Below are 121,912 nucleotides of genomic sequence, written 5' to 3' on the forward strand. Positions count from 1 at the left end.
TTGCCTCTGTGTTGTTACAAGCTGTTCTGTGTAGTGAGGGAATTACAATAGTATGAGGCATCCCCGACATTCCTTTGGAATGTACATGTTTTGTTATACTGCCTCTGCTCCCTGTGAGTCTGTCTATTAGTCTTTAACATTTTATTTTTTTGCCACAGCTTACATGAACTGCAAGAAACATTAAACATGCTACGTTCAGGTGATTTTCCCACTAGCTCCTCTACATCTTCAAATAGGAACCTAAAGGGCTAAATGTTTGAGGGGCTACAGGGGAAACCTCTTTTGTCCTGTTCTCTCTCCTCTGCTGTCTGGGGGGTAGAAAAGCTTGACCCTCCCAAGAAAGCATCGCATCCTATCAATATCCAGATCAGCGGGACTTGCAGGAGAAAGGGTCTGTTTCTATTGGCTCTCTGCTCCTGTCAGTCATAGGCAATCCCTCTCTGCTTGTGAGTCACAGTTCTGCACAGTCTCCACACTGTTTCCGACAGACCAGAGCTGCCAGTAATATTGCTGGACTCCGCATATTCTAGTCTTTATGAATTGAAATTTACTGAAATATGTTGAGGTATTGACCGCACAAGTTGGTAATTTACCTCACTGCTTGGTAATTTCAGCTTTCCATGCAGTAACTGCCTTTATGAATTGACATTTTGCTAAGTGTTCAGTAAAGTTAGCTTTTTTCTGCATTACCGAATGCGTTAATGCTTTATGAATCTAGGCCAATATCTCTGAACAGAGCTCATAAAAAATGATTTGAACATTAACTCGCTTAGCAGAAGTGATACATCAAAGGTGTTTCTTCTTGTTCATTCTTCTTGTTCATTTAAAGGTGTTTTAAGAAGCGAAATTTACATTTGACATGGCTTTTTTAGTAGGGGAAATCTTATATTCCTTTTAATCCCTTACAAATGTCATTTGTTCTGGTTCATCGTGACCCTACCAGTTGCTGTATTCAACTCTACTGGAATACTCTACTGGAATGCAGTTTTCGACTAACAGTGTGCTGCTAACTGTCCCTTGGCTGGACAAGCAGCCAGATTGAGGTTGGTTCTAACTGCATGCATCTCTTTCCAGGGTAGACCTGGGCCTCGTCCTCTGATTACTCTGCCACTGTCAGACCTACAGATCAAACCCTCTCCATGTTGCTTTACCTTTCATTGTATTCATTATCATTATAGGACAGGTTCTGTACTGCTTGCTATGAGCTATGTTTACTATGATGTTCGTTACTTTGCAGTATATTGTGCAGAAGAAAAACAATGAAATTCATATTGTCTGATATAGCCAAGTCACATGACCCAGACCACGTTGGGTTAATCCAGCATCTGAATATTTGCCATGTGCCGAGTATTGTGCACGCACGCACGCACGCACGCACGCACGCACGCACGCACGCACGCACGCACGCACACACACACACACACACACACACACACACACACACACACACACACACACTGTAACTCTTTGGGCAATGTCTGTCTTAAAGGGAACCTAAACTGAGAGGGATATGGATTTTTTTCCTTTTAGACAATACCAGTTGCCTGGCAGCCCTGCTGATCTCTTTAGCTGCAGTAGTGGCTGAATCACACACCTGAAACAAGCATGCAGCTAAACCAGTCTGGCTTCAGTCAGAGCACCTGATCTGCATGTTTGTTGAGGGGCTGTGGCTGAAAGTATTAGAAACACATGATCAGCAGTCAGGCAACGGGTATTCTTTTAAAAGGAAAAATCCATATCCTCCTCAGTTTAGGTTCCCTTTAAGGCTCATACACGTGCACTATTTTGCCCAACTATCTTAAATATATCAAAAAAGACAACACACTACCAGTATATGCTGTTCAACCACCTGTTATTTATTAATGTTGCAAGAGAGGGTTTCTCGAAAAGAATCACAAGAAAACCTCTATTTTGGTATAAAAGTTACATATAATTATATGCACAGAGTTATCATTAAAGGGGAACTTCGGCCTAAACAAACATACTGTCATTAAGTTACATTAGTTATGTTAATTAGAATAGATAGGTAATATACTGTAATCTTTTACCCACCCTGTTTTAAAAGAACTGGCAAATGTTTGTGATTCATGGGGGCTGCCATCTTTGTCATGGGGGCAGCCATCTTTTTGGTTGAAAGGAGGTGACAGGGAGCATGAGACACAGTTCCAACTGTCCTGTGTCCTGATAACCCCTCCCAGCTGCATGTGCTAGGCTTCAAATGTCAAATTCAAAATGTAAAAAAAAAATTTGCATCAAAACAGCAGAACGAGAACAACAATATCAGAAATCCCATCATGCTTTGCACAGCATCAGGGAAAAATGCCCGGGCAGTTTTCTTCTGTGCAGCTAAAAATGAGACTTGTATAAGAGAAACAAAGTTCTGATGCTGTGAAACTGTTAAAGAAACACCAAGCCTTTTCAGTGCTGCTGAGTCGATTTTTAGTCTGGAGGTTCACTTTAAATGGGGAAATCCCCAGACTTAACTCAGCCTAGAATGTCTAAAGTGACCGCGCACAATACAGGACTTTAATTACCACAATAATAATAATAACCGTATCAAACTTGCACAAGGGGAGAAGCAGGCACGGACCCAATTACAGGTCAAAAAAAAAGTCACCTAGTATGTCAATTGCTACTCCAAATGCCTACCTCACCCCGTGCGCAAGAGATAACAGTGGTCAACAACCATTAAAAAATGCACCTCCCCGCCCCCCGATGCCTCCCTACAATCACAACACCATGCCCTACATACAAAAATTCTCATAGAAGCCAAAGATCTCAGGGGTCGTCACCCCAATATGTTAGAATCAATTCAATATGGATGGCACTCAAAAAATGAAAAAAGATGGCAGTAACCACGCGCAAAAATTCCACAAAAGGTCCTCTGTCGAGAGTTCACTAAACAGAAACAGTTCAGCATCAAGAAACCATATGCATTCATTAGGGAATATTGTTCCTTAGAGAGTCTCTCCTCCGCAGATGATACAAGACTCAGTGCACATGGCCTACTTGCTGTAAAGTAACTGTCTGGCCTATACTTACAAGACCTCTCCGCACTGCTTAGTGCTCCAACCAGGCTGTGTGTCTCATAAGCAGAAATTCAGTGCGTGCAATGTTCCATACACGATCCTTTTATAGACCAGCAGTCATAATTAACTTGCAACTTTGTGGACTTACTGCCATCTGTTTTTCATTTTTTGAGTGCCAACCATATTGAATTGATTCTAACATATTGGGGTGATGACCCCTGAGATCTTTGGCTTCTATGAGAACTTTTGTATGCAGGGCATGGTGTTGTGATTGTGGGGGGGGGGGGGCATAGGGGGGCGGGGAGGTGCATTTTTAATGGTTGTTGACCACTGTTATCGCTTGCGCATGGGGTGAGGTAGGCAATTGGAGTAGCAATTGGCATACTAGGTGCCTTTATTTTTTGAGTTGTAATTGGGTCCGTGCCTGCTTCTCCCTTTGTGCAAGTTTGATACGGTTAATATTGTTATTGTGGTAATTAAAGTCCTGTATTGTGCGCGGTCACTTTAGACATTCTAGGCTGAGTCAAGTCTGGGGATTTTCCCGTTTAATGATAACAGTGTGCATATAATTATATGTAACTTTAATACCAAAATATAGGTTTTCTTGTGATTCTTTTCGAGAAACCCTCTCTTGCAACATTAATAAATAACAGGTGGTTGAACAGCATATACTGGTAGTGTGTTGTCTTTTTTGCTATGGTTGTTAGACCAGTGCTTGTACCCACCTGGGTTACATATATATCAGCATGTACATTTAGGTTTAGTTGTTTTTGTATCTTAAATATATACCTAGTCTCTTGGGTGATAGTTGGGCATGTGTATGCGTGACAAATGACAAGATGAGCAACTCATAACACGCGGTTTGCCGATCCAATCGGCGGATAAACTCACACCACTGTTGGGCTGATATCGTGCAGATGGCCGCATGTGTACAAGTCGTTTGAAATTGCAATTGTTTTGAATGTGCCCATATTGTGCAGTCCGTCGTTCCGCTTGCGTGCGCAGTATGCAAATTTGTTGGTCATTCTCATTCCGTCTGCAATCACTTGGTTGTGCAGTCGGTCATGTCATTGGGTTGGTCGTATACCAGCCTTTATTCAGTAGTGCCAACTTAAAATTATGACATTGCCGTCAAAGGAAACTGCACACAAACGTGAATTTTTTATTTTTTTTTGCAAGAATGGTCATCTGATGGTTTTGAGACTTTGTCTCGCTACATGAAAAAAAAAAAAAAATTTAAAAAAAAAGATTTGCTGCCCCCTGGCGATTTTTTTGCAAACCGCCAGGAGGGTTAAAGCCATCAGAGCTCTTATTTTCCAAAACTGGTAATCCACCATTATACCTAGTGCTACACAATTAGAAAGCATGATGAAATATGATCTTCATATTAAAGGCTTGCTTTTATCAATCAATGCCATGATGGGGCTTGGTGTGTAGGTGTATCTATGTGTGTTTGTGTCAGTGTATGTGTGTGCCCGCATATGTGTGTGTCTGCGTATGTGTGTGCAGGGCTGGTTCTAGACCTTTTGCGGCCTAAGGCAAACTTGTGAGGATGACACCCCCCCCAATTGAAATGATCGTGCAACACTGAAATGCAGGAGAACAGAGGCGCCAAAAGGATAAAAGGAAGCTAAATGAGCTTAAAAACCAAATTCTTGGTAAATAGAGGAGGCAGTGGTGGACTTACCTCCTCCAAGTAGACACACAACGACTGTAGTAAAGACAGTCAATATATTTTATTTATGAACTCCAAATATGCAACGCGTTTCGCAGGTTTGACCCTGCTTCATCAGGCAATAACAACAGAGCAGAAGTGCCTGGCTCTTCTACTGACCACATATGCTATTGCTCCGTTGTTATTGCCTGATGAAGCGGGATCAAACCTGTGAAACGCGTTGCATATTTGGAGTAATAAATAAAATATATTGACTGTCTTTACTACAGTCGCTGTGTGTCTACTTGGAGGAGGTAAGTCCACCACTGCCTCCTCTATTTACCAAGAATTTGGTTTTTAAGCTCATTTAGCTTCCTTTTATCCTTTTGGTGCCTCTGTTCTCCTGCATAATATTGAGTCCACCCTGGATGGAGGATTGAAGCCCCTTTTTCTCATCTACAGAGAGCAACTTCTTATTCCTGAGTGGGGTCAGGAAAATCTCCCCACCTGCCTTTACAGTGGTTGCCTAATGGTAACCCTGGTTTGTGAGTATTAATATTTATTCTATCTAGCAACCATTTACCAGTACATATTACACTATTGGGGCTCTTGGTGTTCCTTGTTTTTATCGCGCAGCACTGACAATTTACTCTGCTTCATTTAATGTTCTCACATGACATGCTGCAGCTCAACACAATCGCACACAGACTGGTTGTGAGTCTGTGACAAACAAACTGCTTACCCTCAGCCACTCCATTCCTCCTCAGGAAGGTAAACACAGTACACAAATGCTCCCCCTGAAATCTCTGCGCCTGATGCAAATGTTTCACCTTGCCTCATGAAAGGACCGGCCCTGTGTGTGTGTGTGTGTGTCTGTGTAGGTGTGTTTGTATGTGTGTGTGCCTGTGAGTGTGTGTCTGTGTACACACACAATCTCGTTTTCTGGAAGACTGGGCTGGAGGATGAGCAGAAGCATAAATACATTTTAAAATAGGTTATACAGTTTAATTCAGCATAACTCTCAGGATGAATATAGTGCTTAGAATGATATGGTCCAATATCACACCTAAATCCAAATATTGTTCTTAACCTATCTATCAATAAAGTACAATAAACATTTTTACAAGTGTCTTTTCACAGGTTAATACTTTATCTCTCACAAGGTAATTCCTATCAGCAACAAAGGTAAACTGTATCTGTGTCTTAGTTAAACAAATAAATGATTTAATACTAGAAGGATAAAGTTTAATCAAGTAAGTCAACTCTTACCTCCTCAAGAACTAACAAGGAATGAGCCAACACTCCGGAGGTGACTGACTTGTGGCTATAACCCAGCTTTACTGCTTAGAGCTCCATGATTCTCTTGTTCCTGGAGTTCATGTAAAAAATATACATTTTTTTGAGTAGCATGGAAAGGAGTTAAAAACGTTTGACTTAAAGAGAATCTGTACTCTAATATTCTTACAATAAAAAGCATACCATTCTATTCATTATTTTCTCCTGTGCCCCTCTGTGCTGTTTCTGCCACTCTCTGCTGCAATCCTGGCTTGTAATTAACAGTTTTAGGCAGTGTTTACAAACAAACTAACCAGCTTCTAATAGGCTCAGCTAAGCATAGTGTGTTAGGCCCCGTTCACACTTGCGGTTTTGTAAAAACCGCACCGGATGTCCGGACCGCACCATATCCGGACCGGACCTGATCCGTACGGTTCCTATCCGGATCCGGTCCGGATCCGGTCCGTTTGCATCCGGTTTCCGTGCGGTGTGAACACGGTTGCGGTCCGGATCCGGTTTCTTAAGGAGATAACATCCTTTTAATTACCTGGGGTCTGGGAGGTCAGCAGAAGGGTCTGGGGTCATTGTTGGAGACAGGTGGACGTGTGGAGACCATCCGTGGATACAGAGACTGCAGTTGGGACCATGGATCCAGGCATTTTTTACTCGTAAACCTGGGAATTCTCTCTGTTGTTCGCCTCCTTCAGACATATCAGACATGTTGCTGGCAAAAAGAGCTCCAGCATGAAATCGCTGCTGCCCCACTCTTCGCTGGGCCCATGTGGTCCCCATCCAAAATGCATAGGAAGTGGGGTAGAACGTCCGGTTTTTGTAGCCAGTGTGTTGTGCGCTCTCCGGCTCTCATTGCTTTGTATTGGCCGGATGGTGCAGTCCGGCTCCGCTCCGGATACGGCTGCCGGAGGAGCCGGACCAAAAAATAGCACATGTTGGAACGGACGCCGGAGTCCGGATCCGGCCCGGATCCGGTCCGGCTCCGGTCCGGCAGAACGGACGCATGTGAACGGACGCATAGGCTTTCATTGCCATGCCGTGCGTCCGTTCCGTCCGTTCTGAAAGCGGTCCGGCTCCGGCACGGCGATTCCGGACGGCCACCGCTAATGTGAACCGGGCCTAAGTCATTCAGAGTGTGCAGGGGGCCTGCAGAGGGTGTGTATCGCTTCTACCAATCACAAGCAGCACTGCACATTCCACACAAACAAGCCTTAGCCCGACAAACAGGACAGAGGAAAGATACATTGATTTATTACAGAGACAGTGCAGTTAGGAAAGACTGCAGTAAGCCAGAGCAGATTAGAACAGGCATAGGAACTTATAGGATAGAAAAACTAAGGCTGAAAAATTTGTTACAGAGTCTCTTTAATGCTTTTTACTTTTCCAATGGAGAGATAGATTTTTCCTCACTTTATCTCCCTGGGACCTACATGCATTTTTGCTGCTTTAGTATAGGAAGAAAGTGCGAAACTCCATAGAGTCACATTAATCCATGCCATGCACTGATGAGGATCAACCAATCCAAAACAGTCTATATTCATGTTGGATTATTGTGGCTCTGTACAATTAGCAAGCTGACAAATCATTGTATTCTAGTGGATCTGGAGGTGTGGTTAGCTTACAGGGACAACAAAGGATAATTTGCATATTCAGTAGTGATGCATCTTGGGAGACCTCATATGCTCACTCCAATCTGAATAATCGCAAATGCCTTCTGTTTTAAGAAAGCAAACTTGTTTTAAGTAAGAGGGCTTTTTTTTCTGAGCGGATTGTTCAGAAACAATGTTAATAGTTTGTCGACAGACTGTACACACGCTCTACTATCACTGGACCGCCCACCCAGTGGGTGGGTCTGACGGAACCGTCGTTCCTTATAGTAGTGTATGTGTACGCACCTTAATATTTTAGCCATAGACCATAAACAAGCATGCAGCAGATCAGGTGTCTCTGACATTATTGACAGATCTGACTGGATGAGCTGCATGCTTGTTCCTGGTATGATTCAGACCCCGCTGCAGGCGAATAGATCAGCACGGCTGCCAGGAAATGGTATTGTTTAAAATAAAATAAATAAGGAAATAAATATGGCAGCCTCGATATACCCTTCACTACAGTTGTCGTTTAAAAGGAAATAAACATGGCAGCTTCCACATACCTCTCGCTACAGTTGTTCTTTAAGAAAGTAGTAGCAGTAGGATATTTAACAAAGCAGGGTGTTACCAGGAGTCTAGGCAAGTTTACTCTCACCAGTTTTAGAAGATCCTTTCCACTAGGCCAGTATTTAATGCAGTCCACAGTATCAGACAGCTGCTGTTGCACCATCTTTCACCATCTTCTATGGTATTATGGTATTGCCTGCAGTTGACATCCTTGCCTGCAGTAGGCAGCATTCAGTGCTGTGTAATATGTTGGCACTTTATAAATACAATACATAAATAAATAAATAAATAAAATAAGGGTAATAGTCACTAAACTATTCCCTGCAACCTGCACATCGATATCCAGACAGAGGAGGAGCTGTACTAGGAGTTGAGTTTTAGAGCAAACCTTGTGAGATCAAGATGTGGAAGGGCCTGATTGAATACAAATGTGTTTGAAAAAATACAAAACTTTATTAAACACTTGCAAAGTTATACATAAAAACCTTCATGGCAGAAACCTGCCGATATCATCCCCATCCCCAGACCTACCACCCTCTCTATCCCACCCCACCAAATCTATTATGCAGAATATGGCCTCTGTGCACAGGGCAAAAAATTCAAAGCTGCACAGCTCAGGCTAAGTTCACAGTGGGACGTTAAAGTCGCACGTTAAAACAGCATTTAACGCAGAATAACTCACTGCAATGAAAAATCAATGCCCCGTTCACAGTGCACACGTTACGTTAGTGACTAACGCTGCACGTTAAGTAAAAGTACTGCATGCAGTGCGTTATACACGTTATTAGCTGCGTTGGACTGTTTGCACATGCTCAGTAATGACTTGGATGCATACTTTTCATTGCCTGTATTTTTTACTGTATCTGCTGTATGCGACGGTAACACTGCGTTGCGTTGTAAGCTTGCGGTGCGACTTTAACATGGCATCAAAACGCAACGTCCCACTGTGAATCTAGCCTCAAAGATTGAAATTGGAAAGTCTCACCTGCCACGTGCAGGTTACAGGGAAAATCCTTTTAATAGCTGCAAACAGGGCCGGATTTCTGGAAAGGCCACAAAGGTCAAGGCCTAGGGCGATAAAATTCAGCAGGGCGCAGGACTTGGAGAGATAAGAGGTCACATGTCAAAGTAAATCATTTCTGCTTTGCTCTATTCTGCCTAAATTCCAGAGATCCCTGCATCTCTCTCACTGTAGAGTGTGTGTGATGACAGCATCTGTTGTCATCTGAGGATCTTGTCCTTAGTATTATGAGTGGGGACATACAAGCTGCTGTGAGAAGAAAAATATATGGGCTCAAGAAGTAGAACTTTTGAGTTCAGATTAGTTTCTTTATGCAGCATGCATTCACGGACAGGAATTATCAACTCTCCTCTCCCCCTGACTGATGTTTTATTACTTGGTCAGAGCTGTTAAAGATCTGAGACCTGTTGAATTTATGGTTTGTTTTCTTTCCTGACAGCAACATTCTCTCTTTGCTACAGTTTAACTCTTTCCTGATATGTTTTAGAAGCAGCAAAGCATTGTTCTGTGTTAGCCATCAGTGAAAGCAGGATGTTTTGAAACAGAATGACAACTGTATTACATTTATTTATATTTACAAAACAATGTATGCATCTCCTGCTGACTTTATATATATATCTGGGTTCCCCAACATCTTACATCTTGTATACAGGAACAAAGTCTGAAGATGACTCATTAGCCAAAGGCTCACTATTTTCTTTTGGTTAGCCAATAAATATTATCATTCTATTACAAAACGTAAAAACTTCCTGCTGACTGATTAAGATCTGTCTTAACTTGCCCCAAGTGCTAAATTGTCACTGTGTAAAGTACACCTGAGCTTATGCTAGATACAAATGATGCAATTTTCTGACAGATTTACTGTCAGATCGACTATTTCCAACATGTCCCATCTGCTATCCGATAGATTTTCTGAATGATTTTTTTCATAGAAATGAACGGAAAATCGATTGAAAAATTGATCGGAAATCAGATCAGACATTGGAAATAATCGATCTGACAGTAAATCTGTCAGAATTGCATCGTGTGTACCTAGCATTACACGACATCTATGCCAGCGTGTGTAGTGTTGGATCCTTCTACTTATCTGTTCTGCTTTGGATGGGTTTCTCTCCTTTGCGCTGCACCATCACCTGTTTGTGGCTCTGACTGAAGCAAGTCGCACAAGGACAAAGAAGCAGTGCATACTCTGTCCTCTCGGGCTTCTTGTTATTACGCACTCCTGTACTGATGTGCACAGCAGCCGAGGCTGGGAGTGTTATGGGTATGTGTACTTGACAAGTGCTGCTCATATATGAGCATCATTTCTGAATTATGCAAGCCCAGAACACTATCGGCTGCTGTGCATCCAGGCAAAATTACATGGAGTGGACAGAGCATGCACTGCTTCTTTGAACGGGGGGGGGGGGGGGGGGGAGGGGGGAGGGGGGCAAAGCAGCAAAACAGACAGCCCATGTAACCCAGTGATCACTAGTCAGAGTTGGACAGAATGGGGGGGGGGGGCGGTTGGTGACAGCCAGCCTAGGGCGCTGGAAAGTACAAATCCGGCCCTGGCTGCAAAAAAAGACAGGGGAAGGGAAGGACTTGAAGAAAGGGAGGGACCAGACAACCTCAGCTCCCAGTTGTGTTGGGCGAACACCTAGATGTTTGGGTTCGCGAACGTTCGCCAAACATTCGCGCCGAACTCCAAACATAATGGAAGTCAATGGGGACCCGAACTTTCGTGCTTTGTAAAGCTTCCTTAGATGCTACATACCCCAAATTTGCAGGGTATGTGCACCTTGGGAGTGGGTACAAGAGGAAAAAAAATATTTGAAAAAGAGCTTATAGTTTTTGAGAAAATTGATTGTAAAGTTTCAAAGGAAAAACTGTCTTTTAAATGTGGAAAATGTCATGTTTCTTTGCACAGGTAACATGCTTTTTGTCGCCATGCAGTCATAAATGTAATACAGAGAAGAGGTTCCAGGAAAAGGGACCGGTAAAGCTAACCCAGCACAAGCAGCAGAACACGTGATGGAACAGGAGGAGGCGCAGGAGGAGAAGGCCACGCTTTTTGAGACACAACATCCCAGGCCTTGCATGAGGACAAAAAGCGTGCGGATATAGCAATGCTTTTTGCCGCCATGCAGTCATAAATGTAATACAGATGAGAGGTTCAATAAACAGGGACCGGAAACGCTAACCCAGGCCAGCAGCAGCAGCAGCACACGTGATGGAACAGGAGGAGGCACAGGAGGAGAAGGCCACGCTTTTTGAGACACAACATCCCAGGCCTTGCATGAGGACAAATAGCTGACTGGCAGCAGTACAGTGGCAGTACAGAAATGCTATACAGTGGTGGGTGAGCGGTGTACCACTATTCCCAGCAGCGACACAGAGCACAATGCTATACAGTGGTGGGTGAGCGGTGTACCACTATTCCCAGCAGCGACACAGAGCACAATGCTATACAGTGGCGGGTGAGCGGTGTACTACTGTTCCCAGCAGACACAGAGTGGCAGTAAACACAATAATGCTATATAGTGCTGGGTGAGCGGTGTACACAGAGTGGCAGTAAACACAATGCTATATAGTGTGGCTGAGCGAGCGGTGTACTACTGTTCCCAGCAGACACAGAGTGGCAGTAAACACAATGCTATATAGTGTGGCTGAGCGAGGTACACAGAGTGGCAGTAAACACAATACTATATAGTGTGGCTGAGCGAGCAGTGTACTACTGTTCCCAGCAGACACAGAGTGGCAGTAAACACAATGCTATATAGTGTGGCTGAGCGAGGTACACAGAGTGGCAGTAAACACAATGCTATATAGTGTGGCTGAGCGAGCGGTGTACTACTGTTCCCAGCAGCGACACACAATGACTGGGGGGACCTGGCTAGCGTGGCTGGAGCGCGAACTACCCTGCCTGCCTACCCAAAGCTAAACCCACAGACAAATGGCGGAGATATGACGTGGTTCGGGTATTTATTTACCCGAACCACGTGACAGTTCGGCCAATCAGAGCGCGTTCGGGTCCGAACCACGTGACCCGTTCGGCCAATCACAGCACTAGCCGAACGTTCGGGGAACGTTCGGCCATGCGCTCTTAGTTCGGCCATGTGGCCGAACGGTTTGGCCGAACACCATCAGGTGTTCGGCCGAACTCAAACATCACCCGAACAGGGTGATGTTCTGCAGAACCCGAACAGTGGCGAACACTGTTCGCCCAACACTAGCTCCCAGCCAAAAATTCTTGATGATATGTAGATAAGAGTGCAACACAAGCACAGTTCATTGGTGGTATTGGCTTTAGTGTTCACTGTAAATTGGAAGCTGTGATATAAATGATGGTACAGTGCCTAAACAGACGTGCTCAGCTGCTTCCAAATATACTGGTTAACAAACACAGAGTTGCACACAGGTACATCTTCAAAATGGCATGTAACCCGAACAGATGAATTTGGCAAAAGTCCATGCACACATAGCTATATCACTTGTTGATGAGACACATAAGCCTGTACAAGTCCGTTGTAGATTTAGCAGATTATACAATTGCAACAGGCAGTATAAGCAGCGAAAGCAGACACCAGGCACACAGGTCGCCCAAAGCAGATACAGCCAAATCACTTGTCAGCAAGTTAGCGTAAGCATACGCAAGTTCATATTAGTTTGGCAGATGAAGCGGCTGTGGCAAGCAGCATAAGCCTATGCAAAGTCTTGGCATATAAACCGCTGGCGTAGCATGCAGTGTGCCCATCGGGCTCTTACTGTTCCATTGCGTCTATTGGCTGAGAGGAGGGAGAGGCCACAGCAATCCAGGGGAGGCTGGGTGTTCAGCAGGACGCCACCATGTGTGAGAGCGGCGTCCTCAATCGATTTCGCCGGCAGCTGTCGGCTTCTTCAGGAGGTGTATCTCTGTAGCCATGACACGCCGTCTAAGTATCTACCACTGCCCAATCCGGCTGCAGCGCACGGCGTCTCCCACCCCCTCCCACGGGCCACCGCGAGCAGGGGGGCGGGGCAGGCAGACACGATGAACGAGCCAACCAATAGCATGCCCGGCATGTCCACCAAGCCCCACCCACCCGCACACAGGCCCAAGGGAAGGGGCGGGAGAGACTTCTCAGGCGCAGATTGGACGGATCGAATGGTGGGGACACTCAGGGGGCATGGCAAACAACTCGTAATACCAACAATAATACAATCAACTGTAGGTAAATATATACCTAAAGTTCATTTCATCTCTTTAGTCATACAGCAGCACTTTTAACCAGAAAATCTCCACTTATACGTCCCAAAATACAGACAGGCAGAACACAAGTGTGTGTCATGCCAGTCATTCAGAACCACATGCCAAACCAGGCATAAACATTGTGACTCAATTGAAATAATAACAGTAACAATAACTATATATTGGGCCATGAGATGCATCGGAAGGAAAAAGGGAGGGATTGTACCTCTCTATCCCCCACAGACCACAAACTGGAGCGCAGTGCCACACCAACTGCAGAAAGTAAGGATAGGCAGTCAAAGGGGCAGAAAGGGGGCATAACTTGTGTTTTCATTAAGACCAGGATGCCTAGTTGCATCCAAATCAAATATCCATCTTGCCTCTTTCTGCAAGAGTAGGCGATCCATATTACCTCCTCTTACTGAGCCATGGATCCTATCCAAACCCACAAATCGCACAGCTTGGTGTTTGCCACTGTCACGGACGGTTGCGGGGCCGCAGACGCGTCCTGGAACCGCCCGTGAAGAAAATGCGATCGCACTCGATTTTCTGCATCGATTGTGGTTCAGATCAGTAGAGTCTGGATTGGTTGTGTAGGGGCTACCTGTAGCAACCTGGAGTTTCTCTTCCTCCCAGCTGTCACGGCTGTATTCGGAGACAGTTTTATTGGCCCATGATGAACAGGGATGTAGCAAACTACTGCAAAGCATGTACCGTCTGTCAGGAGCTGGGAAGGTCCAGGGATTCCCGCGGGGTTCCCTTCGGTCCACAGCCACTTAGCAGGGAAACCATGCGTGGACTGGCTGTTGACTTAACCAACCTACTGCTCGTTGACAGCAGTCCTGGCAGACGCCTCATCCAAACGCAGTGGTGCAAACGCCCTGTCCGGAACGGCCCATGTCGGGTCAAGCCTGACGGTCCAGGGGAACCGAGCCGCAGGCTCCAATGGGTTTTCCCGCCATACCGGCAACCCGAGACCCGTCAGCCAGGTTAGCGGCGCCGCCACACATCTTGCGGGTGTGTGCCTAACTATATAAAGAAAAAAGGCAATTAATCCCCAGATACTTGTCTACCTTACCCGTATGAAAGATAATGGGCGGGACCAACCCCAAAGTCAGATAACACAATTCAGATATAGAATAAATATGGGTTACCAGCCACCTTAATATGCCAAGTATCAAAATTTATTAATCAAAAAAGGGGAAAACATTAAGAATCTCCAAAAATACACATGTGGATGGAGCACTTATGATTCAATAATTAAAATTGCATGAGCAAAGGCTTTATAGCTATCAAATCAGCAATGAATAATGTATTTTCCAATTAGATAATGCACATGGATAATTTCACACACGCATACTCCAATCATCCCGCGCTTGCATACTGGTGCCCTGTATATCAGCACGATTTTTGGTGGGGGCCCCCCTTAAGAAATCTACAATCCAGCTGGACTCCAGGTATTAGCCACAGATAGTGGAACTCAATTCGTGACCCCACTCAATGTCCATGTAGCTGGGGCTGACAGACCAATTCCCTGGAGACAGTGGTGCTCAGCAGAGCTCGAATATTCGAGTAGCTCGAATATTCGAGCTCTTTTCCAGCTATTCGAGCTCGGTATTCGAGCTCCGAATAGCTGCGGCTATTCGAATGGGCTATTCGAGTAAACGCGAATAGCCCATTCACTATTCGAGCTATTCGAGCAAACGGCGCTATTCGAGCTCGAATACCGAGCTCGAATAGCGTCATAGCCCAGATTGATGTCCTTAGAGCCAATCAGAGGGCTCCCAGGCCCTCTGACGGCAGCCAATCACAGAGGGGGACCCTGGCCAGCCCCTACCCTATAAATAGCGGCCGCCATGTTCCGTTTCTCCGTCCTTGCCTGAGACTTGCATAGAGAGAGAGTTGCTCCTTTGTGCTTTGGCTTAGCAAGAGCTTTATTGTGGTCATTTACCTAGCGTTTTTGCTCACATACACCTCCTATACACACCTATATTGTTGTTAGTTAGATAGACATTGTATTTTAGTTAGTAGCTTTTGTGTTACATAGAGACAGGCCAGCTGCTGCAGGCTTACAGCTTTAGGCCTCAGGGCCTGCCTGTGTGGGCAGCTGTCCTCCTGTCCTCTGTTAGTTTATTTCTCATTAGTATTAGACAGTATTAGACAGTATTAGTATTAGATAGTATTAGACAGTATTTCTGCTGTCCCTTTACTACTTAGTGATTGTTATATACTACTGTAACTGTACTAGGACACTCACTGTCACTGTTCATACTAGGCTACTAGCTCGGACTCCTGCGTGTGTGTGTGCACTCACTGTCTGTGTACTGTACACACATTCTATTTCCTTCTGATTACTGATTGATTATTGTAAATTCTACTTCCTGACAGTTACTACTTACTTACTGTAGTAGGGACACTCACTCAGTCACTGTTCATAGGCCAGCTCCTGCGCGTGTTTGCGCGTGCGTGCACTCACTGTCTGTAGTGTACACACACTCTATTTCCTTGTGATTACTACTGATAGTGATTATTGTAACTGCTGCTAGTTGTACTTCCTGACTGTTACTACTTACTTACTGTACTAGGGACACTTACTCACTCTCTGTTCATAGGCCAGCTCCTGCGCGTGTTTGCGCGTGCGTGCACTCACTGTCTGTAGTGTACACACACTCTATTTCCTTGTGATTACTACTGATAGTGATTATTGTAACTGCTGCTAGTTGTACTTCCTGACAGTTACTACTTACTTACTGTAGTAGGGACACTCACTCAGTCACTGTTCATAGGCCAGCTCCTGCGTGTGTTTGCGCGTGCGTGCACTCACTGTCTGTAGTGTACACACACTCTATTTCCTTGTGATTACTACTGATAGTGATTATTGTAACTGCTGCTAGTTGTACTTCCTGACTGTTACTACTTACTTACTGTACTAGGGACACTCACTCACTCTCTGTTCATAGGCCAGCTCCTGCGCGTGTTTGCACGTGCGTGCACTTACTGTCTGTAGTGTACACACACTCTATTTCCTTGTGATTACTACTGATAGTGATTATTGTAACTGCTGCTAGTTGTACTTCCTGACTGTTACTACTTACTTACTGTACTAGCGAGTCGGGACACTCACTCAGTCACCTCACCCACCAACCCACTCCATTAAAGTACCCCACTTTTCTCCCGCCCTTTTCAAAAACTTTTGTCTTTACGCCCAAAACATCGAAGATGTCTGGAAGTGGCAGCCAGCGCGGTTTGGGCAAGGGGAAGGGCAGCAAGGAAATCAGGAGGAGAGGGAGCAGCATTGTGGCAGGCCGCGGCCGCGCCACCATGCACAGTTCCGCAGCAGCAGCAGCAGCGTCAGTGGCTAACATTCCTCCCATAGCCACTGGCCGTGGACGCCTTGGGCGCCGCCCAGCAGGAGCATCTGCAACTCACGCTGCAGAGACACAGCAGCAGCAGTGTGTAGCACCTGCTCCTATTTTCCTCCAGCCGGGTCGGAAACGTCCCATTGAGGAAAAGGATGCATCCACTGTGGTGCAACTGATGACGGAGGATGAGCAGCCCGCCATCAGCTCTGCATCCGAGGCCTCCACCCTCACCACCACCACCACCCCTGTTCGCAGCAGCCGCCCAGCAGGGTCTGGGGAGGAGGCCAGTTCACCGTCACAAGTTGGCGACCTGTCACTCAGCAGTATTTTTACCCCAGGCACCATCAGGGTATTGTCTGCTGTTGTTGGCGATTTGGAGGAGGAGATGCTGATGGGCACTTTGGGGGATGAGGGATTGGACAGCAAGACTGTGGCGACAGTCAAGCAGCCCATCCATGCATCAGGAGAGGAGTTTGGGGGGTCATCATCCCAGCAGGACATGTTTCAGGAGGGGGAGGATGATGATGACCCGGTGACAGACAGAAACTGGGTGCCACCACCTCCAGGGGATGTCGTCCTCAGCAGCTCTGAGGAGGAGGAGGAGGATGCGCTTGTGGGCCTTGCAAGGAGGCGCATCATTGCAAGCATTGGCAGCAGTAGGCAGGTCCCACAGCCTGCTGGTGTCTCAGGCTCAGCAGCAGCAGCAGCAGCATCTGCCAGTACCACCACCAGCCGCACCCAAGCCCCCCCCCAACCACCACAGGGAGACAGGCAGCAGCGCTTCCATGCCGTAGAGGGATGTTTCTGTCACCAATCTGGCGATATTTCACCATGCCCACTGTGTACAGCAAGTACGCCACTTGCAACCACTGTCAGCGGAAGTTGAGCAGAGGTGCAGACCCCTTAAAGTTCAGCACCAGCTCGCTCATCAACCACCTTGCTGCAAAACATTTCCACCAGCATGAGGAGTTCCAGAGGCTGAAGGCATCTGGTGCTGGCAGTGGCACCACACCCATCACTGCACAGCCTTCAGCAGCAGCAGCAACAGCAGCCACCCGCCCTCCTGCTCCTCCAGCAGCACCAGCAGGAGTGCGGAAACGCACTGCTCCTCCCCCCTCTGCAACTCCTGCCGCCGACACTGAGGCCTGTTCTGGCAGCCAGTCCTCAGTGGCCTCCTCCGCTGTGTCTGCTGATTCCCGTGCCAGCAAAAGGCCACGCCAGAGCCTTTTGAGCGAGTCCTTCCAGGGGGTGGTTAGGGCTCTGCCTCCCAGCAGCCGTCGCGTGCGGCAGCTGAACGGCTTGCTGGCACGGGCCATGTGCTCCCAACTCCTCCCGTACACGCTCGTGCAGGAGGGGAGCGACATTCGTGCGCTGCTTGCTTGCGCAGCCCCAGACTGGCAGCTCCCCAGCAGACACTTCTTTGCCCGCAAGGCCATTCCTGCACTGCACCGCTTTGTGATGGCCAATGTGGAGCGAGGGCTGGAGCACGCGGTTGGTGAAAGGGTCCACGTCACCATGGACTCCTGGACAAGCCACTTCGGGACAGGCCGCTACCTGTCCTTCACTGTCCACTGGGTCAGCTTGGTGGAAGGGGGTGAGGATGGGAGAGCAGCAGCGGGCACAGCAGCAGCAGCAACACAGTGGGTGGTGCCACCCCGCAGGGTCAGGGGAACTGCAGCAGGTTCCTCCGATCCTCTGCCATCCTCCGGCACACCTGGCCAAACCCCCCGCCTCAGCAGCAGCGTGAAGGCCCGCCACTGCCAAGCGCTGCTGCACTTGGTCAGCCTTGGGAAGACCAAGCTGACGGCAACCCATGTGTTGGCCAAACTCCAGGAGCAGGAGAGGATTCGGCTGACCCCCAGAGGCCTCAGAGTCGGAGAGGTGGTGGCCGACAATGGGGCCAATCTGGTTGCCGCAATAGACAGGGGAAACCTGACCCACATCCCCTGTCTTGCCCACGTGCTGAACCTGGTGGTGCAGAAGTTCTTGCGCACCTACCAGGGGATGGGCGAACTGCTGGAAACGGCAAGGAACGTTGTGCGTCACTTCCGGCGCTCGGCTGCAGCCTGTGCGAGCCTGGAAGACGTGCAAAAGGAGCTGGATCTGCCACGCCATCGGCTGATCCTTGACGTTCCGACTCGCTGGAACTCCACCCTGGCGATGTTGGAGCGTCTGGTTGAACAGAAGCGCGCTGTCAAACAGTACCTTGCCCTGGCCACTGTTTCCGCCGCTCAGAGAAGGGACAAGACCAGCAACATCCCGTCCATCGTCCCCGATGATGACTGGAGGCACATGCAGCAGGTGTGCTTAGTGCTGGCTCCCTTTCTGCAGGCCACTAACATGGTGAGCAGGGACCATGCTATGGTCTGCGAGTGGGTGCCCCTGGTTTGTCTGCTGAACAGGGCCCTCGATGCTTTGCTGGAACAGGGAGCGGCAGCCTTGGACCAGCAGGAGCGGCAAGCAGCTGCACAGTCCACCTCTGAGGGGGAGGAGGAGGAGGACTTGGTGGAGGTCCCTGACCTTGCTGCTGATGAGGGGGAGCAGCACAGTGCAGCTGAGTTGGTGCGGGGGTGGAGAGAGGATGAGGCTGACGAGGCAGAGGAGGAGGATGAGGACAGCAGCACTGCCGTCGATGTGCCAGCAGACGTGGCCCGCCTCTTCCCAATGGCAGCGCACATGCTGACGTGCCTGCGCAGAGACCCCAGGGTGATCCAGATGAAGCAGAGGGAGGACATCTGGATCAGCATGATGTTGGACCCACGCCTCAAGGGGAAGTTGAGCCAGTTCCTGCCGCCTGCAGGAGGAGACCCAGCGCAACAAATAAGGAGCTTGCAGCAGGCCCTTGTTGAGCGCTTGGAGGAAGCCTTCCCCCAGCCTTCCACCCCCACTGTCCAGCAGCCAGCACAGAGGCAGCAGCAGGTGCCTGCATCCAGCAGCAAGCGCCCCACAGACCTGCTGTCTCTCAGCCACGAGCTCTACAGGACTGTAGAGGCTCCGGCAGCAGTGACTAGAGAGGAGGTGCATGCAGCAGCATCCTCCACCGGTCACAGCCAGCGCCTGACCCGCATGGTGGCTGACTACATGGGGTCCTACAGCGGGCTTGACAGCGATGCCCCTGTTGATCCCATAAAGTATTGGGTCAAGCGCCTGGAGATCTGGAGCGAGCTGGCGCAGTACGCCCTGGAAGTGCTGTCCTGCCCCCCTTCCAGCGTGCTGTCCGAGCGCTGCTTCAGTGCAGCTGGTGGTGTGGTCACCGAGAAACGCTCACGTCTGTCTCACAAGTCTGTGGACAGACTGACGTTTCTCAAGATGAACCAGGCGTGGGTGGAAGGCGAGTTCCTGGCCCCTGTTGTCGGCGAGAGGGGGACATGAACTGGCTAAGAACCATCGTTAATGTGCCTTACCACCCTTTACCACCTCCTGGCTCCTGCTCACTAAGCCAGCCTGGTTCACTTTGACTATTACGTCGCCTGCAGCCACACATTTTACACCTACAGTGGGCTGCTGTGTACTGCCCTTCTGCTGTCTGTCTGTGTTTCCCACTGCCAGGGTACACAGATTTACCTTCTGCTGCCACTCTGCCACCAGCTATTACGTCAAACAATAGCTATATATCTGTGTGATTTGTTTTACAAACAAAACCAAAAAACCATTAAAAAAAAAAAAAGGTTTAATTTTTCAGAGGTGCCCGGGTTGAAAACTGTGTTGTCCCAGTTGTGTATTGGACACGATGTGGGCTGCACGACCGCTGTCTGGGACCTCCTGTTGTGTTCATTTACGGCCTGGTATCACCGCTAGGTACCAGGGCTATTATGTCACGCTGCCTGCCTGCTGCCACACTCACACTACTCCTCCATTCCTCCTGCTGCTGCTGCTGTCTGTCTGTGTTTCCCACTGCCAGGGTACACAGAATTACCTTCTGCTGCCAGTCTGCCACCAGCTATTACGTCAAACAATAGCTGCACACATAATTACTCCTCCATTCCTCCTGCTGCTGCTGCTGTCTGTCTGTGTTTCCCAACGCCAGGGTACACAGATTTACCTTCTGCTGCCACTCTGCCACCAGCTATTACGTCAAAAAATAGCTATATCTGTGTCATTGGTTGTAAAACCAAAACTACAAAACCATTACAAAAAAAAAAGGTTTAATTTTTCTGAGGTGCCCGGGTTGAAAACTGTGTTGTCCCAGTTGTGTATTGGACACGATGTGGGCTGCACGACCGCTGTCTGGGACCTCCTGTTGTGTTCATTTACGGCCTGGTATCACCGCTAGGTACCAGGGCTATTATGTCACGCTGCCTACCTGCTGCCACACTCACACTACTCCTCCATTCCTCCTGCTGATGCTGCTGTCTGTCTGTGTTTCCCACTGCCAGGGTACACAGAATTAGCTTCTGCTGCCACTCTGCCACCAGCTATTACGTCAAACAATAGCTGCTCACATTACTCCTCCATTCCTCCTGCTGCTGCTGCTGTCTGTCTGTGTTTCCCACTGCCAGGGTACACAGATTTACCTTCTGCTGCCACTCTGCCACCAGCTATTACGTCAAACAATAGCTGCACACATAATTACTCCTCCATTCCTCCTGCTGCTGCTGCTGTCTGTCTGTGTTTCCCACTGCCAGGGTACACAGATTTACCTTCTGCTGCCACTCTGCCACCAGCTATTACGTCAAAAAATAGCTATATCTGTGTAATTTGTTGTAAAAACAAAACAAAAAAAACAAAAAAAAACAAAAAAGGTTTAATTTTTCTGAGGTGCCCGGGTTGAAAACTGTGTTGTCCCAGTTGTGTATTGGACACAATGTGGGCTGCACGACCGCTGTCTGGGACCTCCTGCCTGCTGTGTTTATTTACAGCCCTGGTATCACCGCTAGGTACCAGGGCTATTATGTCACGCTGCCTGCCTCATTGACTGCCTGCTGCCACACACTCATCCTCCTCCTCCTGCTGCTGAATTTACCTCCTGCTGTCTGTGTGTTTCCACTGCCAGGGAGCACATACAATGGCGCTTCCAACATGCGTGCGCCACCAGCTATTTGTTACGCTCAAAAATAGCTGCATTTCTTTAAAAAAAAAAATTGAAAAGAGAAATAAGTGAAGAAGAAGACGATATAGAAGAAGATGAAGAAGATGAAGAAGAAGAAGAAGAAGAAGGAGAAGAAGATGAAGATGAAGAAGAAGAAGAAGATGAAGATGAAGAAGATGAAGAAGATGAAGAAGATGAAGAAGAAGAAGAAGAAGATGAAGATGAAGAAGAAGAAGAAGATGAAGAAGATGAAGAAGATGAAGATGAAGATGAAGAAGAAGAAGATGAAGAAGAAGAAGATGAAGAAGAAGAAGATGAAGATGAAGAAGAAGAAGATGAAGAAGATGAAGAAGATGAAGAAGAAGATGAAGAAGATGAAGAAGAAGATGAAGAAGATGAAGAAGAAGATGAAGAAGATGAAGAAGATGAAGAAGAAGAAGATGAAGAAGAAGAAGAAGATGAAGAAGATGAAGAAGAAGATGAAGAAGATGAAGATGAAGAAGATGAAGAAGATGAAGAAGAAGAAGATGAAGAAGATGAAGAAGAAGATGAAGAAGATGAAGAAGATGAAGAAGAAGATGAAGAAGATGAAGAAAAAGAAGATGAAGAAGAAGAAGATGATGATGAAGAAGATGAAGAAGATGAAGAAGAAGAAGAAGACAATATAAAAGAAGAAGAAGATATAGAAGAAGATATAGAAGAAGAAGATATAGAAGAAGAAGATATAGAAGAAGAAGAAGAAGAAGATATAGAAGATAAAGAAGAAGAAGAAGAAGTATATACAGTACTGAACAAATTTCTGGACACAACTTCTCTTTTCAACTTTTTTTTTTTTAAAGGAACATCCCCACATAATCACTTGCTGTTGTTACTTGGAAAAAAAGAGGTTTCTTGCATCATTCACCCTCAAAACAAGTGTTGGAAGCTATTTAAGGCCATTTCGAATAGTCAGCTCGAATAATGAGCTCGAATACCGACTCGAATAGTGAGCTCGAATTCCGAGGTCGAATCGAATAGTAAAAATTATTCGACTCGAATATTCGACTGACCTTGAATAATTTACTATTCGACTTCGACCTAACTCGAATTTTGAAAAGGGGTATTTGAGCACCACTACCTGGAGAAACCATAACAGTTCATATATCCATGTAGGGAGTAAAGGGTGGGTCTCACCAAACGTGGATGCTGGCGTCTCACTGATTTCTCCAATGCGTAACACGCAGCTTCTTATGGTGCTTTATAGGACAGCTTAGGAGAGTATGAGGCCGTCTTACTCGTCTGCTCACCCCGACAATCAAGTCGCCTTGCTCTACACATAGACCGGTAAGCTATGTTCATCCAGAGAGGCCAGTGACGGGGGAGACCGGCCGGTGCACGAGACGCCAGGCTCACCAGAGTGCGGAAACGTGGCTGGAAACTCAAGCTGCGTAGCTCCGCCCACCGACGTTTCGCATCATGTATGACGCTTCATCAGGGTGTGGCCTCAACTCATTGCTATGCGCTTAAGAACAGTCTGAAGGCCCGCCTCATCTCCATACCCGCAGCATAACTAGCAATCCACGGGCAGCTGGATGGGCCGCCAGCCATACATACATGTGTCAGTCAAAGAACGGCGCTTACACAAGGCAGGTATATTAGATCATTGAAGGGATCGCTAAAGACATCATTACCTCACATAGTGGTAAGGGGAAACGCTGCTGAACGCCATAGAAACGCCATATAAACGCAAAATGTTCAAATACACGGAACTCCACATCACGTATTGGTACGATATAGCTATCATCAAGTCCACATATTATATGGATCCAGATTCCATTTATCATGGGATTTCTTCCAAATAGTCCACAGTGAGAATGGAAAAGGAGGGATCAATACACTCCTACTATCCCTTGCTGTTTCTACAGGGCACTTATTCAACATGGCACCTATCATTCACTGCGGGTTCACACATATCCCAATCGGTCAGTCATATCGACAAATCCGCAAAAATGGAGTTAAATCCAATTCCGCGTTTAAACCCAATGGTGCTACAGTCTTTAATTTAAAGATCCAGGATGCTTCCTTGCAGTACAGTAGTTCGTCAAAGTCTCCTCTCCTGGTGGATACCTTCAATTTATATATACCCTTAACCAAAGTACCTGTCAATTCGTTCCCGTGACATTCTCTATAATGGTCATATATACCTCCAAGGGCTTTCCCCCCTCTAATTTTACCAAAGTGTTCCAACACCCGTTCTTTCATAGCCCTCTTTGTTTTACCAATGTACTTGAGTCTGCACGGGCACTGTATCATATACACAACACGTGTCGTATTGCAATTAATAAATGCTCGTATATCATATTCCACATCACCCGTACTGTTCTCAAATACACCAGTCCGCTCAATAAAAGGGCAAAGTTTACACCTGCTACATTTATATGACCCATTGGGTACACCTCTCTGCAGCCATGTGTCACTATTCGCATTAAACTCACTTCGGACTAATTTGTCCTTTAAGTTGGGTGCCCTTTTTGCGGTGAGGAGTGGACGGGGGCCTAACACCTTTGCTATCTCATCTAAGGCCGTCAAAATTGGCCAAAAGGTGGACAGCAGTCCTCGCAGGCCCTCCCAGTGGGTGCCATAGCTGGTCAGAAGCCGCATATGTCCCCCTCCCTCCACATCGGACCTCCCACCACGAGCGGCCAAAAGATCCTCTCTGTCCAGGTTCCATGCCCGCTTCAAGGCCTTCCGCAAAACTAAATGCGTGTATCCGCGTTCGCGAAACCGTTCGTACATGTCCCTGGACTCGCGTCGAAAATCATTCTCATTGGAACAGTTTCTCCGTAACCGGAGAAACTGTCCGTAGGGGATACCTCTTTTCAGAGAAGGTGGATGATGACTGGAGGCATGGAGGAGTGTGTTGCCGGCTGTGGGCTTCCGAAAAGATGTGGAAACCACTTTGTTTCCATCAACTCCAAGACGTAGATCTAGAAAATATATCTCACTACCATATGAGTATGTGAGTTTAATACTACGTTCATTAGAGTTGAGAACGGAAACAAACGATTCTAGTTCGCCTACACTACCACTCCATGCCACCAAGACGTCATCTATGAACCGAATCAATAGGGCGACGTGCGCCCCAAAGTCCGGGTTGGGGAATACATCTCTCCGCTCCCACAATCCCAGATGTAAACAAGCATACGCAGGAGCGCACGCCGCCCCCATGGATGTACCGCGTACCTGACGAAAATATCTACCTCCAAAACTGAAGCAATTCTGAGTAAGAATTAGTTGCATGCAGTCAACGAGAAACTCATTGTGAGCCCCCGCGGTGGGATATCTCTCGCGGAAGAAGGACATTGCCCGGAGCCCATCCTCATGTGAAATCGAGGTGTACAAAGACTCCACATCGATTCCCACAAGGATGGACCCTGGGGGCAGCTCGAGACCAGCAAGGACACCCAGAACGTCGCGAGTATCCTGAACGTATGATGGCAGGGATCGCACCAATGGACTTAGTTTTTTATCTATAAACTGCCCTATTCTTTGTGTAGGGCTACCAACAGATGAGACAATAGGTCTTCCTGGGGGGTTGGAGAGGGACTTATGCAACTTCGGCAGGACATATATGGTGGGGACATTATACGTATCGACCTTCAAGTATTCCCATTCAGTTTTGGAGATATGGTTGTGGAAAAGGCCATCATCAAGCAGATCGTTTATTTTATCTTTTATATAAGGAAACAGATTTTCACGTAAAGGTAAGTATGTGTTTTTATCACCAAGTTGTCTCTCTATCTCATTGACATATATGTCCTCATCAAGTACCACGATATTTCCCCCTTTATCACTTGGTTTTATTACTATCTTAGATGCTACAGCTAATTCTTTTAATGCCTCCACTTCCTCTTTACTTAAATTCCTATCTTCAACAGCTGGAGACAGACGTAATTTCCACAACTCTTTTTCTATGGTGTCTAAAAATACTTTAATGTATTTGTTCTGGGATAGGGGAGGCATATAACTGGACTTCACATGTAGTCCTGAGGGTGGAGGTCTCATACAACTCAATTCATCTATATTTATAGCTGAAGGGGACATCCCCTCATCTGTGACCGACACATCAGATGCGTTTTCATCAAAAAGGGCCTCCAACGCTGACAGAGTCTCCCTCTCACTCACTGAGAGACTCACATAATTCCCTGAGCCCTGATGGTCTAAAGATTTAGAATCACCGTATGTTACTCTAAGGAGAACTTTTCTCAAAAACAGATATATGTCCTTATAAATTTCAAATATATCTCCTGAAGTTGCTGGTGAGAAGGACAGTCCCTTATTAAAGAGTAACTGTCAGGCTGCAGAAGCTAATTTAAACCTCTATTCTCCTGTGTTAAACAGTTTAGAAGGAAGCCATAAAGCAATTAGTGAAGATAAAAATCTCAGTTACCTTTGATGTGTGCTTATCAGCAAGTCTGTTACAGAGCCATAAGGACGCAAGCCGCATACTAAACTGCAAAGCATTCTGGGGCCCTCCCCTCGGCTGCTAATGAGACGGTACAGGAGCTTCTAATCAGTCCAGCGCGTAGCACTGATAAATATCCGGGCAGAGTACACTGCAGGAGTCAGCTATTGTTCCTAGCCACATGGCTCATTAATATTCACTGCACACTGTGTTGTTCAAGTAGGAGCTTATCTGTGATCAGGAAGCAGGCAGGACATGACGACACATTTGACAGAAAAACATGGAGCCTGCCATGAGCTGTCAGGGAGCATCTATCTCTGCATATACTATATACAAATTCTGTGAAATCCAAACGTGGACAGTGAAATGCATATGTAATGTAAGTACAGCCAATCTTTAGCTACTGATATATGTGTTTATTTTCTCTGAGACCTTATACCTAACAGCTCCTCTTTAAGGAGGGAAATATGTTTATCTTGTAACACAAAAGTAGATAGATTGACCACGTTTTGACTCCCGGAGGTGTTTACACTGTAACCTTCTTGGCTGTCTCGCTCCTTTTCAGGCGCCTGTCCATTTCTTTTCCCAGTTCTATCTGAACCTGTTCCATTTCTTCCATATCTCTCTGTCGCTCCCTCCTCATCCTGTATCTTTCTCTGCTGCTTTCTCCTCTCCCTCCTCCTCTTCCCCCTCGTCTTCCTCTGTTTCTCTGCCTGCCTGCTCTGTTCTGGTCTAAAAAAGTAACCGACTTCTTGCTACTAGCTCCTGATCCCTCTGACACATCAGTATCAAAACTTGAGGCCTCTGTACTAATCTGTCCTTCTGACCCTGTTCTTTTTCGTCGTCTATTTCTTTTCTTATCTAATCTTTTAACAGGATTAAGGGCCTCATCCGAGTCCCATCGTGCTAGATCCTTTTGAAATTTTTGCTGTTTTTGTTTTTTAATGACAGCTTGCATATGTTCAATTTGTTTCTTCAAGCTGTCATTGAAAGAGGAAAACTGACTATGTGTACTCAGGCCTTCAAGTGCGGCCGCACTACCCATGACTTCCTCTGTCACCTCTTTTAACTGTTCTCTCTCTTCTTCTGCCATCATCCTTAATATTTCAATTCCTCTACCTAGTGCACTTTTTTTCCATTTATCAAGGAATCTAGGTGTCCGGAACGGCCCATGTCGGGTCAAGCCTGAGGGTCCAGGGGAACCGAGCCGCAGGCTCCAATGGGTTTTCCCGCCATACCGGCAACCCGAGACCCGTCAGCCAGGTTAGCGGCGCCGCCACACATCTTGCGGGTGTGTGCCTAAGCCTCCGACAAGAGGAGGGGCTGTCACAGACGGTTGCGGGGCCGCAGACGCGTCCTGGAACCGCCGTGAAGAAAATGCGATCGCACTCGATTCTCTGCATCGATTGCGGTTCAGATCAGTAGAGTCTGGATTGGTTGTGTAGGGGCTACCTGTAGCAACCTGGAGTTTCTCTTCCTCCCAGCTGTCACGGAATAGCCGGAAGGAACGTCGGCGAATCTCGCCGATTCGCCGTTGACTTTCTGATGTCTTGGTCGGATTTGCCAGTCATTGCAGCAAGCAGAACCGACAGTCCTGGTTTTTTTCAACTACAAGTTTTTTTCTCCCCTGCCTAACTTAACTGCAGGATGGCTCTTTTGATATGCTAATGAGCAGGAACAAACCCTTGCTTTCAGGAAGCTAATCCCAGCAGGGGGCTATCTAAAACCTGCTTTCCCCCAAGACTGTCCGGAGCCATATAGGCAGAATAAGAAAGCATGGAGTTTAGGATTTTGAGCATGTTTAAGCAATACCATTCAGGTGAGAAATGTGAAAGTTATATCATTCTGCTGGTCCGGATCTTGTGAGTATTTTGATATTAAATTGGGGCCACTGGCATAACTAGAACTCGGTGGATTCCACCGTTTTTTAGCCGGGCATGCAAACATGCCCAAGTTTGGTATCATATGAACTGGCCTAGTCTGAGAAATATGAATATGTGATGGTCATGTGTGTGCGGAAAGCGTAAGCCGAGATATGGCAAATGTCATATTTGGTGGGCATAGAGCACCCCCACCCCCAGGGAGCTCACCACCCCTGTCCAACCCCTGGGCTGTACTTGAGGCTCCATCCAAAGTTGGGCATTGTTCAAAAGTGTTTGCAAGGGACCATTCCTTCAGTCCTCCACATTCCATCTGTACAGAGCTGTCTGGTGCTAGCCAGAGGACACATGGCCATCTTGATCGACCATCTTGTCTGAATTGAAACAAAGGACACATGGCTAGCGGCCTTCTTGATCGGCCATCTTGTCTGAACTGAAACAAAGGACATTTTCCATTGTGCTTGGATTTTAAACTTTGCTGAAATTGAACAAAAGGAACTCTACGGCCTAGTGCACACCGGAGCGTTTCCGCTGCGGTTTGCGATCTGCTTGCGGGTGCGGATCTGCTAGGGTAATGCATTTCAATGGGGTGGTGCACACCAGAGCGGTAGGCGTTTTGCAGAAACGCATACTCCCGGGCTGCAGCAGATTTTGGATTGCGGATGCGTTTCTGCCTCAATGTTAAGTATAGGAAAAACGCAAACCGCCTGTCAAACCGCTTGGTATAGCGTTTTTGGAAGCGGATGCAGATGCGTTTTTTGTCAGAATCTGCTCTTCCAGGTCAAAGTGTACTTCCTGTTGTTCTGCTTTGCATGAGGGATTGCAGAGAAGGTTTGTGCAAGATGTCTGGCACGTGGTTTACCACAGAAAATTTAATAATTAAAATACAGAATAGTCCAGAGCTGTATGACAAGACATTGCCTGGACACAAAGATCATCAAAGGCTGCATGACATCTGGAGAAACATTGCCCATGAGTTCCTGGGTGAAAAATGGGAAAAATTGTCACCAAAGACTCAAGAAGCAAAAGGTGAGTGTATTTGTTAAACATGTGTTGTTAACTCTTTTAGGTTGACTCTTTTGGCACTGTGCTGACAATATGTGAAGACCCCTCCCCTGAAAGGTTAATTAGCTAATCCTAAGTGTCATTACCACATGTCTCTCTTGCAGTCTGTGTCTCTGTATAGGCATCTCTCAATCGGAACAGCACGTACATGTGTGTCTATGTATGCACATGTATTCTGCATGCGGTTGTGATATTACAGTAAAGAACATGATCATAGATTAACACATACAAAGAGGTTGACCTATTTTTTAATAGTAAAGTAAAGATCATAATGTAATCAAATTAAATGTCAACCTGTAATATTTACATACTTATCGGTTATGGCACAAAGTAATCTGCGAGTTTATCTCGCATTTGAATGGCAGAAATAGGCCCACGTAAGGTAGAAGGGGCAACATTTTGAAGAGCACAGGGTGGAATCTCCTCCTCCTCCTCTGTGTGCATGCCATCTAATGTCCTTACATAATTGTGTAAAACACATGTGGCCTTCACAACTGCAATAGCATACTGTGGTTGCATTTTTAGGGCAGTATGAAAAATGCGCCATTTGTTAGAAAGTATGCCAAAAGCACATTCCACCACTTGCCTGGCTTTGGTAAGGCGCTGATTAAACACTTTTTTTTTCAGAGACATATCTCTTTGGGCATAAGGCCGCATCACATGCTCGGATAGAGCAAATGCCTCATCAGCCACAAACACACATGGGTAAGGTGGGTGTTGTCTGTCAGGCCAGGGTCGTGGTGCTGGTAAGGTCATTTGGCCAGTTAGGAGTTTCAAGCCAAATCTGCTGTGTTGGAAAACAGCAGAATCATGTGAACTGCCGTAAGCACCCACATCCACATATATAAATTTTAAATTCGGATCCACCACAGCCATGAGCACAAGAGAGAAATATTTTTTATAATTGTAATACACACTGCCAGTGGCTGCAGGCATAACAATACGGACATGTTTCCCATCCACTGCTCCTAGGCAGTTAGGGAATTGATGCTTTTCCCAGAAATGCTGAATATTAGCCTCCCACATAGGTAGATCAGGAGGTGGCATAAATTCGGGCTGCAGTGTTTTCCAAATCAGTTTGCATGTGTCCAAAACCAGGTAGCGGATAGTAGATCTTCCCATCAGGAACTGATAATGCAGAGCTGCATATGAATGTCCTGTTGCCAGAAATCTGAAAAGTAATACAGAAATGTTTATTTGTTTTTTGTTCGAAGTTGGTCTCCTGCGCAAAAGATGGAAGTCTGTGCGAGACAGTTATAAAAAGGAGCTGGAGAAACAATATCAAGAATCTAAAAGTGGGTGTGGCAGTTCCCAAAGAACAAGATATAAATTCTGTGGGATTCTGGAATTTATGAGAAAACATCATGAGTCGGCTGAGTAAGTATGGCGCAAATGTACACCTATTACACTTCTGAAAAAAGTATCCGCTACAGCTGTCATATAAATACAAGTCACACAATGCATTGCAGGAGTGTGATAGACTCAATGTGATTCACTGCAGGTCATTTTACAGTAGGCCTTTGCTTAATATGATTGTTTACTAAGCTATTTATAGTGCGATTATCTGTCAGGAATCTGGTAGGATTTTGTGGACAAATACCAGTTGCCTTACACTCATGTGGATCTATTTGGCTGCAGTAGTGTCTGAATCACACACCACGAACAAGCATGTGTAGATTATACATTAATACTTCACTACAAACATGTGATCTGCATGATGACTCAGGGGCTGTGCCTTAAAGTAATACTCACAACATTTCTGCAGGAGAGAAAGGCAACTATGATTGTTGTACAGTTACACATGTACATCAATGACATTTTCTATTTTACATCACTGGCCTCTATACCAGTACTCAATTCTTCTCTTCTTCTTTACATTAGAACTGAAGATAGCCTGCCACCTGATCCTGATCCTGAGGAGGCGGAAATAGATGCAGGCCACAACACTAGCAGTGATCTGGAAGTGGATGATTTAACTCCACAGGATGGTGACACAGCTACACTGGATGAGAGTGACTCAACAACTGCTGATCAAACACAACCCAGTACACTAACTACTAGGCCACGCACAACTCACAGATCTAGTAGAGGTGTGAGGGCATCAACCCAAGGCAGGAGAATAGCAAGAGGTATGAGCAGGGCTGAATATGATCACAAGCTCATTACTTCTATTGAAAAGGCTGTGGATCATATGGAGAAGCGAGAGGAGGAAATCAAACAATTAAAAGAGCCATGCACCCAGTATCTGCTAAGTTTAGTGCCATTGTTACAGAAAGTGCCACCAGATAAGCAATGGGCAGCCAGACATGCCATATCTGAGACCCTGGGCACATTTTTGCAAACTCAGAGCCAGGCAGAAGAAAATAGCTCCAACTATGTCACTCAACAACACATGCCTCATGCCACTCCTCAGTATCATTCATACCCACAACCATCTTACCAGAGTCACCGTATGTATGACCCACCTAGTTACCCACCTATGCATATGGCAACCCGGCCATATGGGCAGCAGCCACATTATCCTATGACAGGACCTATGCGTTTTGAGCAAGCTAATAGGTATCAAAGATCAGACACTCCAGTGTACACTGATTTATCAGCTCAGACCCAGCCACAAACTACTTCAGAATCAGCTCCACAAGCTTTCATTCATGACACTGGAAGCATGTCTGATTATCTTGCACAACATGAGTAGGAAGTGTGCCTTATAGGTAGTGTAAATCGTTATATTTTATGTTAATATTTTAAAGTTAGTTTCACATACCTCAAAGTTATGAGGAGACGCTCCGTTGGAGTGATTGCACGGCGATAATTAGCATCTTGTCTTTGAAGGGCATCCTTCAATTTGGACAGTAGACAATCAAAACTGTCAAAAATACAGATGTATATGTAATTTGTTGATGATGTTTGTGATATAAAAGCATTCTTTTTTGAACATATACATTCTATGTTTGCAAAAATACCTTCATGACAACATGGCCTAAAGAATTATTTGGGCAACCACTACCAAAAACAAATAAAATAATGTCGCTGGCCACAACAAGTGTCTTTACTGAGTTTCTGCTGTTCATAGGTGCATGATATTGGTATAGGTATAAATGTGTGTTACGTGGGGTTATTACCTTAGGTTATTGTTCAAAAATGATGTATGCTTATATACTATAGTAGTTACTGGGTAGTCCAAAAAAGCAATAGGTGTTAGGCAGTGTATGCATAACACACCAGGAACAAGCATAATGGTAATCTTAGTCTTTTAATGCATATACATGATTGCTGAGTGTGTTGGTTTGTACATTGGAGTCCAACAGAGTGTTAAATAAGGCTCAGCAATGACTGCAACATTCATTATTTAAATAACAAGAATGCCAAATGGTACAGAACAAACAAAACAACTCTTACCTGCCCACAGACATTCTGGTGTAGCCAAAGAACTTGTCTGGATGCTGCCTCAAGTCACGATAGAGTGTCCAAAATTGACCCTTCCTGCGCCGCTGTTGCAGTATGGGATGCACCCAGTATCTCCGTGTCCTTGGCCTGCGTCTCATATATGCTGCTACACATATTAGTAATAGCAAATCAGGATACATTTTCTCTCTCCACAAAAACAACTCACTCTCAAACACTATGTCACCTCTCCTCAACTAACCCACAATGCTGTGAAGGACCACTCCCTTTTTATATTGGTACTTGCACTTTAATTCCTTCATTTGATCCACATGTCATCAATATATCTAATTTTTAGCCTTTGGTTCAACTCTTTCTACCTTTTTCCTTAAAAAACGCAAAACGCAAAACGCTAGAAAAACGCATGCTAAACGCCACCGCAAAACGCAAAACGCTAGCAAAACGCAGCTAAAAAAACAGACAAAGCGTTCAGAAAAACGCTAGCGTTTTGCGGATCTGCTTGCGGTTTTTGGTGTGCACCAGGCCTACAAGTTTTCCAAGAAACGGACATAATTCCACAAACCCTACGTATTTTCTCCTTTTTTTATTTCATACTGGCTATTACTGTTTTAATAATTGTTGATTTTAATAATTGTCTGTATATATTAATTATTTATATTGCTGTGAATAAAAGACTTTATCAAAGTCATTCACTGTCCGCTACCCTGCTTTTCAGCCATACACAGAAACTGATCCCAGGTCTCTGGAGAGACGCTACTACTATTGTTGATATCTAGACAGATTAGAGTGTGTTTAACCGTTTTTATTCGCAGGACTAGTTGGACAGTCAGTCGGGTCCACTGGCCCATACCAGTGGTGGTGGCTGTTATACCCTGGAATCGTGTGTAAGTTGTATTTCCGTAACCCCACAGGCTCCCTTCTGGTCGGGCTGCTGCCCAAATTTCTGTTGGTTTCTGCGCAAAGATCGCGACCAAAGCTTCCATGGTCTGTGTGCTGAAACCGATTGGAAGGCAATTTGCGGTCTGACCACTAGGGCTTCTGTGACAGTGTTTGGCAGCGGTTGGGACCTGTGTTGTGCTGAAAGTATCTAAGATAGCTCTAGCGCTATCAAGAAACGAACTAATTCGTTGGTGTAGCTGGAAGGCAATATATTTTTTATATATACAGAGAGACTGTGTAGCCAGTACCCCTCCCCAAAAGTTTTATTTTATTTGGCATGGAAATGTCCGGGAACTACCAGCAAATGTGCGTGGCAGACCTGCAAACTCTTTGCCAAGCGAGAGGCATTGATGTCGGCCGCAAGAAACACCAGGACCTGGTAATGGACTTGTTTCAATGGGATACCCGGCAACCGCGGGGGGCTGGATGTGTCTTCTGAGGTAGACGCCACCCATCTGACTCAAGGCAAGGGGAACCAGAGGCTGAAGATCCTAGGCGTACAGAGGTTGAGCAACCTGCGGGCAATGCGGCAACAGTTACGCAAGAGGCTGTCAGTGTGGTCCCCAATCCCAGAGTTTCTGAAAGTACTTGCCCGGAACCGGCCAGTACTGGACTGTCTGTTTGTACTGATCTGCTCATGCAGCAGGCCTTACGAAAGCTGATGGAGACTGACCTGGACTAGTACCTGAAGTACATGCAAGCGCAGTTGGAGCGCCAATCTGAAGAGGCACGAGAGGAACGGGAATGGCAAGCGGCTGCTACGGAACGGGAGCTCCAACGACAGCATGAGCTGAACCTGGCAAAAGTTCAACAGGCCAGCCGGAGTTCTCCGCCCAGCCTCTTTGCTGAAGTAGCTGCATCACCCGTAAGTGCAAAATTTAAATTTGCTAATATTGAAAAAGACACAGACATTGACTTGTTTTTGCGGTCTTTTGAAAAAGCATGCCGTCAGTATCGTTTGTCCCAAGACCAGTGGGCCAGACATCTGACACCTTTGCTGCGCTACAAAGCACTTGATGCTTTCGCAGAGTTACCTGCGGAAAAGGATAATGATTATGCTGCTATACAAGACGCTATCATTACTAAATACCAGCTGACGCCAGAAGCCTATCGCAAAACGTTCAGGGCCTGGCAGAAAAAGTCTTCTGATTCGTACCGAGATGTGGTCAGCAGCTTGCTCACCACACTCCGCCAGTGGACTCTAGGCCTCACCAAAGGGTCTTATGATGTCCTGGAGGACTTGATAGAACAATTTCTGAACATTTGCCCTGCTGATGTACGACAGTTTGTGCTGGAGCGCAAGCCTGCGTCAGCAACTGTCGCTGCAGACCTCGCTGAGACCTTTGCAACTACCTGATACACGCAACACTGTCCCATCCAGCTGGAGAGGAGGTCAGCCAAATACCCCGGCAGACTCTCCTGCCCTTGTGAGCCGTCAGCCACCGAGGCCACCCAGCGCAGCTGCTGCACCCAGGCCTGCAGCCCCTGGAGAGGTCACCTGTCACTACTGCCGCCAGCCCGGACACATGAAATTCGACTGTCCGGAGCGGAGACAGACACCACCAGCACCTGCAGCACCTGTATCACCTGTACTCAGAGGCGTCACTAGGGTTGGCGTCACCCAGTGCGGAAACTCATGGTGTCACCCCCTCCTAACCCATTAACCTCCAAATTTCACCAGGTAGTAACGTTGCTTGTTGTAGGGAGGTGTTAAAATGATCACCATGTGGCCCTGTTAGCCTCCTCTGTTATAAGCTCAACAAGGAGCAGCCAGAAGGGAGTAGAGCAGGAGAGAGAAGTCTATCAGACAGTAGCCTGGTCGGTATTTACATAGCCTTCTCCACTCTCCCTTAGCCTGGAGCTTGGTGTCACCCCCTCTGCTGGTGACACCTGGTGTGGTCCGCACCTACCGCACCCCCCTAGTGACGCTACTGCCTGTACCTCACCCACAGCAGAGGCAACCCGCCAGCGAACCACAGCCTGGATCATCAGATTTTGTTCTGTTTGCCCACGGAAAGGAAATCTGCGACCGAACTGACCAGCAGCAACTTGTTAGAGTGAACAGCAAAGTTGTCACCGGATTCCGAGACACCAGGGCTGACATCACGTTAGTTCACTCACACCTTGTGCCAAAGGAGAGCATCAGCTCCAGCCGATCCCTTGCCCTTACTGGAGTAGAGGGCACCCTTTTACACGTAGCCCACGCGAGAGTGAAGATCGACTGGGGGGAGGGAGTCCAAGAAAGGGTTGTTGGAGTTGTGAAGGGTCTCCCAGTCCCTGTGTTGCTGGGGACTGATTTGGGCAAGCTTGTGTCCTACTACGAACCTGCCACGACCGCCTTGTCACTCACGGAAGGAGACGGACTCTCCACCCACCACCAGGTACTTTATACACTTGGGGGAGCACCAGGGGGAAGTGGGTTGAATGTGCCCAGTTGAAGGATACCAGGTTCAATAGTGCCTGCTTCAAAGGCACCTGAGTTTGATGCACGCACTGTCTGTCGTGATGATGTAACTGTACCTGTGTTTGGTGTACCAACTGTCTGTAATGAAAATGTGTCTATGCCTGTCACTGTCATTAATGCATGCCACAATGACTTGAGTAATGCCAGTCTGTGCCATCCTGAAGGTATACCTGTGCTAGCAGTACCACGCTGCTGTACTGCTCAGAACCTGAGCTCAGAACAGGTGGAGGGGGTTCCGGCCTCCTTCCCCTCCTCTGACCATAGGGATGAGACCTTTCAGCCGCTGGCCTCGTGTGACATGAGCCAGTTGGCTGAAACTGACAGCGTATTCACAGCAGAACTACAAAGGGACCCAAGCCTGGAGGTGCTCAGGCAGCAAGCCTCTAAGTCCCTCGCAGACGGGGCTGCTTTCAAGGTGTACTGGGAAGGTGGGAGACTGTACAGCGAGTCTGTACAGCCCCCTACAGGTAAGCCGCAGGTATTACCAATACCAAATGGCTTGTGGTCCCGAGTGCGTTCAGAGGACATGTGCTGAAATCCGCACATAATTCCCTGACAGGACACTCTGGTGTCCGCAAGACACTTGCCTGTATTCGGAGACAGTTTTATTGGCCCATGATGAACAGGGATGTAACAAACTACTGGAAAGCATGTGCCGTCTGTCAGGAGCTGGGAAAGTCCAGGGATTCCCCCGGGGTTCCCTTCAGTCCACAGCCACTCAACAGGGAAACCATGCGTGGGCTGGCCGTTGACTTAACCAACCTACTGCCCGTTGACAGCAGTCCTGGCAGACGCCCCATCCGAACGCAGTGGCGCAAACGCCTTGTCCGGAACGGCCCATGTCGGGTCAAGCCTGAGGGTAGCGGACCGTGACCGGTCCAGGGGAACCGAGCCGCAGGCTCCAATGGGTTTTCCCGCCATACCGGCAACCCGAGACCCATCAGCCAGGTTAGCGGCGCCGCCACACATCTTGCGGGTGTGTGCCTAAGCCGCTGACAAGAGGGGGGGGCTGTCACGGACGGTTGCGGGGCCGCAGACGCGTCCTGGAACCCCCCTTAAAAAAATGCGATCGCACTCAATTCTCTGCATCGATTGCGGTTCAGATCAATAGAGTCTGGATTGGTTGTGTAGGGGCTACCTGTAGCAACCTGGAGTTTCTCTTCCTCCCAGCTGTCACGGAACAGTCGGAAGGAACGTCGGCGGATCTGGCCGATTCGCCGTCGACTTTCCGATGTCTTGGTCGAATTTGCCAGTCATTGCAGCAAGCAGCGTGTATGGGCGAGCTGGCTGGCACTCGGGGGAAGCTGTGAATGACTGGCTTAAAACGTATTGCACCCAGTTCAACTATGTGCTCAAGACAAAAAGCATGAGGATTGCAAAAATTGAGAAGACAGAGGAAGTCTGGCACTATAGTTTAATGTGCAGCGTAACACAGGAGACGTGTTGTCATAGCAAAAAACAACATGGTGGATACATTGCATGTGAACAGCTCAAAGCAAAAAACACATGTTCTGTGAATGACGTCTAAGCTGTACCTGGGTGCAGGGGAGGTGGCTGGTGTGGGCGCCAGGAGGTGCACGGTCCTTACGACCGTTTCGCAAGGCGGCTGCCGAGCTTCATCTGAGGTGTGCACTTGACTTTCTGATGTCTTGGTCGGATTTGCCAGTCATTGCAGCAAGCAGAACCGACAGTCCTGTTTTTTTTAAACTACAAGTTTTTTCTCTCCCCTGCCTAACTTAACTGCAGGATGGCTCTTTTGATATGCTATTGAGCAGGAACAAACTCTTGCTTTCAGGAAGCTAATCCCAGCAGGGGGCTATTCAAAACCTGCTTTCCCCCAGACTGGCTGGAGCCTTATAGGCAGAATAAGAAAGCATGGAGTTTAGGATTTTGAGCATGTTTAAGCAATACCGTTCAGGTGAGAAATGTGAAAGTTATATCATTCTGCTGGTCCGGATCTTGTGAATATTTTGATATTAAATTGGGGCCACTGGCATAACCAGAACTCGGGGGATTCCACCGTTTTTTAGCCGGGCATGCAAACATGCCTAAGTTTGGTATTATATGAACTGGCCTAGTCTGGGAAATATGAATATGTGATGGTCATGTGTGTGCGGAAAGCGTAAGCCGAGATATGGCAAATGTCATATTTGGTGGGCATAGAGCACCCCCCCAGGGAGCTCACCGCCCCTGTCCAACCCCTGGGCTGTACTTGAGGCTCCACCCAAAGGTGTGCATTGTTCAAAAGTGTTTGCAAGGGACCACTCCCTCAGTCCTCCACATTCCATCTGTTCAGAGCTGTCTGGTGCTAGCCAGAGGACACATGGCTAGCGGCCATCTTGATCGGCCATCTTGTCTGAACTGAAACAAAGGACATTTTCCATTTTGCTTGGATTTTAAACTTTGCTGAAACTGAACAAAAGGAACTCTACAAGTTTTCCCAGAACGGACATAATTCCACAAACCCTACGTATTTTCTCCTTTTTTTATTTCATACTGGCTATTACTGTTTTAATAATTGTTGATTTTAATAATTGTCTGTATATATTAATTATTTATATTGCCGTGAATAAAAGACTTTATCAAAGTAATTCACTGTCTGCTACCCTGCTTTTCAGCCATACACAGAAACTGATCCCAGGTCTCTGGAGAGACGCTACTACTATTGTTGATATCTAGACAGAATAGAGTGTGTTTACCCGTTTTTATTCGCAGGACTAGTATGACAGTCAGTCGGGTTCACTGGCCCATACCAGTGGTGGTGGCAGTTATACCCTGGAATCGTGTGTAAGTTGTATTTCCGTAACCCCACAGGCTCCCTTCTGGTCGGGCTGCTGCCCAAATTTCTGTCGGTTTCTGCGCAAAGATCGCGACCAAAGCTTGCATGGTCTGTGTGCTAAAACTGATTGGAAGGCAATTTGTGGTCTGACCACTAGGGCTCCTGTGACAGCCACCATGACATGTTTTGAAGTGTTTAGCCACTGGAGTAAGGTTGGTCATAGTCACACTCTTTATACTCTTAATATGTTGAGAAATTCTAGATCTAAATTTATTTTTAGTCTTCCCCACATAGAATGCTCCACAGGGGCATAATAATATATAAACCACAAGGGTTGTACCACAGTTAAAGTGTGAAAGCGACCAATCCTTTCCATCAGGCAATAAAACTGATCTGCCGACTTGAATATAGCGGCATATAGAGCAACCACCACAAGTGTAGGTGCCCAGAGTTTTGCAGTGTCTATTGTTGGCTTGGGGATTTCAAAAATGGCTATGCACCAGGAGATCACGCAATGAGGGCGCTCTCCGAAAAGAAAAGAGAGGGACTTCTGAAACAATGGTGCCCAACAATGGTGCATCATTGATCAGAATATGCCAATGTTTTTCCATAATGCGAGAGACTTCACGATGTTGCGCAGAAAATCTAGTGCAAAATCTCAATGTCTGTTTATCACGTCTAGCTGGACATTGTTTGCCTGCTAAAAACATAGTCTTTGAACTTGTATCTGCTCTTTTGTATGCTTTAATCAAGCTTTTATCATTATAACCTCTTTCTCGAAAGCTGAGTTTGATTTGAGTTTTATGTTGCTCTTGTTGACACCAAGTCCCTGAAAAAACTTAGATACACCTGACACATCATCTCTCCAAACCAGGAGCACATCCTCTATGTACCTAAACCAAAGGGCAACATGCACCCCAAAATCAGACCATCTATACACCTGGCTGGGCTGCACTCCCACCCTCTTAAGTGTAGACACATAGGTAAGTGAACATGCTGCCTCCATCGACGGGCTCTGAAGAATCAAACTAGAAATAAGTTGAAGTGGGTATTTTCCGATCTGTTCCCACCCCAATGAACCCAAAAAGACCTTTATCGGACCGTGGCCCTGCCAGGCCCCACAATAATGACCCAGACTTCTTCAGATTGGATTAAACTGGCCAAAGCAGCATTTTATTGAATTATAAATAACAATAAACCAAAGCAGTAACAAATGTAAACATAAATATATAAACATATATATATATATATATATATATATATATATATATATATATAGTGCCGCCCATAATTATTCAAACCCCTGGCAAATTTTGACTTAAAGCTACTTTTATTCAACCAGCAAGTAATTTTTTGACTGAAAATGACATATGTGTCTCCCAAAAGATAATAACGACGTACAAGAGACATTATTGTGGGGAAAAAAAAAACATTTCTCAGCTTTTATTTGCATTTGAGCAAAAAGTGTCTAGTCCAAAATTATTCATACCCTTCACAAATGGTCACAGTCTGTGGGAAAATCCAGTTCTATACCATTCCAAATAGTCCAAGCTGTTCTAAAGCATAATAATTACCCTGATTAATTGATAACAGCTGTTTTACTCAACAGGTGAAAAACAGCAGCAAGGCCATTTCTAAATGTTTTTGAATTCCAGTGGCTACAGAGCAAAGTATTATTAAAAAATACAAGGTGTTCTGCACTGTGGAATATCTCAGAGGACGTGGTTAGAGCCAAAAGTGACACTTGTTCTGGCCAGGAGGATAGTGAGAGAGGTGAAAAATAATCCAAGGATCACCACCAAGGCCATCCTGGTGAATCTGGGCTCTGCTGGTGGCAATGTCTCCATGCGGATAATCCAACGGACACTGCACACTGCTGGGTTCCACGGATGCAGACCAAGGAGGACGCCACTTCTCCAGATAAGGCACAAAAAAGCTCACTTGACTTTTGCAAATTCTCATCTGGACAAAGAAGAAGACTTCTGGTCATCTGTGTTTTGGTCAGATGAAACAAAAATTGAATTGTTTGGTCACAATGATGTTTCCTTTATTTGGCGTAAAAAAGGAGAAGCCTTCAACCCAAAGAACACTATCCCTACTGTCAAACATGTTGGTGGGAATCTAATGCTTTGGGGGTGTTTTTCAGCCAATGGACCAGGGAGCCTAATCACAGTAAATGGCACAATGAAAAAAGAGCAATACATGAGGATTCTCAATGACAACATCAGGCAGTCTGCAGAGAAACTTGGCCTTGGGCACCAGTGGACCTTTCAGCATGACAATGACCCAAAATACACAGCAAAAGTGGTAAAGAAATGGTTAGCAGACAACAACATTAACGTTTTTGAGTGGCCCAGATAAAGTCATGACTTGAATCCAATTGAGAATCCGTAGAGGGAGCTAAAGAGCAAGAAGGCAAGAAGACCCTGCAACCTGAAAGTTTTGGAGTTCAATGCTAAAGATGAATGGGCAAAAATACCTGTGGAGACATGCAAAAAGCTGATCTGCAATTATAGGAAGCGTTTGATTGCGGTAATAGCCTATAAAGGCTTTTCTAAAAATTATTGAGAAGGGTATGAATAATTTCAGACTAGACACTTTTTGCTTAAATGTAAATAAAAGCTGAGAATTTTTTTCCCCCACAATAATGCCTCTCGTACATCGTCTTATTATCTTTTGGGAGACACCTATGTCATTTCCTGTCAAAAAATTATTTGCTGGTTGAATAAAAAGTAACTTTAAAGAGAGTCTGAAGCGAGAATAAATCTCGCTTCAGACCTCATAGATAGCAGGGGCATGTTTGCCCCTGCTAAAACGCCACTATCCCACGGCTAAATGGGGGTCCCTGACCCCCCAAATCCCCTCCGTGCAGCGGGGGATTACTTCCTGTTTGAGGCAGGGCTAACCGCCGCAGCCCTGCCTCACGCGCGTCTATCAGACGCGTATCTCCACCTCTCCCCCGCCCCTCTCAGTCTTCCTACACTGAGAGGGGCGGGGGAGAGGCGGCGATGCGCCGCTGATAGACGCGCTGAGAGGCAGGGCTGCGGCCGTTAGCTCTGCCTCCAGGAGGAGCAAAATCCATGACCAAGTTGGTCGTGGATTTTGCAAGGGGGGATTTGGGTGTGAAGGGACCCCCGTTTAGCCGCAGGATAGCGGTGTTTTAGCAGGAGCATACATGCCCCTGCTGAATATGAGCTCTGAAGCGAGATTTATTCTCGCTTCAGAGTCTCTTTAAGTAAAAATTTGCCAGGGGTATGAATAATTATGGGCAGCACTGTATAAATGGGAGGGGCTGCCCCTATCCGAATTGAGTAAGGAGGAATATAAGCCGGGTGAGAATCCTAACTGCCGCAAACCCTTCCTAAAGATGACCACAAACTGGAACTGGGAAAGCACCAGACCATCTTGATGGCACAAAAATGATGAGGGTCCGTATAGTGAAACATGTAGGAACCATTGGAGATTGCCCACCGGACAACGCAGCATGTCTCCAGTTGAAAACCACCTGATCTGACAACCTCGACCCACCTGATCAGTTGGACCCACCGAAATATTTGTGAGCTGAATCCCACCTTGGCTTGCAACTGTTGCTCATCAACTCCCCAACCCAAAATACCCTAAAAAATGCCAGTACATATGCTGCTGAAAACAATGAAGCTTCAAAAATGTCAGAGCATAATGATGATAACTCACGTGGCAGTGCATACAATATGTCAAAAGTGACTAAGCAGCGTGAATTGACAATTCTACTTACCTTTCCGGAACCCTTTCATGGCCTGTCGCACTATAAATAGTTTGGTGATATCTGGTTCCACATGCAATTTAAATCCAGAAGCCAACCCTGCAAGCATCCGCTATTTATACAGGGGGGGGCTAAAAGTCACCTGCTCGCCAATTCCAGCACTGCGTCTGCATGACAACAGGGCATCAGATGACTCACCGTGTATCACATGGCTGCTAGCGTGTACAGCGGGCCGTAGTTTGCCTGGCGCTGCCCTATGGGGTACTTACCTCAAGAGAGGGAAGCCTCAGGATCCTAATGAGGTTTCCCCTATCCACGACAAGCGCAAACAAGCTGTGCGCAGGCGCAGTAGAGTGCGGCAATATTTACAATCAAGCGAGTCGTCTGCGCAGTAGAGCGGACCCAATCGTGCTTGGCTATTTCTGCCTGAGCCCGATCAGAAAGCTGATTCTGAGGCTGCGCAGGAGCGCAGATTGTAAGTATTTCCTTTACACATGTCGTGTACGGGGGCTGGCAGCGCTGGAACCCGGAGGGTGAAGAGGACGGGGAGAAGCCTCATTAGGATCCAGAGGCTTCCCCCTCCCGAGGTAAGTACCCGTAGGGACAGTTTTTTTAATTAAGATTTCCTTGAATCTGCCAGTTATTTCATAGAATTGTGTTTCATTAATTGGTTTATCTAAACATGTTTAGGTATTGCAATATTTTGTGATATTATGAAGGTTTTCATAATAAACACTTTTGCAATATCTTGTGTAGCATGTCTACCTTTACCCTTATGTGTAATTTTGCTTATACAATTAGGCGCTCTATCTTTGTAAGGACGAGATAGAGCGCTCTATCTTTGTGTAGTGTATCTGCTAAATCTTTCCCTGAACTCGTACCTAGACTTTCATTTGTTTAGCGGCCTCTTGTGGTAAAGTTGCGCTAGGCAATTTTACCCCAACTCCATAGTGTGAGAGGGCCCACAATGTTATCACTGTCAGTTCACTTCTAATCCACCACAGGTTTATAGTGCTGTTTGCGCCTCTTTGTTTGCTCTTGGAATTCTAACAATTACAGTGTACTTATCTCTCTACAAGGCTCTGGGTGATAAGGCTTGTATAAATTTGTTTTGTAGGCAGATACAGGTTCAAGTTTATGTTAATGCAAAACTAAAGCTAAGTAAAGACACAAATGTTGCAAAATCACGTATCTAAAAGATAAGCAAACGTACAACTGCAAGTTCACACATCCTTTTGTAGACGGAAAAAAAAAACTACATTAAATCACCAAAATTTTGGCAAACATTTTCCAATATCTGCTTAAGTTCCTCTTTAAAGGAGGATGCCCTAAAGTTAGTAAGAAAGTGATGAAATATGAACACCTTAAAGGCATGGGAGCCAACGTAAATACCGTGCATACACTTAAAGATTTGCTCTAAATAATAAAACGCATAGAGCTAAAAATTGGCATTATAAAGGGCTGTGGTTTATTGCTTAGCTTTACCCAATGTAAATTAACAACTGGCTAGCACAAGCCAATCAACAACAGTACAAAAATAAAGTCATTTTGGGGCTATGCTGAATGGCCATTTTCTTAAGGGCTCATTCAAACTATGGGCTTGATTCACTAAACCGGGATAACTCATAGCACGTCCGCGTTAGCGTTTTTGTGAGCGTTTTCATGCGCAATCGTGAATTTTCATGCGCAAGTGCAAAAATTCACGATTGGGCGCAGAAATTCACGCTAGCGCGGCCGTGCTATGAGTTATCACGGTTTAGTGAATCAAGCCCCATGTGCGTTGCAGTAAGTTTTGACGTATTGCATATAGCGTGTGATAAACATGGTAACACGAAAGTCCATAGACTTTCATTTTAGCATTCACACTACAACAGTTTGCTGCTGAGCAGTGCATTTCAAAGTGTTGGGAGTGATTACAACTCACTGTAGTGCATAGTAGTGCATGCTATGTGCATTTCAGCGCATGGATCATGCAGATAAGCCCATGAATCAGCTGGTTTCCTTTCCCTCTACGTCACTTTACAAACGGTTTGACAATACAGTAAAACGCCTAGAAATGCATAGAAACGCGCAGTGACATTCACAGAAATACACCGACAAATTCATGCATTTTACATGCATTTCAAAGCATTTACTGGTGTGAATGAGCCCAAAGCAAAAGCCATAGAATGAAGGAAGAGAACTCTTAAAGGACAACTGAATCAAGAGGGATATGGAGGCTGCCATATTTATTTCTTTTTATGCAATACCAGTTGCCAGGCTATCCTGCTGATCTTCTGTCTCTAATACTTTTAGCCATAGCCCCTGAACAAGCATGCAGCAGATTAGCTGTTTCTGACATTATCTGCATGCTTGTTTCTGGTGTTATTTAAACACTACTGCAGCCAAATAGACAAGCAGGCCTTCCAGGTAACTGGTATTGTTTAACAGGAAATAAATATGGCAGCCTCCATATACTTCTGGCTTCAATTGTCCTTTAACCACTTGACCACTGAGGTTTTTTTTTCCCCTTTAGGACCAGAGCAATTTTCACCTGTCAGCGTTCCTCCCTTTCTTTCGCCAATAACTTCATCACAACTCGACATGATCTATATATTTTTTTTTCGCCACCAATTAAGCTTTCTTTGGGATTAACATTATTATTCCAATTAACACATTTTCATTGGAAAAATAAGAAAAAAATGGAAAAAATTATTTCTCTGTTTTCTGCCATTATAGTGTTAAAATAAAACATTCTACTGTGGATAAAACCCACACATTTGATTTGTCCCGGTTATTGCAACGTTTAAAATGTTTCCCTAGTACAATGTATGGCGCCAATATTTTATTTGGAAATAAAGGTGCATTTTTTCAGTTTTGCGTCCATCACTATTTATAAGCCCGCAAATTAAAAAACAACAGCAATATAACCCCTTAAAATAATTATTAAAACAGTTCAGTCCCTAAGGCAACTATTTATGTATTTTTTTTCCTGATATATATATATATATATATATATATATATATATATATATGTATTTGGGTACTATGGGGAGTGTGGGAGGGAAATAGTCAATTTTAGATGTAAGTGTAGGCATTTTTATTTTATTTTTGGATGTAGCTTTACTATTTAGCCACAAGGTGTCATTATTTCCTATTCACATATGTGAATCGGAAGTAATGCGTGGCACTGTAACTAGGGATGAGCGTAATGACCTAATTACGAATTTCCGAAATTTCGCGAAATTACTACAATTACGATTTTAGCAGTAATCGAAATTTCGTAATTTTCGCAAATTACGCAAATTTTCGTAATTACGATTACGAAATTTAGTATTTTAAAGTTTGCAAAGGTTTCTATCCCTCTAGATGCCTTCGTAATCGAAGTTTCACTCCCGTAATGACGAATTTCGTGTCTCCAACCGAAATTTTACTGTTTCAGGTTTGTAAGGGTTTCTATCCCTCTAGATGTCTAAAATGAATAGCACAGCCAGCCAGCCCTCCTCCTCCTCCTCCTCCTCCTTCTTCTTCTTTTTTTCTCTCTCTCTCTCTCTCTCTCTCTCTCTCTCTCTCTCTCTCTCTCTCTCTCTCTCTCTCTCTCTCCAGAGATCTGTAGTACTTCAAAACCATACTCACATTCATGACATGTCCAGGGATCAAACCCAGGCCAACCACATGGAAGACAGCTATGCTCACCACCATACCACCAAACACACACTAAATAGACTGCTAACCTAAATCTTACTTGTAGACAGTCATATGAGACACATGCTGGGTGCAGGGCTTTGTGATTGGACCATGCGATAGAGTGAGGTGCAAAAATGAAATCATGCCTAGCAGAGGATGGTTTCACAGTGCTAAATGCTAGGCTGGCTGTGGTGCAATTGGTTAGTGTGTCTGGCTGGTAACAGCAAGGTTACAGGTTCAATTCCATCCAGGCATGTCTTTTCCTTTTGCGTTCAACAGTTGTCCAAACAGAGCCAACAGAGCCCCAGATAGCCATGTAGAGTTAGGTCACAGCTAGCCTGGCTGTGGTGCAATTGGTTAGTGCGTCTGGCTAGTAACAGCAAGGTTACAGGTTCGATTCCATCCAGGCATGTCTTTTCCTTTTGCGTTCAACAGTTGTCCAAACAGAGTCAACAGAGCCCCAGATAGCCATGTAGAGTTAGGTCACTGCTAGCCTGGCTGTGGTGCAATTGGTTAGTGCGTCTGGCTGGTAACAGCAAGGTTACAGGTTCGATTCCATCCAGGCATGTCTTTTCCTTTTGCGTTCAACAGTTGTCCAAACAGAGCCAACAGAGCCCCAGATAGCCATGTAGAGTTAGGTCACAGCTAGCCTGGCTGTGGTGCAATTGGTTAGTGCGTCTGGCTGGTAACAGCAAGGTTACAGGTTCGATTCCATCCAGGCATGTCTTTTCCTTTTGCGTTCAACAGTTGTCCAAACAGAGCCAACAGAGCCCCAGATAGCCATGTAGAGTTAGGTCACAGCTAGCCTGGCTGTGGTGCAATTGGTTAGTGTGTCTGGCTGGTAACAGCAAGGTTTGATTCCATCCAGGCATGTCTTTTCCTTTTGCGTGCGCGCGCTGCGCCATTGAACCCCATGGGGTATTTTGCGTGCGTAAAACTTTACGCATGCAAAACTTTGTGCTCGGTGTTTGGACAACTGTTGAACTCAAAAGGAAAAGACATGCCTGGATGGAATTGAACCTGTAACCTTGCTGTTACCAGCCAGACACACTAACCAATTGCACCACAGCCAGGCTAGCTGTGACCTAACTCTACATGGCTATCTGGGGCTCTGTTGGCTCTGTTTGGACAACTGTTGAACGCAAAAGGAAAAGACATGCCTGGATGGAATCAAACCTGTAACCTTGCTGTTACCAGCCAGACGCACTAACCAATTGCACCACAGCCAGCCTAGCATTTAGCATTGTGAAACCATCCTCTGCTAGGCATGATTTCATTTTTGCACCTCACTCTATCGCATGGTCCATGGTCCAATCACAAAGCCCTGCACCCAGCATGTGTCTCATATGACTGTCTACAAGTAAGATTTAGGTTAGCAGTCTATTTAGTGTGTGTTTGGTGGTATGGTGGTGAGCATAGCTGTCTTCCATGTGGTTGGCCTGGGTTTGATCCCTGGACATGTCATGAATGTGAGTATGGTTTTGAAGTACTACAGATCTCTGGAGAGAGAGAGAGAGAGAGCGAGAGAGAGCGAGAGAGAGAGAGCGAGAGAGAGAGCGAGAGAGAGCGAGAGAGCGAGAGAGAGCGAGAGAGAGCGAGAGAGAGCGCGAGAGAGAGCGCGAGAGAGAGAGCGAGAGAGAGAGCGAGAGAGAGGAGGAGGAGGAGGAGGAGGAGGAGGAGGAGGAGGAGGAGGAGGAGGAGGAGGAGGAGGAGGAGGAGGAGGAGGAGGAGGAGGGCTGGCTGTGCTATTCATTTTAGGCATCTAGAGGTATAGAAACCCTTACAAACCTGAAACAGTAAAATTTCGGTTGGAGACACGAAATTCGTCATTACGGGAGTGAAATTTCGATTACGAAATTGTAAATTACGATTTGAAAATTAATTACGAAATTACGAATTTGGGTCGTAATGTTAAATTTCGCATTCGTAATAAAAGCAGTTCGAAATTTCGAAAATTTCGGCTCATCTCTAACTGTAACAACGATACCATGAATGCAGGAGTCTCATAGACTCCACCGTTCATTGAATCGGGGACTTAGACTGCGTTCCCATTCATTCATGTCCCCGCTAACAGGCGGTGACGATAGCAGGCGCGGCCACCTGCTCTCATTGACTATCTTTCGCATCCCTGGGACTTCAAATGAAGTTTCTTAGGACGTGATAATACTGCACCTGGTGCAGTAAGTAGTTAAAGGGAACCTGAGATGAGAGGGATCTGGAGACTGCCATACCTATTTCCTTGTAAACATTGCCAGTATCCTAGCAGTCCTGTTGATCTTCTGGCGTAAGTAATTTCTGAGTCAAAAACCCTGGAACAAGCATATGGCTAATCCAGTAAGCTGAGTCAGAGTACCTGATCTGCTGCATGATCAGGGCTAAAAGTATTAGAGGCAGAGGATCAGCAGGATAGCCAGGCTACTGGTATTGTTTAAAGAACAAGCGACACCCATGCTAACCTAGAAATAAAAAAACACATATATAAGTAGATAAATACTACTTATACTTGCATAACAGATGTATTGTGCTATCCACGTATTGATTCCTGTGAATTTTATAAAGGAAAAGCAGAATATCCTATTCTAGGCAGTGGCCATCTTGCCCAGCTAATGTTGACATCATATCCTCTCTGACTCTTGTTTTCCCCCCTCCCTTCTCTTGCTCATTGTGTATTCATTACCTGCCCTCCTCACAGAGTCTTCAGACACTCCCACTGAGGTGTATACTAGGAACTGCACTGTCTTATCCTCCAATCGCTGAGTCACCTCAGACTTGCTTGTAAACACAAGTGAGCAGAGGTGTTTCAGATAAGAAAGCTAGGCAGGGAAATAAATAAATATATTATAATAAATAATAAATAAATATATTATGGATAAAAAGAACTCCCAGCATTTAACTCTTTGGCCCCGTTTCCACTATCGCGAATCCGCATGCGTCTTGCGTATGCGGATTCGCATAGACAATATAAGTGAATGGGCCTGTTTCCACTTATGCGTCTGCGGGAGCGTTTTATTGTGCAGAGAAAATCTGCACGGAACACCCTGCAGAATTCGCCTGCGTGTGGAATGTAGGCGAATCGCACACAATGTATTTAATAGGGAAATCGCATGCGTTTTTTGCCGCGAATTTACATGCGAATTCGCATAGGTACCAATGCAAATTCACACAGGCAGTGGCATGGTTAAAATCGCATATACCCTCACCTATGCGAATTCGCATGCGAATTCGCGGCAAAAAACGCATGCGGAATCGCATCCGCATGCGATTTCATCAGCGGTGGAATCCAGGCGATTCCGCACCGTAATAGTGGAAACGAGCCCATAGGCATTGTTTGGCACTAGGGCCAGTGCTCATAAAGTATGTGATAACTCCAAACCATAACAGCAGAAAAAGCTTTGCAAGTTTTGAATGCAGGACTCGGATCTTTATCACTTAATACACTCAGACCAGTTGCTGTTGAAATTTGATTTTTATGGTGACAATACCGCTTTAAAAGGAAATAAATATGGCAGCCTCCATACAGTATCTCTCTCACCTTGGGTTTCCTTTAAACTCTAGGGAGAGCAGGTGGGTATTGCTCTGCTCACCAGCCACAATGGGCTCTATTCACAATCATTTTCTGCATGCGGTAAACTACTTGCGGGAAATTTGCGACTAAAATTAAACCATGTTGTCATTCACAAAATTTTCTGCATGTTTTTTTCCGCATGCAAAAAATGAGCAGTAAAAGTGTGCAAAGGATGCTGAAAATTACCACAAAAGTCGGTAATTTCTGCAAAAGGTACAAATTCACAATGAAAACGATTTTTTATCACCTACAAGTAGCAGGTGATATATTTTGCTTCCCATTGACTTAAATGGAGTCTGGAGGCTTAAAAGAGAACCAGAGCTGAAAAACAAATAGATTTATACATACCTGAGGCTTCCTCCAGCTCCATAAGCCTGGATCGCTCCCACGACGCTGCCTCTGTCCGCCGGTACAGGGTCCCGTACTTTTGACCAGTCGAGCCAGTCGACGCAAGCGCAGTGCGCTCCCTCCGTACTACGCAGGCGCATGCATACAAATCCGGAGGGAGCCTCTGCGCATGCGTACAATTGGTCGCGTCCGGCGGAACCGGCGATACAGGCAGTGGAGGACGGCGGCGTGGGAGTGATCCAGGCTTATGGAGCTAGAGGAAGCCCCAGTTATGTATGGCATCTTTTTCAATTTTGCAGGTTGTCTTCGTCTCTGGTTCCCTTTAAGTGCTGTGTTTGCTGGATTTAGAAAAAAATTTTGGAGGACAATTTTTTAATGCTACTTTTTTCCACATGTTTATCGCAAGCTTAATACCAGTTTAAACCTGTTACCACACTTTTTTCCCCAATATACCCACATGCGGAAAATTTTAGTGAATGTGGAAAAAATGAGGAGATTACCGCTGGCGGAAATTTAGCGGTAAAAAATACTTTGCAGCATGCCCGATTGTGAATAGAGCCCACTAGGGGAATGATAGCTGAGTGAGTTTGCAGTTTGAGCTTTCAGGACTGCACTGTTCTACTTGAGTTGTGCGCCCCCTCCTGCACAGCACTGAGGCTGGAGCCCAGATGTCCGGCGCTTCTATGCATAGCACACGCTTGCACGTGTCCAATGGGACGCGTTCCACAACTTACTACTGCACACTTTCTCCTTCGGCCGAAAGGAGGAAGTGCGCAGTTATGAGTCGTGGAACGCGTCGTCCCATTGGATGCGTGCAAGCATGTGATAGCGCCGGACATCTGGGTAATTAACCCCCTGTCTCCCATGCACACACCTGAGGCAATTAAGCCTCATTAGAATCATGAATTTGGCTACTTATCTAGGTAGCTCTGATCTAGGTAAAAAACCTAGATCTAGATCGAGATAGCTCTGAAGCGGCACCCCAGTGGGAGTAGATTGAAGTAGTGGTTGCCAGGGTGGGAGGAATATTTTGCAATCCTAGCTGCTCTAAATTACAGTCTGGGGTGGTGCAGGAGCTCTAGTGATGGAAGGGGGGTTTTGATGATTTTCTCTACAGATTTGATGACTCTCTGTAGTTTGCGATTGTCCCTGGCGGAGGCGCCCGAGTACCATACGATAATGGAATTGCAGAGAATCGACTCAATGCTGGAGAAAAGCGAGTCAGAAGGGCACGGAGCATGCCAAACTTTTTCAGCTGACACAGAAAGATCTTTTTTTGCAGTCTGGAGGAGTTTCCACCCCACCTTAGGTTGCTGGATCAGCTGCAATCAGCAGGACATGTTACATGTGAGATCATGACTCTGGTATTGCTTAACCACTTCCCAACTGAGGGGTTTTACCCCCTGACCACCAGAGCAATTTTCACCTTTCAGCGCTCCTTCCATTCATTCGTCTATAATTTTATCATCACTTATCGCAATGAAATGAACTATATCTTGTTTTTTTCGCCACCAATTAGGCTTTCTTTAGGTGGGACATTATGCCAAGAATAATTTTATTCTAAATGTGTTTTAATGGGAAAATAGGAAAAAATGTGGGAAAAAATGTATTACTTTTCAGTTTTCGGCCTTTATAGTTTTTAAATAATGCATGCTACTGTAATTAAAACCCATTAAATGTATATGCCTATTTATCCCGGTTATAAAACCGTTTAAATTATGTCCCTATCACAATGTTTGCCGCCAATATTTTAGTTGGAAATAAAGGTGCATTTTTTTCAGTTTTGCATCCATCCCTAATTACAAGCCCATAGTTTATAAAGTAACAGTGTTATACCCTCTTGACATAAATATTTAAAAAGTTCAGTCCCTAAGGTAACTATTTATGTATTTTTTTTAAATTGTAAATTTTTTATTTTTTTTTTAATTACAAAAAAAAAAAAAATTGGGGAGTGTGGGAGGTAAGGAGTTAATTTTTTGTGTAAAACAAGTTTATTTGTGTGTAAAAAATGGTTAGGGTGTAGTTTTACTATTTGGCCACAAGATGGCAACATTACAAATTTGTTTCATGCGACCTGCAAGCGTCCTTCCGGACGGTGCAGGAAGTAGGAAGAGGCTGGGACTTTGTTATTTTTTCACAATGATCGCGCTGCTCAGCTGAGCGGCAGCAGATCATTGCGGGGCTGAGATCAACGAACGGGAATGGATTTTCCCGTTCGTTGATCTCTGGGCGAGCGGACGGCGGCGTGTTTACTAGCGGCGGGCGGCGTGTTTACGAGCGGGAGCGCGGACAGCGGCGGGAGTGCGCAGAGTACGGATTTCTCCGTCCCTGGGGGTGAAAGGATGGAAAAAGGGGCGAAGAAATCCGTACGCGCGGGGGTAAGGTGGTTAAAAGGAAATAAATATGGCAGCCTCTATATCACTCTCCCCTCGGGCAGAGCCAGATTTACCATAAGGCACTGTAAGCATGTGTCTACAGGCGCCTGATAACCAAAGGGCGGTTCACTCCCCTCCCCTAGTGCCTCCTTCCCCATGCAGAGACCTGAGCAGAGTGTAAATGAAAGTAATTTGCACACCCAGCTAATGGCATTCCACTGACGAGATGTCCCTTCAGTCAGGGGATCCTCTAGCTACTTAATATTGAGGGTACATCTGGCTTCCTAATTAGTGGTGCTCGAATAACTCTTTTCGATATCCGGATTGTTCTGGATACGGATAGTAGGGATGATCGGAAAGAGCAAATTCCGTTCCGCCAGAATTCGCGGATTATGCCAGCTCTTAATTCCGTCGCTATGAAAAATCCGCTGGAGTTTTGCTCAATTCCGCTGAATTTCAGATTACGGAAAAATTAAAGTAATTGCAAATGGAATCTTATTTATGCTATATGGTAGCCCATAGAACCTATTAACCATTCCCTTAGTCCTTTTTCTCCCTCCTCCCGGAGGGAGGAGGAGGGTCTTGTCTTCCAGAGAATTGTAGGATTATAAAAGACAGCTCACATACATTGGCCAGGAATCGAAACCCAGATCTAGTGCTTGGTAGGCAGCGCTCCTCACCACTATACCACTAGCAACACTACATGCTGAAGCCAGCCTAGCATGTAGCATTATGATATATCCAAGAGAAAAATGAGCTTGCTTAGGGATTTGTAGGATGTCAAAAGCCAACTCACATACATTGGCCAGGAATCAAACCCAGGCCTACCGCTTGGTAGGCTGCTATCCTAACCATTATACCACCAACAGAACACACTCCAATGCTACATGCTGAAGCCAGCCTAGCATGTACCATTGTGATATACTCAAGAGAAAAATGAGAGAGAGAGAGAGAGAGAGAGAGAGAGAGAGAGAGAGAGAGAATTGTTAAAATTATTGTTAAAATCGCATAAAAGTAAACATACCAGTGCGTTAGGGGACATCTCCTATTACCCTCTGACACAATTTCGCCGCTCCTAGCCGCATTAAAAGTGGTTAAAAACAGTTTTTAAAAGTTTGTTTAAAAACAAACAAAATGGCCACCAAAACAGGAAGTAGGTTGATGTACAGTATGTCCACACATAGAAAATACATCCATACACAAGCAGGCTGTATACAGCCTTCCTTTTGAATCGCAAGAGATCATTTGTGTGTTTCTTTCCCCCTGTTCTCATGCACTGAAGTTTCAGGCTGCTTGTTTCTTTCTGCAAACAGCTTTGCCCTTGTCTGTAATTCTTCAGTATGTGAAAGCCCAGCCAGCTCAGAGGACGATTTATCCAGCTTGTAAAAGATAAGAGAGAAGAGAGAAGCTGCTCTAATCCTAAATAACACACAGGCAGTGTGCATAGAGGGGCCTGGAAGGGGGAGTTCATAGCAGAACCACAACACTGAAGAACTTGGCAGCCTTCCAGACACAGGCGGACAAGTCTGACAGGGGAAAGATACATTGATTTATTACAGAGACAGTGATAGTATAAAGTGCTGCAGTAAGCCAGAACACATTAGAATAGTTTTTTGAACTTGTAGGATGATAAAAAACAGGATGCAATTTTTGTTACGTAGTCTCTTTAACAGCCAAACACGCTAACCAATTGTGCCACAGAGACTGTGTACCACCAGACTGTGCACGCAGTTGCTGTTGAATGATTTTATGGGGATGTATGTGTGTCTTTTGGACGTAGGAAGTAAGTCTGCTCCAAGAAGTTTCAGCATGTAGTGTTGGTGGTATAATGGTTAAGATAGCAGCCTACCAAGCGATAGGCCCGCGTTCGGTTCCTCGCCAATGTATGTGAGTTGGCTTTTGACATCCTACAAATCCCTAAGCAAGCTCATTTTTCTCTTGGATATATCACAATGGTACATGCTAGGCTGGCTTCAGCATGTAGCATTGTAGTGTGTTGTGTTGGCGGTATAATGGTTAGGATAGCTGCCTACCAAGTGGTAGGCCAGGGTTAGATTACTGGCCAATGTATGTGAGTTGGCTTTTGACATCCTACAAATCCCTAAGCAAGCTCATTTTTCTCTTGGATATATCATAATGGTACATGCTAGGCTGGCTTCAGCATGTAGTGTTGGTGGTGGTATAGTAGTGAGGAGAGCTGCCTACCAAGCACTAGACCTGGGTTTGATTCTCTGCCAATGTATGTGAGCTGGCTTTTGAAATCCTACAATTCCCTGGAAAACAAGGAGGAAGGGAGGAGGGAAGGAGGAAGGGAAGAAGTCTGTCGAGCAGAATTATTTCTTTTTAGGCAGAAATTAGTGTGGTGGGAAAAAAATTTTGCATTCCGTAAAATTCCGCAGAATTTCACATTTTTCCGCGGAAATTCTGCAATAGTGATCTAGCAATTCCACCAAATTCCAGCCGGAATCACAGAATTCGTAATACCGCGGAATCCAGCAACCATCCCTAATGGATAGCAAAAAATCTGGATAAATCCAGATATGTGGATTCAAACCGTTTGGATATCCGAGTCTATACAGATATCCAAACCCATTATCTGGATTGAATCCAGGTAGCTGGATTGACAACCGGAAGTGACCTTTAAATTGCTTCCAAAACGTCTTTTATAGTAAATGATGCATGAAGCATCATGTTTTTTTTTAAAGGAAAACAGCAATTGTTTATGTGGGGAGGTATAATACAAAAAAAAAAAAAAAAAAAATGGCTGTAAATTAACATCAGGAGGTTCCAGACAGCGGGCGTGCAGCCCACACTGTATCCAATGCACAACTGGGACATCGCAGTTTTCAGCCCAGACATCTCAAAAAAATTATTATTTTTTTTTTTTAACAAAATACAGCTATTGTAGTGGCGTAATAGCTGGTGGCAGACAGGCAGCAGAAGATTTGTTCTGTGTGGACCTTGGCGGTGGGTAGAGATCTCTGTTGTAGAGCTTGTGGTGGCCTGCTCATCCACCATCAGCTCCTTCACAGGCTCTGCGTCTTTCTCCTTCAATGTGCGCTGATGACCCTGGTGGAAAATGGCCGCTACACGCTGCTGCACTTCTGCAGTGTGACTCCCCCTAACAGCTGGGCGCCCAGTGCATCCACGGCCAGTGGCTAGCGGCGGAATGGACACTGACGCGGCAGAACTGCCGACAGTGGCGGCAATGCTGCTCCCTCTCCTCTTACCCTTGCTTTTCATGCTGCCTCTCCTCTGACTGCCAGTGCCAGCATACATGGTACAACTTTATATGTGTCCAAATGAAGTGGGGTATTTGTACTTTATTCAAATCACTAGTACTAGTAGATAGTAGCAGTAGTAGAACTTCAACTAACAGAGTGACAGCAGAGTAAAAAACACTGACACACTAGCTGTCTGTCTATCTGTCACACTGTAACAGCACTGCAATTAAAGTAAGCTAACTCAATACAAATAAACTATATATAACTGGTAGTAGTAGACTAGTTGTAGTCAGGGGTGAGCCTGGGGTGCCTGGTACCTGGGTGCAATATTTTCTCTGGCGCCTATGGGAGTGGTTAAATTAACCGCGCCCAACCACATAACCACACCCATGTCCTGCCTAATCACACCCACACCTTCCACCTCTTTACGCATGCATGTGATACCCTATTCCTACCCCTCTTCCATGCATAGCAATGACTCAATCCATTTTCCAATCTAAAGATTAATAAACTGAGAAGACAGACATTACCATGTTCAAAACAAAGAAAACGTTTTTTATAACAAAAAATGTAAACAAAAATATACCAGGTAGTGAGTGACAGGGACCCCCAGTGAGTGACGGATGCCCCCAGGCTAGGTAGATAGTGAGTGACAGGGACCCCCAGTGAGTGACAGGTGCCCCCAGGCTAGGTAGGTAGTGAGTGACAGTAGAGTGACCATATTTTTGTGGGTCCAACCTGGGACGGGGGGGGGGGGGGCGTGGGGGGGGGGGCGGCGGCGAAAAGTGGGAAGGAGTGAGGAGCACGCAGCGGTGAAGACTGGGGGAGGGGGGCTGCGGCGCGCATAGCGCGCCGCGCCGAAAAAATGGGCGTGGCCATGACATTGTATGGGCGGAGCTAACGTAATGATGTAACAGCGAGGCATAAGAAAGCAGTGTTTACGCCATGATGTGGACAAACGAGACTTTGTATCATGGGTGTGCAGAAACTGTGTGATGCTAATAGTATACCGTAACCACAAAGCAGCAAACATAGCCATCTATGACCATTAAATAATAAATGCAGTAACAGTTACCCCGGACACCAGAAAATAAACGCAATAGGCAACATGTCAGTATAAAATAAATGCAATGCGGGCAAACATGTCAGTACAAAATAAACGCAATGCGGGCAACATGTCAGTACAAAATAAACGCACTGCGGGCAAACATTTCACCAGAAAAGAAACGCACTGCGGCCAAACATTTCACCAGAAAAGAAACGCACTGCGGGCAAACATTTCACCAGAAAAGAAACGCACTGCGGCCAAACATTTCACCAGAAAAGAAACGCAATGCGGGCAAACATTTCGCCAGAAAAGAAACGCACTGCGGGCAAACATTTCGCCAGAAAAGAAACAATGCGGGCAAACATTTCGCCAGAAAAGAAACGCACTGCGGGCAAACATTTCACCAGAAAAGAAACGCACTGCGGCCAAACATTTCACCAGAAAAGAAACGCAATGCGGCAAACATTTCGCCAGAAAAGAAACGCACTGCGGGCAAACATTTCGCCAGAAAAGAAACGCACTGCGGGCAAACATTTCGCCAGAAAAGAAACAATGCGGGCAAACAATAACATTTCACTAGAAAAGAAACAATGCGGGCAAACATTTCACCAGAAAAGAAACAATGCGGGCAAACATTTCACCAGAAAAGAAACAATGCGGGCAAACATTTCACCTGGAAAAGAAACAATGCGGGCAAACATTTCACCTGGAAAAGAAACAATGCGGGCAAACATTTCACCTGGAAAAGAAACAATGCGGGCAAACATTTCACCTGGAAAAGAAACAATGCGGGCAAACATTTCACCTGGAAAAGAAACAATGCGGGCAAACATTTCACCTGGAAAAGAAACAATGCGGGCAAACATTTCACCTGGAAAAGAAACAATGCGGGCAAACATTTCACCTGGAAAAGAAAGCATTTACTCACCTGGCAGAAGTGTCCGGCCTCTGGCGCGCTGCTCCGTCCCGGGACCGTCTTCCTCCTCCTGCTCTTCTCTCCCGCGCTGACAGGGCTACGGCAAGATGGCGCCCGAAGCCCTGTACTAGTGACACAAATAGGTCTCCAGTACAGGGCTTCGGCAGCCATCTTGCCGTAGCCCTGCTCGCCTGCCGGTGTCGGAAACAGACACCGGAAGAGGAGGCTGGAGCGGGGCTGCGGGCAATGAACTGGCACGGCGTCTATAGACGCCGCTGCCAGTTCATTGAGGAGAGAGTGGCCAGAGTCCCGAGGCCGGGACGTCCCGCTGCTGTAAGCGGGACGTTTCCCGGGACCTCATTAAGCCTGGGACAGCGGACCCCGAATCCGGGACGTGTCCCGGGCAATCCGGGACGTCTGGTCACTCTAGTGACAGGGACCCCCAGTGAGTGACAGGTGCCCCCAGGCTAGGTAGGTAGTGAGTGACAGGGACCACCAGTGAGTGACAGGTGCCCCCAGGCTAGGTAGGTAGTGAGTGACAGGGACCCCCAGTGAGTGACAGGTGCCCCCAGGCTAGGTTAGGTAGTGAGTGACAGGGACCACCAGTGAGTGACAGGTGCCCCCAGGCTAGGTAGGTAGTGAGTGACAGGGACCCCCAGTGAGTGACAGGTGCCCCCAGGCTAGGTAGGTAGTGAGTGACAGGGACCCCCAGTGAGTGACCGGTGCCCCCAGGCTAGGTAGCTAGTGAGTGATAGGGACCCCCAGTGAGTGACAGGTGCCCCCAGGCTAGGTAGCTAGTGAGTGACAGGGACCCCCAGTGAGTGACAGGTGCCCCCAGGCTAGGTAGGTAGTGAGTGACAGGGACCCCCAGTGAGTGACAGGTGCCCCCAGGCTAGGTAGGTAGTGAGTGACAGGGACCCCCAGTGAGTGACAGGTGCCCCCAGGCTAGGTAGCTAGTTAGTGACAGGGACCCCCAGTGAGTGACAGGTGCCCCCAGGCTAGGTAGCTAGTGAGTGACAGGGGCCCCCAGTGAGTGACAGGTGCCCCCAGGCTAGGTAGCTAGTGAGTGACAGGGAATCCCAGTGAGTGACAGGTGCCCCCAGGCTAGGTAGGTAGTGAGTGACAGGGACCCCCAGTGAGGGACAGGTGCCCCCAGGCTAGGTAGGTAGTGAGTGACAGGGACCCCCAGTGAGTGACAGGTGCCCCCAGGCTAGGTAGCTAGTGAGTGACAGGGACCCCCAGTGAGTGACAGGTGCCCCCAGGCAAGGTAGGTAGTGAGTGACAGGGACCCCCAGTGAGTGACAGGTGCCCCCAGGCTAGGTAGGTAGTGAGTGACAGGGACCCCCAGTGAGTGACAGGTGCCCCCAGGCTAGGTAGGTAGTGAGTGACAGGGACCCCCAGTGAGTGACAGGTGCCCCCAGGCTAGGTAGCTAGTGAGTGACAGGGACCCCCAGTGAGTGACAGGTGCCCCCAGGCTAGGTAGGTAGTGAGTGACAGGGACCCCCAGTGAGTGACAGGTGCCCCCAGGCTAGGTAGGTAGTGAGTGACAGGGACCCCCAGTGAGTGACAGGTGCCCCCAGGCTAGGTGTAGCAACTCAGATGTCTGATTATATGGTGATCTGCAGAATCACCAATAATACAGACGCTATACCTGATTATGTGGTGATCTGCAGAATCACCAATAATACTAGTATAGCTAAAAGGGTGCTAAGAGTGTAGTGCTTGGTGCAACTGTAACTTTATTAGTTTTGCAAGACCTTACCAGAGGGACTGGTAAGGTACTATAATACACAGACAGTAAATTAGTAATTTAGCGAGACCTCACCAGAGGGGCTGGTGAGGTACTATCAGTACACAGACAGTGTAACAGAGAACAAGCCCCAGCAACTGGTGATGCTGATGGAATCTCCCGAGGAGCGGGTGATTCAGACTATACTGCAACCTAGAGATCACCTGGGGACCAGGTGATACAAACAATACTGCAACTAATGATCACCTGAGGAGTAGGTGATTAAGACTATACTGCAGTCTAGGGAACACCTGAGGAGCAGGTGTTACAAACAATACTGCAAGTAAGGATCACTTGAGGAGCAGGTGATTCGATACTAAGAATCCCTCACCAGAGGCTAAGCCCACTGGTGAGGACAGAGTAGTCAGACAGGCAAGGTTAAGCAACAGAGAGGTAAGTATCAGTACAGAATCGTGAGGCAAAGGGATAACGTGTAACAGGCAGAGGTTCAGCAACTAGTCAGATAGGCAGAAGTACAGAAACGTTAAACAGGAAGCAAGGTCAGAGATATAGCCAGAATCCTACACAGGTAATCAATAACAATATAACAATTCCTAGTCTAGGTGTGAAGTCCTTGGTTTCAACACCTGGGATCTAGTCTAAGGTCTGAGCGCTAACACGTAAGTATTCACGACAGCAGACGAAGACCGAATGACAAGTGAAGGCTTATGAGGAAGAGGGAGACTCTCAGCCACTCCCACCTCGGATTTCCGCCAATTCGAGCGGCGAGAGTCATCCCTGACGTCAGCCAACCGGCAGGTCAGCTGACGTGCCTTCTGCTAGCATAAAGGTCCTGTCTCCGCGCGCGCCCTACCTAGCCAGATTCAGGTCCTGAAGATCAGCATGGCGATTGGTCAGTGGGGACATACCTCAGATCAGCGTGGGACGTAGTGGGCACAATGGCGCATAGTAAGCATCTACGCGAGTCACTTCAAATGCAGGAAGTAATGAATGATGTCACTTCAGCATATTAAATCGGGGGTACTTACTTTGCGCCTCTCTGCCTGCCAGGCCCTGCTCTGATCTGCAGGTCTGTCCCCACTCAACGCACTGATCTGCAAGTCTGAATGGGGAGAAGGGAGGGTGAACGCTGGAGCCAAACACAAGAGCGCAGCCCAGCCCCAGGCCCCTGCAGGGGTTGAGGCCCCAGGCCACCTCTTGCTTTGCTTGTAGCTAGCCATGGCCCTACTGGGCCCCCCTGCTACCCTGTAGTTACACCCTTGGGCTGAAGTTTCAAGGAACAAACCAACAGCTTGGCAAGGCTAGTTTCACTCTGGAGCAATGCATTGCCTACGCAGGGAAAAAAATAATCTCAGCGAATGGAACAGATGCAACGCAATACATGCACTGAATCATTCAGTACATAAAAAGTATTCTTCACTGCAAGTGTAAATGTGTACTTTATCCAGATTTGAACAGTTTACCTCGCATTATGCCAAAGGATCTGTTGCTCCGCACTGCTAAAGCACTGATGTGAACGTATTATTACAATATAATGCATCGCATTTACCATACAATTATATTGTCTGATGCAACACCTCAGTGTGAAACTTGCCTACCTGCAGCAGAGGCGTATCTACAGGGGTGCAGGTATGGCAGGTGCTATAGGTGCCTTGTACTGGGGGTTCTGCACTATAGCATCCCTGGTTTTCTCCAGATAGATCCTAGTTTTTATCTGGGAGAAATTGTGCTGCCTAGATACATTTTTTGGTGGGATAAGCTGCCTAATTGTTATTTGGGGGATATTTACAGGCTGGCCCATTGCCATACTTCAGTCTTACAGGCAGGGTATTTTCTAGGCTAAAATGCACCCAGGGGGAGGGTGTAAAAATTGTGCCATCCCCCCCCCCCCCCGTGGAGCCAGGTATAGGTGCCCGCAGTATAGGTTAGCCAGGTCTAGTTGCACTCAGTATAGGTAGCCAGCTATAGGTCCCCCAAGTATAGGTAGCCAGGTATAGGTGCCCCAGTATAGGTAGCCAGCTATAGGTCCCCCCAGTGTAGGTAGCCAGGCATAGGTGCCCCCAGTATAGGTTAGGTAGGCAGGTGCCCCCAGTATAGGTTAGCTAGGTAGGTGCCTCCAATGTAGGTAGCCAGTATAGTTGCCACCAGTATAGGCTAGCTAGGTAGGCACCCCCAGTACAGGTTAGCTAGGTAGGTGCCCGCAGTATAGGTTAGATAGGTATATGCCCCCAGTATAGGTTAGATAGGTAGGTGCCCCCAGTATAGGTTAGATAGGTAGGTGCCCACAATATTGGTTAGATCGGTAGGTGCAGCCAGTATAGGTTAGATAGGTAGGTGTCTCCAGTATAGGTTAGATGGGTGCCCCCAGTATAAGTTGGATAGGTAGGTGCCCCCAGTATAGGCTAGATAGGTAGGTGCCCCCAGTACAGGTTAGATAGGTAGGTGCCCCCAGTATAAGTTGGACAGGTAGGTGTCCCCAGTATATGCTATATAGGTAGGAGCCCCCAGTACAGGTAAGGTAGGTAGGTTCCCCCAGTATAGGTTAGATAGGTATATGCCCCTAGTATAGGTTAGATAGGTAGGTGCCCCCAGTATAGGTTAAATAGGTAGGTGCCAACAATATTGGTTAGATCGGTAGGTGCAGCCAGTATAGGTTAGATAGGTAGGTGCCCCCAGTATAGGTTAGATGGGTGTCCCCAGTATAAGTTGGATAGGTAGGTGCCACTAGTATAGGCTAGATAGGTAGGTGCCCCCAGTACATGTTAGATAGGTAGGTGCCCCCAGTACAGGTTAGATAGGTAGGTGCCCCCAGTATAAGTTGGATAGGTAGGTGCCCCCAGTATAAGTTGGATAGGTAGGTGCCCCCAGTATATGCTAGATAGGTAGGAGCCCCCAGTACCGGTTAGATAGGTAGGTGCCCCCAGTATAAGTTGGATAGGTAGGTGCCCCCAGTATAAGTTGGATAGGTAGGTGCCCCCAGTATATGCTAGATAGGTAGATGCCCCCAGTACCGGTTAGATAGGTAGGTCCCCCCAGTATAGGTTACATAGGTTGCTGCCCCCAGTATAGGTTAGACAGGTAGGTACCCGCAATACAGGTTAGATAGGTAGGTAGTTGGGTGCCCCCTCCAGAATGAAGGGGGGAGTCAGCCGCGGGGAGGGCAGCCCTACTTCTCCCCGGAGCTGCGGTCTGTGCTCCCCCCTCCGCTGCAGAGTGAGCGCAGCAGGAAGCGCTGTATATAGCAACTCACCTCCCTGCGTTCCAATTGCCGATCACTTGGTGCTGGTCTCCTCCTCTGCATAGCTGCTTATACACACTCTACTTCCTGCTCTACAGTGGAGAGGGGAGCACGCAGGGCGCCCGCCGCCCGGGGTGAGAGAGGTCAAGCAACTTTCCCCACAGCTGCGGCTCCCCCTTCATTACGGCGCCCCCCTCTCTCAGTGCTCAGGGCGGCTACACGGGCCACACTCCCCTAGAAATGGGGCTGCTTACAGGCCATGCTTCACTTCAACTTAGATACAACCAATTGCACAAAATGACTGCACCTTTAATTTTTGGGATGGTGCACCCCGTTTCTCTTCCCCAAGGTGGATTTCAGTGTTATCCAATGGCACTGTTTTCCCTAGACACCCCTCTGATGTGCAGCATGATAGAAAGAGTAGTAATGAGAAACAAATAAAATAAGCACTTTTTAGAGAAAATGTGAAGTAATACAAACTCGACATTGTATTCATTCAACGTGTAAGTAATTTATTTCTTTAGGGAAAAACACGGTGTGCTTTATTCGCTGCCAGCAATGGCAGCAATGTACAGGTTAGCTGGACTATTACATCTTACTCCCGTGACTGAAGATTTCCATATATAGCTGCATATCCCTGTAGAGACAAAAATACAAAAATAATACTATATTTCAGAATTAAAAATAAAATGCTGGGAGGCATTTTATATTTAGATTTAACATGTGATATTTCTAAAATAAAGAATCATTTTATAGTGAATACATTTAGCAAAACTTGCCTGCTAGTGTTGATCGTAATCTTCTAATTACATTTATGTTAAATTTTGTGTAATTTTTCGCAATTACAGCCATATATAATTACGATTTGGACTTCCAATTGATTTTGCGTAAGTAGTTTGTAATTTTGCATAATTATGCCAAATTGTGCATAATGTTGTGCTATCTTAACCATTAATACATATGCCACACATAAAAACAAATGCCAAAAAGATCTTGTAGTTTTTGAGAAAATCTATTTTTAAAGTGAAAAGGAAAAACGGTTTTAAACTCAGGAAAAATGAAAGTTTTTTAAAAGCATTTTTCCTTTGTATTTCAAAATCGATTGTCTCAAAAACGACAAGGTTTTTTTTTTTTTTTACTTACACCCACTATACCCCTTAACAGCTGTAGCAATTTTGGAGACAATAGCATGTATGTGAACTTTGTCACTAACTGCTAAAGTCGGGAAAAAGAATTGCGAAATTGCAGTTCCTGATTATGTTTACATATAAAATTAATTTACGATTTTTTCCCCTGAAATTTTGCATAACTATTTTGCTACCTAATGATGAATTACCATGCAAAATTACATTATAAGAAATTCATGCTTACTCATGATACATACATAGACAAATTACTATGGTAGGGATTAGATTGTGAGCTGCTCTCAGGGACAGTTAAGTGACAAGACAAAATACTCTGTACAGCACTAAGGATGATGTTGGCATTACATTAAAACTAAATAATAATCAACACTATCGCCTGTCTGTATTCACTTGCATTACTGTGATTTCATGAAGTTCAGTCTAAGACCACAGGTTGGAATCATTATTTTTGTTCTTATTTTATTCCATAACCGAAGGAGAGGTAGGAACACAGGGAAAACAAATCCACTTTAAAACAGCAGTAAATGAAATGTAGTCTGCCTTAAAGCTATCTAGCTTAACCACTTCAGTACCACAGGTTGTTTAGCCTTCAAAACCAGAGCAATTTTCACATTACGCTCCAGTCATTCATTCGCCAATAACTTTATTGTTACTTATCACACTAAAATGATCTGTATATTATTTTATTTGTGGGACAAACTAGGCTTTCTTAGGGCAGTACTTTTTGCTAATAATTATTTTATTTTATATGCATTTTGCAGAGAAGACGAGGAAAAAAAACTCAATTTCTTAGCTTTCAGCTATTGTAGTTTTAAACAAAATGTGCTACTGATGAAACAGGCACATTTTATTTGCAAGTTTGTCCCATTTATTACATTTAAATTGTGTCGGTATGGTAATAATATTTTATTTGGAAAGAAGGTGTCCCTTTTTCAGTTTAGTGGGTTTTTTTATATTATACAGTAATAGTTACAAACCTTCATTTACAAAAGCAACAGTAATATACCCTCACAACATACATATTATATACATACATACATATTAAAAAAGGTCCCTAAGGTAACCTTTTATGTATTTTTTGTAATGATGTCTTTTTTTTAAGTTCTTTATTTTGTTAACTATGGGGTAGTGGTGGAAGGAGTTAGAAAAATAAAATACATTTTTATTATTTTTTTAAGTGATAGTGTATTGGGTGCATTTTTACTTTTTGGCCACAAGATGGTGTTATACTAACTTCTGTGTTCTAAATAGAACACGAAACCAAGTGTATACACCATGTTTACATATTGTTTTTTATTTAGAGCTCAAGCTGCTGCCGGAAGCTCTGATTCATTACAGGCACAGTGATTGGGGCTGGTAACAGCTGTTACCCATTCCCCAATCACGAAAGGACAAGACTGCGGTGAATGCGAATGGGAGACACGCGACGATCGTGAACAGTGGCAGTAAGTAAAAAAATGTGCATATCTACTCCCCTTAGCCTGAAGTGAAGTTTACAGGGGCGTAGATATGTGTAGCAAGAGAGCTGAAGTGGTTAATGCCTAGTACTTAATTCCAAATACAAGAATTCCTTGCAAAAAATATTGGTAACTGCTCCACACTTGATGTTAATCAATGGGTGGTTTCCTGTGGTTCATATTCCACGTGACAGAGCAGCTTCTAAAAGTGTGCAGGGTTTAAGAAACTGCATATGCTCTCTCTGTTTTTTACACTGTGCTGCTTCGGACAAACGCAAATGTATTTTCGCATACAAATGCATGTGGGGGGTCTAAATTTTTGGTTTTTTCAACAATGGAAGGATTTGATTTATTCTCACCTCATACACATCAATTTTTGGATCCACTAGTTTCAGAGGTGAAATTCTGGGAAGAGTCCATCCAACTCTCAGAGCACCTTTGTGGGAGAAATAACACTCTGCAGTTATATGTAACATCTGGAAATCCACTGCTACTGTCATTCCTGCATCCTGACCCATGGATAAATATCGGCATACACTACAATATTGACAATAGCATGACTGCAATTAAAAAGGTTGATTTAGAACAGAGGCCAGGAACCTTTTTGTCTGAGCGAGCCATAAACGCCACATATTTTAATAAGTAGTTCTGTGAGAGCCGTACAATGGGTTTCAAACTGGCACTGTGCGCATGTGCAGCAGAGGGCTCACGTCCCTGTTGCCATGATGATTATACAGTTGATCTGTCAGGCAGCAAAAGTGTCAGACACGTCTTCAGCTTCTCTTGGGTTTCAGCAACATCAGCCAGACAGATGAAATACTGACTAACAGCTCGTAAAATCAGCTAGCTGACTTGGGGATTGATTCACTTTGTAGGACGAGATCCCCGCACTTTGTCAAGTGACAGGCAGCCTATTGGGCCAATCAAAGTGCGGGCCTGCGGGGATCTCGTCCTACAAAGTCACTGGACCTGATAGGGTCCAGAGTGGAACAATTGGAGCAGCCATTAGTTTTGGGGTAGCACAAGTTAGTAGTGCATGCTACAGCAGTAGCGTGCCTACTTTGAAATTTTTTTTTGCGCTGCCGCACTAAGCTACGCTGCTTGAGCAGTGTAGCTTAGTGGATCAACCCCTACTGATTTGTCTGTGAGCCAGATGTAACCATCAAAAGAGCCATATCTGGCTCCCGAGCCATCGGTTCCCTAACCCTTATTTAGAACCTCTTAAGGTGGACACACACCATACAATTTTTTATTTACTTATTTATTTTTATTCGAGAATTCTGATCTTTTTTTGGTTGTATGAATTTTCTTTCTGCCAATATACCACACATGTAGATTCAATTTCTAGGTAATCAAAGAAAGATCAGATAATTCATAAATATTGGGTTGTTTAACCACTTCAGGACCACTGTCTTTTCGCCCCTTAAGGACCAGAGCCTTTTTCTCCATTCAGACCACTGCAGCTTTCACGGTTTATTGCTCGGTCATACAACCTACCACCTAAATGAATTTTACCTCCTTTTCTTGTCACTAATACAGCTTTCTTTTGATGCTATTTGATTGCTGCTGCGAGTTTTACTTTTTATTATATTCATCAAAAAAGACATGAATTTTGTCAAAAAAATGACTTTTTTAACTTTCTGTGCTGACATTTTTCAAATAAAGTAAAATTTCCTATACATTTGAGCGCGAAAGTTATTCTGCTACATGTCTTTGATAAAAAAAAAAACATTCAGTGTATATTTATTGGATTGGGTAAAAGTTATAGCGTTTACAAACTATGGTGCCAAAAGTGAATTTTCCCATTTTCAAGCATCTCTGACTTTTCTGCGCACCTGTCATGTTTCATGAGGGGCTAAAATTCCAGGATAGTACAAATACCCCCCAAATGACCCCATTTTGGAAAGAAGACATCCCAAAGTATTCAGTGAGAGGCATGGTGAGTTCATAGAAGATTTTATTTTTTGTCACAAGTTAGCGGAAAATGACAGTTTGTGACAAAAAAAAAAAAAAAAAAAAAGTTTCCATTTCTTCTAACTTGCGACAAAAAAAAATGAAATCTGCCACAGACTCACTATGCTCCTCTCTGAATACCTTGAAGTGTCTACTTTCCAGAATGGGGTCATTTGTGGGGTGTGTTTACTGTCCTGGCATTTGGGGGGTGCCTAATTGTAAGCACCCCTGTAAAGCCTAAAGATGCTCATTGGACTTTGGGCCCCTTAGCGCAGTTAGGCCGCAAAAAAGTGCCACACATGTGGTATTGCCGTACTCAGGAAAAGTAGTATAATGTGTTTTGGGGTGTATTTTTACACATACACATGCTGGGTGGGAGAAATATCTCCGTAAATGACAATTTTTTTATTTTTTTTACACACAATTGTCTATTTATAGAGATATTTCTCCCACTCAGCATGGGTATGTGGAAAAATACACCCCAAAACACATTATACTACTTCTCCTGAGTACGGCGATACCACATGTGTGGCACTTTTTTGCACCCTAACTGCGCTAAGGGGCCCAAAGTCCAATGAGTACCTTTAGGATTTCACAGGTCATTTTGAGAAATTTCGTTTCAAGACTACTCCTCACGGTTTAGGGCCCCTAAAATGCCAGGACAGTATAGGAACCCCACAAATTACCCCATTTTAGAAAGAAGACACCCCAAGGTATTCCGTTAGATGTATGGTGAGTTCATAGAAGATTTTTTTTTTTTGTCACACGTTAGCGGAAATTGATTTTAATTGTTTTTTTTCACAAAGTGTCATTTTCCGCTAACTTGTGACAAAAAATAAAATCTTCTATGAACTCGCCATTCTCCTAACGGAATACCTTGGGGTGTCTTCTTTCTAAAATGGAGTCATTTGTGGGGTTCCTATACTGCCCTGGTATTTTAGGGGCCCTAAACCGTGAGGAGTAGTCTTGAAACCAAATGTGGCAAAATGACCTGTGAAATCCTAAAGGTACTCATTGGACTTTGGGCCCCTTAGCGCACTTAGGGTGCAAAAAAGTGCCACACATGTGGTACCGCCGTACTCAGGAGAAGTAGTATAATGTGTTTTGGGGTGTATTTTTACACATACCCATGCTGGGTGGGAGAAATATCTCTGTAAATGACAATTATTTGATTTTTTTTACACACAATTGTCCATTTACAGAGAGATTTCTCCCACCCAGCATGGGTATGTATAAAAATACACCCCAAAACACATTATACTACTTCTTCTGAGTACGGCGATACCACATGTGTGACACTTTTTTGCAACCTAGGTGCGCTAAGGGGCCTAACGTCCTATTCACAGGTCATTTTGAGGCATTTGGATTCTAGACTACTCCTCACGGTTTAGGGCCCCTAAAATGCCAGGGCAGTATAGGAACCCCACAAGTGACCCCATTTTAGAAAGAAGACACCCCAAGGTATTCTGTTAGGAGTATGGTGAGTTCATAGAAGATTTTTTTTTTGTCACAAGTTAGCGGAAAATGACACTTTGTGAAAAAAAAAACAATACATATCAATTTCCGCTAACTTGTGACAAAAAATAAAATCTTCTATGAACTCATCATACACCTAAAAGAATACCTTGGGGTGTCTTCTTTCTAAAATGGGGTCACTTGTGGGGTTCCTATACTGCCCTGGCATTTTAGGGGCCCTAAACCGTGAGGAGTAGTCTTGAACCCAAATGTCTCAAAATGACCTGTGAAATCCTAAAGGTACTCATTGGACTTTGGGCCCCTTAGCACAGTTAGGCTGCAAAAAAGTGTCACACATGTGGTATCGCCGTACTCAGAAGAAGTAGTATAATGTGTTTTGTGGTGTATTTTTACATATAACCATGCTGGGTGGGAGAAATATCTCTGTAAATGACACATTTTTTTATTTGTTTTACACACAATTGTCCATTTACAGAGAGATTTCTCCCACCCAGCATGGGTATGTGTAAAAATACACCACAAAACACATTATACTACTTCTCCTGAGTATGGCGATACCACATGTGTGACACTTTTTTGCAGCCTAGGTGCGCTAAGGGGCCCAACGTCCTATTCACAGGTCATTTTGAGGCATTTGTTTTCTAGACTACTCCTCACGGTTTAGGGCCCCTAAAATGCCAGGGCAGTATAGGAACCCCACAAGTGACCCCATTTTAGAAAGAAGACACCCCAAGGTATTCCGTTAGGGGTATGGTGAGTTCATAGAAGATTTTATTTTTTCTCACAAGTTAGTGAAAAATGACACTTTGTGAAAAAAACAATAACAATCCAATTTCCGCTAACTTTTGACAAAAAATAAAATATTCTATGAACCCATCATACACCTAACAGAATACCTTGGGGTGTCTTCTTTCTAAAATGGGGTCACTTGTGGGGTTCCTATACTGCCCTGGCATTTTACGGGCCCAAAACTGTGAGTAGTCTGGAAACCAAATTTCTCAAAATGACTGTTCAGGGGTATAAGCATCTGCAAATTTTGATGACAGGTGGTCTATGAGGGGGCAAATTTTGTGGAATCGGTCATAAGCAGGGTGGCCTCTTAGATGACAGGATGTATTGGGCCTGATCTGATGGATAGGAGTGCTAGGGGGGTGACAGGAGGTGATTGATGGGTGTCTCAGGGGGCGGTTAGAGGGGAAAATAGATGCAATCAATGCACTGGGGAGGTGATCGGAAGGGGGTCTGAGGGGGATCTGAGGGTTTGGCCGAGTGATCAGGAGCCCACACGGGGCAAATTAGGGCCTGATCTGATGGGTAGGTGTGCTAGGGGGTGACAGGAGGTGATTGATGGGTGTCTCAAGGTGTGATTAGAGGGGGGAAATAGATGCAAGCAATGCACTGGCGAGGTGATCAGGGCTGGGGTCTGAGGGCGTTCTGAGGTGTGGGCGGGTGATTGGGTGCCCGCAAGGGGCAGATTAGGGTCTAATCTGATGGGTAACAGTGACAGGTGGTGATAGGGGGTGATTGATGGGTAATTAGTGGGTGTTTAGAGGAGAGAATAGATGTAAACAATGGATTTGGGAGGTGATCTGATGTCGGATCTGCGGGCGATCTATTGGTGTGGGTGGGTGATCAGATTGCCCGCAAGGGGCAGGTTAGGGGCTGATTGATGGGTGGCAGTGACAGGGGGTGATTGATGGGTGGCAGTGACAGGGGGTGATTGATGGGTGATTGACAGGTGATCAGTGGGTTATTACCCGGAATAACAGATGTAAATATTGCACGGGCAAATTGATAAGGGGGGGGGTCTGAGGGCAATCTGAGCGTGTGGGCGGGTGATTGGGTGCCCGCAAGGGGCAGATTAGGGTCTAATCTGATGGGTAACAGTGACAGGTGGTGATAGGGGGTGATTGATGGGTAATTAGTGGGTGTTTAGAGGAGAGAATAGATGTAAACAATGGATTTGGGAGGTGATCTGATGTCGGATCTGCGGGCGATCTATTGGTGTGGGTGGGTGATCAGATTGCCCGCAAGGGGCAGGTTAGGGGCTGATTGATGGGTGGCAGTGACTGGGGGTGATTGATGGGTGGCAGTGACAGGGGGTGATTGATGGGTGATTGACAGGTGATCAGTGGGTTATTACCCGGAATAACAGATGTAAATATTGCACGGGCGAATTGATAAGGGGGGGGTCTGAGGGCAATCTGAGCGTGTGGGCAGGTGATTGGGTGCCCGCAAGGGGCAGATTAGGGTCTAATCTGATGGGTAACAGTGACAGGTGGTGATAGGGGGTGATTGATGGGTAATTAGTGGGTGTTTAGAGGAGAGAATAGATGTAAACAATGGATTTGGGAGGTGATCTGATGTCGGATCTGCGGGCGATCTATTGGTGTGGGGGGGTGATCAGATTGCCCGCAAGGGGCAGGTTAGGGGCTGATTGATGGGTGGCAGTGACAGGGGGTGATTGATGGGTGGCAGTGACAGGGGGTGATTGATGGGTGATTGACAGGTGATCAGTGGGTTATTACCCGGAATAACAGATGTAAATATTGCACGGGCGAATTGATAAGGGGGGGGTCTGAGGGCAATCTGAGCGTGTGGGCAGGTGATTGGGTGCCCGCAAGGGGCAGATTAGGGTCTAATCTGATGGGTAACAGTGACAGGTGGTGATAGGGGGTGATTGATGGGTAATTAGTGGGTGTTTAGAGGAGAGAATAGATGTAAACAATGGATTTGGGAGGTGATCTGATGTCGGATCTGCGGGCGATCTATTGGTGTGGGGGGGTGATCAGATTGCCCGCAAGGGGCAGATCAGGGGCTGATTGATGGGTGGCAGTGACAGGGGGTGATTGACGGGTGATTGACAGGTGATTGACAGGTGATTGACAGGTGATCAGGGGGGATAGATGCATACAGTACACGGGGGGGGGGGGGGGTCTGGGGGGGGGTCTGGGGAGAATCTGAGGGGTGGGGGGGTGATCAGGAGGGAGTAGGGGGCAGATTAGGGACTTAAAAAAAAAATAGCGTTGACAGATAGTGACAGGGAGTGATTGATGGGTGATTAGGAGGGTGACTGGGTGCAAACAGTGGTCTGGGGGGTGGGCAGGGGGGGGTCTGAGGGGTGCTGTGGGCGATCAGGGGGCAGGGGGGGGGAAATCAGTGTGTTTGGTGCAGACTAGGGTGGCTGCAGCCTGCCCTGGTGGTCCCTCGGACACTGGGACCACCAGGGCAGGAGGCAGCCAGTATAATAGGCTTTGTATACATTACAAAGCCTATTATACACTGTTGCAGCGGCGATCCGGATGCCAGTAACCCGCCGGCGCTTCCGAACGGCCGGCGGGTTACGGCGAACGGGGGGCGGAGCCAGTCCCCGGCGGCTGATCGCGTCACGAATGACGCGATCGCCGCATAGCCACTCCCGCAGCCGCCCCCGCCGATGGGCGTATTGCGGTCGTTTGGGCCCGGACTTTGCCGCCGCCCATCGGCTGGGGGCGGTCGTTAAGTGGTTAACAAATCGAAATAAATAAATATTTATTTCGATGGGATCGGAAATGACGTTTTGTTTTTTTTTACTTCCGGCTAAACAAATATGTCACACAGTAGGAGACTGCATCATGTGAAAGTAGCATTTGCTCTTTTTTTGTACTGGAAAAGCTGTGAAAAACCCAAACGGCTTTTATTGTTGCAAATCACAAACATGTCACAATTGATGTAATGTGAGTAATCCCATAATCCTATAGGATTACTCATGCAACACCACTTTGCCAATCACCTGCAATCAGCTACATACAGGATCTTCTAAAAAAAAATTAGCATATTGTAATAAAGTTCATTATTTTCTGTAATGTACTGATAAACATTAGACTTTTATATGTTTTAGATTAAAATACACACAACTGAAGTAGTTCAAGCCTTTTATGGTTTTAATATTGATGATTTTGGCATACAGCTCTTGAAAACCCAAAATTCCTATCTCAAAAAATTAGCATATTTCATCCGACCAATAAAAGAAAAGTGTTTTTAAAACAAAAAAAGTCAACCTTCAAATAATTATGTTCAGTTATGCACTCAATACTTGGTCGGGAGTCCTTTTGCAGAAATGACTGCTTCAATGCGGTGTGGCATGGAGGCAATCAGCCTGTGGCACTGCTCAGGTGTTATGGAGGCCCAGGATGCTTCGATAGCGGCCTTAAAGGGAAGGTCCAAGCAAAAAAAAATAATGAGTTTCACTTACCTGGGGCTTCTACCAGCCCCATGTAGCCATCCTGTGCCCTCGTAGTCACTCACTGCTGCTCCAGTCCCCCGCTGGCAGCTTTCTGACCTCGGAGGTCGGGGCCGCATTGCGTACATTTTTACGAATTCCAGCTAGTGCAGGAACAAAAATGTATGCGTTGCACCACTAACGCGTAAAAATGTATATGTTAATGTTCCTGCACTAGCGGGAATGCATAAAAATGTACGCAATGCGGCCCTGACCTCCGAGGTCAGAAAGCTGCCAGCGGGGGACTGGAGCAGTAGTGAGTGACTATGAGGGCACAGGATGGCTACATGGGGCTGGTAGAAGCCCCATGTAAGTGAAACTCATTTTTTTTTTGCTTAGACCTTCCCTTTAAGCTCATCCAGAGTGTTGGGTCTTGCGTCTCTCAACTTTCTCTTCACAATATCCCACAGATTCTCTATGGGGTTCAGGTCAGGAGAGTTGGCAGGCCAATTGAGCACAGTAATAGCATGGTCAGTAAACCATTTTACCAGTGGTTTTGGCACTGTGAGCAGGTGCCAGGCCGTGCTGAAAAATGAAATCTTCATCTCCATAAAGCTTTTCAGCAGATGGAAGCATGAACCCACTTTTGAACCAGAAACAGCGGCAGAAGCGCCTGACCTGCACTACAGAGAAGCAGCACTGGACTGTTGATCAGTGGTCCAAAGTACTTTTTTCGGATGAAAGCAACTTTTACATGTCATTCGGAAATCAAGGTGCCAGAGTCTGGAGGAAGACTGGGAGAGGGAAATGCCAAAATGCCTGAAGTCCAGTGTCAAGTACCCACAGTCATTGATGGTCTGGGGTGCCATGTCAGCTGCTGGTGTTGGTCCACTGTGTTTTATTAAGGGCAGGGTCAATGCAGCTAGCTATCAGGAGATTTTGGAGCACTTCATGCTTCCATCTGCTGAAAAGCTTTATGGAGATGAAGATTTCATTTTTCAGCACGGCCTGGCACCTGCTCACAGTGCCAAAACCACTGGTAAAATGGTTTACTGACCATGGTATTACTGTGCTCAATTGGCCTGCCAACTCTCCTGACCTGAACCCCATAAAGAATCTGTGGGATATTGGGAAGAGCAAACACTGGTCCACATGACAGCCCAGGGGCCCCAGGTCTCTCTCACTCACTGGGGCCCCCAAACCACCATGCGACACCTAGAGGGAAGTGCGGGCAAGCCCTGGACCTCTCACCTCCAGGGAACTCACCCCACCACCTCTAAACTGAATGCCAACTGCAACAAACACAATTGCTAACTTCCAGTCAGAGCAATATCCTGCCTCTATCTGGCCAGCAGACGCTTGTCAGCCAATCAGGTGCACTGTCATACACCCTTTGCCTGCTGTACCATACCTAGCAGGAATTACATAGATTAGCATTCAGGTGGGAGGCTTCGGTTGGACGCAATCGTGAATTGCGTCGTTTAACAGGGACGCCCCGTGTAGGCACATCTCCCACACGGTCCCCTCCCTAACCACTCACCTGTCAACCGCATCGTAGAAGCTGCAAAAAATAAAATTTAAAATCACAAACACTGGTCCACATGACAGCCCAGGGGCCCCAGGTCTCTCTCACTCACTGGGGCCCCCAAACCACCATGCGACACCTAGAGGGAAGTGCGGGCAAGCCCTGGACCTCTCACCTCCAGGGAACTAACCCCACCACCTCTAAACTGAATGCCAACTGCAACAAACACAATTGCTAACTTCCAGTCAGAGCAATATCCTGCCTCTATCTGGCCAGCAGACGCTTGTCAGCCAATCAGGTGCACTGTCATACACCCTTTGCCTGCTGTACCATACCTAGCAGGAATTACATAGATTAGCATTCAGGTGGGAGGCTTCGGTTGGACGCAATCGTGAATTGCGTCGTTTAACAGGGACGCCCCGTGTAGGCACATCTCCCACACGGTCCCCTCCCTAACCACTCACCTGTCAACCGCATCGTAGAAGCTGCAAAAAATAAAATTTAAAATCACAAACACTGGTCCACATGACAGCCCAGGGGCCCCAGGTCTCTCTCACTCACTGGGGCCCCCAAACCACCATGCGACACCTAGAGGGAAGTGCGGGCAAGCCCTGGACCTCTCACCTCCAGGGAACTCACCCCACCACCTCTAAACTGAATGCCAACTGCAACAAACACAATTGCTAACTTCCAGTCAGAGCAATATCCTGCCTCTATCTGGCCAGCAGACGCTTGTCAGCCAATCAGGTGCACTGTCATACACCCTTTGCCTGCTGTACCATACCTAGCAGGAATTACATAGATTAGCATTCAGGTGGGAGGCTTCGGTTGGACGCAATCGTGAATTGCGTCGTTTAACAGGGACGCCCCGTGTAGGCACATCTCCCACACGGTCCCCTCCCTAACCACTCACCTGTCAACCGCATCGTAGAAGCTGCAAAAAATAAAATTTAAAATCACAAACACTGGTCCACATGACAGCCCAGGGGCCCCAGGTCTCTCTCACTCACTGGGGCCCCCAAACCACCATGCGACACCTAGAGGGAAGTGCGGGCAAGCCCTGGACCTCTCACCTCCAGGGAACTCACCCCACCACCTCTAAACTGAATGCCAACTGCAACAAACACAATTGCTAACTTCCAGTCAGAGCAATATCCTGCCTCTATCTGGCCAGCAGACGCTTGTCAGCCAATCAGGTGCACTGTCATACACCCTTTGCCTGCTGTACCATACCTAGCAGGAATTACATAGATTAGCATTCAGGTGGGAGGCTTCGGTTGGACGCAATCGTGAATTGCGTCGTTTAACAGGGACGCCCCGTGTAGGCACATCTCCCACACGGTCCCCTCCCTAACCACTCACCTGTCAACCGCATCGTAGAAGCTGCAAAAAATAAAATTTAAAATCACAAACACTGGTCCACATGACAGCCCAGGGGCCCCAGGTCTCTCTCACTCACTGGGGCCCCCAAACCACCATGCGACACCTAGAGGGAAGTGCGGGCAAGCCCTGGACCCCTCACCTCCAGGGAACTCACCCCACCACCTCTAAACTGAATGCCAACTGCAACAAACACAATTGCTAACTTCCAGTCAGAGCAATATCCTGCCTCTATCTGGCCAGCAGACGCTTGTCAGCCAATCAGGTGCACTGTCATACACCCTTTGCCTGCTGTACCATACCTAGCAGGAATTACATAGATTAGCATTCAGGTGGGAGGCTTCGGTTGGACGCAATCGTGAATTGCGTCGTTTAACAGGGACGCCCCGTGTAGGCACATCTCCCACACGGTCCCCTCCCTAACCACTCACCTGTCAACCGCATCGTAGAAGCTGCAAAAAATAAAATTTAAAATCACAAACACTGGTCCACATGACAGCCCAGGGGCCCCAGGTCTCTCTCACTCACTGGGGCCCCCAAACCACCATGCGACACCTAGAGGGAAGTGCGGGCAAGCCCTGGACCTCTCACCTCCAGGGAACTCACCCCACCACCTCTAAACTGAATGCCAACTGCAACAAACACAATTGCTAACTTCCAGTCAGAGCAATATCCTGCCTCTATCTGGCCAGCAGACGCTTGTCAGCCAATCAGGTGCACTGTCATACACCCTTTGCCTGCTGTACCATACCTAGCAGGAATTACATAGATTAGCATTCAGGTGGGAGGCTTCGGTTGGACGCAATCGTGAATTGCGTCGTTTAACAGGGACGCCCCGTGTAGGCACATCTCCCACACGGTCCCCTCCCTAACCACTCACCTGTCAACCGTATCGTAGAAGCTGCAAAAAATAAAATTTAAAATCACAAACACTGGTCCACATGACAGCTCAGGGGCCCCAGGTCTCTCTCACTCACTGGGGCCCCCAAACCACCATGCGACACCTAGAGGGAAGTGCGGGCAAGCCCTGGACCTCTCACCTCCAGGGAACTCACCCCACCACCTCTAAACTGAATGCCAACTGCAACAAACACAATTGCTAACTTCCAGTCAGAGCAATATCCTGCCTCTATCTGGCCAGCAGACGCTTGTCAGCCAATCAGGTGCACTGTCATACACCCTTTGCCTGCTGTACCATACCTAGCAGGAATTACATAGATTAGCATTCAGGTGGGAGGCTTCGGTTGGACGCAATCGTGAATTGCGTCGTTTAACAGGGACGCCCCGTGTAGGCACATCTCCCACACGGTCCCCTCCCTAACCACTCACCTGTCAACCGCATCGTAGAAGCTGCAAAAAATAAAATTTAAAATCACAAACACTGGTCCACATGACAGCCCAGGGGCCCCAGGTCTCTCTCACTCACTGGGGCCCCCAAACCACCATGCGACACCTAGAGGGAAGTGCGGGCAAGCCCTGGACCTCTCACCTCCAGGGAACTCACCCCACCACCTCTAAACTGAATGCCAACTGCAACAAACACAATTGCTAACTTCCAGTCAGAGCAATATCCTGCCTCTATCTGGCCAGCAGACGCTTGTCAGCCAATCAGGTGCACTGTCATACACCCTTTGCCTGCTGTACCATACCTAGCAGGAATTACATAGATTAGCATTCAGGTGGGAGGCTTCGGTTGGACGCAATCGTGAATTGCGTCGTTTAACAGGGACGCCCCGTGTAGGCACATCTCCCACACGGTCCCCTCCCTAACCACTCACCTGTCAACCGCATCGTAGAAGCTGCAAAAAATAAAATTTAAAATCACAAACACTGGTCCACATGACAGCCCAGGGGCCCCAGGTCTCTCTCACTCACTGGGGCCCCCAAACCACCATGCGACACCTAGAGGGAAGTGCAGGCAAGCCCTGGACCTCTCACCTCCAGGGAACTCACCCCACCACCTCTAAACTGAATGCCAACTGCAACAAACACAATTGCTAACTTCCAGTCAGAGCAATATCCTGCCTCTATCTGGCCAGCAGACGCTTGTCAGCCAATCAGGTGCACTGTCATACACCCTTTGCCTGCTGTACCATACCTAGCAGGAATTACATAGATTAGCATTCAGGTGGGAGGCTTCGGTTGGACACAATCGTGAATTGCGTCGTTTAACAGGGACGCCCCGTGTAGGCACATCTCCCACACGGTCCCCTCCCTAACCACTCACCTGTCAACCGCATCGTAGAAGCTGCAAAAAATACAATTTAAAATCACAAACACTGGTCCACATGACAGCCCAGGGGCCCCAGGTCTCTCTCACTCACTGGGGCCCCCAAACCACCATGCGACACCTAGAGGGAAGTGCGGGCAAGCCCTGGACCTCTCACCTCCAGGGAACTCACCCCACCACCTCTAAACTGAATGCCAACTGCAACAAACACAATTGCTAACTTCCAGTCAGAGCAATATCCTGCCTCTATCTGGCCAGCAGACGCTTGTCAGCCAATCAGGTGCACTGTCATACACCCTTTGCCTGCTGTACCATACCTAGCAGGAATTACATAGATTAGCATTCAGGTGGGAGGCTTCGGTTGGACGCAATCGTGAATTGCGTCGTTTAACAGGGACGCCCCGTGTAGGCACATCTCCCACACGGTCCCCTCCCTAACCACTCACCTGTCAACCGCATCGTAGAAGCTGCAAAAAATAAAATTTAAAATCACAAACACTGGTCCACATGACAGCCCAGGGGCCCCAGGTCTCTCTCACTCACTGGGGCCCCCAAACCACCATGCGACACCTAGAGGGAAGTGCGGGCAAGCCCTGGACCTCTCACCTCCAGGGAACTCACCCCACCACCTCTAAACTGAATGCCAACTGCAACAAACACAATTGCTAACTTCCAGTCAGAGCAATATCCTGCCTCTATCTGGCCAGCAGACGCTTGTCAGCCAATCAGGTGCACTGTCATACACCCTTTGCCTGCTGTACCATACCTAGCAGGAATTACATAGATTAGCATTCAGGTGGGAGGCTTCGGTTGGACGCAATCGTGAATTGCGTCGTTTAACAGGGACGCCCCGTGTAGGCACATCTCCCACACGGTCCCCTCCCTAACCACTCACCTGTCAACCGCATCGTAGAAGCTGCAAAAAATAAAATTTAAAATCACAAACACTGGTCCACATGACAGCCCAGGGGCCCCAGGTCTCTCTCACTCACTGGGGCCCCCAAACCACCATGCGACACCTAGAGGGAAGTGCGGGCAAGCCCTGGACCTCTCACCTCCAGGGAACTCACCCCACCACCTCTAAACTGAATGCCAACTGCAACAAACACAATTGCTAACTTCCAGTCAGAGCAATATCCTGCCTCTATCTGGCCAGCAGACGCTTGTCAGCCAATCAGGTGCACTGTCATACACCCTTTGCCTGCTGTACCATACCTAGCAGGAATTACATAGATTAGCATTCAGGTGGGAGGCTTCGGTTGGACACAATCGTGAATTGCGTCGTTTAACAGGGACGCCCCGTGTAGGCACATCTCCCACACGGTCCCCTCCCTAACCACTCACCTGTCAACCGCATCGTAGAAGCTGCAAAAAATACAATTTAAAATCACAAACACTGGTCCACATGACAGCCCAGGGGCCCCAGGTCTCTCTCACTCACTGGGGCCCCCAAACCACCATGCGACACCTAGAGGGAAGTGCGGGCAAGCCCTGGACCTCTCACCTCCAGGGAACTCACCCCACCACCTCTAAACTGAATGCCAACTGCAACAAACACAATTGCTAACTTCCAGTCAGAGCAATATCCTGCCTCTATCTGGCCAGCAGACGCTTGTCAGCCAATCAGGTGCACTGTCATACACCCTTTGCCTGCTGTACCATACCTAGCAGGAATTACATAGATTAGCATTCAGGTGGGAGGCTTCGGTTGGACGCAATCGTGAATTGCGTCGTTTAACAGGGACGCCCCGTGTAGGCACATCTCCCACACGGTCCCCTCCCTAACCACTCACCTGTCAACCGCATCGTAGAAGCTGCAAAAAATAAAATTTAAAATCACAAACACTGGTCCACATGACAGCCCAGGGGCCCCAGGTCTCTCTCACTCACTGGGGCCCCCAAACCACCATGCGACACCTAGAGGGAAGTGCGGGCAAGCCCTGGACCTCTCACCTCCAGGGAACTCACCCCACCACCTCTAAACTGAATGCCAACTGCAACAAACACAATTGCTAACTTCCAGTCAGAGCAATATCCTGCCTCTATCTGGCCAGCAGACGCTTGTCAGCCAATCAGGTGCACTGTCATACACCCTTTGCCTGCTGTACCATACCTAGCAGGAATTACATAGATTAGCATTCAGGTGGGAGGCTTCGGTTGGACGCAATCGTGAATTGCGTCGTTTAACAGGGACGCCCCGTGTAGGCACATCTCCCACACGGTCCCCTCCCTAACCACTCACCTGTCAACCGCATCGTAGAAGCTGCAAAAAATAAAATTTAAAATCACAAACACTGGTCCACATGACAGCCCAGGGGCCCCAGGTCTCTCTCACTCACTGGGGCCCCCAAACCACCATGCGACACCTAGAGGGAAGTGCGGGCAAGCCCTGGACCTCTCACCTCCAGGGAACTAACCCCACCACCTCTAAACTGAATGCCAACTGCAACAAACACAATTGCTAACTTCCAGTCAGAGCAATATCCTGCCTCTATCTGGCCAGCAGACGCTTGTCAGCCAATCAGGTGCACTGTCATACACCCTTTGCCTGCTGTACCATACCTAGCAGGAATTACATAGATTAGCATTCAGGTGGGAGGCTTCGGTTGGACGCAATCGTGAATTGCGTCGTTTAACAGGGACGCCCCGTGTAGGCACATCTCCCACACGGTCCCCTCCCTAACCACTCACCTGTCAACCGCATCGTAGAAGCTGCAAAAAATAAAATTTAAAATCACAAACACTGGTCCACATGACAGCCCAGGGGCCCCAGGTCTCTCTCACTCACTGGGGCCCCCAAACCACCATGCGACACCTAGAGGGAAGTGCGGGCAAGCCCTGGACCTCTCACCTCCAGGGAACTCACCCCACCACCTCTAAACTGAATGCCAACTGCAACAAACACAATTGCTAACTTCCAGTCAGAGCAATATCCTGCCTCTATCTGGCCAGCGGACGCTTGTCAGCCAATCAGGTGCACTGTCATACACCCTTTGCCTGCTGTACCATACCTAGCAGGAATTACATAGATTAGCATTCAGGTGGGAGGCTTCGGTTGGACGCAATCGTGAATTGCGTCGTTTAACAGGGACGCCCCGTGTAGGCACATCTCCCACACGGTCCCCTCCCTAACCACTCACCTGTCAACCGCATCGTAGAAGCTGCAAAAAATAAAATTTAAAATCACAAACACTGGTCCACATGACAGCCCAGGGGCCCCAGGTCTCTCTCACTCACTGGGGCCCCCAAACCACCATGCGACACCTAGAGGGAAGTGCGGGCAAGCCCTGGACCTCTCACCTCCAGGGAACTCACCCCACCACCTCTAAACTGAATGCCAACTGCAACAAACACAATTGCTAACTTCCAGTCAGAGCAATATCCTGCCTCTATCTGGCCAGCAGACGCTTGTCAGCCAATCAGGTGCACTGTCATACACCCTTTGCCTGCTGTACCATACCTAGCAGGAATTACATAGATTAGCATTCAGGTGGGAGGCTTCGGTTGGACGCAATCGTGAATTGCGTCGTTTAACAGGGACGCCCCGTGTAGGCACATCTCCCACACGGTCCCCTCCCTAACCACTCACCTGTCAACCGCATCGTAGAAGCTGCAAAAAATAAAATTTAAAATCACAAACACTGGTCCACATGACAGCCCAGGGGCCCCAGGTCTCTCTCACTCACTGGGGCCCCCAAACCACCATGCGACACCTAGAGGGAAGTGCGGGCAAGCCCTGGACCCCTCACCTCCAGGGAACTCACCCCACCACCTCTAAACTGAATGCCAACTGCAACAAACACAATTGCTAACTTCCAGTCAGAGCAATATCCTGCCTCTATCTGGCCAGCAGACGCTTGTCAGCCAATCAGGTGCACTGTCATACACCCTTTGCCTGCTGTACCATACCTAGCAGGAATTACATAGATTAGCATTCAGGTGGGAGGCTTCGGTTGGACGCAATCGTGAATTGCGTCGTTTAACAGGGACGCCCCGTGTAGGCACATCTCCCACACGGTCCCCTCCCTAACCACTCACCTGTCAACCGCATCGTAGAAGCTGCAAAAAATAAAATTTAAAATCACAAACACTGGTCCACATGACAGCCCAGGGGCCCCAGGTCTCTCTCACTCACTGGGGCCCCCAAACCACCATGCGACACCTAGAGGGAAGTGCGGGCAAGCCCTGGACCTCTCACCTCCAGGGAACTCACCCCACCACCTCTAAACTGAATGCCAACTGCAACAAACACAATTGCTAACTTCCAGTCAGAGCAATATCCTGCCTCTATCTGGCCAGCAGACGCTTGTCAGCCAATCAGGTGCACTGTCATACACCCTTTGCCTGCTGTACCATACCTAGCAGGAATTACATAGATTAGCATTCAGGTGGGAGGCTTCGGTTGGACGCAATCGTGAATTGCGTCGTTTAACAGGGACGCCCCGTGTAGGCACATCTCCCACACGGTCCCCTCCCTAACCACTCACCTGTCAACCGTATCGTAGAAGCTGCAAAAAATAAAATTTAAAATCACAAACACTGGTCCACATGACAGCTCAGGGGCCCCAGGTCTCTCTCACTCACTGGGGCCCCCAAACCACCATGCGACACCTAGAGGGAAGTGCGGGCAAGCCCTGGACCTCTCACCTCCAGGGAACTCACCCCACCACCTCTAAACTGAATGCCAACTGCAACAAACACAATTGCTAACTTCCAGTCAGAGCAATATCCTGCCTCTATCTGGCCAGCAGACGCTTGTCAGCCAATCAGGTGCACTGTCATACACCCTTTGCCTGCTGTACCATACCTAGCAGGAATTACATAGATTAGCATTCAGGTGGGAGGCTTCGGTTGGACGCAATCGTGAATTGCGTCGTTTAACAGGGACGCCCCGTGTAGGCACATCTCCCACACGGTCCCCTCCCTAACCACTCACCTGTCAACCGCATCGTAGAAGCTGCAAAAAATAAAATTTAAAATCACAAACACTGGTCCACATGACAGCCCAGGGGCCCCAGGTCTCTCTCACTCACTGGGGCCCCCAAACCACCATGCGACACCTAGAGGGAAGTGCGGGCAAGCCCTGGACCTCTCACCTCCAGGGAACTCACCCCACCACCTCTAAACTGAATGCCAACTGCAACAAACACAATTGCTAACTTCCAGTCAGAGCAATATCCTGCCTCTATCTGGCCAGCAGACGCTTGTCAGCCAATCAGGTGCACTGTCATACACCCTTTGCCTGCTGTACCATACCTAGCAGGAATTACATAGATTAGCATTCAGGTGGGAGGCTTCGGTTGGACGCAATCGTGAATTGCGTCGTTTAACAGGGACGCCCCGTGTAGGCACATCTCCCACACGGTCCCCTCCCTAACCACTCACCTGTCAACCGCATCGTAGAAGCTGCAAAAAATAAAATTTAAAATCACAAACACTGGTCCACATGACAGCCCAGGGGCCCCAGGTCTCTCTCACTCACTGGGGCCCCCAAACCACCATGCGACACCTAGAGGGAAGTGCAGGCAAGCCCTGGACCTCTCACCTCCAGGGAACTCACCCCACCACCTCTAAACTGAATGCCAACTGCAACAAACACAATTGCTAACTTCCAGTCAGAGCAATATCCTGCCTCTATCTGGCCAGCAGACGCTTGTCAGCCAATCAGGTGCACTGTCATACACCCTTTGCCTGCTGTACCATACCTAGCAGGAATTACATAGATTAGCATTCAGGTGGGAGGCTTCGGTTGGACACAATCGTGAATTGCGTCGTTTAACAGGGACGCCCCGTGTAGGCACATCTCCCACACGGTCCCCTCCCTAACCACTCACCTGTCAACCGCATCGTAGAAGCTGCAAAAAATACAATTTAAAATCACAAACACTGGTCCACATGACAGCCCAGGGGCCCCAGGTCTCTCTCACTCACTGGGGCCCCCAAACCACCATGCGACACCTAGAGGGAAGTGCGGGCAAGCCCTGGACCTCTCACCTCCAGGGAACTCACCCCACCACCTCTAAACTGAATGCCAACTGCAACAAACACAATTGCTAACTTCCAGTCAGAGCAATATCCTGCCTCTATCTGGCCAGCAGACGCTTGTCAGCCAATCAGGTGCACTGTCATACACCCTTTGCCTGCTGTACCATACCTAGCAGGAATTACATAGATTAGCATTCAGGTGGGAGGCTTCGGTTGGACGCAATCGTGAATTGCGTCGTTTAACAGGGACGCCCCGTGTAGGCACATCTCCCACACGGTCCCCTCCCTAACCACTCACCTGTCAACCGCATCGTAGAAGCTGCAAAAAATAAAATTTAAAATCACAAACACTGGTCCACATGACAGCCCAGGGGCCCCAGGTCTCTCTCACTCACTGGGGCCCCCAAACCACCATGCGACACCTAGAGGGAAGTGCGGGCAAGCCCTGGACCTCTCACCTCCAGGGAACTCACCCCACCACCTCTAAACTGAATGCCAACTGCAACAAACACAATTGCTAACTTCCAGTCAGAGCAATATCCTGCCTCTATCTGGCCAGCAGACGCTTGTCAGCCAATCAGGTGCACTGTCATACACCCTTTGCCTGCTGTACCATACCTAGCAGGAATTACATAGATTAGCATTCAGGTGGGAGGCTTCGGTTGGACGCAATCGTGAATTGCGTCGTTTAACAGGGACGCCCCGTGTAGGCACATCTCCCACACGGTCCCCTCCCTAACCACTCACCTGTCAACCGCATCGTAGAAGCTGCAAAAAATAAAATTTAAAATCACAAACACTGGTCCACATGACAGCCCAGGGGCCCCAGGTCTCTCTCACTCACTGGGGCCCCCAAACCACCATGCGACACCTAGAGGGAAGTGCGGGCAAGCCCTGGACCTCTCACCTCCAGGGAACTCACCCCACCACCTCTAAACTGAATGCCAACTGCAACAAACACAATTGCTAACTTCCAGTCAGAGCAATATCCTGCCTCTATCTGGCCAGCAGACGCTTGTCAGCCAATCAGGTGCACTGTCATACACCCTTTGCCTGCTGTACCATACCTAGCAGGAATTACATAGATTAGCATTCAGGTGGGAGGCTTCGGTTGGACACAATCGTGAATTGCGTCGTTTAACAGGGACGCCCCGTGTAGGCACATCTCCCACACGGTCCCCTCCCTAACCACTCACCTGTCAACCGCATCGTAGAAGCTGCAAAAAATACAATTTAAAATCACAAACACTGGTCCACATGACAGCCCAGGGGCCCCAGGTCTCTCTCACTCACTGGGGCCCCCAAACCACCATGCGACACCTAGAGGGAAGTGCGGGCAAGCCCTGGACCTCTCACCTCCAGGGAACTCACCCCACCACCTCTAAACTGAATGCCAACTGCAACAAACACAATTGCTAACTTCCAGTCAGAGCAATATCCTGCCTCTATCTGGCCAGCAGACGCTTGTCAGCCAATCAGGTGCACTGTCATACACCCTTTGCCTGCTGTACCATACCTAGCAGGAATTACATAGATTAGCATTCAGGTGGGAGGCTTCGGTTGGACGCAATCGTGAATTGCGTCGTTTAACAGGGACGCCCCGTGTAGGCACATCTCCCACACGGTCCCCTCCCTAACCACTCACCTGTCAACCGCATCGTAGAAGCTGCAAAAAATAAAATTTAAAATCACAAACACTGGTCCACATGACAGCCCAGGGGCCCCAGGTCTCTCTCACTCACTGGGGCCCCCAAACCACCATGCGACACCTAGAGGGAAGTGCGGGCAAGCCCTGGACCTCTCACCTCCAGGGAACTCACCCCACCACCTCTAAACTGAATGCCAACTGCAACAAACACAATTGCTAACTTCCAGTCAGAGCAATATCCTGCCTCTATCTGGCCAGCAGACGCTTGTCAGCCAATCAGGTGCACTGTCATACACCCTTTGCCTGCTGTACCATACCTAGCAGGAATTACATAGATTAGCATTCAGGTGGGAAGAGAAAGTTGAGAGAAGCAAGACCCAACACTCCGGATGAGCTTGAGGCCGCTATCGAAGCATCCTGGGCCTCCATAACACCTGAGCCGTGCCACAGGCTGATTGCCTCCATGCCACGCCGCATTGAAGCAGTCATTTCTGCAAAAGAAATCCCGAGCAAGTATTGAGTGCATAACTGAACATAATTATTTGAAGGTTGACTTTTTTTGTTTTAAAAACACTTTTCTTTTATTGGTCGGATGAAATATGCTAATTTTTTGAGATATGAATTTTGGGTTTTCATGAGCTGTATGCCAAAATCATCAATATTAAAACAATAAAAGGATTGAACTACTTCAGTTGTGTGTATTTGAATCTAAAATGTATAAAAGTCTAATGCTTATCAGTACATTACAGAAAATAATGAACTTTATTACAATATGCTAATTTTTTGAGAAGATCCTGTACAGTATAAATTGCAACATTAACAGTTTTAAAAATATATATACATTCATACAATCATTTTTTTAAATACAGTTAATTTACTATACAAACATTTAACTTACAAAAAAAAAAAAAAAACAGAAAAAAAACCCCTTTCTTTATACTTACCATTAATCAATTTATTCACAAATTGAATACTTCTGTTCAAGCTGGGGGTGCAAGTGCCATTTGTGAAAGACGGTGCTCACATGACAGAGATGGAGCAGCTAGAAGGAGAGGCTGAATATGGGTCTCATGAAGTCATATTCTGGAGAGGTGAGATTTTCACCCCTCCACAGTGCAATCTGCACATGGCCCACCCACCGGTTTCTCTAAGTGTGGCTCGGGGTTGCCACTTTTTCTACTTTAATTAACCCCAAGCCACACTTGGCACTTGGGAATACCACCATAAAGATTTCAAAAGGAACAGTAGTGAACATAACGTAATTAAAAAAAGGCTTATTTTTTACAATATTTATTATTAATAGATTATTTAGTAAACGTTTCTTTCCCTGATTTTCAATCTGAAATGGATCACATGGCGGCAGGTTATGTCTGTGGAAGGAGATATTGCTTTTTTGGCAGTTGGAAACAGGTGTCATATCCCATAATGCAACAAGGATCCCACAGTGTGATGTCAATACCTAGGTGCTGACATCACACTGTGGGAGGGGTTTCACCACAATATCAGCCATACAGAACCCCCTGGTGATCTGTTTGAGAAAAGGTAAAGATCTCTCACAGGAAAAGGGGTATCAGTTACTGATTGGGATGAAGTTTAATCCTTGGTTACAGTAGGTAGTAAACATTGACAGATTTTGGAATAGTCCATCTCCTCATGGGCAACGTTCAGGGTTTTCATTATTTTCAAAAGCATTTACTGGATGCAGGTACTTTGTCAGTTTTCATCTCTTCATCATCACTCCGAGGAGTCTGCTGCTTCAACTCACCTTTGTAATGGAAAAGCAGAGACCTCTCAAGAAAAGGAAGAATGACCTTCTGAAGTGTATCAAGCTGCAAAGAAACAGAAAATCATACAATCTAGATGAATTGTATTACATTCATTCGATGTACTACCTGATGTACTAAACACATATTTGAACTACCTGTGTCTAGAAAATCATAGATGGTTTCAGACTAAAATGTAAAGGTAATTTTAAAAACATAAAATAAAATTAATTGGTTAGCACTGCTAAATGCTGTATCAATTTTAAGTGGAAGTTAACCACTTGACCACTACAGGTGGTGTTCCTCTTATGGACCAAAGCAATTTTCTAATTCTGCGCTTCTCACATTTAATTGCTAATATCTTTATCACTACTTATTACACTAAAATGATTTATATCTTCTTTTTAGTTGCAAATATAACAGTAATATACCCGTATTGCACATATATTAAAAAAAAGTTGAGTCCCTATCTAACTACTTATGAAGTTTTTTTTAAATGTCATATAAACATATTTTCTTTTAGTAACTATGGGAGAGGGGAGGTAAGGGTGTTAATTAATGGAAGATTCATTTACTTTTATTTAACCTCCCTGGCAGTATGATTATTTTAAGATTTTAGGATTTAAAAATGGTGCAATTTTGGTTTTTTTGCATGCTTTTAGACCTTAAAACAGTGAAACAATCATTGCGCCGGAAAGCCTGCAGCAGACCCTGCACTTACTCACCTCCCTGGGATCCAGCGCTGCAGTTCTCTCCCCATACTCCGGGTGGTGCTGTACCCCTATAGTGAGATCACACGACAATCTCACCAGAGGAATCCAGAGCCTCTGAGGACAGTACACAGGAAGTGTTTTGTGCATGTTTTTTCTTTAATTTTGATATTGACCATTGACATCTCACTGATCCCTGTGAATATAGATCACAAGCACTTTGATCAGTGAATAGGAATATTTGTTCCCATTCACCGATGAGTGTACTTACAAGCAGTGATGATGCTGGGGGCGATTGCAGAGAGGTATGTCTATCTACGCCCCTGGAGCTAAGATAAAGTCTCAAGGGGCGTTGATATACTGTACCCGGTCCCATAACTGGTTAAACTGTACCTTTTGTGTAAAACACTGTATCAGGCAATGATCCAAATATACCATATGCTCAAATGTTACATTTTTCTTTTTAAAAAAATCTTAACATAAAAATCTAATCACATGGCCATTGGCCTGCAGACTAACAATGTGGTCTGTTAGTATGGAGGGCGCAGGAGGGCCAACGTGTAGCCGTAGTGTCGCCCTGTGCTCAGAAGAGATGATCTGGATTGTCAGTTCTCTTGCCGACGCATCGGGGCTGCATGCATATAGTAGATTCTCCGCAGAAGCTGTTCCGAACATTGCAGACATTACAGGCACTGCGACATTGCAGAAGTTCATTGAAACAAAGCCACAGTGAATGTGTCCTGTAATAAAACTTAAAGGTGGAATAACAAAATATTATAGTGTACAACCTTTTTTTTAGAAGGTTGGGGGGGGGGGAGGGAGGGGGAGAAGGGAGGGACAGGCATTGTATGTTCCCACCAAATAGTAACAAAAATTGTAACTTTCATTATAAGTGGAACTTACATTTACTGAGCCAAGCGCTGTTGATTCAAGAGATAATGTCACATTCCTAGGGCAAGAAGCAATAAAATATAACTAACAATGTAAAAAATATTTACATCTTACAACACAGGTGTAAAACACAAGGCTGGTGGACCGAATGTGGCCCTCCTTGCCATTTTATGTGACCTTTAAAGGCGTCCAATGTCCATCATCCTAAGCAGCAAAAGAAAGACACTACACTGCCTTCCTGACAAGAAAGAGCTAGGGAGATATGATCAATTGGATCAAGTGGACGATGAAGTATTTGAAAGTGTTGAGATGGAACTGGAAACAATGCTGTAAATACTCACATGCTACAAGCTATTGAAGTGAGAAGTAAATGGAGGCTGCCATATTTATTTCCTTTTAAACAATACCAGTTGCCTGGCAGCCCTGCTTATCTATTTGGCTGCAGTAGTGTCTGAAAAACACCAGAAACAAGCATGCAGCTAAACTTGTCAGATCTGACATTAATGTCAGAAAAACCTGATCTGCTGCATGCTTGTTCAGCGTCTATGGCTAAAAGTATTAGAGGCAGAGGATCAGCAGGACAGCCAGGCAGGCACCTGGTATTGCTTAACCACTTGAGGACCGCAGTGTAAACCCTCCTAAAGAATAGGCCTTTTTATTGTTAATTGGCCACTGCAGCTTTAAGGCCAAGCTGCAGGGCCGCACAACACAGCACTCAAGTGATCCCCCCCCCTTCCTTTTCTCCCCACCAACAGAGCTCTCTGTTGGTGGGGTCTGATCGCCCACGCGAACACCCCCTCCCCCCCCCCCCCACCCGGGTTTTTGTTTTTGTTTTTTTATAAATATTTATGTTGTTTTTTTGTTTTTTTTTACTATTCCTCTTTTTTTTTGTTTTTTTTTGTAAACCCCTCCTTCCCCCCCAGCCAGCCAATCCTGCGATCGGCTGTCATAGGCTTCTGCCTATGAGAGCCGATCGCTCTCTTGTCTCCCAAGGATCGCAGCGCTGTACTAACACTAAAGACGGCGGTTTCGGCGTCTAACAATCTTCCGTGCGGAGACTGAAGAGGTGGCGGAGCTCTGCCCCCCGAGCAGGAGATCTCATGCAAATCAGAGCCCCAGGACGTGACGACAATTGATGTTAGGTGGTCCTGGGGCTGCCGCTACGTCCACGCCCATTGGCGTGGGGCGGTCTTTAGGTAGTTAAAGGGAAATAAAATATGGCAGCCTCCAAATTCCTCTCGCTTCAGTTGTCCTTTAAGTCTTCTGTTATATACTTGTGGTTACATAGCCTGTAATCTAGAAATCATCCCCAATCATTTATTATAACTGAGAGTAATATTTGTGATCAAGAACCCCTTACTTACCGCATGAGAGACACAGACTCAGTTTTTAGCACATGATCATCAATTTTGATGTGAACTTTCATCTGGACATCCTGAAAATAGCACAGAGACATGTATGTACTTCGGATAATAACAGGTTAGAATGCAAGGTCTTGTTTGATGTTATTTCCCTTACTGTACTCAGCATCATTAGGGATTCTGCAGGTCTCTCGTCTGGTGGCATCACCATGAGCTCCAGTGAAGGCTGCAGATACATAACCATCATCCCTTTGTGTAGAATGATGCGAGGAGCTGTGCTTACCCCAACCTTCATAGTTACCGGACACGTCTCTGGATACATAAATGCAATCTGTAAGATAGCGGTAAATTGAAACATGCAGTCTTGGAGGGAAATGTTTCTCAAGACTCTCTATACAGCATATATCCCTATCAAAAGACCTTATCGTCCTCAGAGTTCGGATGATGAAATATTATGTCCCAAATGTGGAAGTTCTGATCCAGGTTTGGACCACATGCTATGGTTGTGTAAGGATACACAATACTTTTGGCACACGGTCCTGGAATTTGGGAATAGTATCACTCGCAATCAAAGAAAGATAGATCCCATGCTATGTTTGTTTCACCATACTAGCCAAACAGGAGAAGAGGAACCACCTCCAATCAAACAATGGGAACACCTGTTTATTTCTAGCTGCAAAAAAAATGGTCATGAAAAAATGGTTAGATAAATCCCCCCCTACATTGAATGAGACTAGGGTAATACTCGATCATATACTACAGCTAGATCGATTGTCTCTAGAGTGAATGAAGCCAAAAAACTATTCCAAATGTTTTCAACACATGGCAATCATACATTGAGAAGTCTTATACACGAGAGACCAGATTGTACAGTTAATGACATATTTTGAAGATACGGAATGGTATTTGAAAGGTAAAATTGGGGGCTATTAGACATTTGAATTTCAAAGTTATAGCTAACTTTTAATTAGAAATAGCCAATTCGAGGAGTCTTTCTAAGGATGTGGAGTAACGGGGTGGGGAAAGGGGAGGAGGGAAATGTGTGGGGGCAGACAGCACTTGTTTTCTTGTTTTTGTTATGTTCAATAGTGTAGTTATACTAAAGGGCAAACTTGACTATGTAACAATCATAAAGTCTGGTATCAAGGAATAAGACACGGAGACATTGGTCAACAAAAGACTAACTTTATTATATAACTCTTTACCAATGTTGCTGTGGCCAGTATTATTGAAATAGTTGACCTGTCATGACTGGAACATCTATCACTCATTGTCATCTGCATTCATTTGTGATACCATGTACAACATTGTTTCAAGCAATGTGTTTAGAAAGGTAAATTAACCTCCCTAGCGTTCTGGACGAGCTGAGCTCGTCCAGAGACGCTGGAGGGTGCCGCTCAGGCCCCGCTGGGCCGTTTTTAATAATTTTTTTTAAACACGCAGCAAGCACTTTGCTTGCTGCGTGTTGGAGACGATGCGCCGCTATCCGTCGTGTAACGAGCGCCCCCCCCAGACCCCGTGCGCTGCCTGGCCAATCAGTGCCAGGCAGCGCTGAGGGGTGGATCGGGTCTCCCTGTGACGTCACGAGGTGCGTCGCCATGGCGACTGGGGAAGCCCTCCAGGAAATACCGTTCAGAATGGGATTTTCGGACAGGGAGGGAGGGACGCCGCACAGAGGGGGCAATCATGTAGCTAGCGCTAGGCTAGCTACATGTAAAATAAAAAAAAAAGTGCAAAAAACGTTCCCGGGCCGTAGGGCCGCGGGAATCAGAACGCCAGGGAGGTTAACCAGAACTGTATATCTCTCCTTGTTGCCTTTTATTATTGTTAATACTTTTGTAGAATCTGAATCAATAAAAAGATATATAAAAAAAAAAGAAACATGCAGTCTTTATAGCTTAACTTACAAATTCATGATTACAGGCCATTGCAAGCTGTACTTTATTCAATGAGCTCCTGCTTAAAGTGGACCTAAAGTGAAAAAAAAATGGCCCATTTACTTCCCTGAGGCTTCTTTTAGCCCCCTGAAGTCCTCCTGCTCCCTCCCCACGACTTCACGCTCAGCAGTTCCTCCACTGTCCCCCTCCTTTGTCCGGCCGACTGGTGAGTTGGCCAGCCATTGCGCATGTGCGGCGCCCTCTATCGTGCTCCAATAGCTAGGAGCGTTCTGCACATGTGCAGTAGCACATTTTGCTTACTGTGCAAGCGCAGTAGAGAAGGCCTTTGGAGGCGGCTCATGGCACGGGCCCGCTCATCCAGTTTGGAGGGATGGCGGAGTGCGGGATGATGGCGAGGGACCAGAAAGACTTCAGGGAACTAGAGGAAGCCCCAGGTAAGTAAATTGGCATTTTTTTCACTTTGGGTTTCCTTTAAAGTGTACCTGAGATGGCATTAAAGGGTGTATTTATACTTACTTGGGCTTCCTCAAGCCCCATAAGGTACGTGGGCTCCATCGCTGTCCTCTGCGGAGGCTCTGTTCACTTGATATCGCCCCTGATAATCTGGCCAGTCGCGGCCAGTTGTGTGCTTCTGCGTATAGGCGGCCCTGACACACTCCCATGCGCAGTACTACAGCACAGGCGCAGAATGCTCCAGGCTGTGTGAGCTGGGCCGCGCATGTGCCGCGCATGGCTGGACCACGCAAGAGCAGAAAAGCCCAGCTGACCAGAATACTGTGGACCGTATCAACTGAACGGAGCAGCCAGAGAGGACGATGAGAGATCACACATACCTTATGGGGCTGGAAGAAGTCCCAGGTAAGTATAAATACACCCTTTAATCCCCTTTCAGGTTTCCTTTAAAGTGTCAGTGTTCTTAAGTGTATTTAAAATAGCTTGAAATGAGTAGGGGATCAACAGTTTGCCTACATTACAACATTACAACAGTGCCCTTAGGGGGGCATGGAGGGCGTGGCTCCACATGCACTGCTCGTAGTGCTGTGAGCAAGCCCCAGGCAGAAGGAGCACATCAGCACATCTGAAAGGAGATGCATATACAGGAGCCATTATATCTGATTCAAAGGTTCAAAGATACCCATGAGCTCTGATTACTTTAAATCACCTAGCAGCTATGTTTGTATGATTTCCCAAAATCTTACATATGCAATTTGTTTCGATTGCGAGATTGTGTCAACTGTTCCCATGAAGGGTTATTCTAAAAACCGGAGTTAAAGGACCATTCTAATAAAAATATTGATAATGGCAGTAGAAGTTCTATATACCATTAATCAGAGTACCCAAATATTACATTTCTTGTGTAGGTTGAAGTTATAAACCATGCCTTTTAATTTGATCACATGACCAGAAGGAGACCACAGAGAATGGTTTTCAGATGATGGGTGTGTGGTTGCTGCTACCTAAATAACATCATCCCACTGTTGAGACCGTAAGGGCAAAGGCACAGAATGAATCTCTCTAAGATGATTGTGGTCTACAGCAGGGCCATAACTAGAAATCACTGGACCCCCCTGCAAAACTTTTGTCTCTATCAATTACATTAGCTTTTTATAAAACGTGCATGTTTTCACACATACAGACACACATGGGGCTTGATTCACTAAACCGTGATAACTCAAATATCACACCTTATCAAAGATATCACACCTTATCAAAGTGAACACGCCTTATCAGAGTAGGATAGCAAGCGCTACAAACTTATGCCTGCTAATTGGCAATGGCTCTCATCCTGCCCTGAGCCCCTGCAGGTTCGTAGCGTTAGCTATGCTACTCTGATAAGGTGTGATATCTTTTATAAGGTGTGATATCTTTGATAAGGTGTCCTATTTGAGTTATCACGGTTTAGTGAATCAAGCCCATGGAGTGCAGAAAACGCATACAGAAAACCAACAGACGAGTGTGATCCCAGCCCCAGCTTATTACACTCACTCTGTCCATCTCTAAAGGAGCAGAACTGGCTATGCAGACTTCTCCAGCATCACTACAGTACACAGCACTTAGGGAGGGGTAGAGAAGTTGGGGGCTGGATGCTGTACAGAAGAGCCTGCTGCATACTGAATAGGGACTGTCTACAAATCTTTCTATGATTCCTTATCAATGGCTGAGTAGATGCAGTCATTAGAACAATTGTGCAGAGAATAGAAAGTTTTTTCTCTCTGTTCCTAGACTCCTAAAGCATCACTACAGTACAGAGCACTTGTGGAAGTAGTGGAGAGGCTGGGGGTAGAACAGTGCTGTACACAAGACCCTGCTCAACACTGAATAGGGACTGTCTACAAATCTTTGTCTGCAAAACTGTGGTTCCTTATCAGTGGCTGAGCAGATGCAGTCATTAGAAAAATTGTGCAGAGAGCAAAAAGTTTTTTCTCTCCTTGCCCTTAGTTGTCAGTCTCTCAGGATGGGCCCCCCTGCGGCTGCATTCCTTGCAGGGTCTATTGTTACGCCCCTGGCCAACAGAAATTACAGTTTATGGTGACAGAAGTGGCTAGGTACTTTAAAAGTGATAAACAAGATTTGCAATTCTGTGCCCACAAAGGCTTCAGAAAACATTTGTTAGTACTGTGAGGAGTCAGATTTTAGACTTACTTCAGGGCTCACTGATTTGATGGTCTCCACTGTTAGCATGTTGGTCCCTTCATCCTAATGAAGACAAATACATCAAGAGATGTTAGTGGATGTCTAATGTGCATTTCTCAAAAGTTTGTAATTATGATCTGCGAGAGATATTACTGTTTCTCCAGTGATGTCCAAGTTGAAGAAACCAGCCCATTCCATAGCAGAGAACACGGCGTGGAATGTGTCTTGGGGAAGCAGTAAGCTGTACATTGGAGTAGCATTGCTGCTTTGGGCAGATAAGGGAACACATTCAGAGTGAGCTGAAATATCCAGACGTCTCCCAAGTAAATAATATTCAACCTGTTAAGACACAAATATATATTCTGGAAATAAAGCTAAAACGCTGAAGTATATAAGCCTAGATGCAAAGCTTTACTTTCTTTAATCTACACAATACTTTACATTTGTAAACCATTAAAAGCAATCAATAAATAAGCAAAAGAAATAAAGAAATAACTAAAATCATACAATAGTTGCAAGTAGTGTTGATTTTAATGGGTAATTTAATCTTCATTTTTTGTTTTATAGTTATGATTTTGTGGGTAATCTTGATTTTACTAAATTTTTGCAAGCACAAGAACGTTTTTGCAAGAACACATTATAGCCAAATGCTTTGAAGTCTATGGGCATGAGAAAACAAACGGGTCATTGCCCTCTAAGCAATACCAATCCGCTGGGGAAACTAAACAAACGGGGGCAATGAAGCTTCCCTTCTCTTCTCTCTATCCTGGAGAAACTCTTTGTCTACAAGGCACTCATCTCCATTCCGACGGGAATCCCAGTGACGTACTTCTGGCCCAGCACTGAGTGAGAGGTCGGCTTGATGCATATGGCATACCTATGAAAGAGGCGCAAGTAGAAATGGGTGCAAAATAACGGCAATAGAATATTGGTAGTTTTACTGATATTCTATTATCCAATATAGTAGAATATTGGTTACTTTACCAATGTCTTTAACCTATCCTATACTTACTCACACAGAACCCTCTCACTTAATGGCTACAACTAACCTTAACCCCCATGTCTAACCTTTTAGACCCCCCCCCCACACCTGACCCCTTAAGACTCCGCTCCCCCCACTCCTAACCCTTAAAATACCCCCCACGCCTAACCTTTAAGACCCCCCACGCACACCTAACCCTTAAGACTCCCCCTCCCCACACCTAACCCTTAACCCTCCTGGCGGTAACCCCGACCTGAGCTCGGGGTAGGAAATACATGCAACTAATGGTAACCCCGAGCTCAGGTCGGGGTAGCTAAAAATAGCTGTGTGCACTGTGCAGGAGTCCCGCGCGCCGATTGACGCTGCTCAGCGGGACTCCTGCATCTGTCCCCCGTAATGTGGCATGTTTTTTTGGCCGCTGGGATCCCCAGATCCCCTGTAATCTAGCGGGGACCCGGCGGCAATGTGATCGGGGGTAGTGGCTGCTGGCGGAGGCGGCAAATACCTGCTGTGCGGGAGTCCCTAGCGCGATCGGCGCTCCCCAGGGACTCCTGCCTGACTCCCCCAGCAGCATCGGCTCTCCCCTCTTCTTCTGCGGCTCTCCCCGCTTCTCCAACACAGAATTCCGGCCTCCGGGTCCCCTCTCGCACCAGAATTTTCCTGGGGACCCGGCGGCCAATCAGAGCTCAGCGGCGTGACGTCGGGCGGCGTGACGTCATGGGGTTGGACGGGAAATTTAAAAATGCTAATATTTCTTTGGACCTAAAGTGCATTGTATTGGATACACATGTATGAATTAGCTGTGAGCTGTGAGCTGTGAGCTGCTTTGATCTTTGTGATCTGCTGGATTTTTTGGATTTCTGTGTACCGACCTCTGCCTGAACTTTGACCAACGCTCTTTGCCTGCTGATTTTGCCCGATTGGATTTCCGTGTACCGACCTCTGCCTGAACTTTGACCTACGCTCTTTGCCTGCTGATTCTGACCGATATTGGATTTCCGTGTACCGACCTCTGCCTGAACTGTGACCTACGCTCTTTGCCTGCTGATTCTGCCCGATTTGGATTTCTGTGTACCAACCTCTGCCTGGATTTCGACTACTCTGCCTGCTGCCTGTAACGACCTCTGCCTGGATTTTTACTACGCTCTTCTTCTGCCACCTGCCCGTCACCTGCTATGGTATCATCTTCAAGGCATCTCACAGCGGAAGGGCTGATGCAGTTAGAGGACAGCGATCCGGATATGCCGTCACTGGAGGACTCCAGTGACAGTGATGCGCCTGGCAACCTGTCGTCCGACAGTGAGAGTGGCAGCGACTCCATCCCCAGCGACACGGCGGTCAGTGACGCACGAGTTTGGTGCCCAGTCAACACCACTCGGGCCTCACCACCGCCCCCCCCCCGTTTCCCTTTTACTGGGGAACCCGGCCTGAAGGTTGCTTGTGAACACTGCCCTCTGGCCTACCTGCAGCTGTTCTTCAGTGACGCTGTCATTGAAAAAATCGTGGTGGAGACAAACCGCTACGCCGTGCAAGAAATTTCTGCTCCACGAAGGCCCCTTTCCAGGACCAGGATGTGGGAGCCAATTACCAAGGAGGATTTGTGGCGGTTCCTTGGACTGATTATTCTGCAGGGGGTGGTGGGGAAACCCCTGCAGAAATGGTACTGGTCGACCAACAAGGTCATCGCCACCCCGTTCTTTGGCACAGTCATGTCAGAGTACCGCTTTGGACTCATTATGAAATTTCTACATTTCGCAGACAACACTGCCTTCGATGAGTCCACCCACCCTGCGCCAAAGCTAAAGAAGATATGGGAGGTTCATCAGCTGGTCATGGAAAACTTCCGCAACACTTATGTACCCCAGAGGGACATAAGTGTGGATGAAAGCTTGATGGCCTTCAAGGGCAGACTGTCCTGGATCCAATATATCGCATCCAAGAGGGCCCGGTTTGGAGTAAAGTCCTACACTTTATGCGAGTCTGCCACCGGATACATCTGGAACAACGTACTGTACACCGGGAAAGGGACACAGTTCAACCCTGCATTCAGCAATTACGGGCTGGCGACTTCATCCGTGCTGTCCTTGGTGGAGCCACTTTTGAATAAGGGGTATTGTTTGACGACAGACAATTTTTATAGTTCACCTGAACTATTTGAGTTTCTCATCAGGAACAAAACCGACGCCTACGGCACCGTTCGTCCTAACCGGCGAGAAATGCCTACTGCCTTCGCCAAGCAAAAGCTGAAATCTGGGGACATTGTGGCTTGGCAGAAGGGAAAAATGTTGGCACTCCGCTGGCGTGACAAGAGGGACGTGTGTGCGCTCAGCACTGTCTACGATGCATCCTCTGTCACCACCAGAACGCGAGGAGGGAAAGTCCTGGACAAGCCGCAAGTCATCCTGGACTACAACCATACAATGGGTGGGGTGGACCGAGCTGACCAGGCGATGACATACTACCCCGCAGTGCGGAAACAGCAGAAAAAGTACTATAAAAATTTTTTCGGCATCTGCTGAAACAGGCATTGTGGAATGCATTCATTTTGCATAAGCAACGCAGTGAAAGGCCAGGATCACATGCTGACTTCATATGGAAACTGTGTGAAACCATATGCCTGAAGTACCCAACTTCATCAGATGTGCGAGTTGGGCGCCGTGCATCATATGTAGTCAATCCGGAGCGCCTCACTGGCCGCCACTTTTCTAAATACATCCCACCCACTCCAAAAAAAGCGACACCAACAAGAATGTGTGTTGTTTGCTGCAGCAAGACGGATAGCAAGGGTAAGAAAGTCCGCAAAGAAACCCGTTTTTACTGCCCGGACTGTGATGTCGGCCTGTGTCCCGTTCCATGTTTTAAGATTTACCACACACGGGAGGTGTACTAGGGATATACTGTACTAATTATTGTATATACTGTACTGATTATTGTGTATATATAATCTGCTGCTTATTTGTACAGTTTTTCTATTATTTCAGTTTATTGATAAATTTATTTTTTTCCGCAAATTTGCGTTCCAGTCTTTTATTTATATGTAAAATGTCTACCATGCTTTTATCCTGACATTTTGGTGAGTTATAACTTTTGAATCGGAGACCCTAAAATTCTTGAAAACAATGTACCGCTTTTGACTCCTAATTCCAGACAGAAATGAACCGCCAGGAGGGTTAAGATACCCCCAGCCCTAAAGACTACCCACATCTAACACTTAAAGCCCACTCCCCAGTCTTACACTTATCTGCGTGCGCCCAAATTTTCCCTCAATGCTTATATTTTAATGAGCGCCTTGCATTGAGGGGAATTTCGGATAAAGCCCTGCGCCCATTGCCACTAATGTAATTTCTCCGCTATAAGTAGAATGCTGGTGCATACTGTGTCTAACCCTAACCACTCCACCCCAGCAGTCTAACCCTAACCCCCTGCCTAAGTGTTGCTACTCCCTGCCTCCATAGGTGGCAATAGAAAAAGCCGCGTTTAGTGAAAGTAAGCGGCTGCAGACAGAGGATCCCAGTGGCATGTGATCATCGCATGGAGCCTGATAGGAGGCGAGTTCTTTTAGGTTTTCCAGTGGCGCATTAACTCTTCAGTGAAGGGGGAGCATGGAAGGGGACTCGAGAAGAGGGAGGGAGGAGTTGTGCCCCCCTACTCATGGCTGAGTGAGTGCCAGCGTGCCCTTCCTCACTGCGTCCCCCCTCCCTCACTAAGCCCTGGGCAGACACCGGTCTCGCTTGCCCCAAGAAATTGGGCTGCATGTGATCAGTTCGATCAGGTAACAGATGAGTAAGGCTTTGATTTTCTAGTCCACCCAAAACTTGTAGGTAACGTTTACATTATCAGGAAGTGGCAGATGTTACTATAGAAAAGTGAAAAAGCAGGCAGATTGCTGTATATTGTGGGTGGCTGAGGAGGGTGCTGCTGCACATGGAATATGGGAGCTGTAGTACATGGAAGAGAAGAACATCTTTGTATGTGAAATGGAACTACACACAGAAGAGGTTGCAGCACATGTAGGGGGCTGGCTGTTGCACAAGTAATGGGTGTTCTCTTGCCTTGATAGGGCTGCTATATATGGGAGACATACGCTGCACTTGTAAGAAGGAAGACGGAGGTTTGGTTACTGAACACTGGAAGAGAGGAGAGGGGTGGCTCGAGGAGAGGGCTTAAGAAATGAATGATGTAGTTCTAAATGTCATAATGAATTCCAGAAAATTAAATAAACTTACATTAACCCCAAACTCAATATACTGGCTGGTCACAGCAGGAGGATTAGTGAGGAAGTAGCTGAGCTGAACATGAGTACCGAGATTCATCAACCCTTTGAAGAAAAAACACAACAGAAAATAATTAATCATTGCAAGAAATGTTATTTTCAAACTTGTCAATAAAATGCCTTTTAAACACATACATTTAAAAATAGCACTGCAAGGGTGATGCTAATAATGACATCTTGCTACTAAAGTTATTTTACGTTTTAGAAATGTCCTAAAACATTAAATAAGCTTCGTAACATACATTACCTGGTCCCGGTGATCATGTCTCCTCCACTTCCTGTTTAGTTTGCAGGAGTCCTGCACCTGGCCAATCACCATGTGGGGACTGAAGCCGCATGGTGATTGGTCGTGACCAGGTAATGCATACTTACACACCTCTGCCAGGGCCAGTTGTAGACTTTTTGCCGTCTGAGGCAAACTTGTGAGGATGCCGTCCCCCCCATCCATTGTATAATTGCCCCCAGTGTAGATAGCCTGGAAGGGGGGGGGGGGGTAGGCAGCGGGCACAGCGGGATCCGACCCCCCTTCCGCACCTGGGGCTCCCCCATCCGTGTTCCCCCTTCAGCTATTTACGCAATATGTAATAATTCAGGCAGCGGGGGAAGCAATGACTCACGTACTTACTCGATTCAGCGCTGCGTTCCACCGCTCGCATCACTTCCTGCAATGCCGCCCACTGTTCAGTACACAGTACACGGTTAAGAAAAAACTAACATTTTGAACCTTATGTGAAATCAAATCCCACTTTACTGTAAAGGTCAGTGATTATTATAATGGAGTTCAGTCACCCACACATACCTGTAAATTGACCAAGCTGAACGTTAATACCCAACATGATGCTAGAAGAAACCAGGCAGAGCTGTGTAGAGAAAAAACTATTATAGATTGATAATCGAAAAAAATTATAGATTTCAAACATCCCAAAACATTCTGCGGTGCACAATATGATAATCTAAGTGATAAAAGGGGAAGATAACAATAAATAAATCAAATAATGATTTTTATTTTCTAACCAAACCAGAAAAATGACACCTGCCAAAAGATATTTTTAGTTAATCTGTTGTGTATTTTTAGTCTGTAAAAGGCTTTATCACTTTACAAACTGTTATCATGTGACCTAATTGTGTCCTATCTCAGTGCACCGATTATGCACAAAGCATTATGGGATACAAGACATATGTTTCTGCTCTAATGAAGATCTTTACCATCCTAATAAGGGATTTTTCTTTTTTTATGGAACACAAATTGCCAAATGCAGTTTAATCCTGCTCACTACTGCCTTTGTATAACAGATGGCATTTTCAGGTTGGCATTTTCAGGTTGCCACTTCCCTGGAACCAAAAGTAGGCGTAGAATATTGTACCGTGTTAGCCATCAGTAAAAGCAAGACTAGTAATGCAACGCTTAGGTGTCTGTGCAGTTGGCTGTAGCTAACTTACTATTCCCTTGTAATCCAGGCATGCACCTAGAAAATGCAGTTTACATATAGCTGAAATAGTATAGCTTGTATAGCTGTAATAGTTATCTAAATAGTACATCTGTATTAAAGAGTAACTGTTAGCCCCAAAAATGAAATTTAAATCTCTATTGCAATGTTTTATTTACTATTTAAGTGAGCCAAAAAGGCAATGCAGAAGTTAAAAAGCAATCTAATTTTTTTACTATGTAGCCTTTTCCCCAAGCTCCGGACGCAAAGCCGCATATCAGATACTGCTGAGCATGCAGAGCATGCCTATGTCTGCCCGACCCCCCTCTCCCCCCCAGGACCAGGTGCCGATATATTCTCACCCCAAACAGCTGACCGCTCTGACACGGAGAGAGAGTGGGAGCACTTCCAGCGCCGCCACCGCAGAGCAGCCGCCGCCGTGCATCTGTCTCCTGCTCGTGATTCTCTCACATGTGACTCGGCGGCGGCTGCTCTGCAGTGGCGGCGCTGGAAGTGCTCCCGCTCTCTCTCCGCTGCATGAAATAGTTTTTTTTTTATTTTAAAAAAACCCCTCCCGCAGCCGCCCTGGCAATCTTAATAGAACGCCAGGGTGGTTAAAGAGTACTTATGGTAGAATAGACAGAGCCTATAATGACAAGCTCTGTCTGCATAAGAACAGATTCGGGGGGGGGGGGGTCATAGGGTGGCTGCTGAACTGGGGGGCGGGCTGCCAGGTGTCCTGGTGGCATTTAAAAAAAATTGGGAGCGAGCCAGAGCGATCACCTGCCTGGGTGGATGACGTCAGGACAGATTAGTATTTTGTCCCACAAACTCCCCCCTCCCCCCCCAACCTCAACCATGCAGACAAAGCCTGTCATAACAAGCTCTGTCTATTACACTGTAGGTACTCTTCAATGAATTCTTTAGTTGACCATCGTGCTCCTCCATTTGTAGAAGTGAACTTCTAAGGAGTCCAGAAGTGAACTTTAAGCATGTCCAAATCCAAAACATCTACCACGCAATGCATGTAGTTTACCAGAGGAAAACTACTTTTAAACATCAAGTTACAATTCAACTACCTGTAAATGGATAAGACTCAGGACATGTGAACCTACCTTCTGATTCAGAGCGATGGTCACTGCTTCCTTCAGCAATTCTAAACTACAGGATGAAAAATAAATATTAAATTACATGTAAGAGTCACTGCTCTCCATATGTTTACCATATATACTTGAGTATAAGTCTAAAAATGTAGGTCTAACTCAATAAATAAAAGTATAGGGGTCAACTAGTACTTGAGTCACAAGCACCACTGAGCGATGTGTGTACAATTTGTGGCATTCCCATTTGCAGCAATTTACCCAGTGGTAAGTGACACTTACACAAAAATAGGGAAAGGGGCAGGAGGGAAAATACTGGGCTACAGGGAGGGGAGTAAAAACTGCTGCACTTGGAGGTCTGGAGGAGCTGTTGGCTGCACTTGAAGAGACTCTGTAACAAAAATGTCATCCTTTTTCTACTATCCTACAAGTTCCTAAACCTATTCTAATGTGCTCTGGCTTACTGCAGCACTTTCTACTATTACCGTCTCTGTAATAAATTAACTTATCTTTCCCCTGTCGGATTTGTCGCCCTATGTCTGGAAGGCTGCCAACTCTTCAGTGTTGTTGATCTGTTATGCACGCTCCCCCCCCCCCCCTCCAGCCCCCTCTATGCACACTCCCATGTGTGTTATTTAGATTAGGCAGCCTCTCTGCTCTCTCAGTGAGAGAAGAGAGCTTTACAAGCTGGATAAATCGTCCTCTGTTAGGCTGTGAAAGGAGCTGGGCTGTCACATGCTTAGGAATTACAGACACTGCAGGGCTGTCTGCAGGAAGAAACCTGTCACTTTTCAGTGGATGATAGCTGCAGGGGAGAAGAAGGTAAACACACAAATGATCTCCAGAGATTCAAAAGGAAGGCTGTATACAGCTTGTTTGTGTATGGATGTATTTTCTATGTGTGGACATACTGTACATCAACCTATTTCCAGTTTTGATAGTGAAAAGTGGAAGGCGCTGCCTGGAAATTTTAACGATTTTGAGGATTTTCCCACAATAAAAACCTCCTCCTGCCGCTACCACCTTGGGTGGGATCACCCCCTAAACCCACCCCAAAGGAAAAGAGTTTGTAATTAAGATAGGTGGTGCGCTGGACTTGAATTGTAACAGACGTATGTTAAAATAAATGTATATATTTATTAGTTTTAATCAAAATGGCCACCAAAACTGGAAATAGTTTGTAATTAAGATAGGTGGTGCGCTGGACTTGAATTGTAACAGACGTATGTTAAAATAAATGTATATATTTATTAGTTTTAATCAATATAACAGCCAATAAAATTACAACAAACTCTCATGCACACACGCATTCATGCATAGAGCGTGCTGGTTCCCCTTTAAAATATATATATATCAACTCTACCCAACCACTAGCTATAGCTGTAGGGAGAGGATCAAAAAAATTTCCATAAAAAATATAGCTTAAAAACGGGTTAAATTTTTTTTTTTATGGAGCAATTGAATCTTATATATATAAATGCCAGGAGGGTTTGTGTCGCTGTCCTGAGTCCACAATACTCGTATAGTCCTCGCTGCACTATGTGGCCTTAAGCTAGCGTCTGCTATGTATATATACATAAAGTAGTGTTGTCAAACAGTTCTCACCACTCGCAGTACCGATGTCCGGTCATCCTGACCCGAAATTTCCTTTATACTTATGGTCTCCGGTAGATAGCCCGCAGTGCTGCTTTAGCGGTCCTCAGCTTACTCCGGATATTTCAATAAAGCCGGCTCGGATCGGCGACTTCCGGTTTCTCTGTTCACAGAGGAGAGACATCACTTCCCAGTGCGTCTCAGCCGGATTGCTGAAAAGGATACCTTGCGTTCCACCACCCCAGATGTTCTCCGTTTTGACACAGTCCGGACTCCAATGCGTGGGGTACAAAAAGTGAAAGGACAAGGATCACTCTGCATTTAAACGGGGCGCTCCTATAGCAATCAGCAGTCAGATTATAATCTGACTGCTGATTGCTATAGGGGCGCCCCGTTTAAATGCAGAGTGATCCTTGTCCTTTCACTTTTTGTACCCTACGCATTGGAGTCCGGACTGTGTCAAAACGGAGCAATCCGGCTGAGACGCACTGGGAAGTGACGTCTCTCCTCTGTGAACAGAGAAACCGGAAGTCGCCGATCCGAGCCGGCTTTATTGAAATATCCGGAGTAAGCTGAGGACCGCTGAAGCAGCACTGCGGGCTATCTACCGGAGACCATAAGTATAAAGGAAATTTCGGGTCAGGATGACCGGACATCGGTACTGCGAGTGGTGAGAACTGTTTGACAACACTAGTTTACTTGTGAAACCCGCATTCAATATATACATAGCAGACACGAGCTTAAGGCCACATAGTGCAGCGAGGACTATACGAGTATTGTGGACTCAGGACAGCGACACAAACCCTCCTGGCATTTATATATATAAGATTCAATTGCTCCATAAAAAAAAAATTTAACCCGTTTTAAGCTATATTTTTTATGGAAATTTTTTTTATCCTCTCCCTACAGCTATAGCTAGTGGTTGGGTAGAGTTGATATATATATTTTTTAAAGGGGAACCGGCACGCTCTATGCATGAATGCGTGTGTGCATGAGAGTTTGTTGTTATTTTATTGGCTGTTATATTGATTAAAACTAATAAATATATACATTTATTTTAACATACGTCTGTTACAATTCAAGTCCAGCGCACCACCTATCTTAATTACAAACTATTTCCAGTTTTGGTGGCCATTTTGTTTGTTTATAAACAAACTTTTTAGAACTGTTTTTGACTACTTTTAATGCAGCAGGGAGCGGCGAAATTGTGACAGAGGGGAATAGGAAATGTCCCCTAACGCACTGGTATGTTTACTTTTGAGCGATTTTAACAATACAGATTCTCTTTAAGGACTTTAAGGACAGGAGGGGTTAATGGCAGTTAAATTCCAGCTTAAGAGGGTTGAATATTGGAGTCAACTTTTACACAGGATCGACTTATATTCAAGTACTGTACAATTAAATTCAAGCCCAATTCTGGAAAAAAAAGTAATGCATTTGATTTTGGATAGGGTGACTAGAACATGGGGCCTGTTTTGATTTTTAGCTCTGTGTCTCCATGTTAGAGAATTATTATTTCTTTAAGAAAGGGCCTGGACAGGAGCGCAGGGACATAGGGAAGGGACGCATGATGGCGTTTGCTAGGCCTTGGAGTTAACAAGGGGTTAATTGTGACTTGTTCTTTATTAAGTTACATAGTCTGTATATTCATCCCCGCCACCTATCTGTTCTGATTGAAGCTTTTGTAGACTTCAAGGTTGGTGGTTATGGCTGAGGTGTTCTGAGAGGTGGTGCCAATCTAGCAGGTGGATCGGCAGTAAGGAAGAAGTTCCCTCTCTTTTGCGTTGTTGGATGGTCTGGCTGTACTGTGCACGCACTCTATATATATTTATGGTCCTCCCCACCATTTTCTGTATTGGACCCTGTACAGCAGTGGTCGCCAACCCTGTCCTCGAGGCCCAGCAACAGTTCTTTTTTTTGTATAAATCCACAGAGGTAATCAGCTCTGCTGCAACACTAATTATCCCATCTGTGAATGTTTGTGGTTTCCTGCAAAACATGTACTGTTGGTGGGCCTTGAGGACAGGGTTGGGGAACTCTGCAGTACAACAGAAGATGATGAAGAAGGTGTTTGATAAATAAAAACAATAATAACAGTATGCAGTAGCATCAGCCTCCCAGGCAACAGTTTGTGGCATTTGCAAAATTCCATCCCTATAAATGATGTAACAGTGATGCCTGAAATACTGTATTTGGTTTTGCTTACTTCTCAGCCTTCTGCAAGACTTCAGACTGCTTTATACTGGTGTCACAAGAGTCGATGCCTAGTTTGGGATTTCCAGAAGAATCCTGTGCAATTTGTAGCATAGATGTGACATCCGCCAGAACCTCTAGCTCACTTACTTTGTTGCCTCTGCAATACACATGAAAAGATCTTGTTAAACCCAAGCGTGTGCAGTGAGTTCTGAGGACTTGAAAATAAGTCACTGCACTCGCCTTTCTACAAAATCCTACATAACACTGTTTATTAATCTCTGAGCTAATAAAAAGGCTGCAGAGTAAAAAAAGGGATTACAGCAAACCCCCTCCTTCCACCAGGGAATTAAATGGCAGGAGTAATAAGTAAACGTGTAAAATAAACATTGCAGGAGAAGAGAGAGGCAGAAGTGAGTAAAATATATTGTCATTTCATTTGTGTTCATCATGTATAAGGCACAGTTTTAATAAAGAGGAGAGATAGACAAATAAAATGTGTGGGTTTAATGTACAATAGAACTGTTTACATTAAAGCTATAATGGATAAAAATGGATAAATAGTGTATTTTTTTTCTTTTTTTCCTTATTGTCCCTCTAAAATGCATAGAAAATAAGATAATTACTAAAAAAAAAAAAATATAACCCACAAAAAGCCATATAGCCATATAGAGCATTTAGGTGTTATAGGTAGTGATTAAGTTATTGCCAAATTAACCAGAGCTGGTCTGGTCTGTGAAAACAACCTCAGTAGCAAACTGCTGTTAAATTTACAGAGGCGTATCTAGAGGGGTGCAGACATGGCTCATGCCACGGGCGCCATAGCACCATGGGCTGCCCCTGTGCTGTGCCCAATACCTGCCACAGTTTTGCAACACCATGCCTGCCCCTGTGCTGCACCACCCTGTGCTGCTCCCCCAAGCCTGCTCCTATGCTGCGCCCCATGCCTGCCCCCGTGCCTCTCCCTCACTCAGACCTCAGATCAGATAAATTCTGTTATCTGGGGAACATGGCCACTTACTCTATGTATGTAGGGTGTACTTGGCTTAGGGTGGGTTCACATTAGGGTGCATCCGCCGTACGCTTGCGTTCTGCTCCATTAGTGGAGCGAGAACGCAAGGTCCCGACATGTTTCCCATAGGGAAAGCATTTCTGTGGCTGCTGTGTTCCGCTCATCAGGACGGAATGTAGGCTGAAGACAGCCTAATGTGAACGTAGCCTTAGTGTTAAAAAAGAGGACAGAGAGGCAATAAGAAGAGATATTTCTAAAAAGGTAACTTTAGTAATATCCCGAGCCAAAACCCACAGGCAACTATAACTCATGTACATGAGAGAGGATGCTGTTTTAGAGGTGAAGGGCTCTCTAAGGGGGAGTGGGGAGCGCAATTTCAATGTCTGCCACAAGCTCTATATTACCCAGTTACGCCCATGTGTTAAAATCCCTAGTTCAGCATGCAATTTCTATCATGTGTAAGTTTACCTGGCTGGGTTGGGCCTGTAGCTCATTTTCCTGTAAAAAAAAACAGTGCTATTGTACTGGACAGTTTGGGATCCGTGCAACTCCCTGCTCCTTCATCACCCACAAGGGGTAGTCAGGGAGTACGTGAAAGGAGGCACTAGCTAGTTTTTCTCTAGGAGCCCAGATCATCTGAACCAGACCGCCTCCTCTTTCTGTTGATGATGAGAGATTCATTCTTTGTGGTCAGCACTACAGTCTTGTAAGTAAACAAACCTGCTGTAGCTTCAGTGCTGACCACAAAGAATCTGTTAGCAGCAGGAGGGAGAAGTGAGCAGTACAGGTCTGTATTTCGCAGTGAGAACTACTCCATAGCTGGGGAGCTGCCTATACGATACGATACCATGCTTTGTAGATTGATCTCTGGGTCATGTGACTGACTTTACTAAAGGGATTTTTCTCAAACAGCTGCATCAAATATGAAATTTGTATGTGCGATACCATAGTCCTCCAAAAATCTAGAAGGTGAACCTTAAAATGGGTCCTGATCAATGATATAATACAATTGAGTTACTGATTCACCTCATTTTAAGATACTGCCATGTCAGCTTTAACATTTACATTATTATAGCAAAAAGAGTTCCAGCAACACTGTGAAATATAAGTGTGTGCTTAGTCACTAAACAACAGTGTACAAGCAAGAGATATGACCACATATAGCACCACACCATAAGTTTCAAAAAGGTATAACAATTTTATTTTAATATTCATCACATAGCACCATAGAAACAAATTAAAAACATCTAAAACCCAGAGGAGCACCTCATCTCACTGGTAAAGATCCATAAAGGAAATAATCACAATTGATAGCTGTAATAGCAAAAATATAATATCACCGGGGTAGCTCAGTATAAGAGCTGCCACAGGGATTGGACTTGGGTTCAGAAGACCATATATACTAAAGTGCATAAGAAAGTGAGCAAAAATCAAATAAAAACCATGATTAAACGACATATAAATGACAGTGACCAACCTGTGGAAAAAAGTACATAACGTGCTAATACATATCATACAAGATCATCCCAATAGCAACCCATAGATGCTGAATAATAATGTGGTATGATGCTGAGACCGTCCTAGCAGCATGGGTGGCAAACAAGAGGAAGAGGCTTACGTGACCCGGGTGAGGATAAGACCAGGAAGGTGCCCAGAATGAAGAAGAGACCTCCGGTAGACTTCTCTACCGGTATCGCGGCAGTCACGCCGCTTTGTCAAGAGTGGGGGCTTCAGTGCTGACCACAAAGAGTCTGTTAGCAGCAGGAGGGAGAAGTGAGCAGTACAGGTCCGTATTTCGCAGTGAGAACTACTCCATAGCTGGGGAGCTGCCAATACGATACCATGCTTTGTAGATTGATCTCTGGGTCATGTGACTGACTTTACCAAAGGGATGTTTCTCAAACAGCTGCATCAAATATGAAATTTGTATGTGCAATACCATAGTCCTCCAAAAATCTAGAAGGTGAACTTTAAAATGGGTCCTGATCAATGATATAATACAATTGAGTTACTGATTCACCTCATTTTAAGATTCTGCCATGTCAGCTTTAACATATACATTATTGTACAGTAACTTTGCATTTTTATTGACACTTGACAGTGAACAAACTGCGGTATATGCTGATCCCTGTAATTTTCACAGCTTTGTAAGTCCTCCTCTCCGCCCTACTTCTAGAACTTATCGTCAAGGTGGTGTTATCAGTAATTTATATGGTTACATAAATGGTTCATTCACAAGAGACAGAGTCGGGACAAGGTCCTCCAGCACCCAAGGCTGAGACACCAAAGTGCGCCCCTCCATCCCTCCCACCCCAGCCGTCACACACTGATTGCTATTAGACTAAGAGGTGCCCGAGGGCCCCCAACACCTTCATCTCTAGTTATCTGGCTTGCAGTCACTGCCATGTATCCCATTTTCTTATTTTTCTCTGCTTCAAACACAATAGGGCAATGATAGCTGAGTGAGTTGTGCACCCCCTCCTACACTGCGCCCTGAGGCTGGAGCCTATCTCGCCACTGCCTCGGCCCAGCTCTGACAACAGATGTCTTATTTCTCCTTGCACCTGATGCATTAACCTCCATGGAGTTATATTTCCCCAAGATTTCTGTGAGAAAAAAGTGATCTAATTCATTTTCATAACTTTTTTTCCTGTGACTTGCCAAAATGTGTCAAGCAAGGGTGTAGTATACAGTGCAGGAGTGTATTTATGTATGCACGTCAATACTGTTCTTAGCATGTTTTGCATTGACGTGTATAACCGTTAATACCACTAGGGAGGTTAAAGGCAGGTCATTTTGCCGTGTGGTGTTGTGTGCAGGCTTTGCACAGCAATTTTACTGACCCTAATGCCAGGGAGCACTGCCTGTTACTAGCAGTGATGAGCGAAAATGCCAATATTCTTAAAGGATACCCAAAGTGACATGTGACATGATGAGATAGACATGTGTATGTACAGTGCCAAGCACACAAATAACTATGATGTGTTCCTTTTTTTCTTTCTCTACCTGAAAGAGTTAAATATCAGGTATGTAAGTGGCTGACTCAGTCCTGATTTAGACAGGAAGTGACTACAGTGTGACCCTTACTGATAAGAAATTCCAACTATAAAACACTTTCCTAGCAGAAAATGGCTTCTAAGAGCAAGAAAGAGGTAAAAAGGGGAATTTCTTATCAGTGACTGTGAGTCAGCAACTTACATACCTGATATTTAACTCTTTCAGGCAGAGAAAGAAAAAAAGGAACACAGCATAGTTATTTGTGTGCTAGGCACTGTACATACACATGTCTATCTCATCATGTCACATGTCACTTTGGGTATCCTTCAATGCCATAGAAAATAAGTTTTGTTATTTTTCACACTTTTTGCGAATGTTTGCAGTAAAAGTATTGTTTTTGTTGCATCTTTGCCCATCATCACTAGATGTGTGGCTACCTTAATAGATACTAACATATTGGTTGATTATATGCTGCCCTTGGAAAGGGTCACCAGACATTGGCAAGTATGCTGCTAATACTTTAAAGTCAAACTTTGTACAACTGAAATTAACCACCCAGGTTTCAGCCTTGTAATGTTTCAAAGAAATGGTCAGTAACACCCAGCAGTAAAATATTTATAAGAGGAAATGCTTACCGTGTCAAGCTAAGCAGGAAATCTGTAACTATGGATATTTGTATTCCTTGACCAGGAACAAGATGTACAGAAATATCAGTGATAACTGGAGAATGTATCTGAATCCTAAAGAAAAAAAATGAAAACCCCCAGTTAGCTTTTTAAGTCACATTCAAATTTTAAATAAGGTAGTTTCAAGCATCAGTGTCTGGTTGACACTGCACAAAATGATGTAATAGTCATCATGGCAAGACATGCAGAGGCAAAATGAGTGTGTTCATATAAGGGTAGAAGTAGCACTCTGTTAGCCATCAATAGGCTGCACAGCCCAAAGCTTACTCTTATTCTTTTAAGTTAGCCAATAAATGGTATTATCTGATTCAAAACTTTTTGCTTCATATAAGGGGGTACGGAAGCATAGATGGGTGTCTTTACAACATAGGAATAGCTTAGTGTTATTCTGGGAACCAATGCAACTTCCAGTCTGATTGACGGGAATTGGGCCTGTCCGATTGGGATTCTGATCGATAAAGGGATCGATTTTGCAAAGTTATATTCAGAAAATCGATCCCATTATCGATCGGGAGCAGTTTGGACCTATGCACACGATACAACTTTTCATCAGACTACCCGTTGATCAGACTGGAAATTACATTGTGTGTTCCCAGCATAAGATGGGGAGCCCAATAGATTTGAACATTATCCACTGCCTAAATGTATGTCCTCCATTACATCAAGAGCTACAGAACTAGCCTCCATCACAACAAGGGCAGCAGTAAGCTGCTAAGAGCCCTGTACGCATTACATTGAGTTATATAATGTGTGCTAGAGCATCTTTAAACATTTTGCCATTTTGCTGCCTCATGCAGCTATGCAGAGCGGTGCAGGGAGCTTCTTTATATTTACCTGTTCTGGGCAGCTGAATCAGCTTCTCCTCTTCATCCACCAGCAGCACCTGCACTCCTGGCATCCTCTTCTGAGTTCTGATCACATGATACAACATGTGAACGTAACCCAGGGGATAGTGTCAGCAATGCAGTGCCGCCTGGTGGTGGTGGAAGAGGAGTGATGAAAGAGAACCAGTCTCCCTCTGTGCATATGTATATCTATGTATATCTGTAAAAAAAAGAACCCTTTGGAGCCCGTTTCCACTAGAGCGAATCTGCATGCGTTTCTTGCATGCAGATTCGCATAGACAATACAAGTGGATGAGCCTGTTTCCACTTGTCAGGATTTTCTGAGCGTTTTTCTGTGCATAAAAAATCTGCACGGTAGACCCCGCAGAATTCGCATACCGCATACTGCTATGCAATTAACATACAATGTATTTAATAGGAAATTCGCATGTGTTTTTGTATGCGAATTTTGCTGCAAATTTGTGGGCGTTTTCGCATAAAATCAATGTAAAAGCACACAGGCACCGACATGGTTAAATTCGCATACTTACAAAGATATGCGAAAATGGCCATAAAATTCGCTGTAAAATTTGCATACGCGTGTGAATTTGTTTTGTGTTTTCCTCGACTAGTTTGCACCGCACAAGTGGAAACGGGCCCTTAGCCTATCACGTTGTTAGGGGGTGTGGTTATAGAGAATGGCAGTTGGTGCTGTCTGGTTTTTTTCATGTCTGCCAGTAGTAAAGATGATTCCGTGCAGGCTGATTGTGGGTCAAGCAATATGAACAAATTACATGGCGAATAGCAATCATTTCTTGATCTCTCTTCTATTTTTTAACTTCTCACTTTGCAACGTATTGATTTTTGTTTTCCTGTTCACTGAAATTCCTCTTTAAAGTGAACCAGAGACGAAGCACCCTCATATATTTTACCATATAGATCAGTGCGAACATGAGAGAAAACACCTGCCATGTTTTCTGTTTAATTCTGCACTGCACAGCTTGTTTCTTATCAGACCTGATAAAATCCCCGACTGAGCATTCAGTCTGTCTTTGCTATAATGAATCCTGAGCAGAGCCAACAGGGGGCAGGCTTGGACTTAAAAAGACACCAGAAAACACAGACTGAGCTATGAAGATTCCTGAGCAAAGCCAGACTGAATGCTCAGTCGTGGAGTGGATTTTATCAGGGCTGATTAGAAGCAAACTGTGCAGTGCATAATGAAACAGAAAGCAAGGTAGGTGTTTTCTCTAATGTTCCCACTGATATATATGGTAAAATTCACGAGGGTGCTTCATCTCTGGTTCCCTTTAAGAAAGAGGAGTGGGGCTTGTTACAAATTCAGCTAAACAGATCTTGAGGAGGCGCTGCTTAGGAACTCTGGCCGCATATGGCTGCAACAGGCTTCCAGATATCTCTCTTCGTACCTACAAGGCAAGTGGCCATAGTACTCAAGGGAGAAAAGAACAATAATACATTATTTTTAAGTAGAATTGGATGTGTTCCAAAACATGGGGCTTAAAATGACTAATTCACTGACCTTACCCTTCAGTTAAGGTGTCTTTTAAAGCAGTATGATTAGCCATACTATGCCAGGGAAAAAACACATATAGAAGTAGATAAATACTTGATCTACTTACATAGCACATGTATTGTACGTTTTGATTTCAGTGAATTTTATATAGTAAATGAAAAGAATTCAGTTCCTGGTGGGAATCATGTCTTTTGCCCACAGTTTAGACTAAATTCTGATGTAATTTCTGCCCTTTACTTTTTTTTCTTTTCTCCTCCAATCGCTGAGTCACCTCAGCCTTGCTTGTAAACACAAGTGAGCAGGGGATCATGTTTCAGATAAGAAGCTAGGCAGGGAAATAAATGGAAAAGTAAGAATATATTATAGATAAAAAGAACCTCCAGCATTCAACTGTTTGGCCCTGACTACTAAAGGGCCAGTGCTCCTTAAGTATGTGATAACTCCAAAACATAACAGCAGAAAAAGTTTTAAAAGTTTTGTATGCAGGATTAGCACCTTTATCACTTAATACACTCAGACCAGTTGCTGTTGAAATTTGATTTTTATGGCGACAATCCCTCTTTAAGGGGAGCCAGATTTACGGTAGCATACAATGAGTGTGCAGTATTTTGATCCTTAGCTTAGGTAATCACTGTACGCACTTGTCGAAACTCGGCTGCATGGTCTGCAAGAAACGGCTTAACAACTCTGCTATTGGGCAGGACCGTTAAAAATAGCCTGGTCATATCCTGGTATTGAACTTTATAGACAGGAACTCTGATGCATAAAACAGTCAAAACAATAAAATTCCCCCGTGGGAGTAGTTATATCCCAAACGACGCATGAACAGGCAAACAGAGCTTTCTTTAACTCATAAAAACAATGCATTTAGCTTGACTACCTGTTTCCTTGGATTACTAGTTATGCCATCACAATGCAGATAGTAAGTCTCGAACATCTCTCACGCTACTTAATAAAGCCTATAGAAAGGAGACAATGCGCATTGTAGGCATGTTTTGGCATACCAGCTAGACCTCAAGCCCAAACCTGCATTGAATGTACTCTGAAAGATGAAAGTGAGTCAGCTGCTGGCCACCTAGTGCCGAATTCAAACAGCAACTTTAACAACCTTTACAAAGGCTCTAGTAGACTTGGATTTGTAAAAGCTTGTAAAATTACAGTAATGCCATTGCAATGACAATGGGAAATGTCTGTCCTGAATTATCACTTATATAAAAAAACATTCAGGCCAGACTGTTCTCCTGTGATCTCTTGTGTTGGTCAACCCTACTAATTCAGTCTTCTCATGTTTGTTTAAATGTTCTTCTTGTAGTTCCTGTAAGTCTTCATGTTGTAGAATGAAAGACAATGTCAGCATTTGTATTATTTATTGCTTACAATTAGGAAAAGAAAATTACATACTTCTCAGCATCAACTTTAATCCCAGAAACGGAGGCAGATGTTTCGCTATTGCTTAGAGCATCTTGCAGCAGGGACTTCTGTGTCTCAAACACTGGAAAGGAATAAATACAGGCATATACAGTATAATCACGCATCATTGTTTTGTAGTTCTTATTTAAAAAGTAATGTAATTAAAACCAGTTTTAAAGCAATTTTTTTCAGTTCGGTTTAGATGCCAGTATTTATGTTTTGTGTCTTCTCAAGCTGCACAGTTGATTCTAGAGTATACAGTCACCAAGCCTCTCCATTCTTTTAGCTAAGAAGTGCTCATACTGCTGCCAGTCAGCCACTCAGTTAGTGCAGGCGTTGAAAATAATTGATAACACCTCCTGCTTAGTGCAGCTGACTTATGCAAGAAGAGTAAGTACCTGGGTTATCTAAACTGAAACAAACAGTACAGATTGCAGGCTAGAAAATAAGTGCAGTCTACATTTGTTCCTGGTTTTGTAAATGAATCAAAGTACAAATCAAAGTAGAAAGGTCATTTTGGGGCCTTTATAGAAAGTATTTTACAAGAGTAGAATTTTGAGGTAAATATATACATTCCAATATAGCACACTTGTGCTATATTAGTCAAGAACAACTCTGGGCAGTGGTGATGAGGAGGCAGTGCTGTGTGGCCCTTATAGCACACTGCTAAGACCCCCCTAGGTAATCAGCATACATGAAAATCTCTGCAGAATTCATTGTACTGTTCACTTATGGATTCCAAAGCTGCTCTAGTGGCTGTACTGGAGTCTATTTACATATTTAACATGACTGAAAAGACACTAATAACTCCAAACTTAAATGGAAATATAGTTTTTACTAACATTTAAAGCAGATCCGAGATGAAAAACTAACTATAACAAGTTACTTGTCTATATATCTTATCTAAAGTTTAGATAGTTTACACAGCAAATCTAGCTGCAAACAGCTTTAATAGAATATGATTATTTCTTCCTGTGATACAATGACAGCAGCCATGTTGTTTGTAAACATTACACAGAGGCAGGCTTATCTGTATCTTGAGCAAAAAAACCTTCTTGCCCATGGCCCCATTTTGGGTAGAACTGACGTTGCCAAGTCTTACCTGTCTGATAAACTTTTCCACAGTATACCTGAACTGCTGTATATTTTACAAATGTTTATAAGGAGTTACATTCCCTTATGGAACAATGGAACTGCTCTTCTTTTTAAGTCCAATTCCTGAAATCGGATTTATGACTGTATTTTTAATTGTATTATCACGCCGAATGGTACAACTGCCTCTATGTTCAAATATTGCAGTACTGATTCATATCTGAAAAAATGAGTGCCTTGCAAAAGCTAAACTTGTAATAACTTTGTAATGCAAATAAAAGGACATTGCATAACTTTTGACGCCATTATTATTTTTTTTTTAATTAATGTGAATGGAACAGGAACCGTGAGAAAACTGCCAAATGGGTTAAGTCACCTCACCTTCAACTGAATGATGTTGGAGCAGGATGTATGGCACAGTGATCTTATTTTCAGAAGGTTTTGATCTTGATACAAACTTTAGTAGATTGGATTTTGAATAGCATTTCTACACTGTTGTCTTTTAAACCATTAGCAGTTTCAATAGAGTTATTGGGTTTGAGATAAGTGCACTGTATTTGACCTCAGTAGGCAGAACTCATTGTGCTGTAAATTCTTGGAATGCTTTGATCTCTCTCTTCTAGCAAAAAATGGGGTGACAATGTCCTGATTGGGTGTGGCAGGGAGTTCCAAAGTGTAGGGGCAGCATAATAGAAGGCTCTGTCTCCAAAGGCTTTGTCTTCGCCAGTGAAGTAAGCGAAGGGCTGGTGTTATGTGGCAATGGCAGGGTTGGCTTGTTAACAGCCAACCCTTAATACCTTGCAGTGGTATTCTGTACTAATTGCAGGCAGTGCAGGTCTTTGTTTGGAAGGCCTGTATAGAGATCATTGCAGACAGAGGTGCTAAGCTTTGCACCAGACCTATTTGAGTTTTATGCTCCATTTCTATGGTCTGATGAAGCTGGAGATGGCCACGAAACGCGTTGCACTTGCACTTTCTGGAGTATAGAAATACATTTTTGTTATTTTGAATATACACACCACTCGTGTGTGTCTGCTTGGAGGAGGTAAGTCCACCTCTGCCTCCTCTCAATGTAAAGTTTTAGAATATTTTATCCTTATTGCACCTCTGTCTGCTTATACAATTGCAGTAGTCCAGCCATGATGTGATCAAGGCATGAACTAGGGTTGGAAGATCTGCTAGAGGTATGAGGTGCTTAATTGTTGCAATGTTCCTTAGGTGAAAGAAGGAATGTTTAATACCAATACTAGTTATTAAGTATTGATCACCAATTACCAAAATATGATCACCATTATGTGAAAGTTTATCACTTCTTTATATAAATATAAGTTTTCTTCCTAGGAGTTGATTTTTTATTCTCTTTAAAGGAGTTATCAGGCAATCCTAGAGAAAATAAGTGCTACTTACCCGGGGCTTCCTCCAGCCCCAAGCTCCCAGCATGTCCCTCGCCACAGCTCTGCAGTCAGCCGTTCGCCGCAGCTCCGTCCCGGTCCCCGGCGATGACGTCAGGGCGACCTCCAGTAGTTCTGCGCCTGTGCAGTCCACTCCAGCCCACGTGGCAGTGATTGACAGTGCCGATCGCGCAGGCACAGTACAGGCCGACCTGGAGATCGCCCTGACGTCAACGCCGGGGACCGGGACGGAGCTGCGGCGAACGGCTGACTGCAGAGCTGCAGCGAAGGACATGCTGGGAGCTTGGGGCTGGAGGAAGCCCCAGGGAAGTAGCACTTATTTTCTTTAGGATTACCTGATAACTCCTTTAAAATAACATTTCAGCACTCTGTTATTGATAGAGTACCAAAAAGTAGGTACAAAACTGCTGTCAAAATTATTCTGAGTATACTCTTGCTCGCTGGTGGCTTATAATGCATTTTATGGATTAGTTGTGAAAATATCAGCTAGGAGAGACGTGAATTGCATATGGCCCCTAGTGTGATAATGATGATCATATTTTTTTAAATTGTGGAACAAGAAAGTACTAATATGTATTTATTGTTACGCTACAAATACATTTTAATTTGTAGCCACTTCTTTAATTCATGAATTTAGTTTGAGAGCTAAGCAGGTTGATTCTCTAAACTTATCTCATAAATTATCTCACCAAAGTGATTTTTCACCTCCACAAGGAGAATTAATTATTAATAATAATAATAAGAGATAAATCATCATGACTTAAAGGTGGCCACACACCATACAATCTTTTATATTTATTTTCAATTCAAGGATTACAATCAATTATTCTGATTGATTGTAACATTTGAAAAATCTGAGCAATGTACCAAACACGTGTTCAGTTTTTACCCAATTACGAAAAAAAGATTGAAAATCCAGTCAATTTCTTAATATATGCACCCAAGCAATTTTCTCAATGTACCCCACACCATACAATTTACAAAAAAATGTATCAGAAAAATCTACCTCTCTCGATCGACTTATCCGATCGGATTTCTTGCTCAAATGAAAAAAAAAAAGAGGTGTATATGTTTTCGGGAAATGTGAACAATTAATCAAATTTCCATAAAATTGCATAATATTATTGTATCACCGATGGCCACCTTAAGACAGCTAGAGGTTGATGCATGAAGTTGCGGTAATATTGCTGTGCCCAGACATGAACACAAGTAACAGGTGCGTTGCTACGGTTATGACACTTTGTTGCTATGGTAACTGCGTTACTAATGTGCTGATATCGTAACTCGTGGTAACCTGCTGCCAGTTTGCGGTGTGATGTCTGTGCATAGCAATATTACCACAGCTTTGTGCATTAACCCATATTGAGTTTACCATCACTTACGCCAGTTATGTAGCATGAGTTGCACAGTTAGCACATCCAGGCTACCTACGTATAATGCATGCTGTAGTAGCATTCTGCTCATTACCATAATGCGTGCTAAGTAACTGGTGTAAGTTCCAGTAAAACTGATGACTAAGTAAATATGCCCTAGGGAGATATAATTTATGAGTTAGGAAACATAAGGTGCAATAAATCAATAGGACAAATAAGGAGAGCTGAATCATAGTTTTATAGTGCCCATACACGGTACAATAAAAATGTTTGATTTTCCCATTTATTCGATCAAAACGATCAAATCGAATGAAAGCCAATAATAATCTTTTTTTTTCTATAAAAAAAAAATGAACGATTATCCCGATTTTTTTCAATAAAAATCCGATCAGACATGTTGGAAAAATCTTTATATTTGATCTAACAGAATATTCGAACAACATTATCTAATAAAAAAAAATGAAAAAATTGTACCATGTATGGGCACCATAAGAAAGATATGGAGATTGAAGAGGTAAAACCTAGAATAAACAGATATAAGGGAAAGCTTGCAAGATACATTTTTGTGTCTCTCAACCCCAAAAACAGAAAGAAAAAGACAAAGTATTTATATTCAGAGACAACAGTTTATCTGGGTTCTGCCGGCCTTGTTGGAACACCATGAGATATAAAACACATTCTGAAAGTTCATTTGATCTTTACCCACAACACAGATGAACTAAACAGCACAATATGGTTTTATATATAGGCAATGGAAAATATTGGAGGGTATTTTCATATTACATATCCCAGAGTTCTCCTTTAATATTGCTTTCACTTACCAATGCCCAGGGCTTCCTGGCTGTACCTCAACAGACCAACACATGGTGGAGTTGCAGTGGATGGGTGAAGCTCCAGTGCAAAGTAATACAATACATAGAAGAGAGTTATCATCTTTCTAAGCATATTCTAAAAACAAAGAAAAGCAATCAGTTCTTCTAGATTACTCTGGTGTAACAATTTCGGAAGAAAAAGAGGTATGGCAAACACGATGTACATGAATATTACTCCAACCTCTTCTCACTCAACTTCCTGGCTTCAAATGTCCATAGTCACACACATTTTCTCTCTTATCTTGAATATTTTGATGCTGATCTCTTGTCATCACAGATTAATTGATAAAGCAGGGAGATGAATACACAGATAATGGGCAAAGAAGAAAACGAGCACTCCCTTCATTTAATACTTTGTCAACATCACCAGCTTTTAGAGGTCTGGTAAAACAGTTGCGTAGATGGCTGACACTAACTGAGGTGGCTTAGCTTGTTTGAACTGATAATACTATGCTTTCAAAAAAGGTAAACATAACAATCATCGGCCCAATATCTGAACCTGTAAATTATAGCAGAGCTGACAGTGCTATGGTCAGACCTTGGTTTAGGGATTACTGGAGGAGGTCTCTGGTGGGCATCAGGTGGTTCTCAGCCTTGGTACACATAAGATGTACACATGCTAGATGAAACTCGGCTGAAGTGGCTGATAACGACCTCCTCTTCCAAGAATTTAAAATGTGGTCAGTGGCCCCTGATGCCCTCCAATGCTAACACCTAACCCTAAACTCGCACTTCCAACATTAACCCTCCTGGCGGTATGAAAAATTCCGCCAGGAGGCAGCGCAGCAGTTTTTTTTTTTTTAAATCATGTAGCGAGCCCAGGGCGACGGATAGCTGCGATCGAGCGCGGGGCAGCGGCGATCAGTGTGCTGGCACAGCTAGCAAAGTGCTAGCTGCGTCCAGCAAAAAAAAAAGTAAGCAAATCGGCCGAGCAGGGCCGGAGAAAACCTCCTGCGCGGCTTACCCCGAACTACGTTCGGGGTTACCGCCAGGAAGGTTAAGCCCATCTTGCTACCTAATCCTAACCTCTCTCACATCATAAACATCTTCCTGATGCCTATCTTTAACTATCCTCCACCAAAGTAAAACCCTTCCTTATGCCTAACCCTAATTTCCCCTCCTAGTATGCAGTTATTCTTGAAGCCTAACCCCAACCTCACTCACCAGTCACCACTCAACACCACTCCTTCCCTCTCCATAGAACAATACTGACTTAGTTTTATGATTTATTTGATGATGCCCAACACATTTTCTGTAGTGTCGGTATCTGTGTATCAATGGGGGGCAACAATCATCTATCTCCATATACTTCAAGGAATATATTAGTGTACTTTGCCATATCTACTCATATTAAAAGGGAATTATGGTGTTATTACTAGAGGGGGCACAAGATCATGGACCTCATTTTGCTATAGGATTATGTCAATTATGAAAATGTAACTCAAACTGCAGCTTAACAGCACAAGACCACTCCTTTTATTGCTCCTTAGTCTTTAGGCATTTGCATCACAGGTGGAAGCCAACTTTGGTCTTTGATTGTGGCACACCAATACTGTACTTGCTGTAGAAAACTGTTCAGGAGGATTTATTGGAATTTAATGTGGCTGAAGGGAACCTCAAAGTGTAGTGTTACAAAAAATGTACTTACAATGGGGATCACTTAACCAGTGACTGCTCTGTGTACTTATTAGGTCCGTGGTGGCATCCCAAATATTCCAGAGGGATATGTGGAACTTCCAATATCATGGAAGTAAGGACTGAAATACTAGAATAGGAGGCACCCAGAAGAATATCTCATCCATTCTTCATTACCAACCGACTGTCTCCCACTCAGTCACCCACCCAGGCTACAATCTTGCTATAGTCTACCACCCAGCCACCCACCCAAGCTATGATCGCCCACCCAGCCAACCACTCAGGCTACAGTCTGCCATCTAGTCCTCTGTCTAGCCTACCCAAACAATGTCTCCTCCCACGGATTCAGACTACAGCCACCCGCCTAACCTGTAGACAGGGGCGTAGCAATAGGGGTTGCAGAGGTTGTGACCGCATCGGGGCCCTTGGGCCAGAGGGGCCCCATAAGACCCTCCCTCTACTCCAGTATTAGCTCTCTATTGGTCCTGTACTCATAATAATCACTTCTATAGATACTTTGAATAGTGGTAATAATTAACAAACTTTTTCCCATCCCCTTCTTGCACCTCTGACACTGTAGTTGCCATTGGCAGATTTTGGTGCACCCTATCAATTGTTATTTATATAATGCTTGGGGGGGG

General features: G+C 45.6%; 2 protein-coding genes across 2 annotated transcripts; one reads left to right on the forward strand and one right to left on the reverse strand.

The window, feature by feature from the left end:
• Positions 1-28,597: 28,597 nt before the first annotated feature.
• LOC137540999 (uncharacterized) lies at positions 28,598-31,835 on the forward strand. The gene is made up of 3 exons (XM_068262153.1): positions 28,598-29,104; positions 30,355-30,517; positions 31,022-31,835. Exons 1-3 carry the CDS (start codon positions 28,819-28,821, stop codon positions 31,833-31,835), a joined length of 1,263 nt encoding a protein of 420 aa, XP_068118254.1. The 5' UTR covers positions 28,598-28,818.
• A 31,250-nt stretch (positions 31,836-63,085) lies between these two features.
• Positions 63,086-119,752, reverse strand: LOC137541314 (BPI fold-containing family B member 2-like). The gene is made up of 15 exons (XM_068262558.1): positions 119,586-119,752; positions 114,879-114,969; positions 111,069-111,173; positions 106,438-106,584; positions 102,654-102,699; positions 100,911-100,971; positions 100,065-100,156; positions 95,010-95,195; positions 94,866-94,919; positions 90,482-90,655; positions 90,328-90,398; positions 88,976-89,021; positions 87,365-87,428; positions 65,561-65,637; positions 63,086-63,236 (listed from the first exon to the last, which is right to left on the reverse strand). Exons 1-15 carry the CDS (start codon positions 119,707-119,709, stop codon positions 63,195-63,197), a joined length of 1,380 nt encoding a protein of 459 aa, XP_068118659.1. The 5' UTR covers positions 119,710-119,752; the 3' UTR covers positions 63,086-63,194.
• Between the last annotated feature and the right edge of the window lie 2,160 nt (positions 119,753-121,912).

The sequence above is a fragment of the Hyperolius riggenbachi genome, chromosome 12 (genome assembly GCF_040937935.1).
Source record: "Hyperolius riggenbachi isolate aHypRig1 chromosome 12, aHypRig1.pri, whole genome shotgun sequence".
NCBI classification, from domain to species: Eukaryota; Metazoa; Chordata; class Amphibia; order Anura; family Hyperoliidae; genus Hyperolius; species Hyperolius riggenbachi.

Coding starts and splice junctions, on each gene's coding strand:
- LOC137540999 (XM_068262153.1), top strand. CDS start 28,819: ATGCAGATGCGTTTTTTGTCAGAATCTGCTCTTCCAGGTCAAAGTGTA. Junction 29,105..30,354: donor AAAGACTCAAGAAGCAAAAG/GTGAGTGTATTT, acceptor TTTTGTTCGAAG/TTGGTCTCCTGCGCAAAAGA. Junction 30,518..31,021: donor AAACATCATGAGTCGGCTGA/GTAAGTATGGCG, acceptor TCTTTACATTAG/AACTGAAGATAGCCTGCCAC.
- LOC137541314 (XM_068262558.1), bottom strand. CDS start 119,709: ATGCTTAGAAAGATGATAACTCTCTTCTATGTATTGTATTACTTTGCA. Junction 114,970..119,585: donor CCAGGAAGCCCTGGGCATTG/GTAAGTGAAAGC, acceptor ATTCCTTTCCAG/TGTTTGAGACACAGAAGTCC. Junction 106,585..111,068: donor TTCCTGCTTAGCTTGACACG/GTAAGCATTTCC, acceptor TGTGTATTGCAG/AGGCAACAAAGTAAGTGAGC.